The sequence below is a fragment of the Schistocerca cancellata genome, chromosome 7 (genome assembly GCF_023864275.1).
Source record: "Schistocerca cancellata isolate TAMUIC-IGC-003103 chromosome 7, iqSchCanc2.1, whole genome shotgun sequence".
NCBI lineage: Eukaryota > Metazoa > Arthropoda > Insecta > Orthoptera > Acrididae > Schistocerca > Schistocerca cancellata.
The window spans coordinates 347,817,212-347,961,390 of record NC_064632.1 but is presented as its reverse complement, the minus strand read 5'-3'; the positions used below and the strand labels follow the sequence as shown (position 1 = coordinate 347,961,390).

Below are 144,179 nucleotides of genomic sequence, written 5' to 3'. Positions count from 1 at the left end.
TTCCATCTCTGTAATATTTGCGGTGCATGTTTTAGGTCATTCATCTTATGTACATAAACACACACACACACACACACACACACACACACACACACACACGCACACACACACACACACAAACAAACACGCATTGAAGCTAAAAGATCTGTGTAATAAACGGAGAGAAAATAATAGTGTCTGAAGAACTGAATTTATCCTATTTTATCCTATAGCGTAGTTACTCTGTTTCTTAAAAAGTGTGTATTTATTTATTAAGCTCTTACATGGTGTATATTCAGACCACATGCAGCTCATGCCACGAATGCTGCTACAGTCCGAATGAGCCTTGTGCTACGTGTGTTAAATGATGCAATGTGATCTGACAGCAACAGTTTAAAAATTATGTCAACAGCGCAGATCGTTGACACAAGCAACAAGGTCCAGTCGATACACAGCTGTTGCTACTGAAAATGTCGCACTGTGTAACAAAGTGACCGAATTTCCAAAATGCACATATGGTCACACTCTGGGAATGGTGTGTCAGCAGCTGCGTTGTCATCATTATTCTAAAAATCTTTACTATATGTAGTTGGAGGCACCTCAAGATCTTGTTTATAAGTCATTTTCATCCACCACCAACATGATAGTGTCCTTGGTGATGTGCCCCCTCTACTACTCACAGGACAACGAAATATCAGTTTAAGCTATAGCTCAATATAGTTATATACAAACATTACAGTCAGAAAATATAGCAACTCAGCAGTACCAATAGTGGACCCAGCCACTTGAAGTCTCTCGCAAGGCTGTCGACGCTGCTAATAAGTGAAAAATTTCCGATGAAACACGTTGGGAAAGTACTTACGACGTACGGCGAGGCGATACTAGTGGAACTAGAGGTCGAAACGGCGTTCATAATTTTCGGATATGACTGCAGAGAGCTTATAGTTCCTAACCACTGGGTATAAGAAAATTTTTCTTACGTGCAAATCGCGTGGAATGGACAGAGTTGTGTTTATAACTGACTATAACAAAGTTTTTCTCTATTCTGAAAATGTCAAATATATATATTTACTGATAAACGATTTATTTATTTATTTCCCAACATGTGACCAGATTAGTGAATGTTAACAGTACTCTAAAATTGAAGATACCTGAGGTACTGAGTCATGCTGCAAACATTCAACAGCCAAGATCGAAAAAATAATTTTTTACTGAAAACAATCCTATACACTGTTAAATATTTAGAAAACCTCCAGCTTACATAAACAGTGCGCTTCTGTGTACTGCTGTGTTTTTGTGATGTAACAAACATTTGCGAGCCATATATATATATATATATATATATATATGGCCAATTGCACAAGATGTTTTATGTTTTTAAATGTACTAGATATGACAGACCTTTTATATGTTCATTGTTATTCATATGACAACTTGGCGTGAGGTCCAATGTTAAATGAACATATTATGCAATGAAAAGGTTTTTCAAGATCTGAACATCGCAAAAAAGTCTGTCAAAAATGGTTGTTTCAAATAAAATATAATTATGGGATCTAGGCTTTCGAATGAATTTATCAAGAAAAACAGATCGTTCCGTCGCTTTTCTCAAAGTGAGTAAATTCAGTCAAATAGTGCAGTCTGTATGTAATTGAAATGTACTTGCACACATTTCCTACGCTGACCTATTTACAGAAAGTACTCAGAACAGACATAAATCTGCTGGTAGTGAAGTAGCGCTGTGCATTTCATATCGAGTTAAACATTACTGTTGTCACATATATTATTAAAGTGGAAGGGTGAATGTGAGAATACTCAATTACAATTACAAGTACAATTAAACAATCAAGTGAAAGAAAATATAATAATTTATATATCAAAGCAGAATTCCTTCTCGCAACAGTAACAAGATAATTTGTTTGAAAGGTAAACATGTTGAAGTATGTCTGCAGCCAGTCAGACATTACACCCCATTTCAGTAAGTTCTTGTAGCCTGGACAGAATGGAAATGCGTGTGTGTCCATTTCCTGAAACAACGTCGTTTTGAGGGTCACCACTAAATGTTCTCCTGAGTCGAGCACTTTCAGCAATACACCACACAGATAACAAATGCAGCTTTCTTTTTTTTCTTTTACTTCAAAAGGAGTGCCAATTTTGTCACATTCGTTAAACGTCACTTTGGCAAGTTTACTGGCAAGTTTATGGTACCACTTTCTGGTACAGCATTTCTGCTTTCCGATCAAGAGCACATAACACTTACCTAAAATAACGATAAAATGACGAAATTCCTCTGAGCTCTCCTTACTAGGGGCGTAACTTTTGTAATCACTATCAGTCACTGATTCTTCAGTTCAGAAATGTGTAACAAATATCAGCATCTCGTTACAGGCTCCATAATGAGTCTCCAAAATCTAGAAGAATTTCCAACTCACTTCCCAATTCAATTAATACAGGTTTTTTATTTCTTTTTAGCCACTGGAGCAGAAGTCAGGTGACCTCCCCCCCCCCCCCCCCACCTTCCGCCCATCCCCATCGTCACTCCTCCCTGGAAACTCCAACATTCTACCAGAATTTCTGCGAGAATTTCTGATCAAAGACAAGTCTTTAGCTTGCAGCCCTTTAACTACCAAACCAAATCATTTGATGCGGTGTGATAACACTTCCATAGACTGTCGATCCTTCTTACAAAAAAGGTATGATGCATAATAGCACCTTCAAACCATGTTCATTGCGTTGCAAACGAAAACACAAACAACAATATAAAGTCCGTTTTTTTGTCAGTGGAAATAAGACGACAAGGCACAGATTTCCCCAAATGTGGCGCTCTGGGAGCACACTCTAAAGACCATGGCCACACAGTAACATGCTCATTGACAAATGCCATGTTGTTGACTTTTTGTTTTTATAGAAGTAAGGTTAGAAAGGCATCTATAGTTTCCTGAGCAAACGAAAACATGTAAAAAATATCATGGGTAATTAAACATACAGAGGCTTGTCATAGCTATGAAGTCCCTGGGAGTTTAATGTACCACTAATCATTTGTAGGGCACTGCGAGAATTGCCATCCAGACCAAGCCAGCTGGTTACACTGTTGTATTTGACCATGAACAGCAGCTGTTCAGTGTCCTTAATATGTTGCCAGTATTTGTATGTGCATTCAATTGGAGTTAATTAGAACATAGGGAGCTGTGTTTCAAGACACAGTGTATTGATTCTCATGTTAATGTACAGATACTCTGAGTGTATATAACATACGTGATTAATATATTAGTGAACTGGAACGAGGCTAAAGGGAATTTCTTCTCAGTTACATTGTGGAACTGGCTCACAAAAGTCTCTTGTTAGTAATGTCTGATGTTTTTCCCAACCCAGGCACATTGCATGTGTGTGTGTGTTTGTCTACACAAAATGTCATCGAGTTCATACTATCATGGGAATAAACTCAGTATAGTGATTATTAGCTGTGGTGGAGTGATTGCTGTGCTGCATGTGATTTCCTGCTACTGATGCTGGTACAGTGTTTCTCGCATTTATAAGTTAATTTATAGATACGCAGATGCTCGATGTGTATAGACATGTTGCAGTAACAGGTCTCAGGCACATACATGGATGGAGGGTGCATGCTACTCCATGGTTCTGAAGCAGGTTAATGCAGCCCTTGTAAGGCGCCTGGATTTTAAGGACATTACATGAGCTTGTTCCATAAAGATAGTATGATACAGTATAGGATCCTCGGAAAATAATAATTATATTAGATCAACAAAAGGCAATTGCAGTAATCTTATGCATGGAAAACTAACAAAACAATATCTACTAATATATGGACAGGGGCATGCACAAACAAGCTAAAATGAAACGCATTTTGGAGGCAAACTGAGCATGTGGTTAATGGCATCGGAAAACCCCACTTAACAAGAGAATGGCGAGCTTGAGCGCAGAAAGGGATAAGGCCAGAACAATAGATGACTCCTTTTAATGTAAATATGGCCAGGACCGAGGATAAGTGGCTGAATGGTTTTAACAAGGCTACGCTGTGGCCTGGCAATAAAAATAAATTCACCTCTAACGAGACGGCACCTGGCTGAAGCCATACTGGGCGATGCAGATGCGACACAGTGGGGAGATACCCATAACATAAAAACAATTTTGAGAATTAAAATTGCTAGATCTCGTCTCACAGCAGACCACACAAGTGTGTTGAAATTAGGGAGGGCGATGAGAGTTTTGATTTCTGTGAAATGTGGATGATAGGCTCCATGTATCATGATGACAGATAGCAAAGAGGTGGTTAATTATTCCTGTGGGAATTTTTATGGGCAAGGAAATTATGCACATTACTCCAACCCTTAACAAGTGTGCAATAGCCATTATTTCAAGCAGGGAAAAATTAACATTCTACACAATGCAGGAAAGTTGAGAATGAGTGAATTCAGTCAAGGCCAGAGTAGGGAATTAGCGTTTCAGATGCAGCATGGGGACAACGCCATTGCAAATGCTGCTTGGTATAGTACCATCACACATCAGGCCACAGTAAATGTTGAGTCGAGGTTTTGCTCACTCCAACTTGTGTACACTTTGAATATTGAATATCAAAACCTAGGATACTAACCCGCCCTCACATTGAGTACATGAGAATTTTTTTTCAATGGTTTCAAAAGTAAATTTATTCTTCACCAACTCAGTGCATTCACCAGCTACAACATCATATATGTAAATGACCTAATGAAGACTTTAATCATTCTTTCATGTGCTAAAAATTTTTTCATATGTAGAGATAATAATTTTAATAATCATCAGTTCAATCTGTGCAAGAGTTAAATATTTTGTTATTGAGTGTTGAAAGTAATTGAACATGATTTTTTGTATCACTTGACCCCTGAAAGCACAGTTGACAAATTATGTGTAGAAAAAAAAGGGAGTAGCTATTTTGTATTTCTAGAATAGAGCACAAACTTTCACTTTTATTAATCCATGCATTCTAATTAAGTGACAGCAGCATTACTAATGATTTTTGTTATGATTTGCATAGCACATTACCTGCCTTTCAGGTTCATATTTATGTAGAATGTCTGTTTAACACCCAGGGCTTGAGAAGACAGTTCAGATGATTTGTCCATTTGCGCACTAAGTGGTAAGCTAAGTTTGCACACATTAGTCCACTCGCTCTGCAGGTACAAAGTGCAAACAATCTCACACTCTTAAAAAATCTGTGATTTATGCATGTCATATCGTCATAGTAATAAAGATCACAAAGTTTTTGAAGTTCCAATACAAACATTAGTGACATACCATTAAGACCAAAGAAAACTGAGAATTGTAAGTGAGCACAAGATATATCGCCAGTTGTGTATCTCAGACTATGTTTCAGTTTGTGGGGAAGTTTCATACCTTAATTTCATTAAGATCCATAGATATGCTGCAACAGCAACAACAACGAAACAAGGATTTTTTGTGTAAATATTATGTCCACTTACCAAGTGCACACTTGCAAAGTTATTACTATTGGAACATATGGCGTCATCATAAGTTCACTTCCCTCTTATCTCAGTGAGACTGTCTTTTCACAAATCCATGAAACAGATTAATTGTGCTGTGTGTATACTTGTTTTCTAGCATTTCATAGTTCTCATTATTATTATAGCATTCATTTCTATTAATCATATCTATGAGTGCAACAGTAAGTGAGGAAACATTCTGTTTTACTGTGATGCATGTAATGAATCTTTACAAACTGTATTGCATCAGCACCAGAAGTTGACTGTTACAGAAAAAGTAACAGGACTCAGCTACACAGCCTCTCATATACATAGCATTTTTGTAATACATCACAAGTTTAAGTAGCTGTTACTGCTGGCGTATAGGTTTTGTGGTGTAATGTAGCAAGTCTAGTGTGCTACAGGAGTAGGTTGAGCAGTTACTAAAACACAGACAAAGAAATTATAAGTAATTCATCAAAAACTAAACAGGGCAGACACACAACTTTGGTAACAATTATGTCCTCATAGATGACATGTGTTTGGTACTGTATCTGAGATAAGAGTCAGCACTTCATTCATTGCAGAGTGATGGTTTCAGATCAGTGTACGATTGTCTATAATTTTATAAAAGTTCTGAATAACGGCGCAGTTAGCATAGAGAAGATCTGTGCTAAAACAGGCCTTACATAGAGACTGGCTTTAGCAGTGTTACGCGATGGTGTAAATAACTTTGCAGCCAAAGTGAACTAACATTGAGAGATTAACGCGTATTAATAAAAACGTGAAATAAGGAAACAGAACATTAGAACACCAGACAAAATCCTGTGGGTTATCTATACAAATTTCCAGTAAGAAACTGCTCTAGACTGCTATTCGATAAAAATGAATGAACGGGAAACAGCTACAATAATTTTGTATTAAAATTTGATTGCATCCACTACATCTTCTTTCCGAATAAAAATATTCATTCTATCACCTTAATGGATACTTTATTTTAGTGCTTATATTTTGTAATGTGTTGCAGGCACTAGAAGAGTTGAACAAACAAGTTTTGAAAGCTACATTTTGATTATTCATATAAGTGTAACAAAGGCCCAGTTCTCACCTATATGACTGTGCGATACCTTAAAAAACGATCAACTTACTGGTAAGAGAACTGACTTGCGATTGCCTGGTATCGAACTGTGATGGTTTGCATCTGTCTGGTATGACTTTCCATTACGCAGTGACATCAGTGAGAGAATTTATCTTATTTACTAGCGACTCATCAAGAACATCAACACATTTAATCACACTATGTAAGCATGGAAGTAGTTGCCAGGGAGTAACTGATGAAATCATAACCAAATTCCTTTTAACAAATGGGAATTTAATTCACTTTAATAGTGCCTAAAAGAATTTTTTAAAAGAAACAGATTTAAAATTATAATCAGAAAGCACCCTCTAAATATCAAAGTTACAATTTTTCACAGGCAGAATGAAACAAGTTTTGAGTGTATGAGCATTTGGGTAGAGAACCTTGCCGCTCCCTTTTGACACTGCGTAGTAACGACTCCTCACAACATTCTCTGAAAGACTGCACTGGTTGCAAATCTGCAACACACCACATAACTTTAAACTAAGAGTTTTAACAATTTACACAAGCACACAAACTATGCACCCCCCGCAGGAGGGATGGAAATGGTACAAAACACTAACTATTAAAATATTAACCTTGCCACCGAAGTTGCAACTTGATTTTAACTTCTAAGAATAGTCTTACGGTGAAAGGATGGCTACTTTATATACTAAAATGATCGTTTAAATAAAAGCCCATGAAATGGGATCTTATATAAAATTCTACAAGGATGGCCAAACAATAGTTAAGATGCCCTACAGTATATATGTACCGCCTCTCAAGATCATAGGCAATAATATCAAAGTTTCCAAAGATCAAAACGTATTTCAAGTATTAGGCCGTTACACTCCAAGCAATAAATTCGTTAACACACCAAATCCGACAAACATGCTATAGGCAGCTACTAACGTACGACAGATTGATACGGGATTACTGAACAACCAGAACCGCAGGTTGCTCTAACCCGCCTCTACTCCACAAGGGAAAGGCGGACCACCCAATTTATAAACAACCATGTTCCCGCGGATGGGCAAACGGAGAAGAATGGTGGGACACCCCCAAAGCAAAATGGCTGGTTACCTCACCAAGAAAACAAGTAGGATTTAACCAGAGTAAGTCAAACAACATATCACTAATCACTTAACTTCTAATAAACAACGATTTCTCGAGAAGATCTAGCGCAGCACCCCCAAATCGCTCTCCCAAACCGTCCTCGGCCAGCCACTTCAACGGACGCAGAAAAGAGCGTGATCTCCAGTCTAACAGGGTCGCAGCTCGCACCGGCCAGACTGAAGTCGTGGGTTGACGCCTGTTGCTCTGGTGTCGACCGCGAAGTCACTAGCCCTCGCTATACGGCGAGGCCCACTGGACTCACGTGGCGGCCTCACATGCGCCGACGCTCAGGACGGACAAGTCATCTTGTGTCTCAGTGCGCGACCGACCAACCGATCGATCCAACCGCCAATGACCACCGCCTGAGCAAACTCGAGCAGACTGGCGGCCTAACGCGCAGACTCAGATGCAGGATATAAGCCCCGACCGGGCGACCACTCGCTGAGTTCTGTTACTGGCGGAGTTGAAAGACTCTCATTTTGCCGGCTTTAAAGGTTGATCCGAACGACAGACATACTAGCACTCCGAACGACAGACACTAACTGCCTAACAAATGCGGATGAGAACAGACTAGCAAGCTGGGGACGAGAGACTGACCCAGACTGACCCACTAGCGAGTTTTTTTTTTTTTTTTTTCTTTATTGAATTTCAATTCCCCCCGAAGGGGGCGGGCTGGCAGCAGCTTAGGACGCCGCTCTGCAGCCTACAGATTTTCTGACAAAGAGCAGGAGAATAAATAATAATAAAAAACAGGCGATAAAATCGGGGACTTAGTGAGTAACAAGGAGAAAAGAAAATGGGGAAATTAAAACAAACAACAGAGTGATGATGAAGCGAATAAAAATACATACGGAGCAGACAGGGGAAACAATAGACAATTAAAAAAAAACACGGCGACAGTCTGGATTCTGTTCGCAAAATATATAAAATGCACACCCAGCGACAGCATGGTTTCTGTTCGCAACACAACACTGAATAGTCACTAGAACACAGCACGAAAAAGGCGGCAAAGGTGACACCACAGTCGAGAGCAGGTGGGGGGAAACTGGACAGGAGATGGGAAAACAAAAAGGGGGGGAAAGGAGAGTAAAAGCGAAGGGGGGGGGGAACCGGGAAAGGAGCGGATGGAGGATGAGGACCCATAAGAGGGGTGGGGGGCAGACGCGACAGGGAGGGGGGTAGGCAGAGGAGGGGAATACAAAAGGACTGGGGGGGAGAAGGGAGGTAGGGAGAGGTGTAGTGGGGAGGAAACAGGACGGAAAGGGGGGGGGGCACTAGCGAGCTCATAGCGCCCCTTAAATGCACGTGAACAGGCAACCTTTCCCCTTTCCCACCAGAGGGAGAGACCAAAGCTGCGATTGCCACAGCGGCGCTACTGCCAGAAACGGAGGGCGACTGCTTCACACTACCCGCTGCGGAGCCCTCTTCAAAACAGCAATTTTTACCATAGCTCACCAGGTTCTAGCTTCATACAGCTTTTTTCATCACTTCTACAACAGATAAAATGATGTATCTTGCTGATACATTCTGTTAGGTTCATGGATGGAAGGTAACCTACAGTTTAACATGGCGGTTTCCTTCGGAGTTTATTACACTGCTACGTAGTACTACATGTGGACTGACAAAGCTGTGGAGCTCGTTAGCGAATGCACAGAGCAACAGCACCGTTATGATTAAACTCTTTGAGGTTAAGACGTGGCGGCATCACAACACCACTACGCTACAGAAAACTGCATCGTAAGTAATCGTACTGCAAGTCCTGCTGACTCTACTACTTTGGCTCATCGTCTGCAGAAGTTAGTACGTAATTATTGGATGAAGAGGGTAAAGAGTCAACAGGCATTTAGACTGAAAAAACTTAAAGTATCATGAGAATTGTTAATTAACTGGGAAATACACTCCTGGAAATGGAAAAAAGAACACATTGACACCGGTGTGTCAGACCCACCATACTTGCTCCGGACACTGCGAGAGGGCTGTACAAGCAATGATCACACGCACGGCACAGCGGACACACCACGAACCGCGGTGTTGGCCGTCGAATGGCGCTAGCTGCGCAGCATTTGTGCACCGCCGCCGTCAGTGTACGCCAGTTTGCCGTGGCATACGGAGCTCCATCGCAGTCTTTAACACTGGTAGCATGCCGCGACAGCGTGGACGTGAACCGTATGTGCAGTTGACGGACTTTGAGCGAGGGCGTATAGTGGGCATGCGGGAGGCCGGGTGGACGTACCGCCGAATTGCTCAACACGTGGGGCGTGAGGTCTCAACAGTACATCGATGTTGTCGCCAGTGGTCGGCGGAAGGTGCACGTGCCCGTCGACCTAGGACCGGACCGCAGCGACGCACGGATGCACGCCAAGACCGTAGGATCCTACGCAGTGCCGTAGGGGACCGCACCGCCACTTCCCAGCAAATTAGGGACACTGTTGCTCCTGGGGTGTCGGCGAGGACCATTCGCAACCGTCTCCATGAAGCTGGGCTACGGTCCCGCACACCGTTAGGCCGTCTTCCGCTCACGCCCCAACATCGTACAGCCCGCCTCCAGTGGTGTCGCGACAGGCGTGAATGGAGGGACGAATGGAGACGTGTCGTCTTCAGCGATGAGAGTCGCTTCTGCCTTGGTGCCAATGATGGTCGTATGCGTGTTTGGCGCCGTGCAGGTGAGCGCCACAATCAGGACTGCATACGACCGAGGCACACAGGGCCAACACCCGGCATCATGGTGTGGGGAGCGATCTCCTACACTGGCCATACACCAATGGTGATTGTCGAGGGGACACTGAATAGTGCACGGTACATCCAAACCGTCATCGAACCCATCGTTCTACCATTCCTAGACCGGCAAGGGAACTTGCTGTTCCAACAGGACAATGCACGTCCGCATGTATCCCGTGCCACCCAACGTGCTCTAGAAGGTGTAAGTCAACTACCCTGGCCAGCAAGATCTCCGGATCTGTCCCCCATTGAACATGTTTGGGACCGGATGAAGCGTCGTCTCACGCGGTCTGCATGTCCAGCACGAACGCTGGTCCAACTGAGGCGCCAGGTGGAAATGGCATGGCAAGCCGTTCCACAGGACTACATCCAGCATCTCTACGATCGTCTCAATGGGACAATAGCAGCCTGCATTGCTGCAAAAGGTGGATATACACTGTACTAGTGCCGACATTGTGCATGTTCTGTTGCCTGTGTCTATGTGCCTGTGGTTCTGTCAGTGTGATCATGTGATGTATCTGACCCTAGGAATGTGTCAATAAAGTTTCCCCTTCCTGGGACAATGAATTCACGGTGTTCTTATTTCAATTTCCAGGAGTGTAATTAAATAACAACTATGGTTTCAAACAATGGGAATGATCTTGCAGAGAACGTAGAAAAAGTGGAAAAAGGAAAGGAAATGACTGACAAAAGTTTTTCGAGCTTTCAGAAACTCGAGAGAATTTTATCAGTACATATTTCCGAGAAACCATACATTCGTATTTTAGGAAATTATGTTTATAAAATGAAAAAGATAGTAAGCAAATATCATCTCGTGTAAGTATTTAAATAACTATACAGTAGGTTAGAATCAGAAAATGGTAAGATGTTTGCTGAAAAAGAGAACGACTGAAATAATTGAAAGAGGGGAAAGGGAAGAGGGAAAGAGGAAAAAATGGCAAAAGAGATAAAAGGAAATAGAGACACGAAGAAAAAAAGATATCGTCTTGAAGGAATAAGAGAATATAACGAATTGCAATGGATAGCTGTCACTATAGAATTTAAGGAAGCAAATTAACTAGAAGAAAATAAAAAGATAAAGTAGATGGAGATTCCTTGTAAGATACAAGTAAAGTAAGTGGTGGACTCATTTCAGACTGCTAATGAAGCAAATCGTAGGAAAGAGGAAACCAAAGGACTACCATGGAAAATATACGAATATTGGAAGAATTGATCATGCAGTACGTTATATTGCACAGGTTATGAGACAGACTTCACATTCGTACAGAGTAGAATATCCCCAAGGAGCTTGACAGTTATTTTGATACTGTGTTTAGTGAGCGAGATCCAAAGTCATATCAGTTGTTGTTGTTGTTGTTTTTGGGGAAGGAGACCAGACAGCGAGGTCATCGGTCTCATCGGATTAGGGAAGGACAGGGAAGGAAGTCGGCCGTGCCCCTTCAAAGGAACCATCCCGGCATTTACCTGGAGCGATTTAGGGAAATCACGGAAAACCTAAATCAGGATGGCCGGACGCGGGATTTAACCGTCGTCCTCCCGAATGCGAGTCCAGTGTCTAACCACTGCGCCACCTCGCTCGGTAAAAGTCATATCAGAATTTAATCAAATACAGACCAGTCAGATAAAACGTGAGCTACTCAAACCAACTCATGCACTGGGTGTGAAATTAAACACCGACGAGGAGCAATAGTTTGATGATAATCAATAGAGCTGTTTTGGTATTCCTACAATATATTATCGAGGAGCGAATTTACAGAAGCACTGATTGTAAAGTCACGGGACAGTGAGAAAATTCCCTTTAAGACTTGATATTTTATCCCAATCATTAAAAATAACGATTTTCTGCCTTTGATCTGTTTCACAGTCCCTTGAAGCGCAATGAGTATTGTTCACTTCTTATAGATATAAGCAGAGATTAACGTAAACGTTCCAGCAGCTAAGCATCAACGAAGAGCAACATTGCTTGAAGAAGAACAAAACAGCTACGTAGGACAGTTAGGCAGGCTAAAGAGAAGATGATTAAGAAAAAGCAGTGACTATACAGGAATTTATCCACTATGTTAGTAAAAATTCCCTACGTAAAGACAGTGACTGAACCATATTTTGTAAGTGTAATACAACGGCAAGATAATAATACAAAACGACTTACTGGTGAGCTAAATATGAATGGTTTTTCCCACTTCATAAAAAATAAGTATGATTAAAATTCTGAAGCACAAAGACAAACGTTTTTAGTTATGTAAGTAGTGATGTCGAAAAATCTGGTGAATCCGAAGTGTTCCAGTTATGACCTGGAATTTTGGCTTCAATCATTTCAAACTGAAGAGGTGTATATTTTTCACTTCTTAACACATGCCAAATTAGGTGGACTATTTTTTTTCTTTTGGTGACAGTCTCCAGGTTCAGGTGGGTGTAATTTTTATCCCCCAAATCACTCGAAAGTAACAAAAGAATTTATTTGGTTTCCTACATCACTTCACATTAAGAGCAATACATTGTTTATAAATATTTAAATCACTCAGAAATAATGATTATGATGATGACAAAGACGATGAGGTCCCATACTCCGAGAAGCGTAGGAGACGATACGGGAGACCCACACCACTGACTAGGAAAGGTCCTAGCGGAGGTGGTTTGCCTTCCTCCAACTGTATTATGGATGAATGATGATGATGAGGACGACACAACATCCAGTCATCTCGAGGCAGGGAAAATCCCTGACCCCACCTGGAATCGAACCTGGGACCCCGTGCGTAGGAAGCGAGAACGCTACCGCAAAACCACGAGCGAGGAACACTCAAAAATAAGAGAAATAAATTTTTAACTTCTGAGTTTTTCAGAAAATCGCTTTTGGTTTCATCCTTTTGAAATTTTATTAAGAGACACAATAGAGCTTGCTTGAATTTTAATATTTGTTGGCACATTGTAATTTTAATATTTTTCCTTCCTTCCAAAAAATAATCTTGATTTGAAATTATGAATGCTACGCAGAAAGATAAATGAAGGATGAGAAGTAGAAGTTGTTGTGCAGTGGTTAATAATATGTTTGGAAGATGTTCGTTCGTTGTCGTAAATACATTCCTTCCTGTTATTCTGTGATTAATAATGTGAAGAAATTTTCCGTAATTTATGTTACACAATACCATTATGGGATACAACAATAGACATGCTCGACTCATTTACACCACACACATATACATAGTAAGGAATGCTTCACTCCATCCAAGATGAAATATGGCACTTATGGAAAGGCCAACCGGCCATTTGAGAATGCTATGCACTGTTGGTAATTTAAACACTTTGTCTAAAGAGTTACCATACTAAATTTCTAGAACAACATGAACCATGCAAGGGATTACCGAGTAATGCGAAAAAGCCACCAATGAGGGTGTTTCTCAATGGTCGCAGTCTGAAAGAACTGATGCTGCATATGGCGTGTTTATGAGAAGATGGAAGATAGCCGTGGTGTGTGAAACGAGGTACAGGGTAACTAGGACCGACATCAGGATGCTGACTATGACACTAAAGCTGATGAGGCCACATGCACACATCAATGCTAGGACGTTTTCTTCTGGACTCCAACTCGAAATATAAGTATTTCAAGCTCAGGCATCAAACAGAGTTCTTTCAAAGCAATGCCACATGACAGAGTGTTATTATACATCAAACACTCAAACTTTTGATACTAACACACTGCCTCTGAGAAAAAAATGTATATTATTAATTAATGACAAAATAGCACTTATTTATCACAGCTTGCAGGCAGCACAACTGCATTCCTAATAGATGATCATCATGTTTGGTAGGATAATAATTTCTATGTTCAAATTATTTGTCTACACTAATATACAAATGGTAATGGCATAGTTCTTGATATTGTTTCCTAAATTCTCGAAAAGTACTTGACCAATTTACCTCAAATTTCCACATACCATTTTAATAAACATTCAAATATGAGCTACATATTTAATACACACATTTACCCAACCACCCACCCACCCACCAACCCACCCACCCACCCACACACCCAGTCACCCACCCACCCACTCACCCCCTCCACACACACACACAGACACATGCTTCAAATTTTTACACAATACTCTAAAAACATACAGATGGACATAAGCTAAGACTTAGGCTGTATATTTTTAGCAAACTGGAAAGGTTTTGTGTTAAGACCTATGTCAATAAAGAGAATGATGTGTTGTGATACGAAAATGTGTTGCTTTCTTTCCTTTCTCACAGCTGATTTTAATTATGATAGCTGAAACTCAATGGGTAAATCAGATGCGATCAGTATTATATAGAATATGAGAGTCCTATTGAGCTGCTGCTTTTGCAAGATAGGGATTTCAATGACTTTATTTTGCAAAATTTTGATTTAGAAACAGATTGAATTGAAAGGTTAGAAACGATTTAGATTGCATAGTGGTATTCTTACCACAAGAAAATGACTCATAATTTCAGTCTTCCTCATACAGAAGTATTTATTAGAATCATCTGTGAAGAAGAAAATAGGACAGAATACTTTCAGAGCACAACTTTTTCTTCTAACACTTTCTGTTATAGGAAAACTTATAGACTGTTATTTTAAAAAATATATAGCCTATCACTCTCTGGAGTCAAAATACTCTGTCAAATACCATGTAAAAATACTGTGTAAAAATTTGAAGTTAATCGGTCAAGAACATTTTTAGATGTTTTTCATTCATATTCTGTATGATTGATAATAGTTTTGAGTTGAAGGTCAGACTGTGTGAAGAGGCAATGAGGAGCCGAAATTCCTATCCTGACACAATTTCTATGGATTGCACAGATCAGAATTCATTTAGCCTAAATATTTAATGATTGGGAAGCATTGCATGTTTTTCTAGTACCTAAATACATTTTACTTGTAACACTTCAGGAAATACATTGTAAATCGTGCAGACCAATATAGTTTCACTGCAACAATTCAAAACACAATGAAGCTTGAGTTTGATTTAATCAGTAGAGGAAATGATGCTAAAATTCGATGATACATTTTACTTCTACACCCAGAAACATGTCGCAAAAGGATAGTCAGGTGGCATGTACTTTGTTGTTGTTGTTGTGGTCTTCAGTCCAGGGACTGGTTTGATGCAGCTCTCCATGCTACTCTACCTAACTAACTTGGCTGATCGTATTTGGCTAGAAGACTAAACAGAATGAGATACTTGCTGTTGATGGTAGTAATAGGTGGTAGTAATAGACTACCACACAGTGCTGTACATTGACAGAATATAACTTCACCAGCGATATTTATGGCATGGTGTAACACTATTGCCCTTTTTTAAAAATCATAACAGTCATCAATGTTTTACTGCATTATATAAATTGATTGTTTGTTGGGGAGAATTAGAAGAACTAGAGATGGAAACTGGAGTAATCTAAGTTGAATATTATAGAACGAACCTAAAACTACATACAGAAGTAGTAAAATGGCTGGCGTTGTTATTGAGATATATCATTTAATAGTACTGAAGTAAGGAATTACATACGTATTCAGGTAGTAGTATAAACTTTCACAGTTAGACTGATAAGTAAAGTATTTATCAGGTCACTAATGCAATAATGAATCATTCTTATGAATAGCATTATGGTACTGCTTATTGATGATACAAAGGCTTCACTTCTTATAAATACTCTATTTTGCTCTCTGAGATTAATAAAAGCTTTAAAATGAAACCTATACCTTGAGTAATGTAAATCTTCACCTTTATACTTTAAAATATGCTGTAGTGGGAAGTGGGAGACTGGGAGTATATAGATACGAAAGATTCAATACTAAACAGTTATCAAGAAGACATGCCACTGGTTTCTCATAGTGACATTTGATTTATTTATGGTGGAGACTGTGTGTCTTCTATATGAGATGGAGCAATCTAAAAAACAATACTTTATCCTGAATAACTGACTGGAATGCTGTAGCATTTACAAATGATAAAATTTTGATATAATAAAACAAACACATTGCTTACAAATAACAACCTGTATTTGTATATTCTGTACTGTTTGCCTTATTATCTTTGTTATATTTGTGTTGTGCCATTTGTGGTACCTACAATCTTACCGACTTTGTTGGGTCCCTATGCTGCATACTAGAATCAGAGCAGTTGTAATTCTCTATTATTTTGCAGTAAATAATTTCATGACATGGTTTTTCTCTTGTTGAAACCCATGAAACAGGTGTTGAATTTGTAATCAGCTTAAGCATTTTAATAACAAAGTGATAAGAGTAGCTAAACATGGAGAAAAAAAGGAGCATGCGATAGTACATTATCACGAACAATCTTCCATATTTAACTGTCAAGATGTTACGTTTTTTAATCATAAAATTCACTATTTTTAACTTCTGTCTCTTATAGGCATGATAAACGCCAGTGACAACTGAAGTGAATAATTCACAGTTAACCTTTTTTCTGACTGTCCATTGAGTCATCATTTATTAGTCCAGTGATTGGCCAGCCAATTAATATTTTGTACTATATTGTTTCCTTGAATTTTTAATTGTATCAAGTGTTTTACACTTGTCTGCAAGCATGATTTTGGTATTTCATTGTGTGAATACTTGAGTTGTATTTGTGTGTGTATGTGTGTGTGTGTGTGTGTGTGTGTGTGTGTGTGTGTGTGTGTGTGTGGGTGGGTGGGTGTGTGGGTGTGCACATTGATTGCAGGTAACTTTAATACCTTAATCCTTGCAGCGTTTTTATGAATTTGCGACTTGTCTCAGTATGGTCACTAAAGACATGTCGTGAGCCCTTGTCAACACGTTTTATTGTGTCAGCATTATGTAGCTATTCTCTTGATGTGTTTAATTACAGGGAAGCTTTGGACGAATATACTACAGTAGCCATAGTTAAATCCTTTCGTTTCACTGGGAACAGTTCTGCTGTTTGTTGTTGTGTGTCATTTTAGATTGATGAAATGTTGCAGCAAAACAGTGCTTGGCCCAACATACTTCCAGTTTTTCAGATTTGCTTCGATAAGTGGCAGATGAAGAAGCAGATATCAGTCACTCTTAAATAGTCAGGTACCTGTTTCTAGTTTTAGTTACTGGTCATCATGGATATAACTTTAGAATGGTGTAGATAGTTGTGCCACATTGACAAGTATTCCAAACATTTCGCCGCCGAACGATCTGATAGTAAAAACACAGTCAAAACAAAAATTGAATTAATTCTTCTCTTATATCTAAGGTGCCTGTGAGTTATAATAAGGAGAGAGAGAGAGAGAGAGAGAGAGAGAGAGAGAGAGAAAGAAGACAAAATAAATGAAATACAGTTTGAGCAAACTGATGTAATGTGAAAAGTGAATGTTGCCTTGAGCAAACAAGGGTGAGGCAAGTTCCACTGTTGTGTCCATAAGCTTTGAGGCTGTAGTTAAACTGAATGTATTGCTGTTGGTTGTAGTATCCTTGATCTGCATAAGTTATCTAGATTCCTCTGTCTCTGTCGCATATCACAGGTATGGTTTTCAACAAAGCTTGAAATATATTGGTTGCAGTTACCCAGAAGTTCCTGCTTCTGGAGTTAGAGTGACAGACAGTGCAACAAGTTAGTATGTTTTTATTGTATATCAGTTTATTGAGATGTATGCACAATAGGCTTGGTAGTGGGTTTGTCATAGCTTGTCATAGTAGCTAGTTGGCGAGGGCTGTGCTGATAGTAGTAGTAGTAGTAGTAGTAGTAATAGTAGTAATAGTAGACCAATATTCAGTTATACGCTATGTAAATTACGTCTGATAGTTGTTTCAAGTATTTATGGTTAATTGCACAAGTTATATGTATGTATAGCGTTTCCTGTCTGTAAGTGTTAGTGCTGTTGCATGATTCTGTTTGCTGGGTCAAATTTTTGACTTTGATTCTGTTTATTAGACTGACGGCATTTTAATTATGTTCTGTCGTTCGAGCCCTGTTTCCAGAACGTTTTTGGGGTGGAATTTAAGTTCTGTTTCATTGTCGCTTTATTCTTTGTTTATCATCAATATGAATTTCATGTTTGATAAATTAAATGTTATATTAAGCCTAAGTTTTCAAATCCCCCAGCACAAACCAAATGCCACAAAACCTACTCAACACTTTTATATGCCTACGCGGGTTGAACTGAATCAATCTTCCAGCAGAGTCAAAGCAAATATTTTTGGCCATATGTACCACGTTTACTGAGTCAGCAGACGAGGTCTGTCACACATGCCAGTGCAACTGCACTACTCTCTCAAGAAGCCATTTTGAATCAGATTCATTGGCAGGCACCTGATCATCAGTGTGGGGAAAAATATTGAGATTAAGTTCAAGAAGCTTGTACAGAATGCCGACGTCGTGTATTAAAAACTGAACAACTTCAAGGACGCCATGAAATAGCTTTCATGGTGGCCACCCCTTCAAGTAATTGTGATAAGTATTATAACTCTGTAAAGCAGTCTACAATCTTCGCACTTTCACTTACAGAACACCACACTTCATGTACTCTTAGGTGACAGATGTCTTTGGATAGTGATATACACATATACAGATGGCTGTGCTAACGCGTACACAAGGTATAAAATGGCAATCATTAGCATAGTTGTCATTTGTACTCAGACAATTCATGTCAAATGGTTCCCGACGTGATTGTGACTACACAATGAGAATTAGCTGACTTTGAACACAGAATGGTACTTGGAGCTATACCTATGGAACATTCCATTTCGGAAATCGTTAGGGAATTTCATATTCCCAGTTTCAAGAAAATGGCGACAGTACAAAATTTCAGGTATTACCTCTCACCACAAACAACGTAGTGGCCGACGGTCTTGAATTACCGAACGAGAGCAGCGTCATTTGCATAAAGTCGTCATATCTAACAGACAAGTAACATGGCATGAAATAACCACAGAAGTCAATGTGGTATGTAGGATGAACGTAGCCGTTAGGACAGTGTGGTGAAATCTGGGGTGCTGGGCTATGGCAGCAATGACCGAGGCGAGTGCAGTATGTCATCGCCTGAAGGTCTTGTCCCTGAAGGTCCTGTCCTGAATACATGAACATATCGGCTGGGCTTCAGGTGACTAGACTACCGTGGCCGGGTCAGATGAAGCCAGATTTCAGTTGGTAAGAGAGTATCACACACCTCACGAAGCCATGGACGCCAATAGTCAACTACATACTCTTCAAGCTGGTGGTGGCTGCTTAACGGTGTGGGTTGTGCTTACTCGGATGGAGGGGGCCCCAGTTATGTTCGGCTATGTAGAGACCATTTGCAGCCTTTAAAGGGCTTTGTATTCCCAAACAGCGAGTGAATTTCTATGGATGACAAAGTGCCACGTCACTGGGGCACAATTCTTCGTTATTGATTCGAAGAGCTGGAAAATTCGAGCGAATGACTTGGCCACCGAGACTGCCCAACATCAACGCCATCAAACAATTTGACATCTGTGATGGTCGATGAAAACATTAGTTGTGGAGTCACATATGGTCTGGCTGCAGTTTCTAACTATTGAAAGCTTCAGTGTTCCTGTATACTACTGTTCTAATGGAAGTGCCACTGGAAGATTGCGTTGTGATGCTCCACTTGTGGAAGGTTCTGTGTTACAGAGTCACTGCAAAGTCACATTGTGACAGCGTAAATGTGGAACGATCTATGATAAAAATTCATCCCCAAGTACATGGTCTTGTACTGTTAAGTTTTATTAACCTGAAAAACTTTCTCTGCTGACATAGTGTATTTGCATTAGGTTCAAATTGGTTCAAATGGCTCTGAGCACTATGGGACTTAACTTCTGAGGTCATCAGTCCCCTAGAACTTAGAACTACTTAAACCTAACTAACCTAAGAGCATCACACACATCCATGCCCAAGGCAGAATTCGAACCTGCTGTAGCAGTCGTGCGGTTCCAAACTGTAGCGCCTAGAACCGCTCGGCCACCCTGTCTGGCTGCATTTGGTTACCAGTCTCTCCTTCCCTACATTCCAGCATGGTATAGGCATTTCCTGTGCTATTCTGATTTATTACCTCTTGCTACTATTAGTTCTGATCTGAAAAATTTGTCTTAGCTTTTGAATGCCTTCTCTCATCCTTCATATATACATTAGTTAGAAAATAGAGTCTTGAGTATTTACCCAGCTGCACTATTTATTGTTACAATTACTAATTAGTTTGTTGTAGGTTTGCTGATTTCCATTGTACATTCTGTTCATTGTTAAAGCTGCATTTATTTAAAGTATCAGCATTAGTCAGTCGACATTTAATGTAAGATATACCGCTCATGTTTCGTTAGTTAGTGTTTTTCACTACTGATATCTCTACAGAAGAAGCTTGTCTCACCCAGCATGTCTCACCTGTCTCCAAATGGCGGAGTTGCTGGTAAAACCATGTTTTTTCATCCCCTATTTTATAGGCTGACCTGCATGACAAGAGAGTTATGCAAGAACAGTATTTACCTCCCAAATGAACCTGCTATGCAGTGCAGCCTACAAATCAAGACGAGAAACTCTTTTCAACGGCCCTAATATGTAGGCTGCCTCACATGACAGATGTGTTGAGGGAGCTGTGTTGAAATGTACTGCAGGAGCTGCAAGTGCCAATGAAGCTGGAGAGGTTGAATTGGATATAGGAAGGGATGGACACAGGAAGGGGAGTAACGGGAGATACGTAAGGCAGGTGGAAAGAGGATGTGGAGTTGTAGACGGAAAGAGATGGGGAGAGGAGGAAATAGTTACAGGGAGGAAGTCGACAAAGAGTGGGGGATGAGGGGATAAAGAGGGAGGGAGAGTGGGGAGGAGGTGATAGATTGGGTTGGGAGGATGAGGTAGACAGACAGAGGGAGGAAGGGGTGGACACAGAGGAGGAGGAGGTATGCTCAGTATCTGTATTGAACGCATCTACGGTAGAATTGGTGGGGAAAGTCAAGAAAAAAATATAATTGCTAACTGAAGTTGCCAAGTATTTGTGACCCCACAACATCCAGTCACTTACCGCTTCTAACATTTTTCTCACCAAAATAGTTCACCGTTTCACTGACGTCTATGTCAATAGAGACGGTGTACAAGTCCGAAAAGGAGAAGGATATGAAGAAAATCGCCGATGTCCTTCTCAAAGGAATACTGTCCTCATTTGCCTTATTAAGGGAAAAGTTGCTAAATATGGAACTGAATGGCCGGAATGGGAAGGGACTCCGATTCTCACCAAAGTGAGTCAGTTATGTCAACCACAGCGTCATTTCATTCTGTGCGTAATTTGCGGTTTTAATCAATACCGTAAGAAACATATTATCGTTTTTGCCGCTTCATCTGTGTCAACGATAGTTATTTGTTCCCGAGAAAGATGAGTAGTTCGTGGAGTGACAGCTTTGACGCATCAACTTCAAACATATAAACATTGGTGTCCCGCTTGTAGTCTATATCTACCACACAGTGAGACGAATAAATGGCTAAAAACCATTTTTACAAGTTGAAAAAGTTTACGTTCATCGCATTTAGTGACGTTTCAGCTGATTCCGGTGCAGTGAAGTTGTTCTTTCTCTGCACGTAAAGGAGTGACAGATCATAGAGTGTTAAGCACAGTCACACAGTTGTTGCAGTAAGGCTATCATTCCGCATCATTCGTCATGCCGTGCCGCGCGGGATTAGCCGAGCGGTCTTAGGCGCTGCAGTCATGGACTGTGCGGCTGGTCCCGGCGGAGGTTCGAGTCCTCCCTCGGGCATGGGTGTGTGTGTTTGTATTTAGGACACTTTAGGTTAAGTAGTGTGTAAGCTTAGCGACTGATGACCTTAGCAGTTAAGTCCCATAAGGTTTCACATACATTTGATTTTTGAACATTCGTCATGGATGTTGACGTGCCTCGGAATGGCCTGTGTCTCGAATACTGAACTCACGACAGTTAAACTGGAGGTCTGTCACATATATTTAGGAAAGCAAATGCGTGACTGACAGTTTGTTCATGCCATTTTGTTATTTTCTCGTCGGAACGTCGGAAGTAGAGACGATCATGAAGGGAAATTGATTTCCTACGTCATTGTTTTTCAAGCTTAGTTAAGTAATTTTCATCGGGTAACCGAGCTTTTACTGAAATAAGTTGATTGCCTGGAGCACGATAATGGAAATGAAATATTTACAACGCGTCGGGGGGAGTAATTAAGTCTCGGATGAACAACGGCAGGAATTTTGGAACCTCTAGGGCATCGATAATTGTCAACCAGATTCGACTGTGTGGCTCATTACTTATGAGAAGGAAGAGACCAACTGCTCTCTTTTTTTTTCGGAGACTGCAGGATTCTTCCGTCTCGTAAAATAGCATTGGTGTTCCACTAGAGGATGTAGAAGACTGAAATATTTATGTTAGCGAAGGAAAGGGGAAGGCACGCGCAGTGCAGCTCTTTAAAAGCCCAGCTCGGGGCCACAGCCGGCTGTGCTGCGGCAGAGTCCTCAGACGACTGCCAGGGGCTCCTGCGGCAACAGCAGGAGAGGTAAGCCCACAGCCGTGGCTCACGCATCAAATTTCTGTTTCACATCACTGCACTATACGGTTGCTAAAAAGTTCTTTGTGCAGGAAAAAATTGACAGAAAAAACTATTGTCTCCAAAACGGTTTTACGTCCTGTATAGAATTGCACAACTTCGGCGTATTATTTTGTGTGGTTGCCACGCTGACTGTTTTTCTTAATCTTCGTACCTTAAAGAGAGGAGGGACTTAGGTTTAGAAACATAATGTGAGTCCGTCAAGAAACATCCCAACAGACAAACTTGCTATTTTCGTTTAATTAGAATTTCCTCTCTACAATAGAAGTTATTTTGGCAAACCTACTCTATTACTAAAAAATTATGTTTTAATGACATATAACAATATGCATTTTTCAAACATAAAGTTTACATTTATGCTGAACCAATCTGCAGACAGATCGAGAGATAGAACAGCATCCTGAAAACCAGGCTGTCGTTGCCTGTAATGAGTCTAGGCTGATAATAATGCTGATATTACCAGCCGACCATTATAACGTATACGTACGATACTTGTAGGATTAAAAAAAATATAAATGACTAAGTCCTTTTTCTTGTAACAGAACATCGGCTGTATTCTCTAATGCATGTTTAAACAAAAATGGTACATGCTGAATTAAAACTATGTACCACGAAATTAATCATAATTATTAAAACCATTAAACTCGAGAAAAGTCAGGACCCGACATTGTTTACCAAACGAGTACAGCTACTGATTATAATTAATGATACACAGATTTGTGCACATATTTGGTGTTGTATAGGACAACATAATAAATTTTAATGAGTTACAGTTATTATTACAGAATAGTGTGTTAAGTTTGGGAGAAACGGATGGACAGTTCAATCATAACAATTCCCCACAAACCGCGAATTTGTGTGACACGTTTCTCGTATCTTTCATTGTTATTGTTAGAGGAAACGCCAAAGAAAGTGATAATTTTTCTATAACTTGGGAAATCGTGTTAAAATAATCAATTGACAAAGTAACAGTTTTATACATTATAGATACCTTTGTAGTAGTCTCATTTGTAGAATATGTAGAAAATACTTCCTTGAACATTAAAGAAAGACGGAAATCCGTGAGTGTAATATACTTCCATCATAACAATATTTTGTTAGTATAATAATAAAAACATCGACATATAAATTACTAGATGTAACTTAACCAAAAAAACTCCAAAGCGCAGAAACTGATATCAACGGTTATTGATTTGACCACGGAACCGACATTCCGGCCAGTCGAACTCGCTGGTTGAAGAACATTCCAAAGAAGGACGTTTGCAACTAGTTTCACGTGACGATATGAAGGTTCTGTGGGTTGTTATCATGTGGGGAGAGGCTATGTATAAAACCAAAATTTTAAATTCTCTCTACAAATTTTTATTTTATTCTTACGGTAATTTTGCACTATCTAAATATTCTGTCTTACTCATCATGAGAGTTTTGCCGTAGCAGTTAACAAAAATTTGTGGTAAAACCTGTCTGTACCACTAACATAAGATTAGCTCGCAATTTTCTATTCCAATTCTTCGTGAACTTAAAGGATGAATGAGCTTTTATGTAAATATTAGGTAACGTTCTCTTACATAAACATTTAGTAAATAATTGTGGAAGTTCCGCTCTCTAAAGCCTTGTAGTCCCATCGGTCTTACGTGTTTCTCTTGTTTGTATATGTCAAAGTGACCCATCAACATCCTCTGGAATATTCTGTAACGCATTCGTTCTCGTAATTTGTACAAGATTTGCTACGCTCCTTAGAACATTCCATGTCGGAAATCATTAGGAAATTCATTCTTTCGAGATTCACAGTGTCAAAAGTGTGCCGAGAATACCACTTTTCAGGCATTATCTCTCACCACGGGCAGCGGAGTGCCTGACGGACTTCACTTAACGACGGAAAGCAGTGCCGTTTGTGTAGTGTCGTCAGTGCTAACAGACAAGCAACAATACTTGAAGTAACTGCAGATATCAACATAGGACCTACGGCGAACGTATCCGTTAGCACAGTGAGGCGAACTTTTGGTTTACTGGGCTTTGGCAGCAGACGACCGACAGGAGTGTTTTTGCTGATAGCATGACATCGTCTGCAGCGCCTTTACTGGGTTCATAACCATATCGTTTCCACACCATAGACGACTGAAAACAACTGTGGCCTCTTCACATGAGTTCCTATTTCAGGCAGTAAGTGCTGATGTCAGGGTGCGACTGTGGCGCAGACTGCACGAAGTCATCCAATGAAGTTGTCAACATGGCACTGGCAGCTGGAGGCAACCCCACAACGGTGTGGGCTGTGGTAGCATGGAATTGACTGGGTTCCCTGGTACAACTGAACCGATCATTGACGGGATATGGTTATGTTCGGCTACTTGGAGGACATTTGCAGCAATTCATGGACTACATGTTCCCAAGCAGCGATGGAATTATTACGGATGACAATGCGCCATATCACCGAGCCACAGTTGTTCGTGATTGATTTGAAGAACATTCTGGAAAATTAGAGCCAATGATTTGGCCACCCATATCGTCCGATATGAATGACATAATCGAGAGAAAAGGCGTGCACAAAATATTGCACCACAACTGTTTCGAAACTGTGGAAGGCTGTAGAGACAATATGACTCAATATATCTGCAGAGGACTTTCAAAGACATGTTGAGTACATGCCAAGTCGAGTTGCTGCACTACGCCGGGAAAAATGAGATCTAACACGATATTAGGAGGTATCTTGAAACTTTTCTCACTTCAGTGTATTTCTAACAATAACTGTTTTTGAATTTATGCAGATGTTTCAGTCGTGTATATCTGTGGGCCAATTGGTGGTACGTCTGTTCCCATTTGATACCGCTTTACCTTAGTACCATGGCTTGAAAATGACGAAAGGTGAGAGAAAAAATACCAGTCTGCTACACTTTTTTATGAATATGGACGTGCCTTGTTGATAAGGAACCGTTACCGCGTCTTGACTTAGTTTTTCAATTTGCAGTGGCTTCTCTTGCTGAAAACGATTGCGCCCGCATTTGCTTCTTCGAGCATACAGAATGATCTTAAAATCCGTATTATTACAACGTCTGATTAAGTATCACATCTTTATTAATGATATATTAAGGTGGGTAATGAAATGAATGTCTGACATACGCATTGAAACTGCAAGTTTGGCGGCATGGGATTAGCCGAGCGGTCTTAGACGCTGCAGTCATGGATTGTATGGCTGTTCGAGTCCTCCCTCGGGCATCGGTGTGTTTGCTTGTCCTTATGATAATTTAGGTTAAGTAGTGTGTACGCTTAGGGACTGATGATCTTAACAGTTAAGTCCCATAAGATTACACACACATTTTTTGAACTGCGAGTTTCGGGAATTATTTGTAGATTTCAGCTGTTTTGTTTTGTGTCATCTCTCGTTGTTTCTTGACTACGAATATAAGTGTTACCCATAAATGTATGTTGTTTTAAATCTGCTAATATTTTAAGTGTGCAGAGTTTAGGTTGAAACACTGCACCATAACAGCAGACTAATGTTCCAGAAAAGATGTAAGTCGGTTATCTCAAACGAGTTTCTTTTAATTACTGAAGTCCCATTTTACTGGTTTTTTTTTTCGTTACAGTTTCACAGCTGCGTTTACCAATATACACTAATGGAGAAAATTCGAAACACCAAGAAGTTGTGTCATATAGGGTAAATCCGGGAGAGATGGCGCACATTTTCAAAATCCCATATGCGAAGTCCCGTGGCGAACTTGTACAACTGAACACACCAGTTATCTATCGGATAAAATTTTTTTCAGGTTTTTCAATTTAACGTTAAAACACAATATTTGACCACGAAAACATTTTTACATTGCAGCGTCTACCCTTTACGCTAGGGACGATATACCACATCTTAAAAAACCGCAAAACACCTCTGTTTTTTAAGTCAAATCCTGTATATATACAGTTATTTTGTCAAAATTCGACGAATAAATTTTAAGTAACTGTGCGATATACACATTCGGAAATACTGATTAATATTGTGCAATGATCTTCATGAGACTGTGTGAACATCCTAAAAATGCATGCTAAGTCAATTGAACCACAATACAAGCAAAACAGAAATGTTTTCACTTATTTAACACTGTTATTTGATTTCTGCGCAAGTATGCCTAACTAAAAAGTGTGCGGCTGGTGTACCGCAATTTACTGTGGCATGTATCCAGATGTGTTGCGGAGAGACACCACACATTATAAATTCATGACCTTGATAGCCAAGATGGCAGCAATAGAATCAGTACTTACTCTTACTACAGTTACTCAAACATTTGGAAATATCTGACTATTTAGCAGGGACTAATCGTGACTCTGAAACGATTGCCGGCAGCGGTGGTCTAGCGGTTCAGGCGCTCAGTCCGGAACCGCGCAACTGCTACGGTCGCAGGTTCGAATCCTGCCTCGGGCATGGATGTGTGTGATGTCCTTAGGTTAGTTAGGTTTAAGTAGTTCTAAGTTCTAGGGGACTGATGACCACAGATGTTAAGTCCCATAGTGCTCAGAGCAATTTTTTTCTGAAAAGATTTTGAAGGCATATTTATAGACTTTATTTCGGTTATCTTCCCCAGAACATACGGAAAACTTACTCGATCGAAACGTGAACACATTTAAAATGGCCTGGCATCCACTGAGAAACTGCAGTGCCAATAGGAATTTGCCGAAACTACGAGGGGTGCGCAGTCTAAACCGAAAGCGGCGCCTCTCCCGGATTTACCCTAAACGAAAGTTGGTAGAGTGTGTTTCTACATATGAAAGACGATTTCTATTAAAATTTCGGGCCTGTCGGATAATAGTGGCGCTACTAGTGTACAAATCAGGTTTGCTGTGAATACATGCTGTAACGGTCTTGAGAGTTGGTTGCCTTTGAGTCTGGACGTGCTGAGTTGATGTTAGTCAAGAATGACTTTAAGGTGACAAAGACGCCATTATCAACACCTCGCTGAGTTTGGCTGGCTCTGAGCACTATGGGACGTAACATCTGAGGTCATCAGTCCCCTAGAACTTAGAACTACTTAAACCTAACTAACCTAAGGACATCACACACATCCATGCCCGAGGCAGAATTCGAACCTGCGACCGTAGCAGTCGCGCGGTTCCGGACTGAAGCGCCTAGAACCGCTCGGCCACCGTGGGCGGCTCGCTGAGTTTGACAGGATCGTGTGATAGGGCTACGAAAGCTTCTGCGATATTGCAGAAAGACTTGGCTGGACTACAGCCACTCAACATGATTACTGACAGCAGTGGTAATGAGAATTTACGGGCTCTGGACGTTCATGTGGCACTACCAGAAGGGAAGATCATCGTTTTCGGCGAATGGCTCTGGCGCATCGTACTGGATCTGCAGCAGCAATTTGAACAGAATTTGGCACCACAGTGACACAACGAACTGTTACAAGTCTGTTACTTCAAGGGCAGCTGCGAGGCATACACCATGTGGAGTGTATTTCACTGACAGGAAAACACCGACATCTGCGACTTAAGCAACAGCTCACTGGTGGGCAGGATGGAAGTTGTTGCGTTCTTGTATTTTCTGATGAGAGCTGCTTCTGCCTCGGTGCCATTTATGTGTGTTGATTAGAGCTGAGTTGTTTTGGGGAAGGAGACCAGACAGCGAGGTCATCGGTCTCATCAGATTAGGGAAGGACGGGGAAGGAAGTCGGCCATGCCCTTTGAAGGGAACCATCCCGGCATTTGCCTGGAGCGATTTAGGGAAATCACGGAAAACCTAAATCAGGATGGCCCGCCGCGGGATTGAACCGTCGTCCTCCCGAATGCGAGTCCAGTGTTTAACCACTGCGCCACCTCGCTCGGTGTGTTGATTAGAAGGAGGCCTGCTAAGGGTCTGCACCCAACCTGTCCGCGTGTCAAACAACACCGGTCTTATACCTGGGGTTACGGTCTGGGGCGCGATTTCGTACGGCAGCAGGAGTACTGTCGTGGTTACCCCAGGCACCCTGACTGCAAAACTGTGCGCCAGTCTGGTGATGCGACCTGCTGTGCTGCCATTCATGACAGGGGGTTTCTCCCGAGGAGGTAACGCTCCCCACATACCGCTGTCGTAAAGTAAGATGCTCTGCAGAACGTCGACATGATGGATTGGCCTGCTTGATCAGCACATCTGTCTCCAGTCAAGCATACATGGGACATCATCGGACAACAACTGCAGCGTAATCCACAACCAGCATTAACTGTCCCTGCATTGATCGACCAAGCGCAACAGGCATACTGACATCCTGCACCCATACAACACAATACACGCACGTCTGCGTGCTTGCATTTAAGATCTCGCGGTTACACCGGTTATTAATGTACCAGCATTTCACATTTGCAATGGCTTGTCTCGGACTTTTATTAACATGTGATCTTGCCAAGTTAACCACTTAATTATGTTAGCTATACAAATGTATCCCCGAAATTTCATTACTCTACACTAAGAATGTGCCGTTTTTCTGTCAGTGTATTTATGATATCCCTTTGTAAGCCATCATTCTTCCGATTGCTTTGTTGGTCGCCTCCAACATTTCGTGACATGTGCTAAATTTTTCATTACTACACAGCTACAATACAAAGCATACATCTCTCGTAAACTAAAGGCTATGGCTTGTCGATTTAGCCACGTCCCTCTCTCCACTGTCATCCTCTTCAAATCTTCATACGATTTTATCCTCATATCTTCTTTGATGTTATTAAAATACGTTGTTCTTGGCCTGCCTCTTGGTTTTTTTTCTAAAACTTTTCCTTCAAATACATTATTGAGGAACTTGTTGTATCTCATTTTCTTCTTCCTACTTAGCAGCGTTCTGTTCTCATTCACTTCTCTTAAAGCCTGTTCATTAGTTTTTCTATCTACACATAACATACTATACAACATAATTTTACCTTTCCCTGCAGTTTTAGCCACCGGGCCCTTCTGGCGTCAGGTTACCATTTGTTGATTATCCCACTAAGGAGTTGCTTCTTCTTGTGCGGGTCTTCAATAGACTCGTTTCGTAACTTACATTTTTGGTATATCTGCTTTCGTATATGTACCTGTCCGTTTTATTTTTACCTTTCTCAAGTAGCGACACATTATAAACGGTCGTAGTTCCTTCTTCAGAATTCTCTTGGATTACATTCCGCTTCCATACCGTCAGGTGGCTTGCGGAGTATGGATGTAGATGTAGATGTGGGTGTGTCCCAGACGAAAATTTTCCACAACTTGTTCCACATTTCAGTACAAATATGTTACACCAGTGGACCACCTTTGAAACCTTCCCGTCTCCTCTATATCTCTTTTAGTGAAACCTTCCCGTCTCCTCTATATCTCTTTTACTGAAACCTTCCCGTCTCCTCTATATCTCTTCTGTTACGCAACCTTCCCTTCTACAATAACATATTAAACCTTCCCTTAGGATGTCTATCTCTTGCTTAATAATAAGAAATGAAATCTTCGCTTTGAAATTAATTCTCTTTCTCAATCTTCGCATACAAATTTAAAAGCTGCTTATTAAAAGTGATTTTCTGATTATTTCGACGAAACATAGAATGTGTCGTCGGCGTGGCCCTCAGTCTTTACCTGCAATAACCCAAAACTGTTCCTTACCTTTTTTACTGTTACTGGACCGGCATCTGACAGCTACATCGAACTGCGACATGAATATACTTACTGTGGTTTACTATACTCTATTAGCTGCTGGTGGGCTGTCAAAGCTGACGTAATTCTTTAATTGATTTGACTGAAGTTATGTAATTGATAGTTAAACTTTTTATTGACAACAATGAAATTTTGCAAAGTTTTACGTTGATGGATTTTTTGAGATGGATTATAATCAGTAATGCAATGTTGTTGGCAAAAATTAATTATATTCTGAATGAAATGATTTTACAAACGTTCAAATAGGACTTACTTTTTACAATAATCTTACAACCAGCAATGCGCAAACTTACCTTCAGTAGTCTTGAGTTTCTCAAAAAATTAATTCAATAATATTAGTTCCTCATATTATAATAGTTAGCTGATGTCTCTGTTCATCCGTTTATAATCTCTTGCAAATCATAGCTGGTGGCTGGCACGCAGGCCGCTCTTCTCAGCCTCTCGCTTCAGACCTGCTACCGACTCGCTTCACATCTCGCTTACTACTGACTTCCTACGAACGCTAAAGTGCGGTCTCTCACACCAACTATGCTTTCTGGTGCACACAATCCCTGCTACCATTACAAAATGTATCAATGCGCGGTCTTTCCCGCTCTTTTCTTAAAATGTATCCATACACGGTTTCTCCCGCCCTTTTTAAAATTATATCAATGTGCAGTCTCTCCCGTCATCAACATTTTGGTGCAGGCATTCCCTACTACCACAAATATTTCCAAAATGACAAATATTTATTGTTCCTACTTAATCCTATTAATAAAATATAGACTTCTTTCATAAATTGTGGTTTGACAATAGGCAATAGAAATATACAAGTCTTACACCTTTACTGAAAAAAGATTTCGTTGCCTTCAACAACGAAAGGAGTGGATACCCTCAAAGCGCCTCCAACGTAATGCTAGCAGAATAGAAAGGCTGTATTTCCTAGCACCTAAAGTACAGGGTGATTAAAAAAGAATACCACAACTTTAAAAATGTGTATTTAATGAAAGAAACATAATATAACCTTCTGTTATACATCATTACAAAGAGTATTTAAAAAGGTTTTTTTTTTCAATCAAAAACAAGTTCAGAGATGTTCAATATGGCCCCCTCCAGACACTCGAGCAATATCAATCCGATACTCCAACTCGTTCCACACTCTCTGTAGCATATCAGGCGTAACAGTTTGGATAGCTGCTGTTATTTCTCGTTTCAAATCATCAATGGTGGCTGGGAGAGGTGGCCGAAACACCATATCCTTAACATACCCCCATAAGAAAAAATCGCAGGGGGTAAGATCAGGGCTTCTTGGAGGCCAGTGATGAAGTGCTCTGTCACGGGCTGCCTGGCGGCCGATCCATCGCCTCGGGTAGTTGACTGTTTATACCAACGTGTAATACACCACCTATCAGGAGGTTTAACACCATACGTCGTTCGAAATGCACGCTGAACAACTGTCGTCGATTCACTTCTGCCGTACTCAATAACACAAAAAGCTTTCTGTTGAGCGGTCGCCATCTTAGCATCAACTGACGCTGACGCCTAGTCAACAGCGCCTCAAGCGAACAAATGTACAACTAAATGAAACTTTATAGCTCCCTTAATTCGCCGACAGATGGGGCTTAGCTCTGCCTTTTGTCGTTGTAGCGTTTTAAATTCCTAAAGTTGTGGTATTCTTTTTGAATCACCCTGTACATTGACGATTTATGTACACAGTGAGGGCCGACGCGACGCCCGCCCACGATGCAGCCCGCGCCTGTGGAGCAGCCGGCGGCGGCGGCGCAGGAGGCGTGCGACCTGGACTACCTGCTGACGTTCCTCCACTGGACGGGCACCATGCGCCACCCGCGCGCCGGCCCGCTGGCCTCCCGCGCCTACCAAGCGGCCAACGCGGCCGTCACGCTGGCCTTCGTCTACTTCGTGTGCTCGCAGGCGGTGGTCCTCTTCCGCGGCGGGACGTCGGACTTGGACAGCTTCACGCTCACCCTCAGCCTCATAGACACTCAGGGCACGTGGCTGGTGCGCATCAGGCACATCGCCGCGCTCCAGCCTCAGTTCCACAGGCTCGCTTACCAGGTCTCTGCTGTAAATTATACATTCCACGTTCAGCTGTTTGTAGCCGGCCGCTGTGGCCGAGTCGTTCTAGGCGCTTCAGTCTGGAACCGCACGACCGCTACGGTCGCAGGTTCGATTCCTGCCTTGGGGGACTGATGATTTCAGATGTTAAGTCACATAGTGCTCAGAGCCATTTGAACCATTTTTTCAGCTGTGTGTGGGGTCTGATTTTGGTCCTTCAAACCGTCGCGTCTCGTGTCTATGCAATATATTGTTAAAAACCAATGAGGGTTCAAATGGTTCAAATGTCTCTGAGCACTATGGTCATCATTCCCCTAGAAATTAGAACAACTTAAACCTAAGTAACCTAAGGACATCCATGCCCGAGGCAGGATTCGAACCTGCGACCGTAGCGGTAGCGTGGTTCCAGACTGTAGCGCCTAGAACCGCTCGGCCACTCCGGCCGACAACACTGAGGGGTTTTGTTGGTTTTCTTGGCGGAAGAGACCAGACAGCGAGGTCATCGGTGTCATCGGATTAGGGAAGGACGGAGAAGGAAGTCGGCCGTGCCCTTTCAAAGGAACCATCCCGGTATTTGTCTGGAGCTACTTAAGGAAATCAAGGGAAACCTAAATCAGGGTGGCCGGACGCGAGATTGAACCGTCGTCCTCCTGAGAGCGAGACCAGTATGGTAGACACTGCACCATCTCGCTTGGTAAACAAACCAATGAACAACACTCCACTACAACATACAATATTTTGTATGCTGTGGGGACGCACTATTGTCAATAACGTCTGTCTCACTTCACATCTCTTCGAGTACCATCAGAAGAGGTCGACAGATATGAATAGATTTTTCCATTGACACATTTGTATTTCAAGTTAAGTCGTAAATCTCCTCCTTTACTATTATCTACAGTGTGGCGATGTTTTTATCTCTTCCTGTTTGCTACTGCAATAGCCTCTTTAATTCTGTTTAGCACAATTTACTCTGTTTCTCACTTTGATTTCTATTTTCAGATCCGTTAACAAAGAGCCAGCCGCGGTGGCCGTGCGGTTCTAGGCGCTGCAGTCCGGAACCGCGGGACTGCTACGGTCGCAAGTTCGACTCCTGCCTCGGGCATGGATGTGTGTGATCTCCTTAGGTTAGTTCTGTTTAAGTAGTTCTCAGTTCTAGGGGACTAAGATGTTAAGTCCCATAGTGCTCAGAGCTATTTGTACCATTTTTCGTTACCAAAAGTCTGGTAACTTCTATCTACATGTGTTAAAGGCTCCCCAAATAGTCCTTCTTTTGCCTATTATTCTTAGCACTCCTTCATCCACACTATTTCCAGACAGTATTGTGAAAAATATAAGAACTGAAGTAACTTACGCATGATGTGTCATCGCCAATAAAGTAACTCGATGACAAATGGACGACGCATAGAAAGAACTGGTACATTATAGCACAGAACCTAACCGAAAGAAATACTCAATCAGACGAACAGACACATTTGTTCACAGGTAAGATTACACTGAAACCGCGACTTGTGATTTCGCTGGGCATTACAAAACGTGGGACGTCATTCTTAACGTGTTATCACCACGAAGGGGCAACGCGAACTCTGCAACGTGTTCCCATGCTGGAAACAAGGTTCGTAAGACGTTCTTGCGAGAGGACGTTAGATTCCGCCACCAGTGCCTGTAACAAATTATAGCAGATTGCTCGTTGGGGTATATGTACGTGCTGCAGTACGTCTCACCAGTGCTTCCCATACGTGCTCCATGGGAGTTCAGTGGGGAACGGGCAGTCCAGTCCATTACTCGAAAATCCAACAGCTCCACCTGCGCATTTCGATTGCGTCATGCTTTGTCATCCATAAAAATGAATTCTGGGGTGAATTACGCCTGAAGGATGAGGTATCGAATATATTGCTTCCCCCTACTTATACCTCCCGAGGAGATCACGAATGTAAAATTAGAGAGATTAGAGCGCGCACAGAGGCTTTCAGACAGTCGTTCTTCCCGCGAACCATACGCGACTGGAACAGGAAAGGGAGGTAATGACAGTGGCACGTAAAGTGCCCTCCGCCAAACACCGTTGGGTGGCTTGCGGAGTATAAATGTAGATGTAGATGTAGACACGCACTTGCGGAATGAGGAGTGTGTCACGATAACGTTGTCCAGTGTTGTATCAAATGGTTCAAATGACTCTGAGCACTATCGGATTTAACATTTGAGGTCATCAGTCCCCTAGACTTAGAACTACTTAAACCTAGCTAGCCTAAGGACATCACACACATCAACGCCCGAGGCAGGATTCGAACCTGCGAGCCGTTCAGGACTGAAGTGTCTAGAACGGCCACAACGGCCGGCAGTGTTGTATCGTGTGCAAAAATTTGGGGGTCAGTACGCTCTTTCAACATTATGTCTCCACAGAGCATAACACCTGGACCCCCAATATGATCATGTTCGGCAATGTTCTTCGTCCAGATTCACCTACTCGGACTGACTCAACTCTCACCCGAGAGGAACACGCGGCCCCACTTTTCGGCGATCCTATCTGTATGCCTTTGGTACCACCGCAAACGCTGCCATCTGCGTGCGAGTCTCAACAGGCTGGTCGTCGGACAAAGAGACCACACCCATGCAGTCGCTGTGCTACTGTGGACCTAGAAAATTCGTTCCCTGTAGTCCTGTTAACGTGGTTGAAATTGCACTCGCTCTTTGATGCGGGTGACTTCTTGCCTTTTGCAGTAGCGGTCGTCTGCTGCCGTACTTGACCGTGGGCAACCATCGCCTCTCCTTCGCGCTGCAGTGCCTGTGGTTCGGAACGCACCCCCTGCTTGTGAAACAGTGCTGTGAGTAATACAGAACTCTTGGTCTAGAATCGTGAAACTTCGTCCTTTTTCCAGTTTACCGATAATTCCAACCTTGTGAAATAAGCCAAATGTTGTCTCCTGGCCATTTTTCAGTGAAGAACATCACGACAATAACTACTCACTGATTGAGACATAGTGTCTTTTTTCGCATTTCTTGAATTCCGTCGTGTTGCAGGGCTAACATCATCTAGCTATATAATAACGCTTACATCACGCCATATGTCTATGAACTTTGGGTGCGTGGCTGGGAGACATTCGGCAACATGCTTCCGCCCTTTGCTTTATTTCCACAGATTAGTTAATATGTTACGATACTTTATCTGTCTCGTCCTTCAGTTTTGCAAAGGAGTGTCATTAACAAACGGTATTCTTTTAGTCCATAAGATTTTTTTGGCTTGCTATTTCTACTGTTAGCAATTCAGTTCGTTATAAAGGTCTGCTCCAGGCATACAGGTAAACTTCCTATTATTTTAGAAAAGCTGAGGGCATTAATTTGGAATTTAACACTTTCATTAGACAGAACTATTTTTTCATCTATCTCCGTTTCCAGCTTTTCCATTCTCTGTAATGTTTCGTTCTTTCATTGCTTTCCCTAATTTAAAGTGTAGTGCTAAACCTAGAGTCGACGCAGCAAAAGTGACTGAAAATGTAAGAGCTGACAATGACGAGTAACATAAGAAATCGATTTGTTTTACTACTATTTACGGAATACAACATACACTGACAGTCTCAAAACTAGTTAGTGTCTCGAAGTCGTAAACATGAAAGATACCAAACTAAGGATTCAGCAACAATGGCCTTAGTTGAGCCAGAACCCAATCAGTCGCTATGTGGAACGACAACAACAAATAATAAGCACAGGAAGAGTCCTGATAAACAGCCAGACACAATGGAGCACAGAGTTAGGAACTGTTGTGAGTGAAGCAAAGCGCACACTGAGGTTATTGTGCTTCGGCCTGTGTTTCCGCCTATGGCCCTGTGTTCGGAAGCTTGGCTTGTCTCAGAAGTCGTACTGGCCAGCACCGTGTTTGGTGACAGTAACGGCTGGTTCGCGCGGACGCAGCTGATTAGTATGCCACACCAGCACGGCTCTATGGACTACGAACAATTGTCGGCCCCGAGAGACTATGGTAACGCATCAAGTCTGAAAGGTGTTCTCACAATGTCGAAATTGTGCTATAGCAGTACATCTTTACTATCAAACAAAAAGGCGATATCCCGAGGTTCGAAATTGTTAATAATGGTCCGTTTGATGGTTTAAATTAAATTAATGTAACTTGGTCACTTAACAACCCTTAAGACTTTAGATCTAATCTTGTTAAGATTCTTCTCTTTATTTCGATGAAGTAATGAGTGATATCGGCAAGGGATTCAGTTTGATCACACAATTCTAGGTTTCCATAAATCATTTGACGTTCTGCGTCACAAGCGGTTTCTGGCCGGACTGCGTGCCCGTGAAGTACACTACTGGCCATTTAAATTGCTACACCAAGAGGATGACGTGCTACAGACTCGACACGAAGAAGATGCTGTGATATGCGAATGATAAGCTTTTCGGAGCATTCACACAAAGTTGGCGCCAGTGGCGACACCTACAACATGCTGACATGAGGAAAGTTTCCAACCGATTTCTCATACACAAACAGCAGTTGACCGGAGTTGCCTGGTGAAACAAGGTCGGATTGTAGCCTATCGCAATTGCGGTTTATCGTATCGCGACATTGCTGCTTGCGTTGGTCGAGATCCAATGACTGTCAGCAGAATATGGAATCGGTGGGTTCAGGAGGGTAATACGAAACGCCGTGCTGGATCCCAACGGCCTCGTATCACTAGCAGTCGAGATCACAGGCATCTTATGCACATGGCTGTAACGGGTCGTGCAGCCACGTCTCGATCCCTGAGTCAACTGATGGGGACGTTTGCAAGACAACTACCATCTGCACGAACAGTTCGACGACGTTTGCAGCAGCATTGACTATCAGCTCGGAGACCATGGCTGCGGTTACCCTTGACGCTGCATCACAGACAGGAGCGCCTGCGATGGTCTACTCAACGACGAACCTGGGTGCACGAATGGCAAAACATCATTTTTTCCGAGAAATCCAGGTTCTGTTTACAGCATCATGATGGTCGCATCCGTGTTTGGCGACATCGCGGTGAACGCACATTGGAAGCGTGCATTCGTCATCGCCATATTGGCGTATCACCCGGCGTGATGGTATAGGCTGCCATTGGTTACACGTCTCGGTCACCTCTTGTTCGCATTGACGGCGCTTTGAACAGTGGACGTTACATTTCAGATGTGTTACGACCCGTCGCTCTACCCTTCACTCGATCCCTGCGAAACCCTACATTTCAGCAGGATAATGCACGACCGCATGTTGCAGGTCCAGTACGGGCCTTTGTGGATACAGAAAATGTTCGACTGCTGCCCTGGGCAGCACATTCTCCAGATCTCTCACCAATTGAAAGCGCCTGGTCAATGGTGGCCGAGCAACTGGCTCGTCACAATACGCCAGTCACTACTCTTGATGAACTGTGGCCTCGTTCGAAGCTGCATGGGCAGCTGTACCTGTACACGCCATCCAAGCTCTGTTAGATTCAATGCCCAGGCGTATCAAGGCCGTTATTACGGCCAGAGGTGGTTGTTCTGGGTAGTACTTTCTCAGGGTCTATGCATCTAAATTACGTGAAAATGTAATCACATGTCAGTTCTAGTATAATATATTTGTCCAATGATTACCCGTTTATCATCTGCATTTGTTCTTGGTGTAGCAACGTTAAAGGCCAGTAGTGTAGCTTAGCATTCGTGTGACTGGATTTTTGATATCTTGTCAAAGTGGTCCCAGCTCATAGTAACTGACTGGAACTCATGTAATGAAACGGAAGTGATTTCTAAAGCTCCCCAGGCGGGTGTGATACGCGCTCTGCTGTTCATAAACGATATAAAGAAAGTAGGTCTCAACCTGCGCAGTCCTCTTAGATTGTTCGCAGAAAATGCCGCCTTGTACCATGTACTACAGACATAGTAATATCAAAATGAATGGCGAAATAATTTAGATAAGATACCTAGAAGGTGCGAAAAGAAGCAACTGATCCTAAATAAATAAAAAGTGCGGGTCCTCCACACGTGTACTTAAAAAGAACGTTAAATTACTATTAGACCTTAAATCACGCAAATTCTTAAGTTTTCGAAGCCTCTAAATACCTGGAGGTACAGACAATTAAAATTGGAGAATACAGAAGAGGACTGTGAGCTGACATTGTGTCAGGTCAGTATAAGCATGGACTACAGAAGCGCAAGGAAGCTGACAACGCCGTCTTAAACATAAACCGAATACATATGTACACAGCTTTAAGAGTTTCAAGAAGTCCAGCTGCTGTAACCGAAAGTCGGAATTTTGGTGCTGGGTACAGTTTCGGTACCGGTGCAATTATAAGAGTGTAACTGACCTCAGCGGCGCCCAGTCATACCACAACCAACTTATTGTCTTAACGGAAGCATTGTCTCCCGGAGCAGGCTGCTGTTTCATTCCACCGAATTCCATTGAGCAGTGAGTGATTGACCGTCTGCTGATGTTTCTTACAGAGTAAACTTCGGCGATTCTCAGCGACTATCTCAAATAATTTTTCTTCTAGGTGATCGACAGCGCTAACCACACAGGGGATAATGATATGTCGTACATTGCCCGGGGCGGTGTTGAAAACGAAGCTCGAGTTCATCTCAGCAATAATTGTAAGAGGTGGCCGGACGCAGGGCGTCATAAGCGATCTGCTTAGTAGGAAAAGACTATACATGTAACAGACGCTCCACGTGATTACAGTTGGAGTCACGAAAGACGCGGTCGAGTTTGGACTTGTTTCAAGCACCTGCGTCACGTATTCTACAACACACAAAGAGCGTCCAGCAGAGTTTTGCGTTCTCTGATGTGAACATCGTAGCTAGTGGGAGTATTGAACCTGATCATAGCGAGTCATTTGGAGAATTTTTACTCCATTTGTTCCTACAAATTCTACAAAATCAAGTGAGAGACTTCATTTTCAGAATACACATTTTGGTTCAAATGGCTCTGAGCACTATGGGACTTAACTTCTGAGGTCATCAGTCCCATAGAACTTAGAACTACCCAAACCTACCTAACCTAAGGACATCACACACAACCATGCCCGAGGCAGAATTCGAACCTGCGACAGTAGCGGTGGCGCGGTTCCAGACAGTAGCGCCTAGAACCACTCGGCCACTCCGGCCAGCGAATACACGTTTTCTGTTAGCGCAAAGCACGCCAGTTCATATATCATAACTGTCGCTTGGAACTGGAAACGATGCAGTCGCCGTCCGTTCCTCGATCTGCGCTATCGGCTATAGTTCGTGAATTGGACTGTAGTTATGGTATCAGCCTCCTCTGGATTTCTGGACGTATAGACGTGGATAAGCATTTAACACGTGGTGTTTCGGTTGTGGCATGAACGGAATTCCTTTATCGTTCATCAATTCATCTATGTTATTGCCTCATTCATTTCCTTCAATGTATGTTGCTTGTTAATTCTCTGGGTATATTAATGGCTGTCCTTTGTAACTTCTCCATAGCTATGTCTTAATGGGACAGAGGCGGGAAAGATAGCCAGGCTAAGGTATTCCTATTTTTTAGGCTGAGTAGCAGTAGACGGAAATTCGCTTAAACGATTGATTATAATCTGCTTTTGTTGAAGAACAATATCGAATAGTTAATTTACTTTGGATCAGAGTATGTATTTAAAACAATTCCATTTTCGCAAAGCGGCAAATGGCCACTATGCCCGACATGACGTACGAGTGCTTCCGTATTTTTATCTTCCATTCGTATCGCAAATTAGTTTTTGATATGCAAAATTATCAAGAGGATATTGGCAGTTCGACGTAGCTACGCCTATGTAGAAATTCTTAAATCACATGAATCATTAATCGTCTAACACTAGAACCAAACGGAGGGTTCATAGCGTAAAAGCAGAATTATACATTCGTTGTAATTTGGAGTTGGCAGCATGCAGCGATAGTTCTTTTTTGATGCGACCCACCATGAATACCTCTCCTGTATCAACCTCTCCATCTCAGAGTACAACTTCCAGCCTACGTCCTCAATTGTTTGTTGGATATATTGCAGTCCTCCTCTACAGTTTTTCTCCTCTACAGTTCCATCTAGTACCATGGAAGACATTCCCCGCTGTCTTAACAGATGTCCTACCAACCTGTCCCTTCACCTTGACAGTGTTTTCCACACATCCCCTTTCCTTCCACATTTTGCAAAGAAAATGCTCATTCCTTACCTCAGTCCACTTAATATTCAACATTTGTCTGTAGCACCACATCTCATATGCTTCGGTTCTTTTCTGTTCCGGTTTTCCCACAGTGCAGGTTTCACTACCATACAATGCTTTGCTCCAAACGTACATTATCAGCAATTTACTCTTTGCATTAAGGTCTAAGTTTGATACTGGCCAGGAAAGCTCTTTTGGCCAGTGCAAGTCTGCTTTTGATGTCCTCCTTGCCCCGTGTGTCATTGGTTGTTTAGCTGCCTAGGAAGCAGAATTCCTTAACATCATCTACTTCACGACCATCAATCCTGATGTTAAGTTTCTCGCTGTTCTCATCTCTGATACCTTTCATTACTTTCGTCTTTTCTCGATTTACTCTCAATCCGTACTTTGCACTCATTGGACTGCCATTCTATTCAGCAGATCATTTAATTCTTCATCACTGTCACTCAGGATAGCAAAGTTATTAGAGAATCGTATCAGTGATACTCTTTCACGTTGAATTTTATTCCCACTCCTGAATCTTTGTTTCATTTCCGTCATTACTTCTTCGATATACAGATTGAACGGTAGAAGCGAAAGACTACATTCTTGTTTTACACCCTATTCAATCCGAGTACTTCATTCTTAGTTGTCCACTATTGTTATTACCGCTTGGCTCTTGTACATACTGTATAATATCCGTCTTTCCCCATAGCTTGCCCCTATTTTTCTCAGAATTCAGAACATATTGCACCATTTTACACTGTCGTACGCTCTTTCCAGGTCAACAGATCCTATGAATGTGTCTTGATTTTTCCTTAGTCGTGCTTCCATTATCAATAGGTACGTCAGAGTTGCCTCTCCGGTGCCTTTACCTTTCTTAAAGCCAAACTGATCGTCATCTAACACATACTCAATTTTCTTTTCCATTCTTCTGTATATTATTCTTGTGAGTAACTTGTATGCTTGACCTATTAAGCTGATTGTACGATATCCTCGCACTTGTCAGCTCTTCCAGGCATCGGAATTGTGTGGGTGATATTTTTGCGGAAGTCTGATGGTATGTCGATACACTCATACGTTCTACACAGCAACGTGAACAGTCGTTTCGTTACCACTTCCCTCAAAGCTTTTAGAAATTTTGATGGATTGTTATCTATGCCTTCTACCTTTTTTGAGATCTTTTAAATTCTGATTCTGATACTGGATCCCCTATCTCTTTTAAATCGACTCCTGTTTCTTCGTCTATCACATCAGGCAAATCTTTCCCCTCATAGAGATCCTCAATGTACTCTTTCCAACTTTCCGCATTCTCCTCTGCATTTAGCTAGGGAAATCCCGTTGCACTTTTAATGTTGCCACCCTTGCCTTAAATGTCACCGAAGGAGTTTTGGACTTTGCTATATGCTGAGTCGGTTCTTATGTCAATCATATCTTTTTCGAGTTTTTCACTTTTTTATGCAGCCATTTCGTCTTAGCTTCCCTATACTTCCTATTTATTTATTTCTTCAGCGACTTTTATTTCTGTATTTCTGTATTTCTCTGAACACTTTTGTACTTCCTTCTTTCATCGATCATCTGAAATATTTCTTCCGTTAGTCATGGTTTCTTCGCATTTACCTTGATTGTTATTATGCTTTTGAATGCAGCCATTTCGTCTTAACTTCCCCACACTTCCTATTTATTTCCTTCTTCAGTTACTTTTATTTCTGTATTCCTGTATTTCCTGAACATTTTTGTACTTACTTCTTTCATCGATCATTTCTTCTGTTAGTCACGGTTTCTTCAAAGTTACCGTGATTGTACCTATATTTTCCTTTTGAAATTCTGTGACTGCCCTGTTTAGAGATGACCATTCCTCTTGAACTGTACTGCCTTCTGGGCTATACCTTACTGCTGTATCTATAGCCTTAGAGAACGTCCTTAGAACTTCTGTATCCCAGTTCTGTGTATCGCACTTCTTTGCACATTGATTCTTCCTGACTAATGTCTTAAACTTTGGCCTCTTCATCAATACTACATTGTGATCTGATTCTATATCTGTTCCTGGGTATGTCTTACAATCCCGTGTCTGAATTTGGGAACTCTATCTGACCATGAGGTAATCTAATTGAAAGCTTCACGTAACACCCGGCCGTTTCCATGTATACCTCATCCTCTTGTGGTTCTCGAACAATGTATTCACTATTACTAGCTTAAATTTATTACAGAATCAATTATTCTTTCTCTTCTATCATTACTTGTCCCAAGCACATGCTCTCCTGTAATCATTTCTTCTGCTCCTTCCCTTACAACTGCGTTTCAGTCCCCCATGACTATTAGAATTTTATCTCCTCTTACGCATCATATCAGCCTTTCAATATCTTCATATGCTTTCTCTATCTCATCATCTTCTGCTTGCGACGTCGGCATCTATACCTGGTCTATCGTTGTCGGTGTTAGTTTGCTGTCGATTCTGATGCGAACAACCCTATCACTGAACTGTTCACAGTAACATATTCCCTGCCCTATCCTCTTATTAAAAATGAATCCTAAGCCCGTTCCATTATAACACTGTCTGCTGCTACCGGTATTACCCTATATGCATGTGTCCAGAAATCCTTGAGTGCTTCCCATTTCACTTTACTGACGCTTAATATATCTAGATTGAGCTTCTGCATTTCCCTTTTCTGATTTCGCCTACGATGTTCAAGCTTCTGACATTCCATGCCCCTACTCGTAGAACGTTATCCTCTTGTTTGTTATTCATTTTTCTCATGTTCACCTCCCCCTTGGCAGTCCACTCACAAAGATCCGAATGGAGGACTATTCCGGAATCTTTAATCAATGGGGAGATCATCATGACACTTTTTCAGTTACAGGTCACATGTCTTGTGGGTAAACTTAATGTGTGTTTAATGCGATGATGTTCATTGCCTGCTGCATCCCTATGCCGTTGATCATTGCTGATTCTTCCGCCTTTAGTGGCAGTTTCCCACCCCAAGGACAAGAGAGTGCCCTGAGCCTCTGTCTGCTACTCTGCTCTCTTTGACAAAGACGTTGGCAGAATGAGGGTGACTTCTTACGCCGGATGCTTTCGGCACCAACTCTGATTATCAATCGAAATTTAAGGAGTGGCTGGTTTGAAACCTGCAACCGAAGACTTTTTGATTACTAATCAAAGAGACTACCCCTAGACCACAGGTGCTTCGCAACGACAGTACAAAAAAATTAAAGCTAACAAAAATTTGTTGCAAACTGTATCTAGCAAAAAATAATACATTTTTTGATGTTTACTATATGTTTTATAGTGTTCACCCACATCTTAGCTAACACTTTTGCCAGGCAATATTGGTTTATCTCGTCAGTTTCATTTGGCAGCCCAATTTTTATCGTAAAATATGATTCTAATTAAATTATTTACACTTTTCAAAGTGAAACTGACACAACTTATGGATAGAATTCGTCGTCCTAGATGAAGCACAACTGTCAGTATGTCCACTGCTCTTCTGGACTTCAATTTGACAATTTTTCTTCTCAGTTCATGCACTCTCGATCTTGAACGATGTTCTCAAAAAGTGGTCTTTAGGGTCCTTGCGCTTCACACTGTTCTTTTCACTGCCTTCTTTTCGGCTGCTTTTCATTCTTCCTTGATTCTAATTTCTTTTTCTTCTCTTTCTTTAATTGCCATTTCTAGCTCAATGCTATAAAGATTCGTTATAAATATTGCCTGGAACCCTTTCTTTCGGTCGACGCCTTTACGTTTTCCCGTGGCCAGATGAGACCGTCGAGGTGGCTACTTTGCCCGTAATGACCCCTTTACACAAAATCTGTATATTCGCTAATAGCATGACGCAAGTTTCCATAACTAAACTAGGATTATGGTGTCAAGATATGAAGAGTTTCATTAAAAAGACACAAGTAACATTCCCTCTCCACAATAAACGCACTAACTGACACAGTTAAGAGGATGGACTTGATTGCGTGACGAGCCATTTAGGGAGAATATGATGAAATATTTTCCGCGCCATGATAGCACCTTCTAGCACCGAGGACCTCAGCGGCCACTTTACCCTGTTCTCCATTACATCCGCAACTAAATATTTTGCTTTGTTATTTTCTTTTAGCATTTTTCAAGCTAGGCTCTCTAGAAAAGCACGATCCAACTAACAAGGGACCCTATTATGCCTGACATAAGATTATATACGATGCAGCCTACTCTTATTAGTGGAAATTAATAAGTCGTGTTTTCAATCCTCGCCTTTGTGACCTCCTGAAATCTGCTGCGGACACTTTCATCGAGGTGTGTGAACGTCTGTGGACGTTCTTGCTCAAGAGATGAAAACCGAGGATGTTGCAATGTTAGACGTTGGAATCGGGACAGAAGTAGGCATTGTAAATCATTCCGAAAGTGTTTCATTAGTTTCACGTCGGGAGAGTGGGCAGGCCAGTCCACTTCAGTAATTTTGCTGTCTACAAACCACTGAATCACAGACGCAGCTCTACGACATCGTACATTCTCACGCTCATTCAAACAATCATCACCACCGAAGTGTTCGTCAGCTGTACGCACTATATAGTGCTATAAAGTGTATCCATACCCTTCTGTGACCAGATCCTAACGAGGATCCCCCATAGCGTAATACCAGCTCCTACTTACTTCACTGTTGGAACTGCACATAATGGAAAGTAATGTTCTCCATGCTTTCCTCAAACCCAAAGCCTTCCACGGATAGCTACAGGGTATAAGACAATTCATCACTCCAGATCACTAGCTTCCACTTATTTACTGTTCGATGGCGTCGTTGTTTGCACGTTGTTTACCGTTGACGAGACAAAATTGTGTGTTATCAGGACCGCATTCTTTTAGACTCTCTATGCACAGACATTTTGGTAGGTAGACTGTTGCTACCAATTTGGAGTTTCTGATTCCTTCCTGTGATTTCATATACTTTTGTACACCTACCCTTTGCAATGATTGGCGGTTCTAGTTCCTCAGTACATGACGTCTCCATTGTCTTGCTTAGCTTTAGTTGTTGCTTCGCCTTTCCACTTCACAATCACTACAAGAAATGATCTTGGATAACTTCATGAGGGTCGAAAAGTTCCTGACGGATTTATTACACAAGTGACATTCAATGATTCGTCCACGTTCGAAGTCAGTGAAGTCTCCTGACCCAACCATTCTGCTGTTAACGGTTCTCCACTGACTGCACAGTACCGCTCGTCCCCATTTATACAGGCGGCTACACCTCTAGTTTCATCTAGCGATCAACTACTCATTACATAGGTGTGCCCAGATACCTTTGATGAAATAGTGTATACGGAAGCCTTGTTACAAATTGAAGTAGGAATAGTGAGACATTCGTCGTCTGTATTACATTTGACACCCATTCATCCCCAGCTACGTTCACATATAAAGATATTTACTGCTAAGATGCTTTTGGAGTCGAATGAAGATGTAATAACGATCATAGATAGGTATCTTGTAGATACTGTCAGAATCGCACTTCAGGAATTGAGTTTACTCACGCGAACAAAGTTTGATAAAAGATATTGATCTAATATGAACTGCATTTTAAATTAGATTCATTTTGGATCTCAGAGGTACAGTTTCTTAAGAAATTTATACTCTCCCTTACAAGTTGCTCACAATCCTATAAATTAATTCAGTGGTGCATTAATAAATGTTACGTATTTTGCTTCCTATAATAATCGTGGAATTCGTTGTTTGATACGCTGGCTCTTTGGGTCGTAATCTCGTAGAAATACTTTTCGTAAATAGGACGATTCCTACTTGCGTGATTAGTCGGCTACCCGTTCACAACAGGAATTTATCCTCTAGGTGCTATTTTTATTACATAAGTCATCGTTGTTGTCCGACAAAGAACACATCTGCAGCGTTCCACTCAATTGTGTTATTATCTGCCTGCCTGCCTTTCATCTAGATCTCCTTACAAAGTCATCACAAGGTAAGAAGCGATGAAATTCTTAACACAACATATGACGTACAGAGGGCACTAAGAGACCAGTCTTACAATAGATTACGTAAGGCAGTTTTTCGGAAAGAGGGCTCACAGGTTGCAAATATTTGTCGAAAATTATATTGCACTGTCATCAGATGATATGAAAATTTTTATTGTTCATACTAGTTTCGCTTAGCAACAATAAAGACTGCAAGTGGAATAAATGGTGATAGAAGAAAACTTTCGAAATATAGCTCTTTTTTACTAGGCGTAGTTATTAATTTTTAATTATCACCTCAAAAACATTAAACTTGGATTGTGAAGCTAGATGAGTTCTTAAACCTTCTCCTTCAACGTTACACATATTTCGCAAAGATTGATAAGTAGGTGACAGACTCTGTTTGATGAAGTTCCCATTCTGGAAATCCGTGCTACGCAATAGTGTCTGAATCTCAGGAAAGTGGAAGCCACTATGTACCACTTCAGGAGTGGGGTAAAATTCTATAGCTGAAAGAAGCAGCATGTATAACTATGCCCTGTACACAATGAAATGGAGTGTTGTAGGGGAGCAACAGCTCCTGACACCTTCCCTCAATTCTTTGAATTGAATGCCTGCTATAATTTCGTAAGGAACCGGCAGTATGGTCCTATCATGGTCTGTCATTTCCTTTATACTGTCCAATCATATTTACATAATCATCTGTCAGAAGCCTGAGTGACCACCTTATTTTTGCTGCGGACCACTGTGAGAGGTGTAGGAACAGATTAAATGAAGTGATCCCACAGATTCTCGATTCGATTTAAATCCGGTATGTCTGGTGGCCAGGGGCGTACGATATACTCATCCCGGTGCTGTTACAACCCTATCACTGCTATTGTAATTTAGTATGGTTTTACCTGGATAACAGAAAACACTTTCTCTGTGTTGCCACGTATCCCATACCCCAACAGAAAAAATAGTCCTGTCACGTGATAAGTCACTTACTATAATTTAGTTTTCTTTCCAAATAAAGTACACTATGGGGGGACAGTGCTGTTTATGGGAAAATCTAATCAACAGAGTTACCATTTTTACAGGATTTGACCATGTTTTGTGTCTAATAGATAAGTGAATCAGACTACTCACTTCTTTTCCTAAGATCTTACCCTGTGGCTATACAGAAACGCAGTATGAATAACATTATACTAAAGCTAAGACAACTCATTTACAAGTTCTTTTTGTGGTTTAAAACAGGATCTAAAGGTCGCCAGCCTATACAGGCAATGAAACGGTGAAGTACTGGAAAAGCAGAGGTATGAATTTTGCCTACTTTCTTGCTACTGTTCAATTTCGTTCTTCAAATAAATATTACTCCACTTAAACAAGCTTTTAAACGAGAGAAATCCCAGGGAATAATTTCAAGGAAAAAGTATGGCCAGGGGGGACTTTTGGAGAAGCCTTTCCACAATCAAAAATTTTAATACTAAAATACTTAGATACTAATGCACACACTTTTCATACTGAACATACACTTCAAGAAAACCCCTTTCTTACTGGAACTTACTTTTAGAAGCTATTGCTCTTTCAACTAATTCTGTATAGTCATTTAACAGATTCTAGTAAATTGGCTTCACTCTGGTTGCATTTTATGTAAGCAAACTTTTACTATATCACTTTACAATAGTTATGAAAACACAAAAACAATTTAAATGGTACCTCTTTATATTAACTTGGTAGTTAATAAGTCTGTAAAACAGGATACTCGGATTAATCATATACCATTAAGCAACCCTATATAGGTGTATGATTAGAATGAAAAACAGGGTGAACCAGTTTCATTAAAGTTGAAGAATGATGATTAAAGCAGAGTTTAAATTAATGGTTGACGCTGTAGGAAAGTAAAAATAAAAAAAGTCTTATCTGGTGGCTGTAGGCTTGGGTGAGGCGAACAACAATTATGACAGCACACTACCCACACAACGGCCTGCAACTATCTTGATGTATGGGCTCAACTTCTCTTCTTGGCGTCGTTCAATTGTACATACAGTAACCCGTCAGCTCGCAAGTATGCCGATGAGCCATTTGCAGTCTTGATCAGAGGCATTTTTGTTCAAATTTGTAGGCAAAGCTTCTCCTGCTCCACAAAGGTTTTGCCTCAAACACTACTACTTACAGACTGTGTGACTTACTTCCCTCACTGACTCTATGTAGCACGCCAGTTCGCCCTTGCCACCTTTTCCTGTCCCCAGAGCCACTTTCGTTTCAAGCAAAAGGACACTGACTTTTACATAACACCTATTTCTCACATTGTTTCTAAGCATGACCATTTCTTAAATTGTCAAATTTACATCAACATAAACAATTTATAAACACAAATAATTTTAAATATAAAATATCATCAGAAAATTATTTAACATAATAAATAATTTACATAGCATTTTACATACATTACTCACATACAAAGCAAAGATGTTGAATCTCGAGCATAGCATACTTTACTTTACATCTACAGAAAATATACTACCAAAAATTGAAAATTTTAAAGCAAAAAAATATAAAAATTTAATTGAACAATAAACATATAACGTTATACTCTTCCAACTGCAAACTTCATGCATTGTATTGTCGTTCTAGTAGATGTGATCGTGCCAAAGAAATAGAGACAGCATTTAGGGGTGGAAATGGTACTGAATGATAGGTGCATGCTTTTATTGAGCCATTGTGCCCCCAGAATGATGGAATCACCCAGAGAATACCGCGATTACATACCCCAGACTTTAAGGCTCCCTTCTCCGGCCTGGGCTCTTCTGATGACTGTTTCAGATTTTTTGCTTCCAGATATTTCGAACCGTACATATCAATGGCCATCTGTCTGATGGAGCATAAAGAGTGATTCATGTCGAAAGGCCACCTGTCGCTACTCAGTGGATGTCCAGTTTCCGTACTGATGTGCGAATTTGAGTCTTCATCGCCGATGAAAAGCAGTCAGCATTGTAGTGGGTGGTTGCCACGAGAGGCCGTATTAAAACTCGGCGAGACCTTTCCAAGTGATTGTTTTTAGCTACAGTACCCTCGTTCCTCTTGTTCTGCGTCACAGGGCCCCGCAATGCTGAGGAACCGCCACAGTGGCCCATGTAATATAATACTGTGTTGAGCCAGCCTTAGACGCCAGCAGAGTTGTGATTACATCAGGATGTGCCAGCTGCCGACGCAGCAGTCTCCGCCCCCATTGCCTCAGCGCTGCTTCCCAGGAGCTGCTCCGCAGCCAGCAGACATCTGCAAGATGCCCGCACCACATGTCCTCCCCGGCAACAAGTGCCCGTGATCTGGCGTCCGACGCTGTGGCCATCACCTCGGGATGCCTCTGGCGTGTGATTACATCAGGATGCCAACTCAGCAGTCTCTGCTCCCGTTGCCTCAGTGCTTCTTGCCTGGAGCTGCTGCGCAGGCAGCTGACAACCGCAAGATGCCTGCGCCACATGTCCTCGCCTGCATAGCCCGAGTCGCAGCTACAACAAGCGCCTGCGATCTGGCGTCCGAATCTGCGGCCCTCACCTGGGGATGCCTCTGGCGTGTGTTGTAAGCCAGGATGACTGCCCGCGGTAGTGAGCTGTGGAGTGGCCCCCTGCTGGCTGGCTGGCTATTGACCCTGTGACGGCCTCAGGAGATCGAACCAATGACCCACCGTGAACTGGAATGCTGGCGCCCCATCTGCTGCTGTGTATAGCTGGTGGTGTGACATGCCTCATCATCCAGGAGACCTGCCCCACTTGAATGAATCTCATTAGAAAACGGCGCTTGTTTGTTTGTTACTTATAATCTGTCTTGACTGCAATTTTTTTTTATTCATTTGACCGGCTTCGGTTCATTCAGAACCATTTTCAGATCTGATATTTCAGTTACAGGAGTAACCCGTCCAAATCCAGCAACTTTCACATGCTACGTCACATGTGAAAGTTGCTGGATGCGGACCAGTTAGTCCTGTAACTGAAATATCAGATCTGAAAATGGTTCTGAATGAACCGAAACCTGTCAAATGAATGAAAAAAATTGCAATCAAGACGGATTATAAGTAACATTATAGAATCACTGATTGCTGTTATCCCATAAGACATTATGTCTGTTTATGCTATTTAAATGTGGCTGTGCGCCCCTGGTTTGCCAACCACGCCGTTTCGCGTCACGTATTCATAACACACTAGGTTGGCCACTGGGCCCCTTCTGCCTGCGGCTTGCGCCATGAAAAGTGGTGTGTGAGCCCTCTCTGGCAGTTCTACAGACCTGTGGCCACTATTTGCCTTCGCAACTGCTGATATGTGTAACTCACTGCAATCTGGCCCGCACCTGGCTGTAACTTGTGCTCAGAATATCGCACAAAACTAAATTTCCCTATCCTAAACAGTCGTGCCGCTACAGCATGGTTGTGTGGACCAGGCGACTGCTGTGAAAGGCCGTACTCAGTAACATTTGCTAAACGATCATTGAGGAGACACTGTTGGTAGCCCCTTGGTTCATGTTTGGGGGTCAGATGCTCAACAGTTGCACGTCTATTCGCCTGAACGCACCTCTGTAGCCGTCGTTCACTCCTGTCACCTACGGCCCATAGTGCACCACAATTGCCTTGACACCGTTTTTGGGTAGTGCCATTTTGATATGCACCATATACTTTAACCAAAGTGGCATGCGAACAGTTTACAAACTTAACTGTTTCTGAAATGCATCCTCCCTTGGCCTGAATGCCAATGATTATGCTCTTTTGGACAGATAAATCGCTCCATTTTGGCATTACATCAACGACGGCACTATTATCCATGTCCCCTGACACGTATGGTAGACCCTCCACTTCTAGTGCTGCCACATGCCATCTGTGAGTGCGTTATTGCACGTTGACATGACCCGTCGGCGGTGATCACATTAATCTGACTGGACTATGTATTAGTACCACACCATGGCACTCCCATAGCACATAATGTTGCTCACACTGGTTGGGTGTCCGTTTTATTCAGATTTTGTGAATCCACTGATTTCCATTCCTTGCTTTGCTGCTATGCCTCGGGCTCATAGCATTACACCAGCACTCGTCCGAGGTCATTAGGAGGCTAAGGAACTCGTCTTGATTGGCTTGACACAGATGCAGCAATTAGGTCAGTGCTTCGGCTCGACGATATTTTATACAATGGTGCGAGCATTTGAGGAACATTCCGAGTGCGGTGGCCGTTCGACGATATTTTATACAATGGTGCAAGCATTTTAGGAACATTCTGAGTGCGGTGGCGTATGTGGTGAATGGGAGGTTATAGGGGAAATCAATGTCATATTAAAATACGCAAGACTTAGAAAACTAATCGATAGATCATTTTCACCTTCTAGGCTGTGTTTTGGTTCGCCAGTCTTCGAGCACCAGTGTCTCGGCTTCCCCTGTGACTCCCTGTTCCTCACAGAGATATTGCCTGCATCTTCGTTTGTCGTCATTCCGATTTGTTTGACCATACTGGAAGCGTCTGTGGCACCTAACGAGTTCTTATAATGATGCAGTGGTGCATTGCCTACTGTTGTGTCCTGCAAGTGGATGAGGATGGGAGCTGACGCTATCCCCTGTAGTGAAATGGTTCGTTTAGCTCGTAGACTAGGTACCTGAGAAAACAAGTTCAAATATCTGCGGATAAGGAAACTCGGTGGGAAAAGGACGAGGAACTCTGGCAAATGACTAAGACTCAGCAACAAAGTAGGATTGTGAGCTACTATCGAATCCAGCGAGACACTAAGACATTGGCTATGTTGTGGAATCCCACATGTCCCATGTGGTCTGGTAGGCTTCTGTTTCCTAATGTGCCTACTGACATTAGATTACCCTTATACATCCACACATTGTACAACATTACCATTGTGGCTAATTACTCTTAGCTTCTTATGCGACTCATTCACAACACTATCTACCATCTCAGCATTCATATTTGCAGTCTTGTTCCCCTTTAAAAGCAGAAAACGAATTATCGCACGACAGTTGTCTTTATCACTTTGTTTAGCCATGCGATGGTACTGTGGTGCAAAGACTTGCATTTGTACTAGAACTACAAACATATACCAACAAACACAGAAAATATTAAATACTGGCAGTTGCTGCAGTTATGTTCGAGGATGAGTAGTTTTCTTACGATGAGTGATGATAATTTAGTAAGTAAGTAAGCTATAGTACGTTCAATAACGTCAGCTGTTCTCAGGTGTCTGTCTGTTCGGGTGAGTGTAGCATGATGTAGAAATTGCCTGTCTGTCCATCAACTACACCAACTACGTGACACACTAGAAGTTTTTCACAGGGTTTGCTTTCACTGATGTAAAAAAAAAAATGTATTTTATCCCCTACTTAATACTTTTAAGTGTCTACTTTCGCCGGCCGTTGTGACCGAGCGGTTCTAGGCACTACAGTCTGGAACCACGCGACCACTTTGGTCGCAGGTTCGAATCCTGCCGTGGGCATGGATGTGTGTGATGTCCTTAGGTTAGTTAGGTTTAAGTAGTTCTAAGTTCTAGGGGACTGATGACCTCAGACGTTAAGTCCCATAGTGCTCAAAGCCATTTGAACCATTTTTTCTCTACTTTCCTTTATTTTACTTTCCAATATAGCCTAAGTTCTCCCTCGGGGTTCTAGAGATCTCGATACAAACTGCCATTCAAATAGGTTCAGCAGTTTAGTCATATAAAGGTAACAAAGACAATTCCGCGTTAGTAAAATATTCAACTACGATATCTTATTTCTGTGATCCGATTTTGATAAAATAAGCCCTATATGTTTCCCCAAGTTACACTTACGTTACCTGTGAGACAACAATGAAAATTCGTTTTGTAGTTTTGGAGATTAGCGTGTTCAAACAGACAGACAGACATGATGGTTTTAGACAACATTTTGAATCACAATATCCTCTATTCCCGCTATCAGATTCTGAGGAGGTAAAGCTTGTAAGTTTCCTCAAACTGCGCTTGTCACCTGTGGAAACCCTCATCAAAATTCATCTAGAACTTTTGTAAATTATCGTGTTGAAATAAACATACACGACGGATCTACAACTTTATCCAGTTGAACGGAATGGACAGTGTCTTGAAAGGAGGGTATAAGATGAACATCAACAAAAGCAAAACAAGGATAATGGAATGTGGTCGAATTAAGTCGGGTGATGCTGAGGGAATTAGATTAGGAAATGAAATGTTTAAAGTAGTAAAGAAGTTTTGCTATTTGGAGAGCAAAATAACTGATGATGGTCGAAGTAGAGAGGATATAAAATGTAGACTGGCAATGGCAAGGAAAGCATTTCTGAAGACGAGAAATTTGTTAACATCGAGTATAGATTTAAGTGTCAGGAAGTTGTTCCTGAAAGTATTTGTATGGAGTGTAGCCATGTATGGAAGTGAATCATGGACGATAAATAGTTTAGACAAGAAGAGAAGCTTTCGAAATGTGGTGCTATAGAAGAATGCTGAAGATTTGATGGGTAGATCACATAACTAATGAGGAGGTATTGAATAGAATTGGGGAGAAGAGGAGTTTGTGGCGAAACTTGACCAGAAGAAGGTATCGGTTGGTAGGACATGTTCTGAGGCATCAAGGGATCACTAATTTAGTATTGGAGGGCAGCGTGGAGGGTAAAAATCGTAGAGGTAGACCAACAGATGAATACACTAAGCACATTCAGAAGGATGTAGGTTGCAGTAGGTACTGGGAGATGAAAAAGCTTGCACAGGATAGAGTAGCATGGAGAGCTGCATTAAACCAGTCTCAGGACTGAAGACCACACCAACAACATATGTTTCCCCAAGTTATACTCACGTTACCTGTGAGAAACCAATGAAAATTCGTTTAGTAGTTTTAGAGATTTGCGTGTTCAGACAGACAGACAGACATGATGGTTTTAGACAAAATTTTGAATCACAATATCCTCTTTTCCCGCGATCAGATTCTGAGGAAGTAAAGCTTGTAAGTTGCCTCATACTGCGCTTGTCACCTGTGGAAACCCCCATCAAAATTCATCTAGAACTTTTGTAAAGCATCGTGTTGAAATAAACAGATATACACGACGGATTTACGGTTTTATTATTTGTATGTCTACAGTACAATTTAATCGAGATTATAATGAAAACTTTAAGATTATCTCTCGTATTTAATCATTGCGTTGTACAGTGCGTGTTCACGTTAACGGAACACTTATTAGGCCGGTATTAAACTATCAAATTTCTTTGTCAAAGATTTGATCAAAGATGTGATCAAATATTCCGTCAAATATATTTGACAAAGATCTTCGACGTAGTGCTAGAAGGGGTATTATACTGTCATCATATTCTACGTCAAAGTTCAGGATGTCTGATAACAAAAACTTGTTATTAACCGCAGCAGTTGCATGTACCACAATTGCACTGTGTGCACATGCGGATGAGAAGTGGGGGAAAAAAAAAGTAAACATACCTGGGTGAAGGCGTGGGTTCTACGACGACACGATAAAAGCATTCAACAAAACTTGTTACGTGGGCTTATAGTGGAGGACGTCATGTCGTACATCAATTACTTAGGAATGGATGAGCATACATTTCTGTATGTGCTCAATGAAGTGTATCCTCATATCACAAAGCTCAATATTCACTTAAGAACTGCTGCATCTGCAGAAGACAGGCTCAGTGTAACACTCCGATTCCTTGCTACAGGAGAGGGTTAGGTTAGTTTAGGTTAGGTCAGGTTAGGTTAGGTTAGGTCAGGTCAGGTATCCAATCTTCTTAATCTATTTTTGTATTCAGCGTGCCTCACATTGTAAAGCGCCTCATCAGCTTCATACATCTCTATCAATTTTGTAGTTGTTGGCACACACCAATTGTATTTACCGGCAATGTTTATTAAAACACTACAGACGACAGAATGCTGCAGCGATGCTAGCGCTCCATGTGGTAACATGTCACGTTGCAGTGAACAGAAGACAAGCGACTTCTTTGATCAGATCTACAGCGAGGCCCTAGATTTGATCAAACATTGGACGACATTTGACAAAGTTCCCTATTACACCATCAAATATCTTTGACAAAGATATTGGACAAAGAAATTTGATAGTGTAATACCGGCCTTAGCTACTTGTCGTTTGCAGGTGGGCCGCGACTTCGGGCAGTTCGCCAGCGCGGAGGACGTGGCTTTCCTGCGGGCCGGCAGCCGGCGCATGCGCGTTGTGATGCTGCTCTACCTGGCCTTCGGGCTGGCCGAGTGCTGCGTGTGGCTGACGGCGCCCGCCAGCGAGACCGGCCTACCCTTCGTCCTGGCGCTGCCCTATGACGTCACCCGGCCGGTCGCATACGTCGCTACCGCCGTCTACTGCTGTTTCATCACCCTACACACCATTATGGCCAACTTCGCCGCCGACGCGTTCAACGCCAGCCTTATAGTCCAGCTACGAATGCAACTGACCCTGCTGAGCAGAAATATTATCAACTGTAACAATGTTACCGAGAAGTCATACTCGTTGCTAGACAAAGCAGAGTCGGTGGACGGTGTACGGCCGTGTCACCCTTTCAGTACCAGTGATGTCTACTACCGACTGCAGAAGAACATACTTCATCATCAAGCCATTATCAGGTACGACTAGAACAATGCAATGCAGATAAATTATACGTATTGTAAATTTCCTTAGTAATCACTCTGCCACCATCTGCTGGTGTATACAAATTCCTCTGCATTTACGTGTCTCTGGTGTGCCCTTACTATGGACACGCCTCATCAAAGGGTTGCATTCAGTCACACTGAAGGAGTGCCATTGGAATGGCGTGCAACTATTGCCAGGTGACTTGTGCCACCACAGTATCTTTTTGGTAGTTGAGAGAGGCAATCAAACGGAGACTGTTGACACGGGATGAGCACAAGCTACTTGAATGGGTGCTAGCGCCCCATTGGCAAAAATTTACAGTTGACCGGGGAACGTATTGTCCTAATGCTCCTGACGTGATAGACGGATAGAAGCGTGTTTGTGCAGCCTTCCAATTCGCTTCAACCTTCCTCCGTTTATCACTCATGAGAGAATAAGCATTCCCTGTAAGAGACGAAATTTCACAATGCATAAAACATATTTTCCGAAACTCTTTAATTCTCTTTCTTTCTAACTCACCCCCGTGCTTATATATCCCCCTTTTGTTCCAGTGAATTCTAGTACTTCCTCTCACGTTTGCACTGTGTTCCACGATTCTTCACTGTCTGATCTTGCAGGAAGACTTTTTTCTAAATTTAATGAACAAAGTGGCATTTTTTTTAGCATTCATTACAGCAGTCTTCACCTATTACGGCTTGCACACAGTCAATGGATCCTCAAAGATTAGCTTCATTTTAGTGACTTTTTAGAAGTTCTACAAACGTTCATAAACCTTCGTGTATGGCAGACTAAGAAGGATTCAGTTCTGCATCAACGACGATAAGTACTAGAGTTTTATCATACAGATAACAGTTCATATGAGTTTGTGACATTTACTTTGTTTCCTTGTAGCGCTCATCGGTGAGTAATGTGGCTTCTGTGTGGTTTGTGCAGGAATGTTGAGCTGCTGCAGAGATGTCTGGGCAGCATTCTGCTGGGACAGAGCCTCTCCATAGGTATTTCTGTTTGCTTCCAACTCTACCAGGTCGCCAAGGTGAGTATCGTTAATCTAACGCCTGCAATGTTTATGACTGAAAATATTTCCACGCAGTTCAGTTCAAACTATGGAAGTACCCAAAAACAACAAATAATATACTGCCGAGCTTTAATCCTGAGCTACTGTATGTATCCTGTGTTGAATATGCTCCTTTGACGCAAAATATAAAATGACAATCAAAGACCTTTGTTTGGGACATAGCTAAAAGATGGACACTCAACTTCGGTTTCATAGCTAACGTCTTCGTCGGTGAACTATACATCCTGAGGATTCTTTCAATGAACCTCAGTGTGACATCTTCCTTACCTCGACTAGTTTTGAATGATCGTTGTATTTGAATTCGTTCCGTACACGTAATACCAGTTATTTAATGGGTCTGACTGCTTTCAGTAACTCTTCTGCTACCTTATAATTTCTTAATGACTATTCTTTCTTGTATTTATATGCAATACGTTATATACTACAAGAGGAGAAATTTGTTAACATGGAGTATAGATTTAAGTGTCAGGAAGTCGTTTCTGAAAGTATTTGTATGGAGTGTAGCCATGTATGGAAGTGAAACATGGACGATAAACAGTTTGGCCAAGAAGAGAATAGAAGCTATCGGAATGTGGTGCTACAGAAGAATGCTGAAGATTAGATGGGTAGATCACATAGCTAAAGAGGAAGTATTGAATAGAATTGGGGAGAAGAGGAGTTTGTGGCACAACTTGACAAGAAGAAGGGACCGGTTCGTAGGACATGTTCTGAGGCATCAAGGGATCACAAATTTAGCAGTGGAGGGCAGCGCGGAGGGTAAAAGTCGTAGAGGGAGACCAAGAGATGAATACACTAAGCAGATTCTGAAGGATGTAGATTGCAGTAAGTACTGGGAGATGAAGAAGTTTGCACAGGATAGAGTAGCATGGAGAGCTGCATCAAACCAGTCTCAGGACTGAAGACCACAGGAAGACGTTATATACGTTTATTTTGAGGGTTAACTGTTAACACATACATCAACTGTCTATCTTCTGAAGAACTTGCAATTTTTCTGTATATAACAGTATCACCTGTGAAAATCCCCGCATAACTTCCAACGCTACCCATTACGCCATTTACATAAATTGCGACAGTTCATGGTCTTAGGCACCCGTGTGAACCATGCCCTTGCTATGGTGAGGAGGCTTCTGTGCCTCGATTATACACATAGTTGTAACTTAGGTCCCACTACAACGGAGGGAATGAGTTGAGACGCCAGACAAATGCGTGGTTCCCGAAGATGGGCCGCAGCCTTCTCAGTAGTTGCAGGGGCAACAGTGAGAATGACTGACTTCTCTAGCCTTGTAACATCAGCCACCATGACCTTGCTGTGCTGATACTGTGAACAGCTGAAAGCAATTGGGAAACTAGAGCCTTAATATTCCCTGGGGGCATGCTGTGCTACTTTATGGTTCAATGATGATGGCATGCTCTTGACTAAAATATTCGTGAATTAAAATATTCCCCAATTCCAATTCTGTGTGGGGACCACTCAGGAGTATGTCGTTATCAGAATAAAGAACATTTGCATTCTACAGAGTGGAGCGTGAATTTTAGATGCCTTAATCGGGCTGGTAAGTTAGAAAATTTGTAATGGAAATGGGTGGATTGAAGCTGGATGTGATGGGGTAGGTAAAAGTCGATGTTAAAAGGAGTAGGACTTCTGGTCACGTGAGTGCATGTTTATAAATACACTACTGGCCATTAAAATTACTACACCACGAAGATGACGTGCTACAGACGCGAAATTTAACCGACAGGAAGTAGATGCTGTGATATGCAAATATGCATTCATACAAGATTGGCGGCGATGGCGACACGTACAACGTGCTGACATGAGCAAAGTTTCCAACCGATTTCTCATACACAAACAGCAGTTGACCGGCGTTCCCTGTTGAAACGTTGTTGTGATGCCTCGTGTAACGAAGAGGAATGCGTACTATCACGTTTCGGACTTTGATAAAGGTCGGATTGTAGCTTATCGCGATTGCGGTTTATTGTGTCGCGATATTGCTGCTCGTGTTGGTCGAGATCCAATGACTGTTAGCAGAATACGGAATCGGTGGCTTGAGGAGAGTAATAAGGAACGCCTTGCTGGATCCCAACGGTCTCGTATCACTAGCAGTCGAGATGACAAGCATCTTACCAAAAATGGTTCAAATGGCTCTGAGCACTATGGGACTTAACTTCTAAGGTCATCAGTCCCCTAGAACTTAGAACTACTTAAACCTAACTAACCTAAGGACATCACACACATCCATGCCCGAGGCAGGATTCGAACCTGCGACCGTAGCGACCGCGCGGTTCCAGACTGTAGCGCCTTTAACCGCGTGGCCACCACGGCCGGCGCATCTTACCCGCATGGCTGTAACGGATCGTGCAGCCGCGTCTCGATCCCTGAGTCAACAGATGGGGACGTTTGCAAGACAACAACCATCTGCATGAACAGTTCGACGACGTTTGCAGCAGCATAGACTATCAGCTCGGAGACCATGATTGCGGTTACCCAGGATCGCCTGCGATGGTGTACTCAACGACGAACCTGGGTGCATGAATGGCAAAAAGTCATTTTTTCGGATGAATCCAGGCTCTGCTTACAGCATCATAATGGTCGCATCCGTGTTTGGCGACATGGCGGTGAACGCACATTGGAAGCGTGCATTCGTCATCGCCATATTGGCGTATCACCCGGCGTGATGGTATGGGTTGCCATTGGTTACACGTCTCGGTCACCTCTTGTTCCCATCGACGGCACTTTAAACAGTGGACGTTAGATTTCAGATGTGTTACGACCCGCGGCTCTACCCTTCATTCGATTCCTGCGAAACCGTACATTACAGCAGGATAATGCACGACCGCTTGTTGCAGGTCCTGTACGGGCATTTCTGGGTACAGGAATTGTTCTACTGCTGCCAGGGCCAGCACAATCTCCAGATGTCTCAACAGTTGAAAGCGTCTGGTCAATGGTGGCCGAGCAACTGGTTCGTCACAATACGCCAGTCACTACGTTTGATGAACTGTGGTATCGTGTTGAAGCTGCATGGGCAGCTATACCTGTACACGCCATCGAAGCTCTGTTTGACTTAATGCCCAGGCGTATCAACGCCGTTATTACGGCCAGAGGTGGTTGTTCTAGGTACTGATTTCTCAGGATCTATGCACCCAAATTGCGTGAAATGTAATCACATGTCTTTTCTAGTGTAATATATTTGTCCAATGAATACCCGTTTATCATCTGCATTTCTTCTTGGTGTTGCAATATTAGTGGCCAGTACTCTACATAATATTTAAGCCGTGTCCGGCCCCCGGTAGCTGAGTGGTCGCCAGCACGGTAGCTCAGCGTGCTCGGTCCGAGGATTAGCTACCCTCTGTAATAAAAAACTGAGTGAACGGATCAACAAAGAACCGGAACGGCTGTCATCGGGCGTCCGCCACGAGCAGATTGATCGACCAATATAGAGCAAAATGAGATTAAAAAAAAAAAAAGTGGCCAGCGCGACAGAATATAAATCGTAAGGGCACGGTTTCGATTTCCGGCTGGGTCGGAGATTTTCTTCACTCAGTGACTGCGTGTTGTGTTGTCCTTGTCATCATCTTTTCATCCCCATCGACGCGAAAGTCTCCGACGTGTCGTCAAATCGAAAGACTTGCACTCGGCTAACGGTCTACAGACGGGAGGCCCAAGTCACACGACATTTACACTCCTGGAAATTGAAATAAGAACACCGTGAATTCATTGTCCCAGGAAGGGGAAACTTTATTGACACATTCCTGGGGTCAGATACATCACATGATCACACTGACAGAACCACAGGAACATAGACACAGGCAACAGAGCATGCACAATGTCGGCACTAGTACAGTGTATATCCACCTTTCGCAGCAATGCAGGCTGCTATTCTCCCATGGAGACGATCGTAGAGATGCTGGATGTAGTCCTGTGGAACGGCTTGCCATGCCATTTCCACCTGGCGCCTCAGTTGGACCAGCGTTCGTGCTGGATGTGCAGACCGCGTGAGACGACGCTTCATCCAGTCCCAAACATGCTCAATGGGGGACAGATCCGGAGATCTTGCTGGCCAGGGTAGTTGACTTACACCTTCTAGAGCACGTTGGGTGGCACGGGATACATGCAGACGTGCATTGTCCTGTTGGAACAGCAAGTTCCCTTGCCGGTCTAGGAATGGTAGAACGATGGGTTCGATGACGGTCTGGATGTACCGTGCACTATTCAGTGTCCCCTCGACGATCACCAGTGGTGTACGGCCAGTGTAGGAGATCGCTCCCCACACCATGATGCCGGGTGTTGGCCCTGTGTGCCTCGGTCGTATGCAGTCCTGATTGTGGCGCTCTCCTGCACGGCGTCAAACACGCATACGACCATCATTAGCACCAAGGCAGAAGCGACTCTCATCGCTGAAGACGACACGTCTCCATTCGTCCCTCCATTCACGCCTGTCGCGACACCACTGGAGGCGGGCTGCACGATGTTGGGGCGTGAGCGGAAGACGGCCTAACGGTGTGCGGGACCGTAGCCCAGCTTCATGGAGACGGTTGCGAATGGTCCTCGCCGATACCCCAGGAGCAACAGTGTCCCTAATTTACTGGGAAGTGGCGGTGCGGTACCCTACGGCACTGCGTAGGATCCTACGGTCTTGGCGTGCATCCGTGCGTCGCTGCGGTCCGGTCCCAGGTCGACGGGCACGTGCACCTTCCGCCGACCACTGGCGACAACATCGATGTACTGTGGAGACCTCACGCCCCACGTGTTGAGCAATTCGGCGGTACGTCCACCCGGCCTCCCGCATGCCCACTATACGCCCTCGCTCAAAGTCCGTCAACTGCACATACGGTTCACGTCCACGCTGTCGCGGCATGCTACCAGTGTTAAAGACTGCGATGGAGCTCCGTATGCCACGGCAAACTGGCTGACACTGACGGCGGCGGTGCACAAATGCTGCGCAGCTAGCGCCATTCGACGGTTCCTGGTGCGTCCGCTGTGCCGTGCGTGTGATCATTGCTTGTACAGCCCTCTCGCAGTGTCCGGAGCAAGTATGGTGGGTCTGACACACCGGTGTCAATGTGTTCTTTTTTCCATTTCCAGGAGTGTATTTATTGAGCGGTAACGCAGGAGTAGTTCTAATAATCAATAAGAATATACGTATACAGATAAACTACCATGACAACGTAGCAAAAGTACTATCGTAGCAAAGACAGTTAGGAGGGCCACACCCTCTATACATATATATATATGACAACTTGCTCCGCAGATGAAGGAGTTGAATATATATGCAATGGTGTAAAGGGAATTGTTCAGATATTTGAGGCAGATGGTATTTCAATTGCGATGAGAGATTTTTAACATTATGGCTATGTGGACGAGCTAATCGGCTGCCCAGTGTTGGTACGAAGTAAGAAGAATTTGTCGTACGGCTGAAGACCAGGGGCCTCAGATCTCAGGGGGCGCCGCACCAATGCTGGCTTCCTGTCACTCGAAACCCCGTTGTACAGGAGACGCTTCAAACGTGGCGGAGTGTCAGACGATCTTAAGATACAGCTCTTTGCGATTCGACAATAACTCGCACAGTCATACATTAGTGCAAATCTGAATACATCTCCCATCTCAGAAACATGAGGCACAATCAATGGCACAACAGTATGTCAATATCTTTGAAACCACAAATGTTAACATTTCACAGTAAATAAACATTTACACAATGAACGTCTGAATTAACAACTTTTAATCACTGTATGCGGTTTCAGCTAACTGTATCTCAGAAGATAGCATTCGACTATAGCTATAATCCTTGAAATCTATGTATCTGTATTTATTTTATTTATGGATTCATGACGTTTTTTGTATGTGTTTCATTACGCCAATGTTTATCAGAACTTCGTATTCGCCACAAAGACAGTAAATGAACACAGCATTAATATCTGACTTTGTTGTGCTTGTGTAGTTATTTAATAAACAGTTTACTATTTTACCTATAACTTTCTTTAAATATTGATTTCAAGTGCTGTTAAGAACCTGTGCTAATTTGTAAGTTACCAATCGCATGTTTTAGCGGACACCACGACAGAAAAGAGAACCAATAGATGCTTCCGTCAAGAAGGGATAAATACATGTTTTAACGATAAATAAGGACAATCTGTTGTCATTTATCGTGAGCACACGTGTGCAAGAATGCTGGCGTATTTATTTATTAATCAACTACGACTTACATTTATTGTAAATGATCTGAGGGTAACAGAAAGTTTACGACATTTCTTTATTTAAATATTGTTGTTAGTCTGAGAGATTGTCAACTTTGATCAAATCGTGTCTGTAGAGCTTAAGGGCGATGTATTTTTGGTGGGCATGTCCTTTAGCCAACGGAAAAGAAGACACTTGTGGAACACTACTGGAACTAGAGAAGAGCTCAAGAGGGTGATTCTGGACTGCTTGTGGTGAGTTGTTTAAGAAGACAGACCTATGTAAAAGAACGTGCGTGATTCAGCCGTCTAGGTGATTGGTTCTGGACGGTGAAATGCCGTTACTAAACTTTAACTCCCAAAGAACCTTACATTTCGAAAGGTGTGAATGTGCTTCAGAGTGGGACTCTTACGTTTCGGAGCTTGATTTACAAAACTGAGAATAGACACCATATGAGTTACTATTCTTCGCATAATGTGTATTAGTTAGTAAATCATCATATTGAATTAGTAAATCATCATATTGAACTCTGAACTGTTTGAAGCTGATGAATCTTGCGTGTACTGTGGTCACGAAACGGACTTAGTTTTCGCAAGTCTTTAATGACTGTTTAATTTGGGGATTTTTCTACCATTCTCGTATAGCTCTAAACGTAACTTCACTGCATTTGATAAGGGAACTTTTGTCTGTTTTTAAATGAATATGGTAGGACCACTTTCCGTTTATTTTACATGTCCTTTCTCGAATAAACGTTATTCAATATAATTATTGTCATCTACATCAATTACAGACATTGAAATAGAACTCTTGTTATTAAATTGTTCGTTTTATTTTGTATTTTTGTGTATTTTATTAATTTGCAATTCTAGCCAATGCATAGGCTATTTGACTGCAGGGTCACAGCTGCAGCTTATTATTCACATAGAATTAACTGCGGGACATGAAAGCAGATGAACGTGGCTGGACGGTAAGATCACACCAAGCACTTCTTTTTAAAAATGGCCGTGCGTGGCTCGAGTACCTAAGATACGAGAAACCACAGGTAAACACGCAGCTGGTTTTCTCGTATGGGATAATTTTAGGAAGAGCAACTACTCAGCCGCAACCGTTAAGTACCGTCGCAGACTGGAATTCGATAGCAGGAAAAGGAAGAAAATAGGAAATAGTAGGTGAATATGGACTTGGGGAATAAAATGAAAGAGGAAGCTGCAGAGCATAATTTAATCATTACTCACAGTTGGGTTAAGAATCATGAAAGGAGATGGCAAGAAACGGTGCAGAAGAGAGGGAAAATAACGCACTTGCCTATAAACTTGTAGCTTGGACGTCTATTCATAGATACTTCACAGCATTGGAAAACACCTCATTGGACACAGGAAATGGATTTGATACAAAGATGACGAATGTTCCGTCCATTCCGAGAAGGTATTTATAGTCTTTCGTAATGGTTCAAATGGCTCTGAGCACTATGGGACTTAACATCTGAGGTCATCAGTCCCCTAGAACTTAGAACTACTTAAACCTAACTAACATAAGAACGTGACACACATCCATGCCTGAGACAGGATTCGAACCTGCGACCGTAGCGGTCGATAATCCAGACTGAAGGGCCAAGAGCCGCTCGGCCACACAGGCTGGCAGTCTTTCGTAAGTCTTGCAGACCACTGGATTGGTCGTTCGGGAAACACAAAATGAGTTTCGCGCTCACACACTTAATACATCAGGAGGGCGTAAGGAAGGAGGGAATTAAAAAGAGAAATCTAAAAAAAAAAAAAAAATCTCACGCTGTAGGTGACTGGTGTGACGGGTAGCGATTCTTTCATGCAAATAATGAGAAGGGCAATTCATATATCCGGCTAAACGTATCTAATGTACTGTAACTGTAAGGGAGTAGCCACGAGATTACTTCAAAAAGACAGTTACACATTGTTAAGGCAGGCTCAGTAGCTTATACTGCATGTTGCACCACAAAGTTACGCAGATACATGACACCAGTTTTCAACATGCCACAACGGTCGGAACGTTCTACCAAACGTTCATTTGCTTAACGATGGAAATCAGCTTCTTCATTACGGAACCAATCGAGAGCAGCTGTTTGAATGTCCACATCATTGGGAAATTTCTTTAGAGTAGATGTTAATTTAGCTCGCCGAAAGACTACCTGGACTTTATTGTCTGTGTCGATCTCAATAGCCCTCGACATTATCCATGTCTCTGCGGCACTGGTGAAATTTTTGGCACCATTTGACAACGGCTGGAAGCGACGATGGATTTCATTTGACCAGGAAAATCTTCGTACGCCGTGTACTACAACTTCGAAGTACGTTTACAGCTACCACGCCATTTAATTTACATACTGCGATACACCTGCCACTCGTCCCGCAGCAGAACTTTGCAGAAAACCGTTACATTCTGGAGTGTCTACGAATATAAAAACTGGTAATTCCGCCATCTGATCAACGTTATTCGTCGTAACACGCTCATTCAACCCTATTAGGAAGCAATAGTAAGACTATAACGTACACTGATGTTTCTTGCAGTACTTCCGAGTATATTTGCGCTTCTTTATTGCCTCATGGTAAAAATACGACTACCCCTACGATACACTTCCACACCTTTCCCCATGTCGCAAGTAGTTTTATCGTGCCTTATGACTCATCGATCGTTACCATAGCGCCCAGAACAAGCCCAGTAATATATCTCAAAATTTTGTACACTGTTTCTCGAAGTATGTGTCTATGTCTCATAACAAACCTGTAGACACGTGTGTGAATTGAGCTGTTAGAATCCCTTAGTGAGTTTTAGTACCGCCATCGTTTCATCTGTAAATTGATGGGCTATTATTACTTCTAATAGTAAACTGCAAACGATTATCCCAGCACTTTTCCTCATACTTGTATGACTAAATATTTTGCGTTCCCTCCATATTGGAATTATGTAATTGTGTATACAGTGGGGCCGTTGGATAGATAAAGTGTCAGCGTTTTGTTGGAATATAGCGTGCATAAGGCCATCAGTGGAAGCCTTAGAGTGTGTCAGATTTATTTTCATGGTTTAGGTATTTTCTTGTGCATTAAGTATACTGTTCAAATACATCGTGTTACGGGTGGGAAACAACAGCAACGTAAGTTTTGGTGTTAGATCTATTCTCTAAGACAGGAAGCTGTTAGCGCTGGTATGCATCTTGATACATTCTGCAGTGTTAGTATTAACTTAATCATTTGTTGTGTACATTTATGTCTCCCGTCTAATAATTTGTGGATGACATTTATGTCCCAATAAACCGTCACTGAGTTTCATAGATTCCTATGACTGTTTGGCTATTAGTACTTTTTAATAAAGAGTTCGGTGTCTTCTCGCGATAGACAATATTAATCAGTCTGTTAATCCCCGTATGACAAATTTTCCAATTATATATCTGAAATTACTAAAAGGCTATAAGAATCTGAACATCTCACTCAAATGTGAAGCACGCAGAAGTGGAGAAGGACTTCCATGGCTTCAAAGGATGTGTCAAGTTATCTGTGTGATTACAATATCTAGTCAGATTTATATGGAACTTGGCAGTACAAGCACACTTATGAATATGCTGAGGACCCGCATTGGCCTGGTTTCATTCACTGATTTGGTTGATAAGTGTGTCATAAACCTACTGTCTCCTGAGACAAGCTGGCACACAGTTGTAACACGTTCTTCACATCCCAGTTACACACACTGCAACGGAGTTAGAGTCTGAGCTACACCCGCGCATATTGTATCAGGGACAGTTCCGGTGATCTTCCTTGCCACAACATCTAGCAAACAGATGGCAGAGAAATCTGCTATCGTAGTCGACGAATATCGTATTGGAAATGGCACCACAATACAGTCACATGACAATTAACACTTGTTGACAGGGAATGTCGTGAGATGTGCCACTAGAGTTTCCGAAATTACTACCTGCTGTCACAATTCGTACCCCGTTAGTCCTCACACCAAGATGCCAGGCGTAAAACTGCTGTGCCTCTCCAAAACATTAGAAGAGCATGACCTCTCCCTATGTCACCGCTTTGCAAGCCGACGATAATCATCTGGGATAGAACAGAACTGTGACTCATCGCTGAACACAATGCGACGGCATTCATCGGTAGTCCATGATTCCCGGTCACTGCAGCACTCCCAAAGCGACCCACTGAGCAGTTGTGTTGACGGCAGTCTAGCAATGGGACGTTAAATTCCTAGTCCGACTGCTGCTAACCTCCGACCATTGGTGCTGGATGAAGGAGAATGTTGCAGGAAATCCATTACTGTCTTGTTCTCTGATGTTGGATACCTGTGTGAAAGGGCTACAACGTGCTAGATACGCAATACGGCGATTCTTCATTGCAGCGGTCGTATGTAGTAGACCAAAACCTTGACTACGAGTATGCATGATCCACACGTTCCCAAGCAGTCAAAAATCGAACATCGGGCCACTAATACTTCAGAATGTCCCACAAATCTGGATATAGCCTAGTTTCACAAGCTGTACAAGTAGATATCCACAATTAGATACTGATAACGTTGTCTTACACGAGTACGCAGCGTCTCCTTTTCCTTCCTCCGATGATGTGTGCGGATACGAAATTTCGTTGCCATCTGGGCGGTTGTTTTACGTGCTTCACTCTTTTTGTCAACTAGTGTAAAGTAAAAATGCACAACGTTAGGAAGAGAGAATCGAAAATATTTGCTCTAGATATGTGTATGGTTTGATTACCAAATGTTGAGCAACAAGGTCAAAGAAGGTCATCGATTTTTGACAAATATTTTGGAGTAATTGTTTTTTGGCATACTAGCAGATTGAACGAACAGTCATTCTTGCCAGTCATCAATGTTCTACGCTGTGCTAGCATATCCAGTATTATATTATCTTCAGTCCTTTATAACAGTGTCGAAAACGCGCTAAGTGGTAGAAACTATGTTACGCCCATAGCAAGCTATTTTAGAGTCGTTTAACTGAATTCATTCCAATGCTCGTAATGTTATGACATTACGTCGTGTGACGATCATGCTACACTTTTGTGATTCATTATTGTGATGAACAAAAACTGCGAACAACTTAGTCACCCCCAGAATACATCCCCTAATACTGCATGATTCAGTTTATAGTCTGAATAATCTCCTGAATTTGGCGAGGAGTAGTCCACGAGTTTGATCAGTTACACCATATTTAGTAGAGGCCACTTGTTGATAATTTGATCGCACAGAACTACCTAATGGCGGGGATGTTCGTTGCTACATTCCATTCGCTGTTGGAAGTAGTCCAGTTTACAGGGCTTATACTGAGTGTTTTAGCAGCGCAGTCTGGGTTCCTATGTGTTCGTCAACCCTGCGAACTTGGCTGTTTTCATCTTGGATAAGAAGAATCCCCTGGGCATACTCAGCACACGGACACAGTGTAACATAACGGTCGTGACGCTCCGTCTCTATTTTTTTACCAACTGTGACAGCAACGCACCAAGCGGCCGGCAAGTGATTCTACTGAGTACAGTATTGAATGACTTCAAGTCCTATCGTTTACATTGATTTTTTACAATATGGAGTGTATGTAGCGCCATAATTGATGATAGCTAAAAAAAAAAGACACTATATTTGTCATTCATTTGTTTCTGAGGATCCTAGGAGATATGGACCGGTAGATTACAGGACAGTATATTTACGATTCTCTTGCAACGTTTAGATACTTACGAAAGACTATCGTTTAATTTTAGGAACAGCAAATGGCTAGTGAACTGCGGAAGACCTAGCCTACTGTAGGAAGACGTCGTATATCAGCCCAACAACGCGAAGTTTTCTTCGCTCCGCTTCCAACCAAATCAATGAACGTGGAACGTAGTAAACGTGAATGAAATGTAATTCATACCTGATTTAAGGTACCAAATAAGCCGCCACGTATGTAGCTGAAGGGAAAACCGCACGGACGTCACAATAAAACGTCAAAAAGCAATGAGGCTTTTTCCCAACAGAGAAGAAACCTGTTCGATAATTCTTGCTATATTTCTATATTTATTTCATGATAATTCATGTCCTTAGGTAATTTACTAACGTTTGTTACGTGGAAGTATAACGATTATTTCGTTAATTATGTAGAAAAAAAATAACACACGCATTATCCTTACGACACATGTCAGTGTCTGCTTTACCATGGCTTGCAGTGCTAGTGTCGCTTCCCCTGTGAAACAGTAACAAGTTTCACGCCAGAGAGTGTTGCAACTCTATGACTTCCCTGTGCTGTAGATACAGAAGCAAGGGCATCAACAAATCACCTCGAATCTTAAGGTACACATCGTGGTTCATGTTCACGGTAATCTGAATGAGTGGGCCCAAATCATGGTAGGATAAACATCATGCAAACATCGCAGGCGTGAACTCCACTATCCACACACCGAGAATGAAACGCCCCATTGGGCATCGGCGGATTCGACGCTTTTCATTATTTGAAAAGAGGAAAAATCGCGATTAGTACTCCAGTCAGCTTCTGTCGAGTTTCTGTGTCGTTTAGCTCTGAGCACTATGGGACTTAATTTCTGAGGTCATCAGTCCTGTGTCGTTTGCGCCATAGAATATAAGCAGATTTATGTTCCTTTGTGAGCAACAACGTTTTGCGAGCTACGTGACTTTAATTGGGATTCCATGTAGTTCGCTCGATAACTGTTTGTGAAAGACCTGCATTCACTGGCAACAGAAATTACTACCGTGTACTTATTAGTTACGAACTGTTGTTGCCTACTACTGACTACCAACTCGTCCGACCGCCGAGTAACGACGAACCCGACTCAGTCCACAACCCAAAAGCGACTGAGACTCAGAGCCGACTGTCTAACATGTGACTGTCTGCCTTCCGACTGACTCTGTCGACTCACTGCACCGACTCACTCCACCGCTTCCGTCCACCGACCCCACTGCTGCTGCTGTGTCCCGACTCCCTTGATGTCCGTTCACTACTCGGACACACGACGACCCAGAGACACTGCCGCGGACCCAACCATGCAGAGGGAACAACGGACCATTGGCCACCTGACATCTCCGCACAAGGAAGGAACCGACCCAGGTCCCGTAAGATGAGCAATTGAAGGAGCCCAGAAGCGGTCAGAAGACCAAATACACGTCGCCAAATGAGACGACCGACCGAACGACCAACCAAAGATCGTCCCTGCTCAAGTCTCCTACTGTCGGACGGTGCATGTGTGTCGCCAAGGGTGGACGAGTACTGGCTGTCCGCACCTCACTAGCGCTCCAACCCAACTGACTTCCAGACACACGACGACCCGGAAATACTATCGGTCGCTCCAGAGATGGTACGACAGTGCACATACCGATAAGCGCTGCTGCTGCCACTCATGGGCAAGAAAGGCAGAAGTTAGTGACGCCAGTAAATGCAATAAGAAATCGAGGCGGCAGTACTGTAAAAGAAAATGACGAACAATAAATGGCATAAACAAGAGCAGCGCACGGCTCAAGATCTTACTGCGCCATTTGAAGCGTCACATGATAAGATGAAGTCTTCTTCAAAATTCGGAAACGCCAACACCTGGCCAGAAACGAATCTCATTTTTAATTCATCAAAAGCTTGCTGGCATTCCTCCGGCCATTGAAATTCAACACCTTTCTCTAAAAGCTTCGTTAATGGCTCGGCTATTTTACAAAATCCTTTACAAATTGAGGATAATATGAACATACCCCAAAAACGATTATAATTGCTTCGTTGTACGTGGTGTTAGAAAATTTTGAACTGCCTCTGTTAACCGAGTATCGGTTTGAACCCCTTCTTCCCTGATTATATGACCTAAATATTTGACCTGCGTCTGCGCTAAATTACATTTTTCCAAACTTTATGTTAACCATGCCTACCACAATCTTCTAAGGACTCCTCTTGAACGCGATACATGTTCTGGCACATCCTTCGAAAATACTATAATGTCATCTAGGTAAACCATACATGTCTCTGGTTCCTATCAAACAATCGCTGAAAAGAGGCCTGTGCATTCTACAACCCGAACGACATATGTATATACTGATAGTGTCCCACAGGAAAAGTAAAAGTACTTCTCACACTGCTTTTATTTTTACTAACTTACAATTAATTCTACATGAAATTACATTTTTAACTTTCAGAATGGACATTCTGGCTTATAATTCAAAATACATTACATAGATGAAAAGGTTGAAAATATACATGTCGATAGAGGTGCTCAAACGCTGCGTGTGGACATTTTATTCATTAAAATCGTTTAAGTCGTTTCAGATTTGTTAATTTCCAAGTTACGTAGATATATGAAAATCTGGCATCTTAAAAAACTAAAATTTTATTCCAATCCATTGTGGCGTGGTGGTATAGCAACCTTATATTTTGATTAACGTGAAACAACAATCTTAAGTTGCACAATACTCTTTATTGTGCAAAAGCGAAGCATTTCACCCGGGTAGGGCATTGTTAGGTTGTCAGGAAGTATTATTGGTCGTGGTGCTATCCTGAATTACTATATTCAAAAGTAAAGCCCAAACACGTAAATACTATATGTAAGACGTAAAGGATATAAAAACGAGTACGAAGTATTATAATTACTGCCAGATAGAATTCTTCAAATACGGATAGATAACTGGTAAAGGACGTAAAGAACGCCGAAGAAGATGGTATAAATCCAACACGAATAAAGCTAAAGAGGAATCCTTAAAATGTGCAACCGTCGACTTGCTTTGTGCTGTATTATCATTAGTCATAGCAACGCAGAATAAGACCATGAGACTGAAAAAATTTTTATGGATATTATTACATAATACTGTCGAATAACAGAGGCATAATGTTCGAGTATGCGAGCGTAGTATGTTACATAGGAAACATTTAGAAACAAGAAAGAGAAATGCGAGGCCGGCCGGCGTGGCCGAGCGGTTCTAGGCGCTACAGTCTGGAACCGCGCGACCGCTAAGGTCGCAGGTTCGAATCCTGCCTCGGGCATGGATGTGTGTGATGTCCTTAGGTTAGTTAGGTTTAAGTAGTTCTAAGTTCTAGGGGACTGATAACCTCAGCAGTTAAGTCCCATAGTGTTCAGATCCATTTGAACCATTTTTTAGAAATGCGACAGAGGTACGAATATAATAAAAATAGTGGGGAAGCTAACATTCAGCAAGAAGATAAAATAGAACGAAATGTACAGTATAACATACAAACAGAAACCTTCATAAACTAAAAATTTAGGGAAACTATGCACCGGAGCACGAGTCAGAAGGTGTGTAAACTGGAATAAAAGATCTGATCCACAATAACGAAAACTAAATGTGTGCCAATACTTGAGGACAGTCCTTACAAAACTCAGCAAACGCTATTTTTGTTTTTAAAACTTCGCTTTCCAACGGATTATGATACTTTAACAACATCCTAAATCAAAATACGACAAATATTAACATTTGCCTCGTAAAATTGTCCTAAATGCAATAAATTTTCACAAAACGTGATATTTCCATTCTTCAAGATTCCACGAAGCTCAACTAACCCTTCTTTGATTCTACATAGATGAAACTTAGAACATAAGATTTAAAATTAAAGTTAATAGCTTCTACATTCGCTTGTGTTTTTTTGTCAGACAATTTCACAACATAGCGTAAGATAAACCAACTGTTTGCTAAGCGTCTTTTGGACGACAGCGCAAAATATTCCACTAAATTCTCTTTCATGTACAGCCACTGCTTTATCAAAAGATTAGTAGCTGCTGTAGTACATAAGTGAACTGTGTACTATCTAGATGCCGAACTCAAGCTGTCTGAGCGTGTCGGCCAAACATGCTTGTTTATCGTTTGTTGTCGAATTACAACACCGATTTCACGGAATGTCACGAGAAAACAAAGTGAAAATACTTTTCGAGTCTGCTCCCACATCAGCCGATTCTTCGCATATTGATGTAAAGTTCAAAGCCAGAAGTAAGTACACAACTCTTTATCCCATACAGACTGGTGGAAAATTCCTTGCCTAGTTACAACATGGTGGATTATGCCGATGACAAGAATCTGTAGGCTCGTTAAAGTTCCCTGTTCTAAAATCAGTGATGTATACCCAGGAAGTATAGAGATAATTCTAGTAAACTCGCTTTGGAAAATCGTTTTTGAGATATTACAAGATTGCGAATATTCTGGAACTGTTCAGGAAGTGAAAAGTGTAAGAAGAAGCAGGAGTCGAGTACGACTGCACACTGAAATGAAGCTTGAATATAGACTCTAATCATATTCATACAACAAAGGAAAGAACAAGCGAAGATATATGTTTGTGTTTCAGAGGCAGCCGGTATATGAATAACACAAAAGGTAAACATTATGATAACTTATTACAGTTGGTGTAAACGCATTATTATTATGCTGGACAATAAATACACTCAAGCTCGAAATAAGTTTAATCGACGTTAGTCATCCCAAACAAGAGTTAAATGGGTTTTCGACCATTTACGGCTTGTGGTAGACTTTTGAGGGCCGGAAAACAGTTTCTCGCTTATAAGCCGGAAACGGTACATCCTGCAAAAAAAAAAAAAAAAAAAAAAAAAAAAAAAAAAAAAAAAAAAAAATAAAAAAAAAAATTCAAAATACTGCCATGAAAGTAGTTGAGTGCAACTATAAGATGCCTCTTCTGTAGGATTCTGTAAATGCCGTTCGTTGCGTTTTGTTGAAGATCCTTATTTGTCATGAGCGTATAGACCAAAAAACATTCAATTTATAATCCTAAAACAGGTATAGAATTCCGCTGGAATGGCCAAGAATCTTTGAAATAAAACAAGACAATAATGCAAACATCAAATATTTCATAAAATTTAATGTGATTGTAAAACTAGAATTATTTAAGAGAAAACCATAACAAAAACATAAAAAGCCTTATAAATTGAAAACAATACCTTCATAATAAAATATTATGAGCATGTGGTCTTTTTCCACACTACTACGACTGATGATCCACATCGCACGAGGTAAAACGACAGTTACATCTTCTTAAGTATTCTTCAGTAGGTTAATTTTGGGTGGTTTTTATATCATCTTCTACGGTGTTTCATGTTCGTTTACCAGGAGTTTTAGGCGTATCTGAGTAATGCTTTTCAGTAGTAACTGTAATATTTTACATGTGCGTTGCTATCCTTTACGTATTATGTATTTACCTTTCTGGCTTTTGCTTTTCAGTGTAGCAGTTAGACTAAGGTCAGACCTTGTTATTTATTAAGCTGATTTCCCTTTATAGTTGCAGATAAACTGATGTTGGCCTGCCCGGGTGAAACGTGTCGTTTTTGAACCAATAAAGAAAATTGTGCAGCATAGGATAGCTTTTAATGTTAAATACCTTAAATTGTAACTGGTGTATCGAGGGGATTTTTATGGACATATTCCTGCCTGATTTTTAATTGAATTTGGCGTACCTGCTTAACTTGTGGTTATAATGCTTTACACTGTATGCATTTTGTAGCCGTAAAATAAATTTTCGCACGCTGAGTTCCCATCATGGATCATCCATCGGCCAAGAGGTCGGGTTTCCTAGTTTCAGTGACCCAGGTATTGATACTTGTGGTTAACTGATTTCCCTCTGCTAGTCTTGCTATTGCGTGTAGTGTCACTGCCGCCAGTAGCAGATTTTGTAATTATGTTCTGCTACAGGTTACGAGACATTTCAAGCCACTATCTGCTCACATACGACGCTCGAGTGTGAAAAACCTCTCGCATGCCGCTCCCCTTCAGTTTTCAAAGCAGATCGCGCGGTCTGCAGAATTCTGTCCTTGCCTACCGTTTGTAACGTCTGGTTGCGTAGCTGGCCGTGTAACCAGCGAGGGATTTCATCCACGCTGAGTCTGTGGCTAACTCCTAACCCAACATCATCCATCATCTCTGGGTTTCTACACCCTTGTAGGAGAAGAAGATTGTATAATAACTATACTGTCAAAAACTTGTTTGATTTATCTAGTAATAACTTAGAGTGCGTCCTCATGTTTTTCTCTATCTCTTACGTTCCTTTGTTCGTCTGACGAGATCATATTGCAAAATTATACACAGACGACCAGCAGTGGCAATGTTAGTTTGGGAATACATTTGTGGAACGTCTCCAGGTCGATTATATCACATTTTACGTGGATAATAAGACGAGTTGTATCATTGTATCTGGATAAGTAGTGCACGATTGGGGAAGTGAATATACACTGAAGAGCCAAAGAAACTGGTACGCTAACCTAATATCGTGTAGGGTCACAGCGAGGATACGAAAGTGCCGCAATACGACGTAGAATGGACTCGACTAGTGTTTGAAGTAATGCTGGAGGGAACTGACACCATGAATCGTGCAGTGCTGTCCATAAATCCATAAGATTACGAGGGGCTGGATATCTCTTTTGAACAGCACGTTGCAAGGCATCCAAGATGTGCTTAATAATGTTCATGTCTGGGGAGTCTGGTGGCCAATGGAAATGTTTAAACCCAGAAGAGTGTTCCTGGAGCCACTCTGTAGTAATCCTGGACGTGTGGGGTGTCGCATTGTTCTTCAGGAATTGCCCAAGTCCATCGGACTGCTCAATGGACGTGAAAGGATGCAAGTGATCAGACAGGATGCTTAAGTACGTGTCACCTGTCAGTAGTGTCCAGATGTAACAGGGATTCAATATCACTCCCTGTAGACGCCCCACATCATTACAGAGCCTCTACCAGCGTGAATAGTCCCAATGGATTCACGAGAGTGTCTCCATAGTCGTACCCGTCCATCCTCTCGATACAAGTTGAAACGACACTCGTCCGAGTAGGCAGCATGTTTCTAATCATCAACAGGCCAATGTTTGTGTTGACGGGCCCAGGCGAGGCGTAATGATTTGTGTCGTGCAGTCAACAAGTGTACACGAGTGGACCTTCGGCTCCGAAAGCTCATATCGATGATGTTTCGTTAAATGCCCAGCATTGAAATCTACAGCAATTTGCGGAAGGGTTGCACTTCCGTCACCTTGAACGATTCTCTTCACTCGTTGTTGGTTCCGTTTTTGCAGAAAATTTTTCCGCCCGCAGCGAGGTCAGAGATTTTATGTTTTAGCGGATACCTGATATTCACGGTAAACTCTTGAATTGGTCGTACAGGAAAATCCCCAATTCATCACTACCTTCTTCGAGATGCCATATCCCATCGCTCGTGCTCCGACTATCAGAACACATTCAAACTCGCTTAAATCTTGATAGCCTGACATTGTAGCAGCAGTAACCGATCTAGCAACTGCGCCAGACACTTTCTGTCCGTCGACCGCATCGACGTATTCTTCCTGTTTACATATCTCTATTTGAATACGTATGTCTATACCAGAATAGACCTGAAGGTGGCAGGGGTCAAATACAGGGAGCGAAAGTGTTTTTGCAATTTGTACAGAAACCAGATGGCAGTTATAAAAGTCGAGGGGCACGAAAGGAAAGCAGTGAATGGTAAGCGAGTGAGACAGGGTTGTAGCCCATCTCCGATGTCATTCAATCTGCATATTGAGCTAGCAGTAAAGGAAACAAAACAAAAAAGTGGAGCAGGAATTAAAATCCAGAGAGAAGCAATAAAAACTATGAGGCTTACCGATGACATTGGAATTCTGTCAGAGACAGCAAATGACCTGGAAGTGCAGTTGAACGGGATGGATAGTGTCTTGAAAGGATATAACATGAACATCGCCAAAAGCCAATCGAGGATAATGGGATGTAGTCCATTTAAACCAGGTGATGCTGAGGGAATTAGATTAGGAAGTGAAACATTTAAAGTAGTAGATGAGTTTTCCTGTTTGGGGAGCAAAATAACTGAAGATGGTCGAAGTAGAGAGGATGTGAAATGTAGCTTGGCAATTGCAAGGAAAGCGTTTCTGAAGAAGAGAAATTTGTTAACATCGAGTATAGATTTAAGTGTGAGGAAGTCTTTTCTGAAAGTATTTGTATGGAGTGTAGCGATGCATGGAAATGAAACATGGACGATAAGTAGTTTAGACAAGAACAGAATAGATGCTTTTGAAATGTGGTGCTACAGAAGAATGCTGAAGTTTAGATGGGTGGATCACGTAACTAATGCGGAGGTAATGAATAGAACTGGGAATAAGGAGAATATGTGGCACTACTTGACTAGAAGAAGGGATCGGTTGGCGCAAACACTTTCTGAGGCATCAAGGAATCATCAATTTAGTATTGGAAGGAAGCGCAGAGGGTAAAAATCGTAGAGGGAGACCAAGGCATGAATACACTAAACAGATTCAGGAGGATATTGGTAACAGTAGTCACTTGGAGATGAAGAAGCTTGCACAGGATAGATTACCGTGGAGAGCTGCATCAAACCAGTCCCTGGACTGAAGACCTAAACAACAATCAGTTTCTTTGGCCCTTTAGCGTAGTTAGTGTAATGTAACTCATAATCGGTGTTGGCCGGCCGGAGTGGCCGAGCGGTTCTAGGCGCTTCAATCTGGAACCCCACGACCGCTACGGTCGCAGGTTCGAATCCTGCCTCGGGCATGGATGTGTGTGATGTCCTTAGGTTAGTTAGGTTTAAGTAGTTCTAAGTTCTAGGGGACAGATAACCTCAGATGTTCAGTCCCATGGCGCTCAGAGCCATTTTAACCATAATCGTTGTTGCTCGACTATTTCATAATAAATATAAATCCCAAGAGGAGAACCTACTGACAGTATAAAACGCAAAGCCAGGGGGATCGTCTCTGGCTCAACTGCAAATAAAACAGAGTTTCTCGGAAAAATATTAGATAACAGGACTTTATCTTGGTTCCTACACACACTTAATTTTCGATTTTTATTAATTTATTTTTATTTTTACGTTCTTCCTAACGCACAAGTTCTGTGGAGACAGTGAGCTTGTTTTGTGTTTGTATACGTATGTTCTAGAACGCAGAGAGTCTCCAAGATGCCGGAAAGTACAGCAGTTACCTGTTCACTATGTTTGCCGAGCTCTTTGTCTACTGTTGGTTCGCAGATGACTTGATTTCAGAGGTAAGTTCCTCAGAGGCTCTAAAGATCATCATATGAAATTCTATAGAATAGGAAACGCTTGACATAAAAACGCAGTGAACAACAATGACAATATGAATACTGTTATTCAATATGGTGATGCAACGCAAGACAGTTCTCACGACCGTTTTTATCAGTACAAAGATTCAAGAGACATCTGTTACGCTCGGTTGTGATAACCGTTGGCGTTGTTCAGTGCTCCTTATTCCTCATCGAAAATGTTCTCGATGTTTTGGTACACAGATCCTCCTCCTTACCTCGCCGCTATAATTTGATATTAACACCAACAATTAAAACCAGATCCAGCCCATCTCATTAGAAACCCTTTCGGGCGCAATGGTGCAATATCTTATGAAATAGTTTGAATCCGAAAATGCTAAAATCCTAAAATAATCGACGTTTCAGCCGTGTTACTGCGGCCTTTCTCGCGTCATAGAGTTTAAAATAGTGAAACAATCAACATTTCGGCCACGTTGTGGCACCTTTTCTCAGTAATTTCTCATTTTAAATTTTTCGTAAGACCGCGCTGCTGGACACCCACGTCGATCTCAATGAGATTGGCCGTGGAAACCTACGTATGTGTTGTTAGAACTAACATTTTCCGAGACACGTCTTTCGCAATTTGTGTACTAGGCTCTCCTCTTTTCTTTGAAGCTAGACTGATAAAACTCTATAGAGATGTTTCTTCCACATTCCTCTCTATTCTCGTTTACAAGCAGCATAAACAACGTTTTAAAAGTATTAAATCACTCACAGTTATAATTCTTTCGCGTTTCTTCCCCCGAAGCTCAATGCACTATATTTTTACAAGCTAACAGAACAAACACTTGCACTGATCGGGGAGAGTATAGAGACCACACATAAGAAGATACATAAAACTTATTATTTGTCCTTGCGAATTCTAAAAATACGTCGTAAGTGCTTGCAAGTAGCAGTTCTGCAAGAACAGATCAGTCAGTTTTTGTAGGTAATAAGTAGGTTTGTAAAGAGCACTAGCTACTTGATGACTTTGCTGCTCTGCCTAGTAATATTACCAGAAGTAGGAGCCCAGAACACAGTGTGGAATTTAATTTTGTAGTTCTCAAATGACTACAGCACCACGCTGATCTTTGTTAAAGCGAATGATCTTTCTCCGCAAAATTAAGTAATTTCGATTTTCTTGCTGAGAACATAGCTTGTATTCCAGAAACAGTAGACATCAGCACCGTATGTGACTCAGTACTACGTGGAAAAGGTAAAAGCTGACAGCGGCCGTGCTTGTTGCAGAGTGAGAACGTGGCGCAGGCGGCGTACGACGCGGTTCCATCGCTGCTGGAGTGTCCCACGTCCATCAAGCGGTCGCTGCTTATACTGATGCAACGAGCTCAACGGCCGCTGAGCCTCACAGCTGCCGGGCTCTTCCCTCTCTCCAGGGAGTCCTTCGTGTCGGTGAGGATAGCTACTTCACCCTTTCTTAACATACACTCTTCACCGTTACATCCCTCCATTTCTTTCTGTTTGAGTATGGCCACTGTGCAGGCATTTCTGTTCCTACTATGCGGGACACAAACGTTGCGAATGTTGTTTCAACTACGTTGCAGAGATTTCACCGGATGGCATTTACACATCCTTCATACAGTCCGGGTTCCTCCCCATCGGATTTCCGCATTTTGGAAGCTCTAAAAAAAGGTTCAAATGTGTGTGAATTGCTATGGGACCAAACTGCTGAGATCATCGGTTCCTATACTTACACACTACTTAAACTAACTTATGTGAAGAACAACACACACACCCATGCCCGACGGAGGAATCGAACCTCCGGCGGGAGGAACCGCGCAATCCGTCACATGGCAACTCAAACCGTGCGGCCACTCACTGCCGTCGTGTTGCCTCAAAGGAAAAGGTGCACGCCTGGGTGCAATCAAGTTTCAGTAGGCAACCACAAATATTTTCCAGGAAGGCACTGGCATTCTTGTCTCACAATCAGATAAATGTATTAATTAATTTTGAAACAGTGAACAGTGTAATTACGTTTTCTCCATGTGTCTCGTTTTCCTATGAGTGTACCATTTTGTGTAACCAGTGTTCAGACTGGTTTGATGCGGACGGCCACGAATTCCTGAACCTTTGCCAACCTCTTTATCTCAGAGTAGCACTCGCAACCTGCGTCCTCAATTATTTGCTGCACGTATTTCTCTAGTACCACTAAAGGTGTTCCGCGATGTCTTACGAGTGTTGTCAGTGTTTTCCATAATTTCCTCTCCTCCGTAACTTATCAGTGCACCTGATTTTCAACATTCTTCTATAGCACCACATCTCAAATGCTTTGGTTCTTTCTGTTCCTGTATTCCCACAGTTTATGTTCCACTGCCATATAATAGCGTGCTCCAACCGTACATTTTCATAAATTTCCTCCTCAAATTAAGGCCTGCATTTGATACTAATAGACCTCTCTTGGACAGAAAAGCCCTTTTTGCCAGTGCTAGTTTGCTTTTTATGCCCTCCTTGGTCCGCCCATGGTGCCTAGGCTGCAAAATACCTTAATTCCACCTGCTTCGTGATCACAAATCCTGACGTTAAACTTCTCTCTGTTCTTATTTCTGCTACTTCTCCTTACTTTTGCCTTTCTTGATTTACTCTCAATCCATACTCTGTACTCATTGGACTATTCATTCCATTCAGCAGGTCATGTAACTCTTCTTCACTCGGTCTGAGGTGTCTTGTCACGGTCAACGCGGCTTCCCCCGTCGGAGGTTTGAGTCCTCCCTCGGGCATAGGTGTGTGTGTCGTACTTAGCGTAAGTTAGATTAAGTGGTATGTAAGCTTAGGGAACGATGACCTCAGCAGTTTCGTCCCACAAGACCTTACCACAAATTTCCAAATTTAGTTCTTCACTTTAATTGAGAACAGCAATGGCATCAGAGAATCTTGTCTTTCCATCTTAAACTTTACTTCTACTCTACAATATATTTTTAAATTTCAGTCATTGAAATTTCGGTGTATAAATTGAACGAAATACTGCACCATTCTCTTCCACCCTGTTTTAATCCAAGCACATTATTCTTGATCTTACACTCTTAATGTTACGTCTTGGCTCTTGAACTTATTGTATATTACTCATAGTAATCTATAGCGTATCACTATTTAGCTCTGGATTTCGAACACCTTGCACCTTCTGGCGCTGTCGATGGCTTTTCTCAGGCCAACAAAACCTATAAACGCGTCTTGGTTTTTCTTTAGTCTTGCTTCCATTATCAACAACAACGCCAGAATTGCTTATGTGGCGCGTTTACCTTTCTTAAAGCCAAATAGATGGTAATCAAGCACATCTTCAATCTTATTTTCCATTGTTCTGTATATTATTCTTGTGAACAATTTGGGTTCATGAGCTGTTAAGGTGACTGTGTGAAAATTCTCTCACAACTCGGCTCATGCAGTCTTCGAATTTCTGTGGATGATGCTTTTCCGTAGGTCATATGTTATATCGCCAGACCCATGCATTCTACTCAGTAACGTGAACAGTGGGTTTCAAAAATGGTTCAAATGGCTCTGAGCACTATGGGACTTAACATCTATGGTCATCAGTCCCCTAGAACTTAGAACTATTTAAACCTAACTAACCTAAGGACAGCACACAACACCCAGCCATCACGAGGCAGAGAAAATCCCTGACCCCGCCGGGAATCGAACCCGGGAACCCGGGCGTGGGAAACGAGAACGCTACCGCACGACCACGAGATGCGGGCAGTGGGTTTCTTTTTGCCACTTCTCCCAATGATTTTAGAAATTGTCATGGAATGTTGTCTATCCCTTCTGCCGTATGTGATCATATATCTTCCAAAGTTCTTTTAAATTCTGATTCTAATACTGAGTCACCTCTCTCTTCGTGGCAAAATTCTACTTCGCCATGAGTAAGTCTTCCCCGTCACAGAGGCCTTCAGTGTACTCGCTCCCCATATCCGCTCTCTCCTCTGCATATAACAGTGGAACTCCCTCGCAGTCTTGTGTTACCAACTTTGCTTCTAATTTCATCGAAGGATGTTTTACTTTTCTATATGATGAATTAGTCCTTCCAATAATCATTTCTTCTTCGATTTCTTTATATTTTCATGCAGCCATTTCGCCTTATCTTCCCTGCACTTCCTACTTATTTCATTCCTAAGTGACTTCTATTTCTGTATTTCTGAGATGCCCTGATCATTTTTGTGGTTTCTCCTTTCGTCTATCAACCAAAGTATTTCTTCCTTTACCCACGCTGTTACTTTCGTTTTACATAAGTTTCTCTTCCCAACTTTTGTGGTTGTCCTATCTAGGGATGTCCAGTCCTCTTCATCGGAACTGCCTAATGGGTTATTCCTTATCGCAGGATCTATAGCCTCAGAGAACTTCGAGCGCATGTGTTCAGTCCTGTGTGACTCGGTATCCCACTACTTTGCGCATCGATTCTTCCCGATTAGGCTCTCCAACGTCAGTCCACTTTTAGTCATTGCTAAATTGCGATGTGAGTCTATGTTTGCCCCAGGGTATGCTTTACAATCCATTACCTTATTTCGAAATCTCTGTCTGACTATGATGTGTTACACCTAAAATCTTTATGTATCTCCCGGCTTTTCCAACCGCATTTCCTTCTCTTGTTTCTTGAATAGAGCATTCATTATTACCAGGTGAAATTTATTGCGCAACTCAATTAGTGTTTCTCCTCTCTTATTCTTAATACCAAGCCCATATTCTCCCATAACGCTATCTTCTACTCCTTCCCCTATAACAGCATTCTCTGTGACATTTTCATCTCTCTTTATGTACTGTATTACCCTTTCAATATTCTCATATACTTTCTCATCTCTTCATCTTCAGCATGCGACGTCGGCATGTATACCAGAACTATCGTTGTCCATGTTGGTTTGCTGTCGATTCTGACAAGAACAGTCCTATCACTGAACTGTTCATTGCAACACACTCTTTATCCTCCTAGTCGTAACGAATACTACTCCCATTATACCATTTGCTACTGCTATTGATATTACACTATAATCACCTGATCAGAAAAATTCGTATTCCATTCAATTCACTTCACTGACCCCCACTATACCTATACTGAGCCTTAGCATTTCCCTTTTCAGATATTCTGTCTTTCCTACCACGTTCAACCTTCTGCCATTCCCAGCCCCGACTCGTAGAACGTTATCCCCTCGTTGGTTATTCAGTCTCTCTCTCATAGTCACCTCCCTCTTGCTAGTCCTCTCCCAACAATACGAATGGTAGATTAGTCCGGAATCTTTTACCACTGGATGTTCAGTTATAGGCTATGTGTCCTGTGGATACACATTACGTTTCTTTAATGTAGTGGTTTCCATTGCCTTCTGCATTGTCATGTTCTGACACTCCACTCCTTTCCACATTAGTCAGACATCAGCAAAAATACCCTGTCAGTGTGTTAGCGTAACTCAAATGCTTGCTAGAGCATCTTCTTCAGGGTACGCCTTCTTACCCTGGTTGGTCGGAGTTCTTGCAGGATACCCCTGCATTGCCTCCATGTCATCACTTCGACGAAATGTAGTTGTTTCTTCACTTTTTGTTCGTGTCTTCTCGTTGCCCTTCTCAGGTTTGTAGGCTTCTGTGTTGCCCGCGTGTGCGGACAACGGTGTTGGCCCATGGCGGGCCGACTGCACACCTCCCGGCGCGGACGGCGCAGGGAGCGCCTCACTGCGGCTGCTACTTAGCGGCCGCTTGTGTGGCCGTCAGCATGGCCTCTGCAACACGCTGCAGCGTGTCGGCAAGGTTTGCCACCTTGTCGATCGCCACAGACAGTGCAGAGACGGCTGCTGCCAGGATGTCTTCGTTCGCTGCAGGTGCAGCGTCTCGCCTTGGCGCAGCTGGCTGGCGGGCGGTGGCAGTCGTGTTGCCACTCTTGCCTCCGCCCGTTGTTGTGGCGTCTTCTTTGCGCATTTTCCCCTTGTGGGGGGAAACGCACTCAGCTTCAGGTGTGCCCTCTCGGACACGTTTGATGGCGCGGATGCGCCTTCTTCTGTTCCCCACAGCGGTGGGGGCGTTGGTAGCGCCTGCGGCTGTCCTCTGCGTAGTCGCTGTTGCCTGCCGCCTCGCCGGTTTTGCGCCTGGGCGCGGACGGCCGAGGGAGCGGCCGGCAGACTTCTGTGCTGGCTGCCCGCGCTGGCGAGCAACCGCGGCTTTGGAGACTTCACAGCCGCGATAACTCGCCATATGTGGGCCGCCGCAGTTTGCACACTTCGGAGTGTGCGTCCTGGGAAGTGGGCAGAGCCCACTTGCGTGGGGGCCTGCGCACTTCGCGCATGCCTCGGGAAAGGAACAGTGGCGAGCCACGTGTCCCATCCCCTGGCAGCGGAAGCACTGGACGAGCCCCCTCTTCTGCTTGAGGCCCTCCGTGGTGGCCGATGTGTTGGCCACCTTCTTCAGCTCGAAGAGCTGCCTGTTCTCCGGTGTGTCAGTGGCAATCACCAGCAGGGAAGGCGAATCTTTATGGCTGACGTGGGACTTGACCCGCGTCACGTTCCTGACGTGGAAGTCAAGGTCCGTCAGCTCTTCCTTCAACAGGTCCTTTTCAGCCGCCATGGGGAAACCCTTGACGACTACCTTTAGTAGCCTCTCGGGGACGGCGGCGTGCGTGTACCAGTGCAGGCCCTGGTTCGACGCCTCCGACGTCACCTTCACGTAATCCTGTGTATTTGCGACCTGCAGCCGCACAAGGTTTCCAGAGGCAGCTCGCAGCGTGAAGTCGGCAGTCGTCCACTGCCTGACGAGCTGCAGGAAGCCCTTGTAGTCCTTGGCCACCTCAAAGACTATCGGCGGCGGCCGTCGATGAGACCGCCCGGTGGTGGGGGCCGTCTCTACTTCTTCGTCTGAGAAGCCATCCTGTGCAGCTGTCGTGGGCGCCGTCTGCGAGGTCGTTGGCTGCTCCGGCCTCTCGTCGTCTGCAAGCGCGCCGAAGCGGTTTGCAGTCGATGTGGGAGGCGGGGAAGGCGTCGCCCTGGGTCTGGCCGCCCGTCGGGACGAGACGGTGGTCCAGGTGGCGCCTGCCACGCTATCATCACGGATGGCGCGTCTTCTGCCTCCTATGGTAGAGACAGTTGGCTGCCTCTTCTTCTTAGCTGCTTTTCTGGCGCCGAGTTGAGCGGCGGACATCGGCCGTTTGCGCCGCCCGCCTTCTGAGAGATGCGGTGCGCTGGCTGTCGTCCTTCGCTCGTTCCTCGTGGGCAGGAAGTCTGCCATGTTGATGATGACATCGTCATCTTCTTCCGACTCGGGGTCCGTGTGCGGTGGCCGAGTCGTCGTAGGCGGCGGGTCAGACGGGGCCGCCGGGGGAGCACGCTCCTCCGGACGGCGGTCTGCCACACCAACTTCTCCAGTCGTCGTATTTGGGGGGCCGGATGGGGCCGTCGACCGAGCGGGCTCGGCCGAACGGCGATCCGCCACACCCATAGCTCTGCTCAGCGATCCTCTGAACTCCGGGCGTGCCCACGACATCTCTGCGCGCTGCCGGAGCGACGACTAGCGCCACTAGAATATTACTGGGGTTTAGAGTGAACCCTTATTCTGCGACAGATTACGTCGTTGTTCAGGTGTAAAATTTGTTTAATTTCTTTATTGTTGTCAAAGAAGCACATGGGTTTACGTAGGTTCTGACATGAAAGTTTCACAACAGTTGTCAAGATAACGTATTACGTCCTGTTTAGCAAAAATAACAGTGAACACAACAATATCAAACTTAAATAGTAGGTTCCGTTACTTCCAGACAGTGAAACACTGTCTGAGGTGGTCAATATTGCAACAGATCATCCGATACCGTGTCTAAGTTCAGTACTATTTAGGATCACGATCAAGTCTATGGAGAATGGTTAGTTTTTGTGACAAAATGAGCAAAAGATTAGTCAAGGTTGACCATGTTCACAGTGGACTTTAGTTGGCGATCCATCGATTTTACGCGTCTGCCAGTGGCATTTACCTTTAGCTGCGACATGCTGTCAGCTGCATGGCGACTCTCGCTCTCTGAAAATCCTATAAAAAGCTAATCAAAATCTTTACTGATTTTTTTTTTTAGCTGAAACTTTCATTATCCCTAGTCTGTAAAATATGGCGATATACACATGTATAGATGAAGCAGCGTGGACACTTCAACACCCTCTCAATCTCGCAAGAACAAGTAACCACATGGATGTTTCGGTTCTCCGCTATCAGAGCTCAACAACTCTTCAGCTAATTTCTAGCTGAATGTCAGCCAAAGTGAACACTGTGTTCACAAATAAAGAAATAAAAAAAAATTCCTCTTTTGGTATCGTAGAGAGCGTGATGCTCCCTGTTCTACACTTGACACTGGTTCAGAGGAAAGACCCCGAAGTTTTCGGTATTGTGTCTTTCGTAGCAAACTGTCCCCCACCTGTGTTCTTTCGTGCTTCACTTCATGGCGCTATCAGACCAATGGGAGCGTTCCTTTTATCTTGTGGAAACTATCCTGCCAATCGCAAAGGTCCTACCTTTAAATTGGATCGAAATATCGTCACTTTTACTCCTTCGGATTTTATTTCAGCCAACCGGACATTTTGTGCCCGCTCATGACGCCTCAAAGTTACACGTGTACATCACGAGAGCACCACAGGTCTTTCACATGATCAACTGCGTCGCTGGCCTGTTTGTATCCACCTGGAAATTCCCAACGCAGTTTCCTACGGAATTTCTCTGCCACAGGCAGCGCTGCGTCGCTACCTGTTCCATTCGATGTGTCACTCAGCGCATTCATTGTCTCTTTCGCTGCATGTCACCAACCCCTGTTAGCAACCAATCATTGTATGCGGGCCGTGACGGCGCAACTCGCGTCTGCCCCCAAACTAACGCGTTTTTTCCAGCAGCTTTTTTCACCTTTTGCTCATTGACATGGAGAATTTGGGTTCGGCGTTTTAATACTATCGAATCGTGTGTCATCCCTTTGCATTACATACTGTACATTTTGATAGGCAAATCTGTTGACTACCGCCGAAGTATGTCAAGTGACATATCCATCTACTTTTATGATGTATAAAATCTCATGTAAGGTGAAAAAATTAACATTCATTTAAGCTGTCACCTTACATATCTGCCTCCTTCTGTATTCAGTTTTGAGCTGGGTCAATCAGCGGTTGAGCGATTGATTGAGGTCAACGTAAAATTGTTCTCAACTGCTGAATGTACGAATTGTTATATATTTATATTGACCAACTCTTTCAGTCTCTTTTTTTTCCTTACCACAATTTGTTTACTACACATAGCTGATTTGAGCACCAAAGTAATATTTTTTTTTCAGAATTTAACATGTTTTCACTAGTTTCCTGATTTAATACAAGTATTTAAGTAATATTAAGTCTTTTATTTCTATTCTATGGTTGAGTAAATTTAATTTTAAATTTAAACAAATTAGAGATTCCCTATAAATTTGCACCACTCACAATTTTTAAATTTGAGACTGACTTTTTTTTTCTTACGTAACGACTTATGTTAAATGATGATGGAGTTGTATGGAAGTTGAGGAAACCTTCATTTAAAATTATTCTCCCCTTTTTCTATACTTATGTCTTATCCTCAACCTTACTTTCTATCTTTTAGTATTCAAGCAAGTTTCGTCTATTACAATAATTTCTCAACTTATCTTACACTTAACAGCATACTTTGTCACATATGTGTTATCCTCTCTGACTGTTGCTTCCACAAAGGTATTTCCTTTTGTCATCTCTAAAGTTGGCGTACCAGGCACCCACACTGACTGTTCCTTCCTCATTTGCCTGACCACTCCGTTCAGTTCTGCTGTCGATCTGACTGCAATGACAATGCATTGTTCTTGATGACGTCGTATATAATACAACATTGTGCACACTTTTGTCCATCTTACATCCCCAAATTTCTCTAATTTACATGTCATTACCACCTATCGTATCACAACCCTTTCTCCCTTAAGATACATTACAAGCTTTACAAAAACTAAACTGCTGAGAGACATTACAAAAAGTCCGTATTTAAACTATACATAAGATGCTCTATATTATACTCTTCATAACTTTACATCTTCTATCCCCATTCTATATGTACATTTTTCCCCTTTTTTCCATTAATGTTATCCTCGTCTTTATCACGATTGATGGTGATGAAGGTTAGTGTGTCTTTTTTTTTTTAACTACAGGTGCATCATATCATAAAAGCTCCGCACCTTGACTCTCTCCAACGTCTATTTGTCTGCAATCCCTTCTTTTGCCATAAGCTGTAACAGAACTTTAAAAATTGGCGACTCCATGTTGTCTTGTGCACTACGACCAGATAACTTGTAAACTTGAAAAAAGAGACAGCATTGGTAGTATATTTTTACTATCGCAAAATCGATTTTCTGTCACTGAGTGACCATCTTCAGTGCTAGAAGTTAAAAATTTTTTTCACATTACGATCAGAGAGTACAACAGAAAATCACAATTGCATCTGCATATGAACATAACACTTGTTAGAAACAAACCTATACTGTATAACTTAAATTAGGATGACTGTTGTCACTAAGCTTTACGGCAATCACATAGACTGAGGTCGCTGTTTACCTACACTTGTTCAGCAGACCTCGGCGTGACGGGGCTTGACACGCCCTCTATGTGACATGTGTCACGTGAAGACATAGTATTACTGTTTTTGCGAATTATTAACACTAAATAACTCTTGTACTTTTGTGAATGGTGTAGTAATACAAATTTAAAATGTACGTACAACACATAGCAGACGCTGGGGAATATCTAAAATACATTGGCGTTTTGTTTTTTATAAACTATAAAACATAAAATAGATCGATGATAAGTTGTTAGAGTGCAGAACTTATAAAAAGTAAAATATAATGCAAAAGAATAATAAATGAATAACATAAAAAGAGGCGTAACACAGGTTTTTTAAAAAACGGAATACCCACCATCTGGCGTGGGAAGGCAGAAGTACAACGTTCGTAATTTATGTAACAAACGTTAATACCAAGGAGTCAAATATATAAAAATAATAACGTTAATACCAAGGAGTCAAATATATAAAAAATAATAACAGTATGAAACTGCCGTTACTTAATAATTAAAATGCCGTGCAAATATAAGGTGCGAACAAGTAGTATACATCAATCATCGAGAAACCATCACGAGGAAGGACAAGTAATAGTGTCACTTATACCAAAATATATATCGTACTTTAGAGAAATTAAACATAGACTATGCACGATATCCAGCACTTATTCAAATAGCAAAGGAATTGTTAACATACATTAAAATTAATTACGTAAAGTGATAACCGGTTTGTATTACTTTGTGTCAACGCCTACGAGATGTCGACTGTAGTAAAATTATGTTCAGTAGGCGTCCATAAGTTCTGCAAATTACAGAACAAAAAAGGAAGAAGCATCTTTTAAAAACCGAAATTAGTAATGTTATTAAAACAAACTGAAAACATGTGTGTCAATGTGTTGAGATAGTTGAAATAGCGGCCATTATACGTGTTCTCGTAGCGACTATGACTGAGGCGTTGTATATAAGGGATAACAAGCAGCTGGCTATGAATTGCTAATTGTGATGATTGACCACAAGTTGACTTTATTTCATAGGAAATCTGACAAGCATTCCCAAAAATGTGTGCTTCTCGATATCGTTTGCTCGTTAAGTAGCGCGATATCTGGAGCTTTATTATGACAAAAGATCTCCATCTCTTCCATAAGGTCGAGGAGGCGACCTTTTTTACCCTTGTGTAACAACTTCCATTGCGATGTCAAATCTGGAGTTGTATGACCAGTTGCTACCAGATGGGCTGCGAAATTCGATTTTTCAGCAATATCTTTCCTCTCAAGTGCAACGTGCTCACGGAACCTTGTTTCTAATTTTCTTCCGGTTTGCCCTATGTAACCTGCATTACACGTGGCACACATAAGTTTGTAAACACCTGATTCATGTAAGACTTTGCGTTCATGAATGTTATTCCTTAAAAGCACGCCCAGTCTGTTCGCCGTCGAGAAACCTACATTAATATTTCTCTTCTTGAATACACTGGCAATTTTATTGCTAATGGGACCATAGAAAGGCAATGTGATAAATTTTTTATTTTTAGTTTCGCTTGTCTCATTCCGCCTTAAATTGTCTTTACTATATTTTTTGGATATCATCTCATAAATGTTCATGACGTATTTCAACGGGTAATTATTTTTTCTTCCAATTTGTTTAACTATGTTTAACTCTTTCTCATGGTTTTCATTAGATAATGTTAATCGGAACATACGATGAAATGCAAAGTGGAAAAACGCTTTTTTGTGTTGGTCTGGGTGTTGTGAACGATAATCTAAGATGATATCTGTGAATGTTGATTTTCTGTAAATGTCAAATGTATGTTTTCCATTTTCCCTTCCAATGGTTAGGTCTAAAAAATTAATGACTTCATTCTGTTCTTTTTCAACTGTGAAAGCAATTTTGTTGTGTAAGCTATTAAATGTACTGACGACTTCGTTAATATCAGATTGACTACCATTAATAAGCAATAGCGTGTCGTCTACATATCTATAGTAGTATACGATCTTTTTAGCTAATGTTGGAAAATCTTTTAGTAATTTCAATTCAAAATAGTTAATAAAGATGTCTGCCATAATCCCTGATACAGAGTTTCCCATGCAGAGTCCGTCTTTTTGGACATAAATTTTATCGTTAAATGTGAAGTAGTTATATTTTAAGCAGAATGATAATAATTCTATGAACTCGTTTATTTCCACGGTGGACATATTACTGTGGTTTCTGAGATTAGCGTCAATAATTTGTATTGTTTCATCAATCGGGATATTCGTATATAAATTGACAATGTCCAGCGAAAGAAACGTCATAGTGTCTGTAATAGGTATATCTTTTATTTTCTCTACTAATTGGGTACTATTTTTAATAGAGAACTGTTGCACAAATTTATAATGTTTATTCAAAATAAATTTCATCGTATGTTCCGATTACCATTATCTAATGAAAACCATGAGAAAGAGTTAAACATAGTTAAACAAATTGGAAGAAATAATAATTACCCGTTGAAATACGTCATGAACATTTATGAGATGATATCCAAAATATATAGTAAAGACAATTTAAGGCGGCATGAGACAAGCGAAACAAAAAATAAAACATTTATCACATTGCCTTTCTATGGTCCCATTAGCAATAAAATTGCCAGTGTATTCAAGAAGAGAAATATTAATGTAGGTTTCTCGACGGCGAACAGACTGGGCGTGCTTTTAAGGAATAACATTCATGAACGCAAAGTCTTACATGAATCAGGTGTTTACAAACTTATGTGTGCAACGTGTAATGCAGGTTACATAGGGCAAACCGGAAGAAAATTAGAAACAAGGTTCCGTGAGCACGTTGCACTTGAGAGGAAAGATATTGCTGAAAAATCGAATTTCGCAGCCCATCTGGTAGCAACTGGTCATACAACTCCAGATTTGACATCGCAATGGAAGTTGTTACACAAGGGTAAAAAAGGTCGCCTCCTCGACCTTATGGAAGAGATGGAGATCTTTTGTCATAATAAAGCTCCAGATATCGCGCTACTTAACGAGCAAACGATATCGAGAAGCACACATTTTTGGGAATGCTTGTCAGATTTCCTATGAAATAAAGTCAACTTGTGGTCAATCATCACAATTAGCAATTCATAGCCAGCTGCTTGTTATCCCTTATATACAACGCCTCAGTCATAGTCGCTACGAGAACACGTATAATGGCCGCTATTTCAACTATCTCAACACATTGACACACATGTTTTCAGTTTGTTTTAATAACATTACTAATTTCGGTTTTTAAAAGATGCTTCTTCCTTTTTTGTTCTGTAATTTGCAGAACTTATGGACGCCTACTGAACATAATTTTACTACAGTCGACATCTCGTAGGCGTTGACACAAAGTAATACAAACCGGTTATCACTTTACGTAATTAATTTTAATGTATGTTAACAATTCCTTTGCTATTTGAATAAGTGCTGGATATCGTGCATAGTCTATGTTTAATTTCTCTAAAGTACGATATATATTTTGGTATAAGTGACACTATTACTCGTCCTTCCTCGTGATGGTTTCTCGATGATTGATGTATACTACTTGTTCGCACCTTATATTTGCACGGCATTTTAATTATTAAGTAACGGCAGTTTCATACTGTTATTATTTTTTATATATTTGACTCCTTGGTATTAACGTTATTATTTTTATATATTTGACTCCTTGGTATTAACGTTTGTTACATAAATTACGAACGTTGTACTTCTGACTTCCCACGCCAGATGGTGGGTATTCCGTTTTTTAAAAAACCTGTGTTACGCCTCTTTTTATGTTATTCATTTATTATTCTTTTGCATTATATTTTACTTTTTATACACTCCTGGAAATTGAAATAAGAACACCTGAATTCATTGTCCCAGGAAGGGGAAACTTTATTGACACATTCCTGGGGTCAGATACATCACATGATCACACTGACAGAACCACAGGCACATAGACACAGGCAACAGAGCATGCACAATGTCGGCACTAGTACAGTGTATATCCACCTTTCGCAGCAATGCAGGCTGCTATTCTTCCATGGAGACGATCGTAGAGATGCTGGATGTAGTCCTGTGGAACGACTTGCCATGCCATTTCCACCTGGCGCCTCAGTTGGACCAGCGTTCGTGCTGGACGTGCAGGTCGCGTGAGACGACGCTTCATCCAGTCCCAAACATGCTCAATGGGGGACAGATCCGGAGATCTTGCTGGCCAGGGTAGTTGACTTACACCTTCTAGAGCACGTTGGGTGGCACGGGATACATGCGGACGTGCATTGTCCTGTTGGAACAGCAAGTTCCCTTGCCGGTCTAGGAATGGTAGAACGATGGGTTCGATGACGGTTTGGATGTACCGTGCACTATTCAGTGTCCCCTCGACGATCACCAGTGGTGTACGGCCAGTGTAGGAGATCGCTCCCCACACCATGATGCCGGGTGTTGGCCCTGTGTGCCTCGGTCGTATGCAGTCCTGATTGTGGCGCTCACCTGCACGGCGCCAAACACGCATACGACCATCATTGGCACCAAGGCAGAAGCGACTCTCATCGCTGAAGACGACACGTCTCCATTCGTCCCTCCATTCACGCCTGTCGCGACACCACTGGAGGCGGGCTGCACGATGTTGGGGCGTGAGCGGAAGACGGCCTAACGGTGTGCGGGATCGTAGCCCAGCTTCATGGAGACGGTTGCGAATGGTCCTCGCCGATACCCCAGGAGCAACAGTGTCCCTAATTTGCTGGGAAGTGGCGGTGCGGTCCCCTACGGCACTGCGTAGGATCCTACGGTCTTGGCGTGCATTCGTGCGTCGCTGCGGTCCGGTCCCAGGTCGACGGGCACGTGCACCTTCCGCCGACCACTGGCGACAACTTCGATGTACTGTGGAGACCTCACGCCCCACGTGTTGAGCAATTCGGCAGTACGTCCACCCGGCCTCCCGCATGCCCACTATACGCCCTCGCTCAAAGTCCGTCAACTGCACATACGGTTCACGTCCACGCTGTCGCGGCATGCTACCAGTGTTAAAGACTGCGATGGAGCTCCGTATGCCACGGCAAACTGGCTGACACTGACGGCGGCGGTGCACAAATGCTGCGCAGCTAGCGCCATTCGACGGCCAACACCGCGGTTCCTGGTGTGTCCGCTGTGCCGTGCGTGTGATCATTGCTTGTACAGCCCTCTCGCAGTGTCCGGAGCAAGTATGGTGGGTCTGACACACCGGTGTCAATGTGTTCTTTTTTCTTTTTTCCATTTCCAGGAGTGTATGTTCTGCACTCTAACAACTTATCATCGATCTATTTTATGTTTTATAGATTATAAAAAACAGAACCCCAATGTATTCATTTATTCCCCTGCGTCTGATATGTGTTGCACGTACATTTTAAAGTTGTATTACTACACCATTCACAAAAGTACAAGAGTTATTTAGTGTTAATAATTCGCAAAAACAGTAATACTATGTCTTCACGTGACACATGTCACATAGAGGGCGTGTCAAGCCCCGTCACACCGAGGTCTGCTGAACAAGTGCAGGTAAACAGCGACCTCAGTCTATGTGATTGCCGTAAAGCTTAGTGACTACAGTGCATCCTAATTTAAGTTATACAATAGGTTTGTTTCTAACAAGTGTTATGTTCATATGCAGATGCAATTGTGATTTTCTACGTTGTACTCTCTGATCGTAATGTGAAAAAAATTTTTAACTTCTTGCACTGAAGATGGTCACTCAGTGACAGAAAATCGATTTTGCGATAGTAAAAATATACGACCAATGCTGTCTCTTATTTCAAGAACTTTAAAATATAGTATATCTCTATCTGGTTTCCTTTTCAAAACATTCTCCACTGTCCAATTCCATTGTTCTAGAGCTTGTACTTCTATTAGGAAGTTATCAGTATCTCGTTCTTCTAAACTTACTTTCTTCCCCTATCTTACTCTTCCTTGTTGAAATCATCTCTGTGTTAAACTCACATCCCTCTGTCTACATGCTCGCAAGAAATAACATGTTTCTCGCTTTCCTTAACAATTCAACTCTCTCTTTTATTTCTTATCTCCTAAAAACCTTTTATATCTATCTCCCTCAACCTCTTTTTAATATTAAGTTGTAGTAACTTCCACAAATCATAAAACCTTCTCATATTCCCAAAATATCTCCTCAACAAAATGTTCACCATCTGTGACAGAACAAACTACAAACAAATATTTCTTTCTTATGTAATTAATTACCCTTACTTTCTTGGCTTCCTTTTGTCCACCAAAATCAACTTCTTTCTACTTTACACTACATTTTAAGAGACAATCTACTACTATTTCGTCAATCTATCCACGTGCTAATCTATATCTTTCTCCTTTCTTTCTACTCATTCTCCATAAGACATTCCCTCTGCAGAATGGTTATTTTAGTTGTTACTTTATTGTTCGGCCTTCATAACTATCTTTCTGATACACTGAGAAAGTTAACCAATTTATTTTAATTAGATAAGTACAAATTATATTTTTTTATTTCTATGAATTATCTTAGCTTCCCTTGTCTTTGACTTCTACACTTTTACTCTCATTGTAATCAGGATATTTGATACATCTATTTTTTCTTGTGGAGTTAGTATTTACTGTTTTACCGTTTATACACTTTCATGGGACTCATATGGTGCTAGCCCAATGATAATCAATTCGACTGTATCATCGTAAACCACCTTACTTACTTCCATAGGAACTTTATATACCAAAAGGAATTTATGGCTTTGACGTTTTTTCTTGCTACAGAGATGGTGGATTGTGACAACTACTTTTAAACTACTTTTTGTCCTAGTTAAAATTCTTGTGAGGTTGTCGTTCTGTCTGCACAGTTCTTTCTATTTAACGACGCAGCCTTCAAATTGCTCAGTGCTCATTTTACTAGATGTTGATGTTTTACTCTGGGTACTGGTGGGAATTTAATTATTATCTTGATAAGTACCTGTCCTATGTACATCATCTGAAATGTGTATCAATACTGGTGTTGCCAATGGTGCATATCCTCTTGGCATACCGTTTCTCCCTCGGTTTCATATAAATGAACTATATCCTCCACAATTTGGTCATCATCAGTTTTTGTACAGCTGCATACGTTAACTGTTGCCAACTCTTGTTCATTATCATCGGAAGATTCCCAGTCAGTTGTCTCCCAGCATGCTGGCATTTGTATCTGATCACCCACGAAACCTACTTCAGGATCTTGTTGATTAAAGTTGAGTCTATTTACACATTTAATTATAAAATCAACTTAATTTGGTGATTGAATCTCTTGTGACTGGTCTTCATACTGTTCATCCCATCGATTCTGTTTTTTTACCAGGGTTTGGTGACCCCAACTCGACTTGCTGTAGCTGTTCATCTCGCATGTGTCGTCCTGCTGAAGTCTGATTCTCCCAACCTTGCTGCGATCTAGGCATTCTAGTTCCATCAAATAATTTGGATTTTGTGGTGGAAAACCTCTAAACCTTCCTGCTTCGTTTGCATGGTGATCATATCGCGAATTGTAGTTACCATCATAATTTCTGGAACCAAAGCAATTATAATTCCGCGGCTCACAGAAACCATAAATATTGTTTGACCTCTGTGAGTTGCCAAAACCATAGCCAATACTATCCCTTGGGTGATAACTATTCTTCCCAATACGATTACCATTCCTTACTGCTATTGTTAGTATTATTAAAGGCCAGTCGGTTCCTATTATTCCCCCTACTATTGGTTTCTTTCACTGTATGTTGTTTCTTCTGGTCATCTTCACTGAAGATGAATACAGGTTGTCCTAACATCCCTTTAAATACCTGTATATTATCTCCAGCTCTGCCAACCAACGATTACTGATAACGCAAGGGTAACACCATTGTGTACATACGCATCAGTTCCCCATTATTGTATGGATTGTCTGAACACTGATTCTTTCTCGTCGTTTCTTCAAAAAATCTAACTGGCTTCTTTTCTCCCGAATTTTAACATGACGTTTTCTGTAACTATTCATAGCTAATCCTACATTGGATTTCCGCGGACCAGTATCGCACCAAGAATGCTTACTTAAATTGTTCATACGACTGACAGTTTGCAGCGACTCTTTGCATCGTTTCCGCTATTGCACCTTCCATATGACCACAAACGAAATCAAGCTTATGTCTGAATGGCCAACGTTCTAGTGAACCGATGTGGAATTGATGTATAAACGTGCGGAGGTGTAAGCTGTTCCCGTTTTCCATGGAATGCTGGAATTTTCTGACTGTAAAAAAACTGTTCATTTTCGAATTTTTCTATTGCACCATATGGCGTAAATCGAAGAAAGACGAAAGTAATGAGAAGCAGCATAAATGAGAACAGCGAGAAACTTAACATCAGAACTGATGATCACGAAGTGGATGATGTTAAGGAGTTGTACTACCTACGCAGCAAAATAACCAATGGCGGACGGAGCAAGGAGGACATAAAAAGTAGATTAGAACTGGTAAAAAGGGCATCCCCGGCTAAGAGGATTCTACTAATTTCAAAGGTAGGCCTTAATTTGAGGAAGAAATTTCGGAAAGTGTACGTTTGGGACCCATGCTAAAATGGAGGGTTAGCTTTCTTGTCTTCGTTGTGAATGAGGTAATTACGAGCCATTGTACTTCCGAATTTAGCAGATATACGAAAAGGTAAGCAAGGCGTGACAGCTTTGTGCATTTCACTGTATGACTGTCGACCATTAGCAACATGATAAAAGGTGTCTGGTTTCCTCAAGGGAGTAACAGAATAGAGAAAGTATAGGGATGTGACGCCTAGTCATACGAGACCAGTGTCATTATAGGTGTGTTACGATAATCGGTTCTACAGTAATAATACTATAATTTTATAATTTTGTTTTTGCTTCTAATACCCAAACTCTTAGTTTACGGTACCAAACATCCGAACGGCATGTATACAACAAACAAGCATAAAATGCCTCAGCATAGGCATGTATAGGTGTTCTCTAATAATACTTGTTCTGGACCTGAACTGTACTGCATCTCAGTAGCCAGTTTCGTTGTCATTAATGACCCTCAGTTCGTGTTTCGACGAACTAGTTAAAATGTGAACTTGGTTTTCATCTCCTAAAATGCACTAAATTATCTCGTTCTGCAAAACTGCTGTTCAGATTATTTATTTCAAAGAGGTTAGGGCGATGTTTGTTCACCTCAGTGTAGTCACATGGATTTCTAATTATCTAACTTATCATTTTGTCATTTTGTTTCGGGAGGCTACACTCGTAATTTTTTTTTTTTTGATTAACCTCGTTTTTTTATTACTTAATATGTCACGACTTAGAAATAGAAGAAGAAGAAGAAGAAACGTTTAGAATAAGTTTTAACTAGAAAATACTAGCGGACCTTACCAAACTCGGGCATACGGGTCAGCATTATTTCTACTTACGGGCTCTACAGCGCCGTTGTACTGCAGACGGTGACTGGCGAACGGAAAATGGGCAAAATTTAGCAAACATTATATGTACCATCGATGCTGTGGTGCATTTAGAAAGAGACCTGTTGTTTCAAACCAAACAGTGCGTAAAAGAGCTCTGGTTATATAAGAATCGCCACCCACCCCACCCACCTCCGTTTTTCTAAACCTCCAAAAGTGTTTCACTTGTAAGTAGGCTGTTTAGGCTTTTATGTTGGTAACACCACGTAGCGGTCTGTATGAAAATCACTGACTGTGCTGTGTCCAGTCCGTGGCTGGTTGGCATTGTTGAAATATTAGCTATTGTAGTGTTGGGCAGCTGGATGTGAACAGCGCGTAGCGTTGCGGAGCTGAAGGTGAGCCGCCAGCAGTGGTGGATGTGGGGAGAGAGATGGCAGAATTTTAAGAGCGGTCGATCTGGACGTGTGTCTGCCAGAAAGAGTAAGCCTATCAGTAGTTAGTGCCTTCAGTAGTTAGAATCTTTTATTTAGCTGGCAGTAGTGGCGCTCGGTGTATTGCAATAGTTCGAGTAACGAAGATTTTTGTAAGTGATTCATGAAAGGTATAGGTTATTATTAGTCAGGGCCACTCTTTTGTAGGGATTTTTGAAAATCAGACTGCGTTGCGCTAAAAATTTTATGTGTCATTTTAGTGTTGATCAGAATAAGTAAAGAGAGTAATGTATGAGTACATTCAGTTTTGCTCAGCTGCTTGAAAATCAAATACCGTAGAGGTTTACCAGCACAGTAATTCATTAGTTTTTCTAAGGGGATGTTCCACACTTTAGTCAGGGAATTCATAAAATGTGGTATAAGAGGCACGCAGTATGATTTGCAGTGCATTTCCATCCGATACTTACAAAGATCAGGCCAACGCGTCTTTGGATTATCTATCTGAGTCGTCGTGTAAGATTTCCTCCCACCTGTTTTGCCACAAAGCCCTAGAAATTGATGTCCTTCACAGAAGTATTAGTGCTACCGGATTCTCTCGAAAATGCAATTCTATGTTCTGTTATTTCTAAGTGATGAAAAGGTAAGCTATATTATTTGAAACAATGTTCGTGGAAACCCTTAAGATGTGATTATTTACGAAAACACCGTAATTTCATTATAGGTGAAACAATATATTACTTATTAACGCAAACTAGCCATTCTTAATGTACACTGAAGCTGGAAGAGGGAGAAAGGAAAGGAAAAAAATGACTGATAGCTGCATCGCGACATTACGTGGAATCAGCGGCGACGAGTGGAAACGGGTGCGGCACTGGGATTCGAAACCGGAGTTTCCTGTTTAGTAGGCTGGTGCGTTAAACACTGGGCCACCCGAGACACAGTGTTATCGCAGCTGTGCGGACCATCTCGGCACACATTCCAACCTGGCGCCACATGCCCGCAGTCCCCGTCCATTTACTCCACGCTCGCTACCTTTTTGGTTCCCGGAGGATGTCGGACGCACTACTGCAACAGCACTGATGTGGGTGGACCCGTTGACCATCTAGCTGAATCACATATGCGAATGTGTAGTGTCTGTTATTTAGGACGAATTCATATAGCAACGTCCGGTACCGTGGTTTTGCGACAGAACTACACCGAAAGGCATCATATCACAGACTGGCTACTATGGCGCGCCCTCTAGATCTCGTTCTTACAGTCGTGGGACATCTTAACCGCTCTTACAGCTTCGCTACCTTAAAAACGGTTCATATGTTTTTTGAAATGACTACTTCCTTGCATCGTGATTTTGTTGTAAGAAATTGTTTTTGACCAGTTGACCTAACCTAAGAAAAGTAATAATAAGTAGCTGTTACTACTGAATATTTACTAAACAAATTGAACTAGACTCCTGGAAATGGAAAAAAGAACACATTGACACCGGTGTGTCAGACCCCCCATACTTGCTCCGGACACTGCGAGAGGGCTATACAAGCAATGATCACACGCACGGCACAGCGGACACACCAGGAACCGCGGTGTTGGCCGTCGAATGGCGCTAGCTGCGCAGCATTTGTGCACCGCAGCCGTCAGTGTCAGCCAGTTTGCCGTGGCATACGGAGCTCCATCGCAGTCTTTAACACAGGTAGCATGCCGCGACAGCGTGGACGTGAACCGTATGTGCAGTTGACGGACTTTGAGCGAGGGCGTATAGTGGGCATGCGGGAGGCCAGGTAGACGTACCGCCGAATTGTTCAACACGTGGGGCGTGAGGTCTCCACAGTACATCGATGTTGTCGCCAGTGGTCGGCGGAAGGTGCACGTGCCCGTCGACCTGGGACCGGACCGCAGCGACGCACGGATGCACGCCAAGACCGTAGGATCCTACGCAGTGCCGTAGGGGACCGCACCGCCACTTCCCAGCAAATTAGGGACACTGTTGCTCCTGGGGTATCGGCGAGGACCATTCGCAACCGTCTCCATGAAGCTGGGCTACGGTCCCGCACACCGTTAGGCCGTCTTCCGCTCACGCCCCAACATCGTGCAGCCCGCCTCCAGTGGTGTCGCGACAGGCGTGAATGGAGGGACGAATGGAGACGTATCGTCTTCAGCGATGAGAGTCGCTTCTGCCTTGGTGCCAATGATGGTCGTATGCGTGTTTGGCGCCGTGCAGGTGAGCGCCACAATCAGGACTGCATACGACCGAGGCACACAGGGCCAACACCCGGCATCATGGTGTGGGGAGCGATCTCCTACACTGGCCGTACACCACTGGCGATCGTCGAGGGGACACTGAATAGTGCACGGTACATCCAAACCGTCATCGAACCCATCGTTCTACCATTCCTAGACCGGCAAGGGAACTTGCTGTTTCAACAGGACAATGCACGTCCGCATGTATCCCGTGCCACCCAACGTGCTCTAGAAGGTGTAAGTCAACTGCCCTGGCCAGCAAGATCTCCGGATCTGTCCCCCATTGAGCATGTTTGGGACTGGATGAAGCGTCGTCTCACGCGGTCTGCACGTCCAGCACGAACGCTGGTCCAACTGAGGCGCCAGGTGGAAATGGCATGGCAAGCCGTTCCACAGGACTACATCCAGCATCTCTACGATCGTCTCCATGGGAGAATAGCAACCTGCATTGCTGCGAAAGGTGGATATACACTGTACTAGTGCCGACATTGTGCATGCTCTGTTGCCTGTGTCTATGTGCCTGTGGTTCTGTCAGTGTGATCATGTGATGTATCTGACCCCAGGAATGTGTCAATAAAGTTTCCCCTTCCTGGGACAATGAATTCACGGTGTTCTTATTTCAATTTCCAGGAGTGTAGTTCGCGCCAGGTTGGCTGCGATTTCACCGCGTGTCGTGCCCTGCCGTAACTCTTTGCCTCAGCTAGCCTCAGCACCTCAGCCCACCGTCTACCGTCAACTCCAGATGGTCCAGCGGCGACTTCAGCCAATATGGGAACCGTAATCTTACTCCCTGGTATGCACTCTGCAGCGCTACCTCAGCGTATTGAATGCTACTGATTTTTGCAGGCGCAGTATAAAATGAAAATTTGGAAAATGATGGAATCAAATGTAATTTGAAAATGAGGGTCACCTTACAGTTATAGACCACGGAGAGTGGTTGTGATAAGCATTTCCAAAAAAAAAACCGTATTCTAGATTAAATTAGAACAAAGTTTATGCTATAGTTATCCTCTTTCTCATTCTAATGGCCATCGAAGTTCATGTATTTAAGTGAACTTGTTAATGAGACATAGCAAGCATTGGGTGAGCACTGTTTATTTCTCGATGTACCTTAAACGTGATGTTATTGTTGCTGTATAACATGCTTACGGGACTCAGTATTTCGGAATATCAGTTACAACGAGCGATGCTTATCCATACTTTCAGTAGAATTATTTGTGAACTATGTTAATACACTTGACTTATATGACTTCACATGCTATTTGTTTGTAGCCGTAGTAGGCGATTGTTTCGAGAGAGAAAGAAAAAGAGCACTAAAGTATCTGCCCTGGCAGAATAGAAATGCGGGAAAACAGTCCGGAAACAATTTATTGGATTCAGCAAAACGAAACAATAATACAATGCCCGAAAGAACAACAGACCCAATCCCTATTGCGGATCGACAATATCAAATAATAATAATAATAAAATAGAAGAGACCCGACTCTTCACGGGGAGCGAAAACAATAAATAATTCCACAATGTCAACAGATTCGTCGACTATACCATCTGCAAGAGATAGGCCAGCTGGAAGAGGCCTGTGGCTGCCGGGGCGGCAGCTCTGTATCATTCAAAGCGGTACGTCTAACTGCCTTTTGCCGGAACTATTGGCGATCATATGCCTGGCGTATCAGAGTAGTTCCTGGGCTAGCTGCGACCTCTGGTGAAGCTGTTGTGCAGGCTCCACGAATGGGTAGTGGTCCTTGGCGGTTGTTGGTGGAGACCTGGTGTTCTGTTGTGTTGTGGCCGCCGGTAAGTATTAGTTTTGACAAAACAGACGACGTAGGTTTTTCTCGTGAATGTACCCCCTGTGATGCAGGCATCCCGTGTTGCTTCGACGTGAAGTGGGATGCCGATGCATTGGGCGCTACCATGTATGAAGTGGGCGGCCACAGCAAGTACAACAACGAACAAAGTCAAACACAGCGGAATATTAAATTCCACCGCTTTGAAACTAAAAATAATGAAACACACTATATAACTGATGTGATACGAGGCTTGTAATGTTAATAGTATCGAGCAAAGTGGCAAGGGCTGGGGTCAGACAGAGGACACTAGACAGGAGGGTGGTGGTTGAAATTTCCGTCAGACCATCCAGACTTAGTTTTCCCATGCTTTCCCGAAACCGCTTAAGAGGAATTTCGGTATGGTTCCTTCGAAAAGAACGGCCGACTTCCTTCCCCCTACTTCCAAACTCCATGTTTGTATGCTTAGTCTCTAATAACCTAGCCATCGGCGTGACGTTGAAACCTGATATTCTTTCCCTTCTTCACATGACATTGTCGTCGACGTGACGTCAGCAATGGTAGTTCAAGTTCACGAACGGCATTTCTTTCTGAAACACTGTCCGTAAGAATAACGTACGTAGCGATGTAGACAATTTTGTGTAATCCACCTCCTTTGCTCTAAATACAGCGAATGTATGTAGGTGTATCAACAGTGAGGTATCCACGAAGCTGTTATTAGATGACTACCTTTTCTCATATTTTATAGTTCATTATCATTTCATTGTTAATCGCTTACCTTGTAATAACAACGGGAGGGAAAATATGAGTGCAATGTCATAGTAATTAATAAACCCTTACTGTACCTGACATTTATAACTTCTTCTCCTGTTTTTTTTTTTTTTCACAGATTGTCAACGTCTCCTACTCATTCTTCGCCATCCTCCGTAATTTTAAAGAAGATTAGAAACGCTTCACTGTTTGCAAAGCTGTTCCCGAAAGTCACCAGTTTGCTGGTCATGCCACTGAGAATGCACTCTCTCTTTTTTAACTGACGCTCTACAATATTTGTTACCATATGTCGTAGCGCTGATAATTGGAAGCATAAAATGAAAGACAACGTATTAGCACATAAGCAGCCCACATTTAAGCGATAGTAGAATTGTACCATAAATATATATGACAGATAGTATGAAGTTTCACAAATAAATACATCATTTAACCACATTGAATGATGACACAGTTCAGACTTAGTACTGTTTAAGCGATGAACATAAAAAAAATGTTCTTGCTTCCCTTCTAACACACCGCGTAATTACGTTCAAACCTTTTTCGATTCTTCATGTCCTTTGCAGTTGTATTTCTTACCTAGATACTGGGATACCGTAGTAAAAAAAGTGTATTATTAACCGAATGGTACAGTGGTTTTCATTGTATTAGTTTAATTTGATAATACAGTGCAAAACATCGACCATTAACAATTCTACCACGTAATCATGTCACACGGAGGCAATGGACATGGTAGAAAATTACATTAAAATGAAATGGTTTCTCAGTAAACTGATGAGACTGGCTTCAGAGGGGATACCTAAGATGTTTGCTGTGACATATACACCTGGTTTTCAGAAAACACAATGCACTGATAGCAACATTTCTATTTTTTGAACAAATAATATTTGACGGAACATGCATATTGAACTGTTCCAATATTAAATCAGGAGTAATGGAATTTAATTCTGAGAGTGAGTGAGTGAGACGACCGTTTCACCTCTTGTAGTTGAACACAGAGTCCTAAGCAACTGGGGGCAGCATTTATGACTCTGTTTAATTTGAACCAAGTCAGTGCTAACTTCAGGAGCGTTCTGGGTGTACATCGAGGGAAAATTTCGTATTAAAACAAGTACTACGTCAGTATGCATATCCATTGTACTACATAAAGTGACTTATCTGTGAATATGGGTAAATATGTTGTGTTAGTGAAGGATCATAACACAACTGACCATTTTCGGGTGTATGACTATTACTACAAGCTTTCCACCCAAACAAACTCGCTTAGCGTCGTAAAGAGATATACATTACAACTGTAAGAACAAATAGCTTACATCGTTATAATGACCTCCGTATTTCATGATGAATGTTAATGCTTCTCAGTTTCTGTAAAAACACATTCAGTCACGAGTTTCTATAACACCACATACAAGCGCGGTAAAACTAAGGGTGTCAAATTGCGATGTCTTTTTGCCACAAGCATTCAACTACATTTTAAAACTCCCTGACATATTTTATGGTATAATTTTATAATCAGGTTTCATCAGTAGTATGTATCTACGAAGTATTACAGAGCGTGAGATATGTATGGATTTGTAACAATATAACACTCAGTTTCAGCAACTAAATATCCCAATTATTCCCAAAGTTCAACTACACCAGCGAGACCATCTCCTAAATGTGTCATCCACTAGTTGTTGCCAGGCCTCTCTCAACACGACCAACCCGTCTTCTAACATAAAAACACGTACCACACTCAAAGGCAACATAGACATATTCCATCGTAAATCTATGAATCCATTTATTGGTACAAAAATGAAAAGAGACAAGAGTACAACTGTCTTTAACCCGTATGGTAACAATCATGGAGGGACATATAATATAACGTTGACTGCCTGGTTGTGACTGAGGAATGAATTTTGAAGTGGAATGTCTGGAGTGGTAGTCTGACACTTATCAACTAATCCACTTTTTTTCGATTAATTCAAATGATACACTGAGGTGAAGTGACCGACACCAGTGAAGTAATCGACGCAGTGGAACTAATCAACGAAAAACGATGGTTTACAATCATTGTAACCACTTTTCTCATACCCCAACATTTTCTGAAAAATTTCTTTGTTATTAAGAAAAGTATCTGTGTAAAATGTCTCACTTAAAACGGGAAGCCAAAGAAATAACTTCCCTGCACTAATTTGAAAATAAAAATAGTAGCCTGCAGATCATAATACACAGTAGGTCCACTGAAAGAGAACTAGCTCTGTTAGAGTAATTGCACACTTAACTGTCCAATAAAAACATTCATGACACCTAGAGGAGCAACTATTCATGAGATGGTAGACGCTTGAATAAAATAGTAAAACTGAAGACAGGGACACAATAAGATGATAACGTTTTCTTCAGTGGCTCCAGTGAACATTAAATACTAGATGAGTAGATAAGACAGTATGTAGCCTCTTCACTAGAAACTGTTACGTTCCACACATGTTTATTTACTGTACTCACAACAAATTTAGTTTATCCGTTATAGTGCATAGTGACAGGGACAGTAGGAAATTAGCGTTCACAGGTATCTCGTACACTGCATACGACATTAACTCCTTCACTTGGCAGCCTAGGGTCATGTAAATATTATAACTGTTCATATGTGGTGCGACTATACATAAAGTGGTTATACATTATCACTTGTATGTGGCTATCACACCAAACAAAGATGGAAATAGGAACAAATCTGATACTTTATTACAAAATGTTTATACAAGACATAGGTATGAACAGCCTCCCCCCCCCCCCAGTACCTATGTAAACGTCCAAGTTGTTCGGAATACGTAATCAGTAAACTTGTAGTAGTTGCGTGTATAAATATCATTCATATGAATTTAGTTTTGTAGTGTTTACCCTTTACAAGAAGAATATGTTTGAATATGTTTAAAATTAGCTAGTACATGTGGCTACATTCTGAAAGGAGCCGGTGTATACGCATAATGTTTCATACTGGGTTTTTGACATACCGCTTCGTCACTGACAACATTCGTAATTCATTGTTTCCAGTGTTGTCACACACTCACGGATAATGTGCATAAATAATTAATAATGTGAAAGAAGTTATAGTACATGGTACAATCATATCTCTGGTTCACTTTCACCGTGCTCTGTAAACCGGTAAATAAAAATCGTAATATGTTTGTAACCCTTTTGGATACATTATTGAATTTATCGATGTATTTAATTTAAAATCACATTTTTTTATGACGTTCAAATTTCACTTTCTGAAAACGACTGAAACTGTTATGTAAATGCTTATAAAAAGTATAATTTCAGTATTATTGCAGTCACACACACATAAATGTTTAATAATTTTATTGTCATTAAGAAACTCACCTTTAAATTTCATTTGGCTCAACGTACAAGATGTTTTGCTACACCAACAGCATCTGATATCTAATTTCAGTTTGTAGCTCACCACTTCCGTAGATTCTTGTAGATCAGCACGCTGCTATGCACTAAATGTTTTACGTATGTTTTCCTTGCCTTCAGAATACATCTTTATACGTCACGTGACCATTATTTCGTTTAATAAACCTTAAATGCCACCCTAAAACAATATTTCCCTTCTGTTTACCCAATCTCATATTCGTTTTTCGACTTTATAGTTTACAAAACAATTATCGATTGCGTTCTCTCTTCTGTAATTTTATGTGTGTTTATCTGTCAGCTTAAATGTATTTAATGATGGCGTGTAACCTACCGTGGAATTATTTTTAATTTACATCAAATTACTGTATGCTGTACACTGTAGCAGTAACATTGTATTACTTAAATTTAAAAATAAATACATCTTCTAGGAGTCACAGTACCTTATTCTTGTACAAATATCATTCCGAATATTACATTCACCAAGTAACAGCGCCTTGGTAACACATGAGAACCTCCTGTTTTCTGCACTATATGATCCCTGATAAGTGATTAAAGTGGACGGCACCCTATATAAGCTCGCACATGACTAATTTACATTACAATAATGCAGCTCGTGAGCTATACTACAGCTGTATCACGATATCACTACAGAGATTATGGTGCAATACTTGTCTTAATTTTTGATTCATGTAACAGACCTTGATTCGGGGCGACATGAGCCTATTATCAGGTTCTTCAAAGAGGCGAAGGATCATACTACCACTTCGTGTTATTACACATAATAACATACTTGTAATAGATGACGTCTATATTACCATATAGAATAAAGTACCTGAAAATTAATATGTCATTAAGCAGAGTCAAAACTGACAGGCAGGCAGCAAGCAAGGATTATCAAAAACACAAGACATTTCGTTATAAATCGTGGTATAACATGAAAAATTGTTGGTGGTGCCGTTTGCTGCCGAATTTAGATGAAATAGAGATGAATGAGTGAAAATGTTGAACGAAAACGCACAATTATCTAACAGTAATTTCTGCTTCCACCTGTCTATAGCAGTCACCAACCAAAACTCCTTAGCACAAATGAGGTTTCAGTGCCTGTAGTTTGTAATTTATAATGTAAGCAGTGAGCACATTTTGGAATGTGGGTCACTAATGGCAGCGTATGTGGGATTATGTAGCAGTGAGTATTATGCTCTGTCAAATCTCAATAGTTGCAAACATTATAACACAGTTGCAAGATTGTTTCTAGGTTATATTATGACTTGCTATATACGCACTCAGATGTTTCCACGTCGGCAGCAGTAGCACTAGTGCCGGTCATGTACCTGTAACCAGATAGTTAAACTTTTGGTAAATGATTGGCACTTGATCTTCGTCAACAAGAGGAAATCTGTGACAGTGTTAAGGGCCACCGGTAATTATGAGCGATTATATCATAAATGTATAAGAGACAGTGTCATATGTGCTACATGTTTCACAAATCTTGTTTGCTACTTGCATATTATTTTTGTCTGTGCATAATGTTGTATTAATCTTATGTTAGGTGATAACTACTTAGTAATGTACACACCTTTTCCTTTAATGCATGCTGATATGCATAATAACGCAAAATAATTATTTGTAGTTTCCTTGTTTAGTAATCTTGGTACTGGAATCACATCTTTCTCAGACAAGTGTAAGAGGACGGTACCCTTTCTACACGCACGGAAGATCCATCTAGGAAACGCCATGTGTAGTAATAAACAAATTTATCATGAACCGATAAGTATGGCGAACAAAAAACTAAAGTTTTTCCCCATTTTTCGTGATGCTGCATGTATCATGGTCGTGTTCCATAAGAGATCTGTGGAATATCCCCTACAAGGTACAGCTGTCACAACCACTCTTAATTCTTTGTGTCAGGACTGATAGAACAATATCTTTTTAAAGACGCTACAGTCAGCGAACTATAACAAGTAGTCCGGTTCGAATGACTTGTCTGTGAGGCTTCAACCTGGAATCAGGTTTGCCTTCGATGTAATTTCACCTCGACCGTTCGTATTTCGTTGCTTATATTTACGAAAGCTGCCTCTCGTTAGGAATCACAAAGCCGCACAAACCCGTTTCCGGACCTCCTTGGCGTAAGGCCAAGCCCGGCAGAGGGTATCGACTGACCCTGGCGGTAAGCGTGCAGGTCCCAAGTTAACCCAAGGTTCCTCTGAAGACTGGCAAGATTTCACGCGAGTCGGCTGCCGTGGCAGAGCGGTTCTAGGCGCTTCAGTCAAGAACCGCGCTGCTGCTAGGGTCGCAGGTTCGATTCCTGCCTCGGACGTGGATGTGTGTGATGTCCTTAGGTTAGTTAGGATCAAGTCTACGGGAGTGATGACAAAAAAAAAAGGTTCAAATGGCTCTGAGCACTATGGGACTTATCATCTGAGGTCATCAGTCCCCTAGACTTAGAACTACTTAAACCTAACTAACCTAAGGACATCACACACATCCATGCCCGAGGCAGGATTCAAACCTGCAACCATAGCGGTCTCGCGGTTCCAGACTGAAGCGCCTAGAACCACTCGGCCATACCGGCCTCAGATTCAAATGTTAAGTCCCATAGTGCTTAGAGCCATTTGAACCATTTCAGGTGAAGAAATGCGTGGAACTATCAGCGGAAGCCGACAAATCGTAGATCAGCGGCTACGTCTTGTCGTTGACACTGGAGTAGATTCGACCGATGACTTGAGTGGAGTGTGCGCAGAACACCAGAGCCATCCTGCTACCAGTTAAGATGGGAGCATTGATACCACCTTCAGACCGGTTGTTATGACGGGAAGGAGGCTACCGCCGTGTAGTTGCCTGCGGGAACGTCACATTGTGCGACACCTTGTAGCAACACAATGACCGGCGGTAGAGCACGTCATCGCAGAAAGCTGCACCAGGACTATGCACTGCTGAACTGGGGAGGTACGTCGCTGGTTGGCCTGTAAACGTTATGGCTGGTTACGGAAGGCTAGACTGAAACACGTGCAATAACATTTCCTTTCCACTTTCAAGAATTCAGTCCTCTGAATTTCAGGCACCTTCTCAATGTGTGAATTACTAAAACAGTGTTCTTTTTTTCGGTTTCAGTGTACGCCATCGCCTCTGAAGAATGTGCATACTGCAGTAGCATCTTCTACTTGCATTCACCATACACATCTGTTGAGCCTTAAGTTCACGTTTCGCAGTGTCATAATTTCCATAGTTGTGTACGGATTTTACGTAGTCCACTCTCTGAAACAAGTAACGCGTATCTGTGCTGTCTCACGAAGTCTCTAGGTGAAGCTAAGCAACACGACACTGAAACTCCACAAAATTCACTCGTCCATTCAGGAGCATTGTCAATACAGATAGTAGCATACGGTTATGGCCTATTGGAGGTTTTCTATTACCACATCATTTCCCCATCGTAGTACTTTAGTTTCATCTAATCTACAATTGCAGATTACAGATACGCTCATACATGAGAAATATATTCTCTAAATCAATACCTGTCTTCATCCTCACTCTCATTCATCATTAACATGATCCTCGTATTTCTCACATTATACACTATCTAATTATCCGACTGCGTCTCATCAGCAGGTCGTAAAATCTGCTATTTACAGCTCAAGAATTCGGGTAGAAGAGTTTGCCATTATCTATGAGTACATTCTGAACTATCGTCCAAATCTTACAGCTTTTCGTCTCCTCCTGGAGAGAAACACTCAGCACATTGTGCCCAAATGCTCCGCGATATAACTGAGGTATTCGATTGGCAACAGCCGTTCTATCCACTACAATCTTATTTCGACCTTTATTTTACAGCTAACCACAGGCGCTCTTTCACCTCCAGCCTGTGCGACCTTACCGCATAACTGCTGTTATGCACCTAGCACTTTCATTCTACCACAGTTCTTCCTTCAAACGTGATACGTCCTGCTATAAAGACAACCGTAATATTTTGCACATAACCCCGTCGTTTATTTCTGTGAGGCTGTTTGCTGTCAAGCTGCCTGAATTTCGGAGGACTGGGAGTGGAATGGTGTCATCGCCAAAGACCCATCTCATATCTGTGCATTAAATTTTCGCCATAAGACACTTTTGCAGCCATGCAGTGCCTGTTGAGACACTGGTCTATTTGATATTTCCTTCTGAGCTGTATTATGGTTTTCATATGCTAACTAGAGAAAAGAATGACAGAGGGAAGCAGGAGACTGTAGTGCGGAAATGGAAAACAGGAGAAATGTTCCACATATGATTCAGGCATACTATGTACGTCAACTAACGTTGAACCTCGAATTTATAACTTACATGACAACATTACCTTCACCAAATTACACCTACACTTATCTAATAAATACACACCTCTCTACGACTTACACTCGCCTGTACTTACCGCCACTCACGGCTGAATGTGCCTGAGCCAAGAACTTCCTCTTTTTGCCTACACGTCCCACAAACTCGTACTTCATCATGAGACTTAGCTCGTAAGACTCAGCTCACAATGTTGATAACAAGGTAGGTTGCGCTGAGTAGGTCTCACCAGTCCCAGGGGTTCCGCTCGTGATCTTCTTCCCCACTTACATTTGCCTTTATTACCGACATAGTGCCTATTATATTCTACTTTGAAGGAAAAAGGGAGCAGAAACCTGTTCAGTAATACAGGATGCACGGCACCCACGGACACCTAGGTTCACACAAGCTGCTAAATTCTCATGATGGTGCAGATGACATCGGTAGCACCACAACAGCCACACTTATGATATTAGATTTGCAGTGCAGTCGTTTCTGACACTGATGTGATAATCTGGCCGGTTCTTGCCACCCTGTTGATGTTTAACGTTTGAAAATTTGGAGATCAAAATGAGGAGGACCTTTCGAGTCACCCCCAAAATCACCAGTTTGATATTAGTTGACGTTTTCTAATTTACCATGCGAAGTATTGTAAACCTATTCTACCACAAATTTCGCAATCGTCTCACAGTAGCCAGGAATTTGTTCATGTCTGATGGTCTCTTCTCACTAATACGGATTTTATTTCAATATTAAATTTGGAAATATCTAACCAACATTTTTGTGACAAGGTATCATTGATTAAAAGTGCTTGAAATGTAATGACTTGCTATATACAGTTCAATTTCTTCTTCAACCTGTACATTTGGTGTACAGTACCACGTTAGCAGTATTGATCAGTACTATCTTATCTAATTTCTTATCGTCTGCATTAGCATCCATTGAAATATGTAAAAATGCATTTTCGACGTCTTTTAAATATGTAGATTAGGTAGCCGCATATATGTCAAAGAACCCAATCTCAGTGGCACCCAGCCTATGAAAAATGTCCGTGTATGGAGTATGAAGTCAGTTATTCTTTCATGTCGTAGAACACTGGTCTCATAACTGAACGATGTGCGTCATACATACAAGTATATGCACAGGGATAAAAAAAATCACAAGACGCAGTTGTATCACATTAAGAAAAATTGGTAGACGCGGCTCTACATCTGAAATGGATGTCTACAAACATTTCGCATCAGTCGCTAGAATGGTCTCTGTGAGGTCGCAAATCAGATAGTCTTTAAATCCAAGCTGTTGCGGTCGTGAGCGTTAGTTACCTTTGAGACTGGACGTAGCGAGTTGACGTTGGTCAAGAATGGAATTAAGGCGATAAAGACGTCAGTATCAACACCTCAGTGAGTGTGAACAAGGTCGTATAATGGGGCTACGAGAATCTGAATGTTCGTTCTATGATATTACAGAAGGAGTTAGCAACAATGTAGGCACTGTACATTACAGCTGGCAGTTGAAATCAGGAGAATGTACTGTGTCAAGAAGACGCCCAGTCTCCGAGCCAGACGCCCTGTAGCATATATTCCACTGATGCCAAACCACCGCCATTTGCTACTTCATTAAAGGAAAGCAAGAGCTCATTGAACGGCAGGGTTCAAATGGCTCTGAGCACTATGGGACTTAACATCTATCGTCATCAGTCCCCTAGAACTTAGAACTACTTAAACCTAACTAACCTAAGGACATCACACAACACCCAGTCATCACGAGGCAGAGAAAATCCCTGACCCCACCGGCAATCGAACCCGGGAACCCGGGCGTGGGAAGCGAGAACGCTACCTCACGACCACGAGCTGCGGACTTGGAACGGCAGGATGGAGATCTATTATCACGTCACACGCTGTGTCACGTGGGCCTGGAGGGCATGGGACGTTTACCTTCTACAGCACTAGTAACACTGTCACTACACAATTCGTTAATATTTGACAATTGTATATCACAATTAGCTAAATCATAAGTGTCTTTAGCCTCAGTTAACTGTACCACTGTATCCAAAGAAGGATTAGGTTGGTTCAAAATAGCAGCACGAATTCTATCATAACAAATAATTTTAGTTATAGGCACGCAGCATGACATGATTGTCCACAACGACACTAAAATTTGAACTGCCTAATTAAACCCTGTAACTCAGTGCTCCACAGTTCACGAGTTCGACCTACTGCCCATTGAAGGTGGAAAGATTTGAACCTTGCAGTAGCCACGAATGTTTGTTCACCAAGGTAAGTCGTTAACTTTCTGATTAAAGTCTCGATCTCTAACTGTTCTGGTCGTTTGTCAGCAAAAAATTTCACATTGAACCTGTAAACTTCCGTGCCCACTACCGAAAGAAAAAAATGCATTGCTCTTTGAACCTTGCAACTTTTGTGCCTCCATATGATTTATCAATTGAGTTTAGTATTGCGGCCAGTGCTCAAACTGTTCGTTGAACCTGCGGAATGGTGGAATGACTGAGAGAGGCTGCGGCTGAAGCAAATGTGCTGCTTCTAGCTCCCGCTGTTGATGTTGCGTTAGGTACGTCACGGCTTGCAGCAACTGCTGGATTTGCTCACTCTGTAACTGAACAACATGCATTAGAGAGCCGTCTTGTGATGCAGAAGCCAAGCCTGAAATGTATTTGGATTAGGCGCCGCACACAAAGTAACACACGAACCGCAGTCTGGCCGTCCGAGATTTCACCGTGGACTTGAAATTATCACACAGTCGAAGACATCCTGAAGGTTAGCGAAGGATGACTAATTGGGAAGATCACTGCATCGCACTGGTTGGCTTGGTGACCCCATCAGCTTGCTTTTTTTGTTGTTATTGTTCAGCGACCTGTTCGCTAATGGCAATGATCGTTGCTTAGCTCGACAAAACTTTGGATTCGCATTGTCGTTTAGCGGCACATGAGCTAAAGAATTTTTCACATAACCGACACCGTCGCTAAGACGTCCACTGAATGTGTCATAGAGATCTGCTGAAATCTGCAGCGCTGGCTTGGGGATTTGGAATCCTAAAATGTCAAAACAAAAATATTCTGCAGAGATTTGACAGAAAGCACCGTGAATACAATTATCTTCGTTACACCTTGAAAAGTAGTTGAAATACTGAATGTTTCTAAAACTGTAATTTCCTGTCCGTAGTAGCGTCCATCTAGAGTTAAAAGTCCCCACACTAGTGTGGTAGTAATATTAAAAGAAATGCCAGGAAATAAGCAGCAAGTAGCGAGGGTGGGTGTTTCGGCAAAAACAACAATTTATTTTGTAACCTGAAGAGGTCATACCCCTGTCTGCGCCAGATTTTATATGATACAAACACAAAAGGAGATTTTACTCGTCGCCACCTTCAACTACTTATAGTGCAGTGAGGGAAAGACTATGAGAGGAGAACAAGGACAGTACTGAAACACTGATATCATCAGTGGCAAGAACACGCACATTTATTGTCGTGTACTCATCTTTGTACAAATCAGCTCCCTAAGTTCAACCTCTAGTCAAGAAGCTGAGGCTGGATAGTAAATAGTTCTTGTCCCACTAGAATGTTCACCGAAGACGGTCTGGTGTGAATGCGCTCGAAGCAGATTATGCCTCGTGAAGTACACAAGTAGAAATCGGTCTTCTTGGTAGTCGGGCTGACTCTGAACTGTCCGCTCTGCCGAGGCGCTGGCACATTTCACTTCCCTGACGGCGCCACCGCTGCGACTTCTTGGTGCGGTAATCGCTGGGCTATACCACATCTCTGGATTGGGTTGTCGACCTATCGACGCCTGTGATACTGCCAAGTGGTACGTCCGTGCATGCGACACCACGGTTGTTGTCTGATTCTGTCTGCTGGGGCAAAGACTTGATTATAATTCAGTTTATTGTATTGAAGGCATTTTATACACTATTATCATGTTATTGGTCTCTTACGAAGAAGTTCTTTTTTGATAAATTAATTGTTGAACTGGCCCCACATCTTCACAATCTGCAGCCTCAACCCTACTCGTGGCAAATCCTACTCTACATTCAAGACGAATAAAGCCCCAAAGCACAACCACTGTAGTTAGTGCTTTCAACTCGGACATCTTTTAAGGTGCAACTTCGTCAGATCTATTTCCTGTTGTGCGATACTCATCACTAAACAGTGTATCAGACTTAACATTCTATGTATTTACACTCCCTTTCCTGTCTACACAGATAACTAACATGTAAATGCCTTAAACATAGCAGCTTAGTAAGGAATTACTGAAGATAGCAATATTTCCTAGTGATTATAAATATACAATGAAAATACAGCATTTGATGATATGTAGCTACATTGCCTGACGTAAAATACAGAAAACTGTCATAACAAAGACATCATGTACATAGTGTCACTGAATCCTTGTTACGGTTCGGTGGCTATACAGGTACAAAGAATTTTCATGTTGTTGCGTAAGAGAAGGTCTGCAGTTCCAAAAAGCAACGTCAAATATCCATAGTGCATTTACACCGCAATGTACAGCAAGGACATTATGCACGAAATGTTAATGAGTCCTTGTTATGGTTCTGTCGCTAAACAAGTTCAAAGCATCCACTCAAATACTGCGACTCATGTGTTGCTGGGTGAAAGAAAACATATAAAGTTTCAAAGACGAAACCGTCAAATGTCCATAGTGCGTTTACACTTCAATCAACAACGTTGATTGATTCTACAACCTTTTGCAGAAAATTTTCAAAATTAATTTACAAATTTGTTTCCAGACTCATCCATGAGTGTTTGAAAGAGTTGCAGTATATAAGATGATATTCTCCGCCACATTCAGCTTTCACTCCTGATCCTCATATGAAGCTGAAATTTGGACAATGTAAAGTATGACGAAGAAAATATAACTCGTCATTTCTAGTAATATCTTGAGCGACAATGGACGCAGCATCATACAATGGTACTACTGAGACGACATAGAGCATAAAACATCTCTTGACACTCTATGTCTATCATGCATATGACCTGATATTGCGACAGAACACATATGGATCATGTTGTAAGCCGATCCAGTGACTTCTTGTACTGTCTGCTTTCTCTTAAGATATCTCATTGCTGATATTGTTAATGGGCGTGGGAGATCATACTTCCTCCTTCCCCCCTGATGGGATTAGAGTATCCTCCTTCCCCCCTCTGATCACCACCGACCAGGATACGTCGCGTACAAAGACAGAGAGGAAGAACGCAAATTTGCACGGAAAAAGTTTCTGCTTCGTACGCCACACACTTCGCTACCGCCAGAATCTATGTGACTGTACAAATTCCCGATCTTGAAAACTTTGTTTCAGAGGCTAATATGAAAATACACAGGGTTTTAACGGAGATTTTAAATCTCTGAATAGTTCTGAAAGCATTGTAATCAGTCACTGAATATTGTCCCATTCTAAAAGTGGATAGAAAGAAGAGCATCTGTCTTATGAATAATAAACTTGTTGACATATTCGTAATTCCAGCATGTTAGTTTCGTGTTAATTGAATTAATTTAAGCAAAATAACTTAACATATCGACTTAGAAGGTTGCACATCCTACTAATGATTACTAATTATACCTTATCCGCTACACAGCCAAGTAGGAACACACCAATATATAAGTGATGTCACATGGTGCCATTTATTCGGAACATATCGTTGTACACTTCCTTTTGTGCTGTAGCAAATTAATGTCCGTGTGGTATACTGTCTGGAGAGAAACAACCTGACAATAAGTTCAGAATAGACTAGGGGATGTCGAGTCGAACAAACTTTTCTGAATAACTTGTCGTCAGAACTGAATCGTTGAGGATCCACGGCCATAAAACGACGCACAGTCATTGAGTAAGAGTGTGTGGGTTAAATCAAGACATGGGAAGCATCCAGAAGGGGAGGAGGAACCCAAATGATACTTCACGGTTTGAGAAGGTATAAGATCAGTGATTACACACTGGAGTCAAATTAACGACGAACTTGTCAGTGTTAGATCACTTATAATGTTGTACCCCGTCTGGGCTCGAAGCATGCACTTATTCAGTTTGGTAGGTGACATAAAGCCGTCGTATCCTCTTCTGAGGCAAGATGGCCGCCAACTGTTGTAACTGGTCCTCCATATCCTGGGTGCTGGCATTGGGACAGAGAAGAGGTCTGAGCGTGTCTCACACATCTTCCATTGCGAACAGATCTGGGAATCTTGCTGGCTACTGGAGTATCTCAACATCAGGCAGATTGTTCACAGAGGTAAGTCCTATGTGTGGACAAGCGGTGTCCTGTTGATAAATGGCGCCATGATACTGTCGCATGAGAGGTAACAGAACACACGATGTCAGGGTTCCCCCAGTCACTGCCATCTGTGACATGAACAAATTCCCAGAACCGTGATGCACCGCTGTGCCTCTACAAAGCACTGGAAGAATATAACATCCTTCCAGGTCACCGTCATACTGACCAACGATAGTCGTCCATGGTAGTGCAGAACAGCGATTCATCGCTGAACATCGTGTGACGCCGTTACCAGCACCCTATGCAGTGTTTCAGAATTAAATCAGTGATTTTAAATGTAGCCTTCTGCAAAACACTGCAGAAGGCGGAGTTTATAAAGTCACATAATACGCTGTACCCCAAAAACAGTACTGCAGTAAAATAGTCGTCTTGATAGTGGAAGATGTACTGTCGTTAATAACTGAATTTAAGGGTTGCATCTTTCGGTTTTTGCTGTCGTACAGAAAGTATCAATGGTCTTTTATTCTGACAAGTACAGCACATCTAGAATGTAAGCTAAAGGGATGGTGAAAAGCAAAACATAATTTAAATTTTGAGCGCATATTTTTCAAATCACTCTTTTTTAATGCAAATGCTCGAGTTTACTGTATATAACACCGCTGTACAGCATACGGGAACAAGTACAATGGAGCAGAAAAACTTCAGCTTAACATAGCAGTAACTTAGTCGAACAATGCCGCGTGGCTATACACATCCAGACATTTACACTTTCCAGGTAAAATAAATAATTAAAATATCAATTCAGTTACGTATCTTAAAAGTCGCCGCACTTAGATCTCTGCTGTTTTATGCGTGTACCCAGACAACGCAGCATTTCTGCTCTGTGATTAAGTGGAAAATTTGGCTCGATGGGACGTCCCTGCCCTGCTCTGACCCTATTATCAGTTCGATTTCCTCCAACTTTTACACCTCTCATCATCCCTTTTTCTCTTGCTGGCAGATATGAAAGTAAACAATTTACAACGACACATGTCTGTCTAATGCGGAGAATATTAGAGATGTCCTATCCCGGACCATCTACTTGTTTATTTTACACGTAAACACTGAAAGGCCTATGGCTAAAGCAGCAGGAAGGATTGTATTGATTGTATTAGAAAACAAATATGGAAGTCTTTTAACATCTATGTAAGCCACAAGGGACACTCTGTTCTTACCTTCACTGTAGCTTTTAACGTGGCTGTATATAAATGTGATGGTTTTAGTAGGGTTAGTTTTTAACTTATATACCACAGTCCATGGTACAGAATTTTAACACATGCATTTGATATGCTTGCTAATGTATCCTATCAGAATCCAGAATCAGAGAACAGATATAACTCTGAAGGAACGATTTGCCACATAACTGAATTTATATTTTAATTACTTATTTTACAGTTTTCGACTCATGGCTATGTGTCAATAATATATAGTCCAGAATATGTGATTGCATATGTGTGCCCAGGCGAAAATACTTTCATCTGGCCACAGCTGTGGGTTCTTTCATTGCTCTTTGAGAAAGATCATCAAACTAGAAAATATGAAATATTAGTTCACTTTGTATTATAAATGAATAAAATATTAACTTATCTTTGACACAGAAACATTATTTCTCTTCATTACATAAATAAAAAATTAACTTAACCTTAACACAAGTCTTTGCCACAGGAGTAATGGATAATTTACATTTGCCATAGAGTAGCGAAGCATACTGGATGCACTAATTGACAAAATGTTCCCTTGATGTACTTGTTAGACATTAACAAAATAAGAAGTTTACTTGAAACTTTAACCAGTCCCTGGTCCTAGACTACGATGTTGACTGCTGTAGCTGAGGTCTCGAACTTGACAGAGCTTTTGCAACGTCGACACTATGTTGACCTCAGGGTAAGGTCGCTGCTATACTCGCATGGGTGGCGTGGTAGTCACTAGCGCCTCTCATATATTATTTCAAATTGCAACGAGCCCTCGCCAATGTCTGTGGTATTGATTCGGGTTCCCAACTTTGGTGTGGTAACGCCATTTCTGTACAATATCACAGCATACAAAGACGTTACAGAGGAATACAGAACGTAATTATAAAAGTATTCCAGAACGAAAATAACACTGTTAGTTTTAGTAATATTAATTACTACTACTACTAGTAATAATAATGATAATAATAATAATGGCAATAAGAAATTATCGGAAGGACCGATTAATTTATAATTTACTTTAAAAATGAGATGGGGAAGATATCTGCATCTGTCGTCTAATTCATTCACATTTCGACACTCACATGGAATTATTTGGGGAAACCAAGGAAAACGTAATTTGTGCATGTTCTCCGATATAAAAAATTCTATACCCTTTATAATACAGCTTTCGCACTTATTAATGAATTTAGTGATGCACATGTGTAAGAACAGATTCAAGAAGACTTTTAGGACAGATACGATGTAGAGGATGACCAGTACCACGTTCCATTCACCGCACTGAATTACATACATGAGACACACTTAAGTGATTTTACACTATTCCTCCTGGGATGGAAACAATATACATTTTGAAGAAAATTTAAAAAGCGGTCATTGTCCACAAACAGCTAACAAGTGTTAAAGAGTACTGCAAATGCTTTTTAAACAATAGTTAACTATGTGTTTGCAACACAGAGATTTCTCCAACGTTTTCACTTAAGTGAACACATGTACTAAAATGTCAGTGTAAGATACACTTGCTCTACAATTCGACAGATACGTGAGCTTCTAGGATTAACACTATATGCAACACAAATATCTGGCTTAAGGACTACAACTGTTCTTTCCGCTAAAACTTTATCTCACTTCATTATACAATATGGTGTTGCGGCACCACCATTTAGGATAGGGAAAGCACAAGTTACAGCCAGGTGTGGGCTGGATTGTAGCGAATTACGCGTACCAGCAGTTGTGTAGGAAAATAGAGGCCACAGGAGGGTAGAACTGTCGGAGAAGGTACACACAGCAGTTTGCATGGCGCAAGTTGCAGGCAGAAGGGACCCACTGGCCAACCTAGCGTGTTACGCATATGTGAATGAAGCAGCATGCTTGACAAAACAGAGGTGCACAGCTGAGTATAAATAGCTGCCGTTTTCTAACGAGATTCATGCGAGTGTGGCTGCTCTCCTGGACGGCAGGGCGTGTCACACCACCAACTACACGCAGCAGCAGATGAGACGCCAATATTCCAGTCTATGGCAGGTCATTGGCTCTGCCCCCTGAGGCCGACGCGGGGTCCGTCCCCAGCCAGCCAGCGGCGGGCCACTCCTCAGCTCGCTACTGCAGGCAGTCGTCCTGGCTTCCAACACATGCTGGTGACAAATGGGGCGAGGGCCACAGACTCGGCTGCAGAACGCAGCCGCTTGTCGTCGCCGCATCCCAAACCACGCCTGCTAAGGAACACAGTGCGGAACATCTTACAAATGTCAGCTGGCTGCTCAGTGGCTCCTTGGAGCAGTGCGGATGCAACGAGTACAGGGACAGCTGAGTCGGCAGGGACACAGACCGCTGAGTCAACTGTCGCATCCTGACAACGACGCAACACCGCTGGCATACAAGGCCGGATTGACACAGCACTGCATTACACAGGCTGCTGGGGTGCGTCCTCAGCATTGCGGGGCCCTGTGACACAGACCAAGAGGAGCGAGGACACTGAATTTAAAACAATAAATAACTTGGGAAGTTCTCGCCAAATTTTAACATGCACCTCCTGGCACCCATACACTACAATGGTATTGAGAATTGGAAGTTTGAGCAGATGAACAGATTTCAGATCATCACTTGTGTATTGGCATTACATTAGAGGTACAAGCAGTGGTCTTCTGTAGGAGGCCATGAATACGTGCTATGAGAAGCTTCATTTTATTCCTCATTTCCAGATTTGTAGTTTGTTCTGCTCTACTAATAATATCACCTTTCAAGGAAGAAAATGACATTAAAAAATTACGATATTGTGGAATATGAGACTTTAAACGTCGTCACATATATGGAACAATGAGGAATATCTTGAACTTCATCCGTCTTCACCCTCTGACGTAGTAACAGAATTTGAAATTTACTGACAGATCTGATAATTTGAATGATTGGCTGTGCCTCAGATGCCTTTGAACTGGTGATATACTTGAGAATAAATATGCAACTAGTCACTATTTTGATGTTTTCAATCGTTAAAGTGGATTGTTTAATAAGGGAAAAACCCATTTGTTATCCTAAAGAACTATTATTATATTTGATAATTTTACACCACTCAGTACACCTGTTATGTCACAGTGCCACAACGAGGAAAGTATACAGAAGATCAAATAGTTGTTAAGATACAGAGAAGTATCAGAAGGAAAAGTAAGACTCCAAACCAAATTCCTAGGAGAAAAGATATACGGTATGTGAAAAAAATTGAGTTACAAAACTACTTTTGTGTGCTTACGTATACTGCAAGTGTTCTTCATGTGAAGTTGTTACATTCTGTACTGAAAACCTGTGCATAACAATCGAGCAGATATACAGTTTCATTTCGAAACTCTGTAACGCCTATTCATCAGTATAAATAATAAATCTTCGTTAATAGTAATATATAATCGTTTTTAAAATTTAAAATAAATTACACATCTTCAAGGAAGATTAAAGTTTTGTTCTTCTTCCTCGACTTCCAGTTATGTTTTTGTGAAACTAGGTGCACTGTGCTTTCTTGCAGTAACATATCAGTCTGTCAACCAAGGGCTGATTTTTTTCCACATCTTGATCTCCCCTCCATCTCCGCACAGCTTGTGACATTTTCAAACAAACAGCTAAAGAGACAGTAGAGGTAAATCTTCTGTCAGTATAAGACCATGGTAAATCACATGACACAGGCTGATACTTGCAGAAGTCCAACTTTGTGGGAACTTCCTACAACGTTCCACTACCAGGTACATACCTTACACAGGATACTATTACCTTCTAGCTTTTCTAGCTGTCTATCACAAGCTACACAGAAAACGCCTTGTTAATCAAACACGGTCTCGTGCAGTAAGGAGGCAACCTGCAGTGACATTCGTAAAGTGTGACTATGAATCTCTCAATGAATTTTAGACAAAGAAATATGTGACTAATTAATTATGCATGTCTTGCATACAATTGCTTAAGAATACAGATTGGTGCCATCATTAATTTTTTCCTTTCATATGTAGAGCTACCATTATTGAATGTTGGGGTTTGAATAGCAAAAGATGTATATAGAAGGAACTGAAGCACAAGTAACAAATACATTGAGGAACCTTTAATATAGCGTATACAGAAGACATAACCTTCATCATATAAAGAGCTAAAAACCATTTAAATACCTCATTATTTTAGTGCCCTACCAGGATCCATCAACATCTGCTCAGGCCATTACCTTTCTAGACTCTTGCTCAAGATGCGTCAAGTTGTAATAAAATCTTAAATAATTTTCCGTATACGAAAAATAGGATTTCCGCCGCGGCAGGAGAATATTCATGCTACATTCGCCCATGTGCAGAGGGGTTCATATAGTCGCAAAACATTTTCTTCACTTCGGCGATGCTCGCGATAGCGCTCTACAGGACGAGATTGTGTTTGCAATTGCGCGAGCCGCTCATGTGCCTCCCGAACGTCCTTAGCCAACTCGTTTTGTTGTTCGGCGCCTCGGGTGTGCTGATCTTTAACTTAAGAGATTTTGGCCTGTTTGATTTCTATCTGTAGAATTCGCTTCGCAGAATCACTAATTATTTCCTGCATTTCTTGAACTATTCTTTTGCCTTGCTTTTGGAGAATTTCAAGTGCCTTTTTTCCACACACCTCAGTTCTTATCAGTTTAACTTGTTCTTTGGCCACTGATGCTTCCTTTCGTGCCACATGCGATACCAATCACTTCGTTTTGGCGTCGCACTTAGCCTGGTCCGAGATCTCACGTGTTTCTACTGTCGTTTTGTTGACATTCTCCAGCTCTTCTTGGATTCCTGCGATCTCTTTCTTGACTCCATCTATACCGTCTGTAACCGTTCTTATGACTAATTTGTGTCTTTCCTCCTCTTCCACTCGTCTCTTTCTCTCTGCCTCTTGTCTCTTCCATTCTGCCTCTTGCATGAATTGCATGAGAGCCTCAAACTGAGATTCAGCGATAAAACCTCCAGGACTAGATGAACGAGATTCCATAATTCTGTGACGTTTCGTTCGTGATTCAGGTCTGCCAGTCTCACTGGTGGTGCGTCTTGTACCAACAGTGCCTACATTTCGTTCTGCTGCGGTCTCCTGTTCACTTTCGTCACCTGTCTGAGGAATGTCGTCATACTCTGCAGGTTCTACGTTCGACATTTCTGCCAGGAACACAACCGCATTTACCTGAGAATCCCGTGCAATATCTGCCTGGTCACCGCTGATAATGTGATGTGGATCCATTGTTAACAAAACACAATTACTTCCGCTACTCTGTAGAAAAAGTGCCTTGCTTCTTGTAAGCATGCACTCTGATTCTGACCCAAACGAAATTAAAAACTACACTTTCTTGTGCCACAAAGATTCTGCTCTAAATTACGCTCCCGTAAGCTACTGATTCCTCGTTCCTTACAACGAATACGAATAAAAGCCAGTTGTCTATACTCACAAACGAAGATTTCAGTCTGTCCTAACAAATCAGCACAACGCCGTTTGCTTTCAGGAACAATCAAGTGACACAGAAGTCACAACCACAACATAAAAATGCACACATACAATAATTAAATAGTATTCCTATGTCTAGGCGCCAGCCAAGCAAATCTACTCTACCAAGTGTACCACATCAAACATGGGGAACAGAAACTTCACTGGGCAACACTGTCTATGATCTGACGGTCACAGAAGGTGCCATCAATCCGATATCCCGGCAGAGTTGCCACAATGAAAGGTTACCCTGTTTGGGGGCTAAATAAAATGATAAAATGTTTAAGAATGAAGCAAAATTTACTTTACTGACAAAGTTTATTTTCGCAAACCATAGACAGGCATAAATTATACTAAACAAGTTATGGTTGAATACTGTATACAACTAACGGGTGGTTTAGGACCACAATGGACAAGGACCCTGGGTGACAGAAGTGAGTCAAGTACTCTTGCCCTAAAAACGTGGATAATGCAATCTGAATTGATCTGACGCTGAGCAGACTTCGATCGTTCAATTCTACAGAATTTTCTCTATATAGGCGCAGCTGAGAACAAGTGGCGATTGAGATCTGTGCGCCCTGACAAGGCCAGAGCAGCAGTACGTTACCCTGATGCGACTATGTAGACTTTCCCAGCGTATTAGTATATCAAGTTTTTGTCGGGTTTCCAGCCGGATCAAACTGTACATCTGAACATAATATTACAGAGGTCCACCTGGCCGCCATAATCAGGTGAGAAAAGCGACGCTGCTCTCGCCGATAACTGATTCCACTCGCAAATGACTGCACCCTTATATGCATCTTAAGTACAACAGCACATGCGCTAAATACAGTGCGCACGCGCCAAATCATTCCTTCTGCCACCTGGCGCAAAAAGAGTTGCAGCGTCTCCGGTGGTGAACACTGTCAAAAAGCGATATATCATTACAAATGGTTATTCATAGCCAGCCGATTCAGATCCCGTTGTTTCTTCATCTCTGATAAAACAGGATCCCTTGTTTCACATAATGGGTATCCATTATCACGATTAATGATGTTATCTACAAGTCTGATTTCAACAGATTCTTTTAATACACAATCCCAGTACCGTGAAGCATTTGCAACTACTTGCGTCTCATTATATAGCATCCTTTGTCCCTCTATAAGGCAATGCTCAGCCACCGCAGATTTATTTGGTTGTAATAATCGCGTGTGGCGATGATGTTCAGTACACCTATCGTATGCCTCTTATCGTGGCGATGAATTTCTTACTAACCTCTGTAGTTCTAGGCTGCCTCGTTGAACAGATATTCTGCTGATAGGCTCTTCTCCATTGCATTTGCCATACCAGAATTTGTATGTCGCCTCATACCATTTTCATTGATCAACATTCCTGGTAAGTTGTTCTGGAGTGTTAGCTGCTGCTGCTGTCGAAATAGTAGGAGCTGTACTGCCTAATGCCTCTCCTCTGACTCTGCCTTCCCCTCTCGCTGCTATACTGCCATCTCATCTGGGTCTTGAAGTTCAGGTTGACCCCCTGGATTCTCGTCCACTCATGACTTCATGTTGTGATCCTCGATGTCTACTCATGTCAGAAATTTCTTTTTCTTTTTAAGCTATGATCAACTACTAACAGTTTTGAAAGTTGCCATCAAAACACAATTAGTTCTGTGTAAATCCCTTTTGCTTTACAAATTTAAATTCGAATATATCATTGTTTCTCAATTATACATAAGTTTCCTCATCTTTTGAGAGAAATAGTTAGAACTGGAGGAAATGGTGATGTACTTTGCGTATCATTTGTATGTACATGTAGTTAGTATGTTTTAATCCTAAACTTTGTTCGTCTCATACTAAGAAAATGAAAATGTCTTTGTCATGTGTTCTCTCACTTGTTTGCCACTTGCACTCTTATTTACTATCGACTCCTGTAATATAAATTCTCGACCTCACAATGTTCTCATCTGATTAACCTACATGTATAAAAATCTCAACTATTTGAGTCATGGCTATCAACTTATTGCAATAGATGCACACTTACTGTATCTTTAATACCTGCATTTATTGGATCTCCTGCATTTTTGATCTTATCCTCCTTTGCTCTCCATCATCAGCCCTTTCAATCAAAACTCTTCTAATGTCTACATAATAATCACAAATCCTCTTCATATTAATTCAATCTCCTTTGTCAATCAATTTAACTATAATTTAGTCCCTTAGGTGATTTTTCGACAAAAAGTATGTTAATCTCACATCAAGTAACAAATTATCAACATACCTGATCTTGATCAAACAAATGAACTTTGATTCTTGTAATTCTAACCATCATATGCCTTTAGATGGCTAATGTGGTGCATTCCTAGGATTTTCCTGTTTTTGGATTAACTAATTCCACAGCATTTGCATGCATAATTCTACAAATTTATGCTGGACTCCTATATGCAAAAAGAACTACAGCATTACTGTTTTTGTTTGTTTGATAATTAATGTTTTTTACGAAAACTTATTCTTCTACCATAAACACTCATTTGGAACCAGTTTTGTCTGCCATGGTCTTCCTTTTCATGGCTGCCCCACCGATGTTGTTTAATGCCATTGCCACAAAATTTCAGTGTTGCATTTTTGGGATTGTTGGGAACTTTATTATCTCCCTCATTCTGATTGTGGCTGGTTTTCTTTTATTAAGACAGTAATTTCGTTGATCACAGTCTGAAATTGTGCGAAATACGTATCCCAGTATAAGCGACACAATGTTCCTAATTATTTCATTGTCTGCTTAGCTGGATTTGTACATGGTTTGTATTTTGAAATGTATATGGGCTTGATTCGATGCTCCTTGAGTGTGGTCTGCCATTGTTTTGACCTATATTGTGGTCAATTGTCAGACAATATTTTGTCTACTCTGCCCACTTGCTTTAGGAAATCTTGATTGAGGGCTTTGGTAATAGTGTACCCAGTTGCCTTTTCCAAGGGAGTAAGGGTAACATACTTAGGTGTTAATTCTACCACAGCAAAATAAATGTATTTCCCTTATTTGTCCACTACAACAGTACCATTAAATCGGTTGCTGTGATGTGTTTTAATTTTTCAGGAATTATTGGATGCATAGGTGGTCTGGTTTGAAATGTTATGTGCTTAGCCCTCTGACAATTTTTGCATTTGGCTAATACATTTATAATTCTTCCTTTCCATGTTGGAAAAATAACATAACTGTTTTTAATTTCAAGTAACATTTTTGTGGGCCATACTGCCCATTGCTGTGTATACAAAACGTATTTATAAAATAATTCTTCTGGAATACATACTACCCATGAACTTGTATCTACATTCCTTCTAAAACATGATTTCATCTTTCACAAGATAACTGAGGTGGATGTCGATGGCGTTCTTATATTTTCACTTATGTTTGATTCCCAAAACCTCATGCTCTTTATTTTGTTCCATGGATATTTATTTGAACGCATTGGTTACATAGTTTTCAAAAGGTACATTTTCTGTGTAATAAATTCCAAACTGACTTTACTCATCACTACTTCTTGTGCTGTTACCACCACCTTGAGGAGATCCTGATAGCACATCTGCTAAAACTTTATTTGGTCCTGATACATAAGTAATTGAGAAATCATACTCTTGTAGTATTGCTATCCAGCGATCAAGTCTTCCATGAGTTAGCTTTGCTATTAATAAAAACTCCAACGCCTTATGGTCTGTAAAAACTTTTTTCTTCCAAATAGAAAGTATCGAAACCTTTGGCATCCCCACACATTCGCCAATGCTTTCAATTCTGAAATGGAACAATTCTGTTAAAATTTATTCAACACTTGGCTTGCCAAAGCGATAGTTTTGTTAATAATTGGTCCCTCTTGTTCGCATTCCTGAAATAGTACTGCTCTAAATCCCAATTATGCACGGTCTGTGGTGACGCAAAAATCAAAGGTTAGATCAGGATGGGCTAAACTGGATAGTTTTGTTAGTGCAATCTTTAATTTCTGAAATTCCTCCTCTGCTTGCTGGTCCAACACACATGGTTTACTTTTGCCAGTAAGCTGATATACCATGGTGCTGCTAATGTGTCAGTCCAAATGAATCTTTTTTTAAAATAATCTACGTAGTGCCTTTCGATTTTAGAGCCTTTCCAAATTCCTAACCACTTGCAATTTATTTGCATCTTGTTCTCTCTCTTCTGCTTTTATTATATGACCCAAGAAGTCTTATTTGCTTTATGGTTCAAATGGCTCTGAGCACTATGGGCTTAACATCTGTGGTCATCAGTCCCCTAGAACTTAGAACTACTTAAACCTAACTAACCTAAGGACATCACACACATCCATGCCCGAGGCAGGATTCGAACCTGCGACCGGAGCGGTCACGCGGTTCCAGACTGAAGCACCTTTAACCGCACGGCCACACCGGCCGGCTCTTATTTGCTTTATCCCAAATGTAGATTTTGCAGCATCTACTGGAACACCACAGTCCTTTAGTGTTTGGAGGGTTTTTCCTAGAACTTCATTGTGTTGTTCCCATGTTCCCAGTTGATATATCATCTGCATAAACATGTCAATTTTTCTTGTAATTCTTTTTTTAAAATTATTTCTAATCCCCTTATAAAAGCTACAGATGGTACATTAAGCCAAAATGGTAATCTTTTAAACTTGTGGCACCGCCCAAATGCTAAAATGGCTGTATACTTCCTAAATTCTGGTGCTAACTCAATTTTCCAAATTCTCGATCTTAGATCTACGGATCAAAAGATGTTGCCCCACGAAATTTCTGAAGTAATTCCTGTAATTTTTCTGATCGGTCTGTTTTAGTAACAGTTATTGCACTGATCTGTCTCGAATCTAGTACACAACACATGCTACCACCTTTCTTATCTGCAATCCTCACGGGACTATTATAGGTTGATGATATGGGTTCGAGTATCCCATTTTCCCTTATTTTGTGTAGTTGAAGAAACACTTTATGCGTATAACACAATGGTATGGTGTAAGACTGAACCCTCAACGGTTTGTGTTCCTGTACCTGAAACTTGTATTGAAAATGCTTAACTGCACCTGTCTTTGGTAAAAAAATCTCCACATTAGAACACAGTATTCTCTCTAACTCTTTATCGTATTGAGAGATATTAAATACTTCCTGTAACATCTTATCTATTTCCTGAAGAATGTCATATAGTAACCGTGGAACCTTTGGTTCATCTGTCCACTTGTACCATGGATGTTTATCTTCTGACACCTCCTCCTCAATTTGCATTCTTAATTGTATGTACTCGTTGGGGATCTTATCCTGTCCAAGCTTCTCTTCAAGAGTAACATCACGTAATGTTACGCTCCCTTTTCCCATGTCCGAAACTGGTCGTTGTTGATTAAAGAAATCGGCCCCCAGAATCATCTCTATTGAGAATTTGGCACAGTTACAAAATTAGTCTCTATACAGGGTGTTACAAAAAGGTACGGCCAAACTTTCAGGAAACATTCCTCACACACAAATAAAGAAAAGATGTTATGTGGACATGTGTCCGGAAACGCTTAATTTCCATGTTAGAGCTCATTTCAGTTTCGTCAGTATGTACTGTAATTCCTCGATTCACCACCAGTTGGCCCAATTGAAGGAAGGTAATGTTGACTTCGGTGCTTGTGTTCACATGCGACTCATTGCTCTACAGTACTAGCATCAAGCACATCAGTACGTAGCATCAACAGGTTAGTGTTCATCACGAACGTGGTTTTGCAGTCAGTGCAATGTTTACAAACGCGGAGTTGGCAGATGCACATTTGATGTATCGATTAGCACGGGGCAATAGCCGTGGCGCGGTACGTTTGTATCGAGACAGATTTCCAGAACGAAAGTGTCCCGAGAGGAAGACGTTCGAAGCAATTGATCGGCGTCTTAGGGAACACGGAACATTCCAGCATATGACTCGCGACTGGGGAAGACCTAGAAAGACGAGGACACCTGCAATGGACGAGGCAATTCTTCGTGCAGTTGACGATAACCCTAATGCCAGCGTCAGAGAAGTTGCTGCTGTACAAGGTAACGTTGACCACGTCATTGTATGGAGAGTGCTACGGCAGAACCAGTTGTTTCCGTACCATGTACAGCGTGTGCAGGCACTATCAGCAGCTGATTGGCCTCCACGGGTACACTTCTGCGAATGGTTAATCCAACAATGTGTCAATCCTCATTTCAGTGCAAATGTTCTCTTTACGGATGAGGCTTCATTCCAACGTGATCAAATTGTATATTTTCACAATCAAGATGTGTGAGCTGACGAGAATCCCCACGCAATTGCGCAATCACATCATCAACACAGACTTTCTGTGAACGTTTGGGCAGGCATTGTTGGTGATGTCTTGATTGGGCCCCATGTTCTTCCACCTACGCTCAATGGAGCACGTTATCATGATTTCATACGGGATACCCTACCTGTGCTGCTAGAACATGTGCCTTTAGAAGTATGACACAACATGTGGTTCATGCACGATGGAGCTCCTGCACATTTCAGTCGAAGTGTTCGTACGCTTCTCAACAACAGATTCGGTGAACGATGGATTTGTAGAGGCGGACCAATTCCATGGCCTCCACGCTCTCCTGACCTCAACCCTCTTAACTTTCATTTATGAGGGCATTTAAAAGCTCTTGTCTACGCAACCCCGGCACCAAATGTAGAGACTCTTCGTGCTCGTATTGTGGACGGCTGTGATACAATACGCCGTTCTCCAGAGCTGCATCAGCGCATCAGGGATTCCATGCGACGGAGGGTGGATGCATGTATCCTCGCTAACGGAGGATATTTTGAACATTTCCTGTAAAAACGTGTTTGAAGTCACGCTGGTACGTTCTGTTGCTGTGTGTTCAAAAAAAAAAATGGCTCTGAGCACTATGGGACTTAACGTCTAAGGTCATCAGTCCCCTAGAACTTAGAACTACTTAAACCTAACTAACCTAAGGACATCACACACATCCATGCCCGAGGCAGGATTCGAACCTGCGACCGTAGCGGTCGCGCGGTTCCAGACTGTAGCGCTTAGAACCACTTGGCCATCCTGGCCGGCCTGTGTGTTTCCATTCCATGATTAATGTGATTTGAAGAGAAGTAATAAAATGAGCTCTAACATGGAAAGTAAGCGTTTCCGGATACATGTCCACATAACGTATTTTCTTGCTTTGTGTGTGAGGAATGTTTCCTGAAAGTTTGGCCGTACCTTTTTGTAACACCCTGTAGTATATCCTTTACACGTAAATGCTATCCTTGTCTGCTTTGTGGCCTGAGTGGAATGACCCATAATTCAATCTCACTTTTAGTGTTTTGAATACTGGAAGTTCACTTTCACTGTTACATTGATTAGAGAGCTGTTCTGAAATGACTGTCATTTCACTTCCACTGTCAATGACTGCATTAATCATTGTTGTATCTCCAACTTGAGTGTCCTCATATCTCATCTACGCAGACAACCTTCTTTCCTTATTCTTACACCAAGTGTTAGCAATGATTGAATGACTCTCTGTGCAAAATTGAATGTGGCGGCTTATTTCTTCTTTTCTGTCTTGCAAACAGTGTTTTCATCTCTTCGTTTTTTACTTTTATTTTCACAAGTCCGTCTTGGTCACATAGATTTCTTTACACTTTATGACCGGTTTCGGCTTATCGCCATCTCCAGATCGGTAAAATATTCTGATATAAATTATCGTCAAGTTAAACATGTTGAACACACTTTGAGCAGTTCGAAGTATCAGTAGAAGAAGCCCATGTTGGCTCATATTACAAGGACAGTACAATAAATCATTCAGACTGGTGTCCTGCAACAACTGAAAGAAGCGACTGCTCCCTGCACTTCAAGTGCCACAGTTCAGCCTGCCCTCTCTGTAGATACAATTCCAGTGTGCATCTGTATCGATTAGGCACGTAAACGACAGCACCTTTGTATGGTCCTTGGTTCATAGCCGGGAATTAGGGAAGGTGGGATGGGGGAAAATCGAGAATAGTTAATACGAAGATGTAAATGGATATTTCAAAACAGAGACGTACATGCTAAAGAGTAAGTTCGCTAATTAGAAATTTTTTTACGAGTAGCACTTCACAAAATAAGTTGCTCGTCTTCTAACATGAACATTTTGTTAAAAGTTTTCTTCATATATGAAATACTTTTTATAAGAATTATCAAGTGCTTCCCAACAATATATTTCTGTTAATGTTTATGTTGAACAATATCTTCTGGTATGTTCAGTGTACTAGTAGAGCCTACGCACGTCACAACTACATAATCCATCACTCCATTTTAGCTATACCAATCCAGCGTTGAAAACCTCGTCCTGGCAATAATAGATTGCTTTTCATTAAATTAAAAACAAATATTTTTCGACATAGTGCTCATTCAGATTAATGTACTTTCCCTACGCTATTCCAGTCAGTAGATTCTACCGGGAAAGTGCGATTGTCGAAGTTCAGTGGTCGTAACATTATCATGATATATAAAGAGGAGTCAGTCTGAAAAGCTTGTTAGGATGCTACAGGATAGGTTGTGCTGAGAGATAATTGTTCGGAAGGAAATCGATAACTTACGTCCTTTCCCAGTTTACTGGCATTGAAATTAGCCAACCAGGCCGTTGCTCCCGAAAATTCAAACGGTTTGCCAGATACAATTACAGCAAGTTGTTCTCATGGTGTAGACGATAGCGCATCAGAGTGCTCGACCTATGTCTCGGCTTCGCTCCGTACTACGGTCCCATGTCGAGGTTTTGTATCGTTCTCTTGTTAGGTTTTAGGAAACCAAACAAATAACACATTCAGCGACACCGTCTCTGGCGAGCTGCTTGAATTCGTGCACACACTGGATAGCTTCAGTGCTAATTAATTCCGAAACGGCATAACATACCGAATTTTGTGTTACAATTATTTCTCAGCACTATAGCACTATCTACTCTGCAACACCCTTACAAGATTTTCAGACTGTTCTTGCCCATCCTATATTAAGAGTTCAAGCTGTACGTTCCTTAAGATGTGGTAGTAAGCAAATAATGGTGTGTGCGTATGTATAAAAAATAAAGGAAACACCAATGAGGTGAACGTGAAGTCCTTTATTTTGTACAATTAACAATACAGGTTTGTCGGTAGGTGATTTGTACAACTGAAAACTTATTACATTTCTTTTGCATCTAATCCGTCTATTCGTTTCTTTCTTTTCTTCAGTTGACCCATAAGGATATTATGCTACTCTTACAAACAATAAGAAGATTTCTTTTGGGTCTCAGATAAATCTGGCCGTAATCTAATTTCCAAATGTAATGCAGTTCGCCTTTATTAGCGCAAATCCTCAGCATCCTGCCTACTGTCTTCAGTGCTGTCTCCTTTGAGGCATAAATCGGCAGTTCCAAGTCCCATCTGTGGTAGCAAACCATTGATCTAAGTCATTTGGATTCTTTTCAACAGCCTTGTTAGCAGTCAATAAACATAACAAACACCTTCTGATGAGGTATCTCATGGTTGATTCTACTAGTAATATTATACACTATTCATAAACCTTTTGTAAGACGTACGTCTTTCATTGATTCTGGGCTCCATTTATTTAACTCACTGTCAGATTATGTTTCTGCCTGTTTTCAAATCAGTCGAGTCGTACTGATGCCCAGAGAAAGAGTCTGTACGAACCTATGTATTATTTTAGTTTTTAAGTGCCCTTTTCTGATCAGCAGTTTCCAAGTCACCGCCGGTTCTATGTCGAGCATGAGGACGTAATCTTAGCTGAGTTTTAGGACAGATTCTGTTCTCCTTTGGTGAGAGTGGAATGAGAGATTCTGATAAGACTAAAAACCTGTAAAATCACCCAACGGCATATTCCTTTGCGGGTTACAGGAATCGCAGTTTGTGCTCCGATGGAGAAGCCGAACTTCCTGCCAAACTTTCACGAGAAGGTTTCTTGGACTCATGAGATTCATCGGGAGAGGCTTTTAGAAGCTTCTAGTAGCTTTATCCTGGCAGGAGGGTGCCACTTAATGTGAATTCCTGTACACATTTTTGGAATCGGAATGGCCTGTTCCATCGAGCAGGAAACTGTGACAGAAGGTTGATCGGGGAGGACTGCGAAAATACGCGGGAAAGGTGAAGTCTTGATGGCTGGAGTATAGGAAACACGAAAAGTGAAGACAGATATTTGTGTAGTTGTATGAAGTTGAGTTAGACTGTGTTGGATAGTTGCAGGGATTCCGACGAATAATGCTGTTGCTGTGTGACGTCGGATTAAATGCTGGTAGTAAATGGGTTTGAATTCATTGCTGAGTTTCTCAGATAAACTTTGGGAGCTTCATAAATCAGATTCTTATCGCATGTGATAGATAAGTGATGGAATACCGCACAGGTCTCTGCCGTTCGGAGCTGCTCCATCCTGCATGCTGCAATGATAAGGGACACGTAACTGTAAGCGTGGTTAGCGGTGAGTAATTGAAAGCTTCATCAGTGTTTTATTTCCCTCTTGTGGAGAATAGATAAAATATGAGACAAGCTAGAATAATTGTTTCACTTCACGCGAGTGTCTGGTTTTCTCTTACAGAAAAACTTGATTCCAAAGTGGTCCATTCTGTTATTAACTACCAAAGCTTTAGTTAGCACAGCTGTAACTCACCTGCTGCAGTTTGCCTTGTGCATGCTCTGTAGTCTTCTTTGTTAAAGTGTCAGTTTCAGCTTTCGTTCACCAAAGATTCCTATCAGCGGAGTATGTCTCGTGCAGGCATCATTGACGTCCCCTCAAACGCAGTATGCGTTTCCTCATTTCCACGATGATCTTTCTCTCACTTAGCTTTCGTCCAGTTGAGAATGTGTACAGGACCATTACATCAAGTAAGTTCCCACTCTTTATTTTTAAATTCCACGTTAGTTGGTCAAGAGGATGTTAAAAAAATGTTACATTTGGCAATGTATCTTTAAAATTTGTTGTGCTGTCCCAGATACCTAAAGTTGATAGTACAGATCACAGAGGCAACAACTGCATGCAAGGTTCTAGTAGTCATCATTCGAAGCCAGTGCCGCGTTAGACTTACATTGCGTAGGGTTAGACTATGATCTCTCTCTTAAATTCAGGGCTTAAACAATTCAATTTCTGTGGATAGAACCCGGTTCGCCGCCCGCGAAAGACAAAGGTCCCGAGTTCGAGTCTCGGTCGGGCACACAGTTTTAATCTGCCAGGAAGTTTCATATCAGCGTACACTCCGCTGCAGAGTGAAAATCTCATTCTGGAGATAGAAATGCTGATCATTACACCACCGCAGCAGCCTGATGAAAACGGCTGCACGAATTTCTAAAAAAAAATCATTCTTAAAAGAATTAAACTGCCGTCAGGTGGAATAAAAATTTTCATGGCTAACTTATCCAACCCTTTTATAGCTGTATCTGCTTTATTCACTCCTTAGTTGACGGAAGTCACCCTGAGAAGCGGTTTGTGATAATATTTTTCCCTTTCTTGTGTTGTATCTGAAAGTGTTGCAGTTTATGTTTAATACGGCACGTAGTTGACGATAAAATTCATCCAATTAGAAACGTAAGAATAACATGCTGTTAATAATGAAAATTCATTGAGGATATTACCCACGCTTTGCGTATATAAGACCCAAATAGAATTTTAATTAAAGAGCACACTAAGCATAATTCAGTAACCTGCCCGGATAGTAGCGTGCGTTACCACACCGCTTCTGGAATTTGTGGAGATGCGCTGGCGCTTGATCGAATGTACCCGAGGACTAACGACGAAGGCGACGGATTAAGGACGAAGGCCGGTGTGGCAGCCATCCTGGATGGTTGCACTTATGAGGGACAGTCAAAAGAAAACCGAGTATCCGCCATGGTCCATTTAGAAGTGATCGCCACCCGCTGTAAGGCATTTGTCCAACTGGGAGATGAGACGATCTATTTCTGTTTTGCAGAACGCAGTCGGCCGCTGACGGATCCAGAACCGCACCTACCCGCGCGCTTTATCGTCCAACTGAAATCGACGTCGATGTACGTCTTTCTTCAGATCTCCAAAGATGTGAAAATCGAATGGTGAAAGATCTTGGCTATAGGGGGAACACTGCAATGTCTTCCGACCAAATAGCTCAAGCGTAGCCTTCGTCCGACTGGCAGCAACCCGATGATTTCTCCCGACGACGTTCTTGGGCGTTTTGACTTTATGGCCCGCGCACTGAATGTGGTTCCACACTTGAGGTACTCGACGAGCAGAGGAAGCATCCTGCTCCACGATAAAACACCCTCTTCCTGCACACGCAAACACACGCACACACACGCGCGCGCACACTGTCAATCGGACTAAGGCTGCACTTCAACTGTTTTGTTGAGAAACACTGCAAAATACTGTACACAGCCCGGATCTTTCACAGTGCGATTTTCACATCTTTGGCCACATCAAGGAAGACATGTTGCATGGACGAGAAAGCACAAGAGCGGGAGCGGTTATGGAACTGTCAGCTGTCGACAGTTTTCTACGAAACAGGGACTGATGTCTCGTCTGCCAGTTGAATGGAACCATTCCACTGTCCCACCTTGGCGGGTGTATAGTTTTCATTTGGCTGCCCTTTATACATTGCTTCCGTAATCCTTCCGATTCGATCCGGTCGGATGTCGGACGACATCGGAAAGAAAACGAAAACCAATACGACAGTGAAAGGGCATACGGTGGAAGCAGAAGCCAAATCCGACAGCAATCAGATGGTTCAAATGGCTCAGGGCACTATGCGACTTAACTTTTGAGGTCATCAGTCGCCTAGAACTTAGATCTAATTAAACCTAACTAACCTAAGGACATCACACACATCCATGCCCGAGGCAGGATTGGAACGTGCGACCGTAGCGGTCGCTCGGTTTCAGACTGTGGCGCCTAGAACCGCACGGCCACTCCAGCAGGCCTCCGACAGCAATCAATTACACCCGATTCCGCACCGATAAGTTGAGACACAAACATGTTTGTTTCCAGTTTGATGTCGGAGTTTGAGGGAACATTACGAACGCGAAAACTGACTACCTCCAGGTCATACATAGTTACTCATTAATAGTCGTTTATTAATACAAACGTTATCAGTGTGAAAATATTACTAAACGAAGTTAATTGTGGTAGTCACTGTACTACGATGGAAAGGTCTTCTTCTGGACTGATGCATACTCTGATGTTATAATGACCAGCAGGGCCAGTTTGAGAATATTTCCCCCCCCCCCCCCCCCCCCCAAGCAAAGTACCATTTGCCTTCCATACGATCCGATGCCTCCCTCAGAAATATATTGACATACTTTGGCATCTTGATAAGATCTTTAAATCCAATAACATAGGAAGAGTAAGGCATTCTTCGATAATTTTCGGTATCTCTTATGTAGCTAAGTGCCCACATAACCCACATATTTTACCCTTGTCATACTCGATGGTTAGTATTTTATTTTAACTGTATGACTGTCATTCTTTTACATTTTTTAACCAGGAAATCTTACACCTGTGAATGCAATATTTATATACATAGGGTTACCTGCCTGTATATGTGGACAAGTACGTTTGTGAACGATTCTTATACCTTTCAAGTATAAACATGTGACACCACGGTATTTTCTGCATGTGGATTGAATACGATTTTGATATACAGACCATATGCATTGCAATCAGACATATGATGAAGTATTCCATAGTGCTTGGAACTTTGCCCACGTTTCTTACTTTTTTTCCTTTATTGCCACATCACCTCTGTCCCCCTCTTTCATTACGTTCGACGTGTAATGTATGACCTATCAACTGCACTTTCGTGCGTATGAAAGGTCTCTCACTTTCTTCAGCCAGTGATAAGGTTACTTTAAGAATATAGTCACGGTGAAGACTTTGAAGTTTGATTCGGAGTAGTTTACATCGTATCCATACGACTTTCACACATCTGCATTTAATATATCGACTCTTGACACTGTAAGTTGGCTGCTCCTTTGGCAGTGCATCTTAGTCGATGAAGTTATCTGTTTACTCTCTTTGACCCACTGGTTGAAACTTCACACTAGTTACTGCCCGCCATCCATGTGGAGCACGTATTGGTCTCACCGCGGACTTCTAGTATTCAGCCACACACAATTGATATCAAAGTGTACGGTGAGTTATTTGTAAAATGTTGCCTACATAGACGTCCCATAAGTAGTAATAAAGAAATACGACCGTTTCTCTTTTCGTATACCGTATATTACTGTCACGTCACTTTCGGAATGACTGAGCTTCCTTGTAGGCTATAAGATCACGTGTTTGACGTTTGCTACGAACATGGTTATGTAAACGACGTGCTTATAAGGAACCCGCTCCACTATGTATGTCGTTTATGTTTACCAGATTATTTTAACAGAATAACCGTGTACCTGATGTACAATAAGGTAGCAAAGTAGATTTTGACGCAGTAACGAATAGGAAACCACACGTCAATTTGTATAGTTAACGCAATTATTAAACTATTTAGTTCCCCTATCACCGCGCATTTGGAAGATAATGCAAGTAATGCTGGAGGGACGTAACGTTAGGCAAGTGGGATATTCACCTTCGGTATAGACCCTGACTTTATGCCTCCTGTTACACTTTAAACGTTAACATGAAGTCCAATTACACCTTGGTTAATGGTACCGCCAAGACAATTTTTCATAATGAACGTCTTTGATCTAGAACGTTTTGTGTCTGTACAAAAATCTGTATTTCACGTTATAATTCCATATTAGTAGTGATTAAGGATAGTCAGATGTTTGCAATATGTTATTGGCAGTGACAGTAACGACATCATCACCTGAGAAAATAAGACTTTATTTCCTCTATGGTTAAACAATGCAAGAGGCTGTAGTAGTAATTTGGCGAGGAAACAATGGTACCGATGTGTTCTGTTCCATGATTATTGTACAGTAATGACCATTGTGTAACTGGACTCCAAATTCTTTGTTCAGTTGGCTTTAATATCTTTAATATGGATAAACAATATGATACATCTTTATAAATGTAGTGTTGTAATATGACTGACATTATTCCTTCGATCACATGATGCATTGTCGCGAGATACATCCTTCTGTTAACCGTTACTGGATATCTGGTAACCATTGTACCAATCATTAAGAAGGATTTTTTTGGTTATCCGCCTTATATATGGGAATTTGGCTCTAGATTGTATCAAATCTCGTATATATGGATTTATTTCCCAGGTGTGACGATTTTTCCGTTTAGTATTGAGTACAAGACAAGTAGTTAAATTTCTGTATTCATTTATATGTACTGCAGAGGTTATCATGTTGTCACTTCGATGAAAGAACAAGCCTCCCTTACACAGAATCTATACTTAACATATCATCATTTTTCGTTTATGCAAGTCAGTGCTATAATCTAGTTTTATCCCAATCACTTGATGGGCCGTTTATTCAGAATATTTTTACCCCCAGTCTCAAGATGGTTCTCGTAAATGAGTGAATAGTCAATATATTTAAACTAGTAATTTTATACAAGAACCGGTTTATAAGGATAGGAGAAATGAGTGAGTACTTATTGCGTAGTGATGATATAAATGTTAGACTTTAGTCGTATAAGTAAGTGGGCGAATAGGCGTTTTAGTGATTGTTGTTGACTTATGTCAAGCCTTCAATGGATTACGTATAACAATAAAAGAGCTATACTTCGTATATCTGACTGTGTACTCTTCTTTAGTAATTAGTTGTTAGAGGAACTACTAGTATTTTACATATGTGGCGAACTGCTTTGACTGACAATACCCTGTTTACTTCTGTTTGGAGCACTATTATGTACTTGATCGTTCTTTTACTAATGCAGACCAATTAGATCTGGGTTATGGCCATAAATGGGACACCGACATTGAAATGCTACATTTTGGTGGCGCGTTAGCTTACATTTCTCTTGTTGGAATGAGTAGATTAATGAACTGACTCATGTGTATTTATTTTACACTGTTGACTATCTTTTAATATATTAACTGGGTTCCATACCATTCTTCCAGTTCATCCTCACTTGTTTCGTATAGTTATGAATGAAGTGTAAGTAAACTATTTCACTTTGTTACCTCATAGTGATGACGATACAGTGTTATGCAAACGTAAATCCTTTCCACCTTTCCCACCTTTCACTATTTATAAATCTTAAATATGTCTGATTCGCAATGCATATTTTCTCTCCAGTTAGTTAAATTGTGAACACAAAGAAGGGTTTAGGGTAATATTATTCGCTCTTAACACAATTTTAGTAGTGTTTCATGCCTGTATTATTATCTCTAAGAGTAACGGTTTGTCACCTAGACTTATCTACACTCCCATTTTATTCAAATGTCTGGTATTAATCTATAACGGAAATAACCGTGTATATATAACCTCATTTGTACTTGTTGGTACCACATAAGTTGCTAATGTCAAGGTAAATTGCATCCTAATGAAAATTAACGAAACGTAACTACTTCTAATGCAGTCATCCTTTATATAATATGTTGATAATATATTTATTTTGTTCAATAGCTCACAGACTACTGATGTCTCACATTGTTTGTTTTATGTTTGGTGTTATATAGGGCCTGAAGATGGCGTTGACGCAACGCCGAAACTAGTAGCCAAATAAATATAAAATCTTAAGTACAGCTGGAGGAGTTTCATTTCTAATAAAAATGGAAATAGTTACGTTCGGCTGTTTGGAGACCATTAGCAGACATTCATGGACTTCATTTTCCGAAGCAATAAAGATATTTTTATGGATAACAGTGTCCGCCCCCGGTAGCTGAGTGGTCAGCGAGACAGAATCTCAATCCTAAGGACCCAGACTGGGTCGGATATTTACTCCGCTCAGGGACTGGGTGTTGTGTTGTCCTAATCATCATCATTTCATCCCCATAGACGCGCAAGTCGCCGAAGTAGCATCAAATCGAAATACTTGCACCCGGCAAACGGTCTACCCGACGGGAGGCCCCAGACACGACATTTATTTGTGGATAACAGTGCCAAAGTTGTTCACGATTGGTTTGAAGAACTTTCTGGAGAATTCGAACGAATGGTTTGGACACCCAGATTGCGCGACATGAATTCAACTAAAAATTTATGGGACATAATCCCCAGAGTCGGTTTATGCACAAAATCCTTCATCAGCAACACTCTCATAATTATGGATGGCTATAGAGGCAATATGGCTAACCAATTCTGCAGTCTATATGCTGTATTGCGAGTGGTGGAAGAAGGTCCGACAAGATATATTCCATAGCTGTGGATCAAGTTCGTGCTGGCAAAGTCTGCAGTGTTGTCAGCTTTATCCAATATGGTGGTTCATCTTTTGAGGTCCCCACACTCCCTCTTCCAGAGGTGTAATGCGGCAAAGTGGCAATTAAATTGATATGCAAGTTAATTAAATCTAGATGCAAATTAATTAAAGGAATAATAGAAAATGATCAAAATTCGAAATGGCGGGAAATTTAAAAATGACTGTAATAGCAAATTTTTGGTTCCTAGTTCACAATACCACCACCATTGAGCACTGTCGATCTTCCGTGTCTCCCCTTGCCCACATCAGCACTGCGGGAAAAGGACTAAGTGCCACATGCTGGAGGGGAAGGTATTGTCTGCATTTATTTCGGCGGGAAGTGTCTCCTTGATGGTGTTATCCTGTTTTTAGATTGTCCTACAGCTACCTACACACTTCGCTGACCTCCCATCCACTTTCTGCAGCCCCCGCCAACACTTTCCGCAGTTAACCGCGCACACTTTTTCCGGTTCATCTCGGAGTTCGAAGACCGACTGCCATGGTTCACAATAGTGCCACCAGAGTTATTCAAACTGTCCCTTCAGTCGCTTTATGACAATCGTGTGTGTAACTCAGGCACAACACTACTCGAAACTGTGCTATGGCCGCTCCACTCAGGAAAAAACTCAGTTGTTTTTGTAAATACACTCCTGGAAATGGAAAAAAGAACACATTGACACCGGTGTGTCAGACCCACCATACTTGCTCCGGACACTGCGCGAGGGCTGTACAAGCAATGATCACACGCACGGCACAGCGGACACACCAGGAACCGCGGTGTTGGCCGTCGAATGGCGCTAGCTGCGCAGGATTTGTGCACCGCCGCCGTCAGTGTCAGCCAGTTTGCCGTGCCATACGGAGCTCCATCGCAGTCTTTAACACTGGTAGCATGCCGCGACAGCGTGGACGTGAACCGTATGTGCAGTTGACGGACTTTGAGCGAGGGCGTATAGTGGGCATGCGGGAGGCCGGGTGGACATACCGCCGAATTGCTCAACACGTGGGGCGTGAGGTCTCCACAGTACATCGATGTTGTCGCCAGTGGTCGGCGGAAGGTGCACGTGCCCGTCGACCTGGGACCGGGCCGCAGCGACGCACGGATGCACGCCAAGACCGTAGGATCCTACGCAGTGCCGTAGGGGACCGCACCGCCACTTCCCAGCAAATTAGGGACACTGTTGCTCCTGGGGTATCGGCGAGGACCATTCGCAACCGTCTCCATGAAGCTGGGCTACGGTCCCGCACACCGTTAGGCCGTCTTCCGCTCACGCCCCAGCATCGTGCAGCCCGCCTCCAGTGGTGTCGCGACAGGCGTGAATGGAGGGACGAATGGAGACGTGTCGTCTTCAGCGATGAGAGTCGCTTCTGCCTTGGTGCCAATGATGGTCGTATGCGTGTTTGGCGCCGTGCAGGTGAGCGCCACAATCAGGACTGCATACGACCGAGGCACACAGGGCCAACACCCGGCATCATGGTGTGGGGAGCGATCCCCTACACTGGCCGTACACCACTGGTGATCGTCGAAGGGACACTGAATAGTGCACGGTACATCCAAACCGTCATCGAACCCATCGTTCTACCATTACTAGACCGGCAAGGGAACTTGCTGTTCCAACAGGACAATGCACGTCCGCATGTATCCCGTGCCACCCAACGTGCTCTAGAAGGTGTAAGTCAACTACCCTGGCCAGCAAGATCTCCGGATCTGTCCCCCATTGAGCATGTTTGGGACTGGATGAAGCGTCGTCTCACGCGGTCTACACGTCCAGCACGAACGCTGGTCCAACTGAGGCGCCAGGTGGAAATGGCATGGCAAGCCGTTCCACAGGACTACATCCAGCATCTCTACGATCTTCTCCATGGGAGAATAGCAGCCTGCATTGCTGCGAAAGGTGGATATACACTGTACTAGTGCCGACATTGTGCATGCTCTGTTGCCTGTGTCTATGTGCCTGTGGTTCTGTCAGTGTGATCATGTGATGTATCTGACCGCAGGAATGTGTCAATAAAGTTTCCCCTTCCTGGGACAATGAATTCACGGTGTTCTTATTTCAATTTCCAGGAGTGTATTACTTACTACATGTCCTTATTACGTAATTAGAGAGCATAAATTCTTGTGAAACGCTCTGTGTGCGCAGTCCTGATATTCGCATTAAAATATTCGCTCTGAGATCATTTATTTTCAGAACTATGTCACACCGCTTGCACTCATACATCGTTCAAAGCACTTAGTATGAAAGGATTGGGCAGCAAACTGAATGACAGGAAGAGTTGCCTTCTGGCAATCTAAGTACGAATAGCTTCAGGAGATGGAACATATTCATGATTACACACATACCAACACAGTCACACATCGTTCAGAGCACTCGGCAGGAAAGGAAGTGATAGCAATTGTCTGGAAAGTGCCCTGCTGCCACCCTCCCTTGAAAGAAACCTCAGTCAGATATAAGTTAGCTGCCATAGTTTCAGTAGCAGAAGCACCAGATATACGCCCTGGCTTGCTTACGTGTCACTGAGGAATGAAACACTAACAGATCTACTACAAAAACAGACATAGAAGGCCCAAGCACCCATAGCCCGAGGCTCTGTATCACTGGAGGAGCATTTACTCATCTCACATCTTCTGTACGAGTCAAATCTGCATAAAACCGAACA

The 144,179-nt window shown here is 41.9% G+C and overlaps 1 protein-coding gene across 1 annotated transcript; it reads left to right on the top strand.

Annotated features, from left to right (window-relative positions):
* Nucleotides 1–32,274: 32,274 nt before the first annotated feature.
* On the top strand, nt 32,275–84,037 carry LOC126092771 (uncharacterized). Its single transcript, XM_049908499.1, has 6 exons — nt 32,275–32,616; nt 55,769–56,250; nt 57,191–57,290; nt 78,379–78,483; nt 79,768–79,929; nt 83,954–84,037. The coding sequence occupies exons 1-6, from the start codon at nt 32,275–32,277 to the stop codon at nt 84,035–84,037; spliced, it is 1,275 nt and encodes a 424-aa protein (XP_049764456.1).
* The last annotated feature ends 60,142 nt before the right edge of the window (nt 84,038–144,179 follow it).

What these genes read in the sequence shown, in the direction of transcription:
- LOC126092771 (XM_049908499.1), top strand. Translation starts at nt 32,275, where the DNA reads ATGCAGCCCGCGCCTGTGGAGCAGCCGGCGGCGGCGGCGCAGGAGGCG. An exon ending in AACTCTACCAGGTCGCCAAG is followed by an intron (nt 57,291 to 78,378) that starts GTGAGTATCGTT and finishes CGTATGTTCTAG; the next exon opens with AACGCAGAGAGTCTCCAAGA. An exon ending in CAGATGACTTGATTTCAGAG is followed by an intron (nt 78,484 to 79,767) that starts GTAAGTTCCTCA and finishes TGCTTGTTGCAG; the next exon opens with AGTGAGAACGTGGCGCAGGC.